The sequence below is a fragment of the Cebus imitator genome, unplaced genomic scaffold (genome assembly GCF_001604975.1).
Source record: "Cebus imitator isolate Cc_AM_T3 unplaced genomic scaffold, Cebus_imitator-1.0 Scaffold549, whole genome shotgun sequence".
NCBI lineage: Eukaryota > Metazoa > Chordata > Mammalia > Primates > Cebidae > Cebus > Cebus imitator.
The window spans coordinates 480772-624950 of NW_016107864.1; the positions used below are offsets into that span (position 1 = coordinate 480772).

Here is a 144179-nt window from a genome sequence, read left to right on the forward strand (position 1 = left end):
TTCTCTCAACTACCAACTATATATTGAACTCACAGTTGTACTGATATGTTAGAGAGCAATAGGGGAAGAAGGGTATTACCAAAAGTCAGTCTCCAGAAGGTGTATAGACTGTTCAGAGACAATATTAAGGAAGTAGAGGATTAGACATAGGTTACTGAGGACAGAGTGGAAGGGCTTCAAACCTTGAGGCCTAGCTGAGAAATGGGATCAAATGAGAGAATATAGCCCTATTAGAAGTTGGAGGCCAGGAGAAACAAGTGACCTGGAGGTCCTGAGCCTTGAGAGGTGACAAATAGGAATGGGAATGAAGGCACAGGGGAATTCATTCTGAAAAACTTCAAGACAGATGGCACTAGGGTGGCTATGAATGTTGAATGGAGGGAGGAGTGGGTAGTAGGTGAGGACTGAAATTTACTAAAAACAAAGTTGCTTTCCCACAACCAGTGTTTGGTGATACAACAAAACACAGAAGGAGAGGAAGACAGTCCCAATAAGAAAGCAAGAAACTCCTGTTGACTCATCTAAGAAACCTGAGTTCAATGCCCCAATTTTTCAGATAGTCAAGAACACTTGACTATCACTTATAAGCCCTTAACTTTAGCATAATGTTGCCATTTTCAGCTTCATTGTTTCAGTTATTAAATCCAAAGGAATATCACTGTCACATGATTAATAAAATGTAGTACTTTCCAGGCATTACTTTTTAGTATGACTCTCTTTTTCTTTACTAGAAGTCTATCGAAACATATTCATCTCAGTTTCAATGCAGACAATTTAAAGCTTTTCTGGGTAATTTCAAGGACATGGATAAAAGATAAAATTATCTGAAAGTTAGCTTAGATGTATTCACTACCAGCATGCTTTAAGATCTATATCTTTTTCTTACTTGCAGTGAGTATATCACCATAACTTTATTGCAGGATATAAGGCAAAGTATGATCAAACTACCAATCAAGAAGGTAACCAGGCGAAGTGTAAAAACTTGATGTTAATGTTAACTCCATAGTTCATATAAGAACACTTTGCAATATAATTTTTTCTTCTTTTGTTTTAGGAAAAAAATGGTTCTATTTAAATAAGTTTAATAGATTCAACTAGGCGCATTCAAATATAATATTTGGTCCCAGTAAACACATATTACTTTTCTATGTAGTTTATTATGTCACACAATTTACAACCTGTACAGTTAAATTTTTTTAAGATCTGGCTCTCGTTCTCCTAAAGCAGGTACCATTCATTCTGCTTAGAATAATCTCCCTACCTATACTGTTTAGAAATTTTTTTCATCATTTCACACTGAATCCAACTATTCCCTTTGTAAAGACTTCCTTGACCCTCCTATCTCTATTGCTGTATCTCTGAAGTTAATCATTTCATCTTCTGAACAATTTATAGATATGTGAAAAATAACATATAAACAATATATATTATTTTATCATATTGTTTTACAATTCATATGCATGTCTGTCTCTTAGTGATTATTCACGGGGATATATTATATCATTTTTATTAGTACATCCACAGAATAGTAACTATTCTCAGTACATGCTTGGTAAATTTTGTTACATTGAAATATGTTTTGGCTTATGGACTAATTTGTAACCTACTTAATTTTGACCAGTTTTGCAATGGTGTTTACTGAAATTAGTATGTATGGTTACAAAGACTGCAAGATAGTAACTAATCAGACATGAAAACTTCCTTAGGACCATTAGAGCCTAAAAAAAAAAAAAAAAAAAAAAAAAAAAAAAAAAAAAAAAAAAAAAAAAAAAAAAAAAAAAAAAAAAAAAAAAAAAAAAAGCATTGCCACATCTGAAGCGTCTCTATTCCTAGAGTTTTTTATTGACTGAGACATTTTTAGTTAGTATATTTCCATCTTCCTTATCCTATTTTTCTTTCTCCTGGATCCTACTTCTTCTGGGCATTTCAAAAATGTAAAGGAAGACCTCTTGATACACCATTAATTTAGAAAAAGATTCTGTGTAAGATTGTTTTGCAAACTTGAGTAAAATATAGACCTTTCTTAAAAATGAAAAAATTTCATGAATTACTTGTGTTGGCTTAACTTACATTTATTATGTTACTAAGGTATGTATACTAATTAGAGTAGGTATAACTCATTAGTTGTTTTAGAACTACACAAACCAAAACAGATTTCTAAATTAAATACATAAATCTAGGACTTAATTAAAATTAATATATTAATTAAATGTTATATAAATGTCACTATTTGACATTTAAATGTCAATATTGAATTCAATAGTACAAACATGCATTTTCTTGTTTTATGTTTTATTTTTTCTGTACTTATTTTGTTCTCTTGTACTGCTTAGGCTATTCTGTGTATATTTTTCATTATTACTATCATTTTTTTTTAACAGAAACATTTTTGTAACTATGAAAACATTATTTTAGTGGACCAATTAAATTAATGACCCATAATAAAATATAATCATGGAAAATTTAAAGGGCCATTTAACAAATATTTCTTCGTTTCATGTTTACTACTCTACATTTTGCCAATGAGCTTGTACAAGTTACTAGAAACAAACAAATGGTTTGCCCAACATATTTGCTTGCAATCTGAACTGACTGTTTTGGCACAGGTCAGTTTGATTTCAGCATGCCTCTGTTAACATGGTGCGCTGGTCACTTTTAACCATCACATACCACCAAACTGATTATAAATCCAAAAGCAGACCAGGGCACAGAAATCAATGGAAAAATTAATTTTTAATTTGGTTCTGCAGATGTCTCATTTACTCCTGTGTTTTGTCTCCCAGATTTAATGGGACTTTACTGCTGCATCTTGGAAGAGTCTAGGAAACCTCACTGGGTAGTGTCTCCATCAAGACATCTTCTCCCTTGTGGTCATTGCTGTATATAACATACTGTATGCTCAAGAAATAATTTTATTTCTTGTCTTGAGAAAAGCACAGGTTGTGTAGTCGAATTTGCCACCTAAGTACTTTTCTCTCAAAGCATAAAGATTACTGGAACCCTTTCTTACGCTAGCTTTTTCTGTTTGGCCAAAAAAATTCCCTGGATTTGGTCCTCCAAAATATTTTTGTTTTACACAGTCATCCAATTCTTGCCTCTCTTTATGTTGTATTCCTAATTTGTTACACATGTGCAATTAATTACAATTAAAAACAAAAAGTTGTAAAAAACATCAGATAAGTGAGAGATTACTTTCATCTAGGGCAGCTTGAAACGCAATAAATGAACGATATCCATATCATAATCATATGTTGTTATCGTAGTCATTTCCTGGTTCCACTCATCCCTAGCTAGCACTTCATTTCCTCCTCTTTTTCAACAAATGTCTATCTGCTTAACCACTAGGATTGGAGCCTAAAGAAAGATATATAGCAGCTCTGTGCAAATTAGAGAAAGGAAAGTTCCCATTTTCCAGGTAAACGTAGCTCAGCACCAGATTGCATAGTTTGGTAAGCAGGGCACATGCGATTTTAAGCCCTCATTTTTTCCCGCTTTGTGGAGTGCTCCTTTACAAAGTATGGCCTACACAATTGTCTATGATGGTATTGACCATGATTTACTCAGACACTGTCACATAAGTCAATTTAGATTAGTAGAATACAAAAAGACATTAATGGGGGCTTTGAAAAATAAAAAAAATTATCTTTGTTCTATGAAAGCTAATAAAAAGATAATTTGTCCTACTGGACATGAATAAGAAAGCAGATAGTTTTAGTTCCTGCACGTTGATATCATAGGGCCATAAGGTCTTGGATTTAGCTTTCATAATATTAGTTAGGCTATAACAAAAAAAATGACTCAAAAACAATATAGCAATACAGGTTTATTTCTTACTTAAATAAATTCCAAGTTTTCGATTGCTTTTTTTACTTTTAGAGATACAAGAGCCTTACACTTTTTTAAAAACAGCTTTATGGGATTATAATTGATGTGTAAGAAACTGCATATATTTGAAATAGATAAATTAGAAAACTTTTGACATATATACTTACATGTGAACCTTCTTGCTCATTCTAGATTATTCTTTTTTTCCAGCCCCAGATAGTCTCCTCATACACATTTGCTGATCAGTACTTTGCTGAGCACTTAAGGTGTACTCTCTGCATATCTCCTTAGTTCTCTCTCTGTGCAGCACTTTCCCTTCTAGTATGCTGTTTTGTGAACTCCAGCTGCCTGGGTATCTCCCAGAAGCCTATATCTGCCTCCTCATTTTAGAAAATTTGCTGGAATCTGCTTGGTTTCCTGCTCCATGAGCTGCATCTTGCAAATTCCCTCAAGGCAGTGAACTGGAAAAATTGTAGGACCCACCTGCTTACTATTTCTTAAGGATAGCTAACTATCCTTCAATGTCTGATGTCTATGTTCAATACATAGAAAACTATTGCTTCAGATATTTTGTAAAATTTATTGTTGTTTCAGAAAGGACGATATATCTAGGCCTCTTTTCCCATTCTAGTTGGAAGCAGAAGTGCCCGGTTCTTCATATTTTGTGGCTCCTCCATGTATAGCTTGTATGATCTCTGTGCTCTTTTCTGTCAAGCCTGGGAAACAAAAAGAGCCGCATGATCCACATGAAGGATCACACGTGGGTACTTTCTGTGAGTCAAATCTGAAAGTAGTTGCTAGCATCTGTCACATTTTGTTGCCTAGATCTTAATCACATGGTTGCATCTGACTGAAAGGTCAATGGGAAATAATAGTCAAACTGTAATTTCAGGAAAAATTAGGAAATGCTTTTTGGTGAATGGCTAGCCAGTCTCTAACACATTGTGCCTTTGTAGGCATCAAACACATATTTTACCTCTCCTCTCACAAAGTACAAGATACTCATTTCATCTTATAGGAGACAACCCATAGTCCCATACAGTTATTTATGATCTTCTAGTAATATTCTCTTCTTTTCATCAAGTCTGATTATTATCTCTAAGAATCCTGCAGCATTTGAAGCAAAAGTTAATTATTTACTCCTCTAAATCCACTCGATAAATAGTATTGGAGCAAGGATTGGATAATTAAAAAATATATAAAGAGTAGGATTTCTACTACAGTCAGTAGTGTACAACCATGATGAAAATCTTGCCAGGCAGGAATTGTGAAATCCCACTCTCCTAATAAATGGAGAGAATTCCTTGATTAGACTTGTATACTGCCTTCTGAAAAGAACTTTTTCATCTCCATTTTCTTCAGGCTAAGTTCTCTATTTCCTATTAATATCTCCATCACCTTTCATGGTGACATATTTATTACAGCTTATTTTAAGCTAATAATGACTTAATAGTTGCTTATATTAAATATGTGTATCTTTTTGTATGTTGATTATATGTCAATAAAGTGAACTTTTAAAAAAATTAGTATGTTTATAGGCAAGTGAAACTATCTGGAAGCAAGTAAGTTCACTGTATTTTGAGGAAATTGAGTTGCTAAAGAAGCCATGAACCAATACAAAAAAAAAAAAATTTCCTTGACCAGTCAAGGCTTAAAAATCTGAAAGACTACAAGATAAGAAAAGAGGAGCAAAATAACTACAAAAATAGACAGAAAACAATGAGCAGAATAGCACTAGTAAGTCCTTATCTATCAATAATTACTTTAAATGGAAATGAATTAAACTCCCCAATCAAAAGACATAGAATGGCATGATGGATAAAACCAGATCAAACTGTATGCTTTCTACAAAAAATTCACTATAGATTTAAAGACACACAGACTGATAGTGAAGGGATGGAAAAAGATATTTCATGTAAATAGTAACCAACAGAGGGCAGAGATGGCTCTTGCCCTCTGAGAGGGTAAAAAACAGACTTGAAGTTAAAAACAGTCATAAAAGACAAAGAAGGTCATTATATAATAATAAAAAGGTCAGTTAAGAAATATAACAATTACAAATATATATGCACCCAATATCATAGCACCTAAATATATAAAGCAAATGTTTATTTACAGATGTAAAGGGAAAAATAGACAGCAATACAATAATAGTAGGAGACTTCAACACCCCATTTTCAGTAATAGATAGAACATCCAGACAGAAAAGCAATAAGGAAAACAGCAAACTTGAACACCGCTATAGACCAAACAGACATGACAAACATATACAGAACATTCCACCAAACATCAGCAGATTATATATTCTTCTTAAGTGCACATGGAGCATTCTCCAGAATAAAGTTTATTGCTAGATGTAATTCTAAAGCTTGATTTGTTTTTATTTTTGATTTATCATCCATATATCTACCATTCACAATACTGATAGTTAACTGGAAAACATTTGAAATAGCTTGTAACAACAATACAAGAAATGAAGCCAGTCAACTAAACCAATCTTATAATGCAATTCAATTTCCAAGGTCATCTAAGAAGATTAAAGCAAACAGCCTCATCCAAAGAACAGCAACTTCAATAACTGCAGGAACATTAGCCCACACAGATGAGAAAGAACTGGTACAAGAACTTTGGCAACTCAAAAAGCCATCATGTATTTTTACCTCCAAATGACTGCACGAGTTCCCCAACAACCGCTCTCAAACAGGCTGAAATATCTAAAATGACAGACATGGAATTCAGAATATGGTTAGGAACAAAGATCATTGAGATTCAAGGGGAAGTCAAAACCTAATCCAAGGAATCTAAAGAATGTAATAAAATGATATAGAAGCTGGATCACGAAATGGCCATTTTAACAAAGAATCAAACTGATACAATAGATTTAAACAACTGACTTCAAGAATTTTATAATCGCTAATATTAACAAGTGATTATAAAATAGACCAAGACCAAGAATAGACCAAGCTGAGGAAAGACTCCCAGATCTCAAATACCAGTTTTCCAAATTAATTCATTCTGACAAAAACAAAGGAAAAAGAATCAAAAATAATGATCAAAACCTCTGAGAGATATGAGATTATGAAAAGGGAACATCTATGACTCATTGGTGTCCCTGGAAGAGAGGGAGAGAGAGCAAGCAACAGAAAAACATATTTGAGGATGTCAACCATAAAAATTTCCCCAGTCTTCACTAGAGAGGCCATCATTCAAATTCAGGAAATGCAGAGCACTCCTACATGGTACTATACCAGATGAACATCCCCAGGACAAATAATTGTCAGGCTCTCCAAAGTCAAAATGAAAGAAAATATGTTAAAGGCAGCTAGTGAGAAGAGATAGATCACCTACAAAGGGAATCGCATCAGGCTAACAATGGACCCCTCAGCAAATACCCTGCAGTCTACAGGCTAACAATGGACCACTCAGCAAATACCCTGCAGTCTACAAGAGTTTGGAGGCCTATACTCAGAATTTTTAAGGAAAATAAATTTCAAACCAAAAAATAAGCAAAGAAGAAATAAGTCCCTTTACAGATAAGCAAATGCTAAGAAAATTTGTTACCACTGGATCTGTCTTATAAGAGATCCTTAAGGGCATGCTAAACATGGAAGAGAAAGACCATTACTAGTCACTACAAAAATGTACTTAAGTACATAGAGCTTTGACACTATAAAACAACTACACTATCAAGTTTGTGTTATAATCAACTAACAGCACAATGACAGGCTCAAACTTGTTCATATCAATACTAACTTTGAATGTAAATGGCCTAAATGACCCACCTGTAAGACACGTAGTGGAAAGGTGAATTAATATGTAAAACCCAACTGTATGCTGTCTTCAAGAGATCAATCTCACATGCAATGATACCTATAGCCCCAAATTAATGGGATGGAGGAAAAATCTACCAAGCAAATGGAAAGCAGAAAAAAGCAGGGGTTGGTCTTCTATTTCAGACAAAACATAACACAAATCAACAATCATTAAAAAAGACAAAGGCATTACATAGTGGTATAGGGTTCAATTAAATGAGAAAATTTAACTTTCCTAAATATATGCACCCAATACAGGAGCACCCAAATTCATAAAACAAGTTCTTAGAGACCAATGAAGAGACATAACCACAAAATAATAGTGGTAGACTTCAACAGCCCACTGACAGTATTAGACACTTCATTGAGGCAGAAAACAGATATTCAGGACTTAAACTCAACATTTGACTAAATGGACCTAACAAACATCTACAAAACTCTTCACTCAAAAACAACAGAATATATATTCTTCTCATCAGCACATGGCACATACTTTAATATTGACCACACAATCAGCCATAAAGCAGTTCTCAGCAAAAGCAAAAAAAAAAAAAAAAAAAAAATTAAAATCATAGCAACATACTCTCAGACCACAGTACAATAAAAATAGAAATCAGTACTACGAAGATGGCTCAATTACCATTCAGTTACATGGAAATTAAACAAACTACTCCTGAATGACTTTTGGGTAAACAATAATATTACGGAAGGAGGTAATAAATTCTTTGAAACTAATTAAGACAAAGATACAACATACCAGGATCTCTGGGACACAGCCAAAGCAGCATTAAGAGGAAAGCTTATATCACAAAACACCAGCATAAAAAAGTTAAAAAGATCTCAAATTGACAACCTAACATCTGACCTAGAGGAACTAGAAAAACACTAGTAAACCAACCCCAAAGCTAGCAGGAGACAAACAGTAACCAAAATTAGAGCTGAACTGAATGATACAGAGATAAATGTTTTGTTTTGTATTTCTGTGGGGTCAGTTTTAATGCCCCCTTTGTCATCTCTAACTGTGTTTATTTGAATTTTCTCTCTTTTTTAATTTGTCTAACTGATGATCTATTGATGCCAAGGACCAGTTGAAGCCATAGCCAAATTATTCCAGATATATACATAAGAGCTGGTACCATTCTGCTGAAACAATTCTAAAAATGTTGAGAATCAGGGACTGCTCCCCACATCATTCTATGAGGACACCATCATTCTGATACCAAAACCTGGCTGAGACACAACAAAGAAAGAAAACAGCAGACTGATATCCTTGATGAAAACAATGCAAACATCCAAACAAAATGCTAGCAAATCAAATCCAGCAGCACATCAAAAAGATATTCCATCATTGTCAAGTAGGCTTTACGCCTGGGTTGCAAGTTTGATGAACAAATGCAAACAAATAAATGTGATTCATCACAGAAACAGAACTAAAAATTAATTCACATGAATATCTCAATAGATGCAGAAAAGACTTTCAGTAAATCTTAACTTCCTTTCATGTTAAAAACCCTCAAGGATCTAGGTGTTGTAGGCACATCTATAACAAATACACAGCCAATATCATACTGAATGGAAAAAAGCTAGAAGCATTCTTTTTGAGAAAGAATGCCCACTCTCACTACTGCTATTCAATATGATATGGGAAGTTGAATAGCCAGCTCAGTCAGACAAGAGACAGAAATAAAAGGCTTCTAAGTAGGAAATGAGGAAGTCAAACTATCTCTGTTTGCAGGTGTTATAATTCTTCATGTAGAAAACTCCATAGTCTCTGCCCCAAAGCTCCTAGATTTGGAAAACAACTGAAGCAAAATTTTAGGATACAAAATCAATGTACAAAAACAATCACATTTCTATATACTACCAATGTTTAAGCTGAGAGCAAAATCTAGAACATAATTTTATTCACAGTAGCCACAAAAGAATTAGATACCTAGGAATACAGCTAACCAGGGAGGTGAAAAATCTCTGCAAGAATTACAGAACACAAAACACTGCTGAAAGAAATCAGAGATGACACAAACAAATGGAAGAACATTCCATGCTTATGGGTAGGAAGAATCGATATGGTTAAAATGACCATACTGTTCAAAGCAAGGTACAGATTTAATACTAGTCTTATCAAATTTACTATTGACATTCCTCACAGAATTGGAAAAAAAAAAAACTATTTTAAAATTTGTACAAAGCTTAAAAAGAATCTGAATAGCTAAAGTAATCCTAAGCAAAAAGAACAAAGCTGGAGGCATCAGGTTAGCCAACTTCAAATTATACTACAAGGCTTCAGTAACCAAAAAAGCATGGCACTGGTACAAACACAGACACATAGATCTGACAGAATAGCCCAGAAAGGAAGCCACACCTACATCATCCATCTAATCTTCTACAAAGTTGACCAAAATGAGCAATGGGGAAATTAATCTCTATTCAATAAATGATGCTGGAATAACTGGCTAGCTGTATGCAGAAGATTAAAACTGGACCTCTTCCCTACAACATGCAAAAAAATCAACTCAAGATGGATTGAAGATTTAAATGTAAAACCTAAAAGTATGAAAACCCTGGAAGATAATCTAGAAAGTAGTATCCTGGACATAGGTCTTGGCAAAGGTTTCATGATGAAGTTGCCAACAGCAATTGTAACAAAAACAAAAATTGACAAATGGGACCTAATTAAATGAAAGAGCTTTTGCACAGTAAAAGAAATGATCAACAGAGTAAACCACCTACAGAATGGAAGAAAAAATTTGCAAATTATGCACCCACAAAGGTCTAATAACCAGAATCTATAGGAAACCTAAACAAATTAACAAGCAAAACACAAAATCTCATTAAAACATTGGTAAAGGACTTGAACAGGCACATTTCAGAGGACAACATACACATGGCCAACAAGCATATGAGAAGATGTTCCACATCACTAATCATTAGAGCAGTGAAAATCAAAACCACAGTGAAATACTAAGTCACACCCATCAGAGTAGCTATTACTCAAAAGTCAAAAAATAACAGATGCTTGTGAGGTTGTGGAGAAAAGGACACACTTATAAACTGCTGGTGGGAATGAAAATAAGTTCAGCCATTGTGGAAAGCAGGTTGGCAAGTTCTCAACTTAAAATAGAACTCTCATTTGACCCAGCAATTCCATTACTGGGCACATACACAAAGGAGTATAAATTGTTCTACCATAAACACACATGCAGTTGTATGCTCATAGGAGTGCTATTGACAAAAATAAAGACATGGAATAATCTAAATGCTCACTAACAGAAGAGTGAATATGGAAAATGTGGTATATATACACATCATGGAATACTATGCAGCTATAGAAAAGAATAAAATTACGTCTTTTGCAGCAACAGGAATGCAGCTAGAGGCCGTGATCTTAAGTGATTTAATGCAGGAACAGAAAACCAAATAACAGGTGTTCTCACTTATAAGTGGGGAGATAAACATTGAGTACACAAGGACACAAAAAAGAGAACAATAGACACTGATACCTACGTGAGGGTAGAGGGTTGGGGGAGGATGAAGATTAGAAAACTACCTGTTGGGTAGTATGCTTATTATCTGGGTGACAAAATAATCTGCACGTCAAACCTTCATGACATGCAATTTCCCTGTCTAACAAACCTGCAAGTGTACTCCTAAACCAAGAATTAAATTAGAAATATAAAGAAATGTCAGTGGAACACACATACACAGAGAATTGAGATAAAAATTGAATCAATAACTATATATCATCATACATATTAAGTTGGTGCAAAAGTAATTGCAGTTTTTTGCCCTTACTTTCAATGGCATAAACAGCAACTACTGTTGCACCAACCTAATAGTATCTTATAAAGAATTTGGCCGGGCACAGTGGCTCAGGCTTGTAATCCCAGCACTGTGGGAGGTTGAGGCAGGAGGATTATTTGAGCTCAGGATTTGGAGGGGAACATAGTGAGACCCTGCAACTACAAAATTTAAAAAAATAGCTGGGTGTGGGCATGCCTATAGTTCCAATCATGAGATTTTCTTCTTATGTTTTTTAACACATCACATGTGAAGTGCTTGAGTGGCTGAGGTGGGAGGATTGCTTGATTCCAGAAGGCTGAGGTCATGATGAGCAGTGATTGTGCCACTTCACTCCAGCCTGGGTGACAGAGTGAGATCTTGTCTCATAAAAAAAATAAAAAAAAATAAAAAAAATAAATAAATAAATTGTGGGAGCAGAATTTTTGGTTGTTGCAGAATATCACCTTAAATTAAATCTTTAATTTAAAAAACCTGAGTTTTGATTAAGTTGTGCGAATTGCTTGGACGCAATCCAGATAAAAAGTGCTAAGTATAGCTAGATGTGGATAATGCATATGGTAAAAAATTATGTTCAAAGACCACAATCATATTTTCGAAAATCTGCACTTTGGAGAAACTCCCAAAATATATAAAAGATAAAGTATATAGATAATGTATATAGCTTAAGAAGACTATTTTTATTACTTTTTATTTCATTTTGGGAAAAGGTGGATGTTTTATTATCGTTTGAGAAAGGAAATAATATTTTCTTAAAATGCTATTTCCTGCGATATATCATTTCATATGTAATGTGTTAAAAATAAGAACAAACTCTCATTAAGATTCTACTGCTGTTATATTTAAAAAGCTCTGTTTGGCTTCAAAAACAATAATTTGCTGAGCTTTATCTTAAACATACTTTTAAGGGACAATGGACCATAACTGAATAAACTGCATTTCATAATTTTTGAAGTGAAAGAAATCTTTATTATGTAAACAAGTAGAACTAAGAAATCTACCTACGTATGTAATTCTGTTTTAATTGTACTTACATATCTATATATACAAGAAAAATAAATAATAAAATAAGAAGTTGGCTGTGATTGTGCTGAATGACAAAACTATGAGATCTATTTTTCTACTTTTTATATTTGTCAAACTTCTTGAAAATTCATCTTCATGAATATATCCTAAAAAAGATAAAATAATAAATATCCCCTATTTTGTCTGAGTGGTAAATGAAAACTCAGAATTTTATATCTGCATTGGAAAAAGCTCTTACGATTTACTAATAAATCTCTAAAAATAAATTATTTTATTTTTTGTGATTATATCTTGCTTCTTCATAAAGCGGACAGCAACATACTTAGATTACAGATTGGTAAATAGAAGTTCAGAAAATTATTGCTGTTCAACAATAATAGTTCATATTTGTTAACACTAACTCTAGTAGTCTGTATACATTAACACAGTACTCAGAACAACCATATAAGGTAGTACTGCTTTTATGTCCATTTTACAGGGGAAGAAGCTGAGGCACAGAGACGTTAAGAATCATGCTCATGAACACACAACTAATAAATGGCAAAGCAAGAATGAATCCAGGTACTTTGGCCTCAGGGACAACTGGCTGTTATGCCTGCACTTACCAAATGTCCACTATGTGCTTTGCACTTTTGGATTATGCATCATTGCTTAATGGAAAGGATGATAAGATCAGATCTAGATGGTTCTGGGTTTAAATTGTAATTCAAATAAGTTCATGAGATCTGCTGTACAACATGGTAACTATGGTGAATAACAATGTATTATATTCTTGATAATTGCTAAGAGAGTAGGTTTTTAATTGTTCTTACCATAGAAAATGGTAAGTATATGAAGTAAGGCATATGTTAATTAGCTCAATTTAGCCATTTCACAGACATATTTCAAAACAATGTGTTGTACATGATAAATATAATTGTCAATTAAGAATATATGCATAAAAACAAATGTCAACTTAGGTATTTTTATTTATTTATTTATTTTAATATATATATTTTATTGCACTTTAGGTTCTGGGGTACATGTGCAGAACATGCAGGATTGTTGCATAGGTACATACATGGCAATGTGGTTTGCTGCCTCCATCTCCCTGTCACCTATATCTGGCATTTCTCCCCATGCTATCTCTCCCCAACTCCCCACCCTCAACTGTCCCTCCCCTACTTCCCCTAGACAGAGCCCACTGTGTGATGCTTCCCTCCTGTGTCCATGTGTTCTCGTTGTTCAACAGTTGCCTATGAGTTAGAGCATGCGGTGTTTGATTTTCCATTCTTGTGTCAGTTTGCTGAGAATGATGGTTTTCAGATTGATCCATGTCCCTAAGAAGGACACAACCTCATATTTTTTATGGCTACGTAGTACTCCATGGTGTATATGTGTCAAATTTTCCTTCTCCAGTCTACCACTGATGGGCATTTGGGTTCATTCCAGGTCTTTGCTATTGTAAACAGTGCCGAAACAAACATACATGTGCATGTGTCTTCATAATAGAAAGATTTATAATCCTTTGAATATAGGATTGTAAATATAGGATTATAGTAATGAGATTGCTGGGTCAAATGGAGTTTCTATTTCTAGGTCCTTGAGGAATTGCCACACTGTCTTCCACAATGGTTGAACTAATTTACACTCCCACCAACAGTGTAAGAGTGTTCCTATTTCTCCCTATCCTCTCCAGCATCTGTTGTCTCCAGATTTTTTAATGATCACCATTCTAACTGGCATGAGATGGTATCTCAATGTGGTTTTGATTTGCATTTCTTTAATGACCAGTGATGATGAGCATTTTTTCATATGTTTGTTGAACATATGAAAATGTCATAATGTCTTTGACATTATGAAAATCTCATAAATGTCTTCTTTTGAAAAGTGTCTGTTCATATCCTTTGCCCACTTTTGAATGGGTTTTTTTGTTTTTTTCTTGTAAGTCTGTTTTAGTTCTTTGTAGATTCTGGATATTAGTCCTTTGTCAGATGGGTATATTGCAAAAATTTTTTCCCATTCTGTTGGTTGCTGGTTCACTCTAATGATTGAGTTTCTTATGCTGTACAGAAGCTCTGGAGTTTAAATAGGTCCACGTGTCTATTTTGGCTTTTGTTGCCAATGCTTTTGGTGTTTTAGTCATGAAGTCCTTACGTATGCCTATGTCTCAAATGGTTTTGCGTAGGTTTTCTTCTAGGGTTTTTATGGTGTTAGGTCCTATGTTTAATTCTTAGTCTATCTGGAGTTGATTTTAGTGTAAGGTGTCAGGAAGGGGTCCAGTTTCTGCTTTCTGCACATGGTTAGCCAGTTTTCCCAACACCATTTATTAAACAGGGAATCCTTTCCCCATTGCTTGTTTTTGTCAGGTTTGTCAAAGATCAGATGGTTGTTGATGTGTGACGTTGCCTCCGAGGCCTGTGTTCTGTTCCATTGGTCTATATCTCTGTTTTGGTACCAGTACCATGCTGTTTTAATTACTGTAGCCTTGTAGTATAGTTTGAAGTTAGGGAGTGTGATGCCTCCAGCTTTGTTCTTTTTGTTTAGAATTGACTTGGCTATGCAGGCTCTTTTTTGGTTCCATATGAAGTTTAAGGTGGTTTTTTCCAGTTTGTGAAGAGGGTCATAGGTAGCTTGATGGGGATAGCATTGAATCTATAAATTACTTTGGGCAATATGGCCATTTTCACAATATTGATTCATCCTAACCATGAGCATGGAATGCTTTTCCATCTGTTTGTGTCCTCTCTTATCTCCTTGAGCAGTGGTTGTAGTTCTCCTTGAAGAGGTCCTTTACATCCTTTGTTAGTTGTATTCCTAGGTATTTTATTCTCTTCGTAGCTATTATGAATGGCAGTTCATTCTTGATTTGGCTCTCTTTAAGTCTGTTATTGGCGTATAGGAATGCTTGTGATTTCTGCACATCGATTTTGTATCCTGAGACTTTGCTGAAGTTGCTTATCAATTTCAGGAGATTTTGGGCTGAGACAATTGGGTCTTCTAAATATGCAATCATGTCATCTGCAAATAGAGACAATTTGACTTCCTCCTTTCCTAGTTGAACACCCTTTATTCCTTTTCCTTGCCTGGTTGCTCAGGCTAGAAATTCCAATACTATATTGAATAGGAGTGATGAGAGAGGGCATCCTTGTCTAATGCCAGATTTCAAAGGGAATGCTTCCAGTTTTTGCCCATTCAGTGTGATATTCGCTGTGTGTTGGTCATAAATAGCTTTTATAATTTTGAGATATGTTCCATTGATACCTAATTTATTGAGGGTTTTTACCATAAATGACTGTTGAACCCATCTGGACCGCAGCTTTTTTTGGTTGGTAGGCTATTAATCGCCGCCTCAACTTCAGCCCTTGTTATTGGTCTATTCAGGGTTTTGACTTCTTTCTGGTTTAGGCTTCGGAGTGTGCAAGGATCCAGGAATTTATCAATTTCTTCCACTTTTACTGGTTTATGTGCATAGAGTTGTTTGTAGTAATCTCTGATGATAGTTTGTATTTCTGTGGAATCAGTAGTGACATCCCCTTTATCCTTTTTTATTGCATCTATTTGATTCTTCTCTCTTTTCTTTTTTATTAATCTGGCTAGTAGTCTTTCTATTTTGTTGATTTTTTCAAAAACTGAGTACCTGGATTTATTGATTTTTCAAAGGGTTTTTTGTGTCTCTATCTCCTTCAGTTCTGCTCTGATCTTAGTTATTTTTTGTCTTCTGCTAGCTTTTCAGTTTTTTAAATCTTGCTCCTCTAGCTCTTTTGGTTTTGATGATAGCTTGTCAATTTTAGATTTTCCTTGCTTCTCATATGGGCATTTAGTGCTATAAATTTTTCTCTAGACACTGCTTTAAATGTGTCCCAGAGATTCTGGTATGCTGTGTCTTCATTCTTGTTGGTTTTGAAGAACATCTTTATTTCTGTCTTCATTTCATTGTTTATCCAGTCAACATTCAAGAGCCAGTTGTTCAGTTTCCATGAAGTTGTGTGGTCCTGAGTTAGTTTCTTAATCCTGAATTCTAATTTGATTGCACTGTGGTCTGAGAGACTGGTTGTTATGATTTCCATTCTTTTGTATTTGCTAAGAGGTGATTTACTTCCAATAATGTGGTCAATTTTAGAGTAGGTGCAATGTGGTGCTGAGAAGAATGTATATTCTGTTGATTTGGGGTAGAGAGTTCTGTAGATGTCAGTTAGGTTCACTTGGTCCAGATCTGCATTCAAGTCCTGGATATCCTTGTTAATTTTTTGTCTAATTGATCTGTCTAATATTGACAGTCGAGTGTTAAAGTCTCCCACTATTATTGTGTGGGAGGCTAAGTCTCTTTGTAGGTCATTAAGAACTTGCTTTATGTATCTGGGTGCTCCTGTATTGGGTGCACATATATTTAGGATTGTTAGCTCTTCTTGTTACATTGATCCTTTTACCATTATGTAATGCCCTTCTTTGTCTCTTTTGATCTTTGTTGGCTCAAAGTCTATTTTATCAGAGACTAGAATTGCAACTCCTGCTTTTTTTTTTTTTTTTTCTCTCCATTTGCTTGGTATCTCTTCTTCCATCCCTTTATTTTGATCCTATGTGTGTCCTTGCATGTGAGATGGGTTTCCTGGATATAGCACACTGATGGGTTTTGACTTTTTATCCAATTTGCCAGTGTGTGTCCTTTGATTGGGGCAGTTAGCCCATTTACATTTAAGGTTAATATTGGTTATGTGTTAATTTGATCCTACCATTTTGATGCTACCTGGTTGTTTAGCCCATTAGTTGATGCAGTTTCTTCATTGTGTCAATGCTGTTTACTGTTTGGTATGTTTTTGGAGTGGCTGTTCCTGGTTGTTCCTTTCTATGTTTAGGGCTTCTTTCAGGTGCTCTTATAAAGCAGGCCTGGCGGTGATGAAATCTCTGAGCAATTGCTTGTTTGTAAAGGATTTTATCTCTCCTTTGCTTATGAGGCTTAGTTTGGCTAGATATAAAATTCTGGGTTGAATGTTCTTTTCTTAAGGATGTTGAATACTGTCCCCCACTCTCTTCTGGCTTGTAGGGTTTCTGCGGTAAGATCCACTGTGAGTCTGATGGGCTTCCCTTTATGGGTAACCCGTCCTTTCTCTCTGGCTGCCCTTAGCATTTTTTCCTTCTTTTCAACCCTGGTGAATCTAACAATTTTGTGCCTTGAGGTTGCTCTTCTTGAGGAATATCTTTGTGGTGTTGTCTGTATTTCCTGGACTTGCATATTGGCTTGCCTTGCTAGGTTGGGGAAGTTCTCCTGTATAATATCCTGAAGAGTGTTTTGCAGCTTGGAATCATTCTCTCTGCCACATTCAGATACACCTATCAAACATAGATTAGGTCTTTTCACATAATCCCATATTTCTTGGAGTTCTTTTTTCGTTTCATTTCACTCTTTTTTCTCTAATCTTGCCTTCTCATTTTAGTTCATTGAGTTGATCTTCAATCTCTGATATCCTTTCTTCTGCTTTGTCAATTTGGCTATTGAAACTTGTGTATGCTTCACAAAATTCTCATGTTGTGTTTTTTAGCTCCATCAGGTCATTTATTTTCTTCTCTAAGATGTTTATTCTCATTAGCATTTCATCAAACTTTTTTTCCGGGTTCTTAGTTTCTTTGCGTTGGGTTAGAACACGTTCTTTTAGCTGAGTAGTTTGTTATTACCCACCTTCTGAAGCCTGTTTCTGTCGATTCATCAGACTCATTCTCCATCCAGCTTTGTTTCCTTGCTGGTGAGGAGTTGTGATTCCTTGCAGGAGGAGGAGCATTCTGGTTTTGGGTGTTTTCATCCTTTTTGCACTGGTTTCTTCCCATCTTTATTTATCCACCTGTGGTCTGTGTAGTTGGTGACTTTCGGATGGAGTGTCTGAGTGGACATCCTTTTTGATGATGATGAAGTAGTTTCTTTCTGTTTCTTTAGTTTTCCTTCTAATAGTCAGGCCTCTCTGCTGTAGGACTGCTTGAGGTCCACTCCAGACCCTACTTGCCTGGGGATCACATGCGGTGGCTGCAGAACAGTAAGGGTTGCTGCCAGTTTCTTCTTTTGTTATCTTCATCCCAGAAGGATACCCGCCGATGTCAGCCTGAGCTCTCCTTTGTAAGGTGACTCTTTGGATATACAGGAGTCAGGAAGCTGCTTGAGGAGACAGTCTGACCCTTATAGTTCATGTACTGAACTGTGAGTTGTGTTGTTTCATTCAGAGCTGCTGGGAAGGTATATTTAAGTCTGCTGCAGTGAATTTCATAACCGCCTTTTTTCCCAGGTGTTCTGCCATGGGAAGGTGGGGCTTTATTTATAAGTTCCTGATGTGCTTCTACCTCTTTTCAGAGATGTCCTGCCCAGCTAGGAGGTAGCCTAGTCGTAGTCTGCCAGCAGAGGCATTGCTGAGCTGCCATGGGCTCTGCCCAGCTGCTGTGTGAACTTCCTTGCAGTTTATAGAGGTATAGTTAGAACTGCCTCTGCAATGGCGGACTGCCTCAGTAATGGTGGAATGCCTCAGCAGTGGTGGACTGCCTTGATAATGGCAGACGCCCTTCCCTGCACAGAGCTGGACCATCCCGGGTCCATCTGTGGTTGCTGTGAAACTCTCAGTCCAGAATGTTTTAGATTGCTGGTCTGTGGGGGTGGGTCCCACTGAGCCAGATCACCTGGCTCCCTGTTTCAGCCCCCTTTTTTTCAGTTGAATGGGCGGCTCTGTCTCCCAGGTGTTCCAGGCTCCAGTGAAACAGCTGCCCAGATTTGTGTGAGTTTTTGTGTGTGACCCACTGTGCCGGCTGAAACAGCCATGCTGGAAACTCATGGCGCTTTTCAGCCCAGGAATCTCCTGGTCTGTGGGCAGTAATAGCTCGTTTGGAAATGCAGTGATCACTCACGCTCTGCATTGTTCTCACTGGGAACTTCACTCCGGAGCTGTTCCTATTTGGCCATCTTGGATCCCAGGAACACTTTTACACTGTTGATGGGAGTGTAAATTTGTTCATCCATTGTGGAAGACACTGTGGCAATTCCTCAAGGACCTTGGAATGATGTTGAAACATTACATACTCTGAGTGCGCAGGGCAGTTGCCCATGCCTGCAGTATCTGCTGGGGCAGTGCAGAGGGAGGTGGCTGATGGGGGGTCTCGTGCCACCCTTCCCAGCCCAGCCCAACTTAAGTGTTAACATGTTATATGTCTTTAGAAAAGAAATCTAGCCTCTCAGGCTGTTTCTTCATAAATGAATGGCAATAATGGTACTATTTGGCAATGAAAAAGAATAGATTTGAATTACATAGGTACATACACAAAAAAACTCAGAGGCACATTAAATAATTTCCCCAGAGGTTGTACCTGTAGTGAGCAGTAGAGGCACAGTTGAAACTCAGGTCTGCCTGATACAAAGCAGCATGTGCTACAGAGTTTCAGAGAGGCTGGGGAATCGCCTCTAGTTGACAATGTTCACTGATACTTTCATAGTATAATTCATAGGTTGAATTATTTGAATCTTTTAGTTTCACAGCATTGGTAATAGAGTTCTTTTAATCTTATAATGTAAATCTTATGTTTAGTCTTAGAATATTAGTGTCTAGTCTTACTGCAGAGTTTTAAAAATCTTATACCGTGGGAAAAGAGGCATAGTGAGAAATTGTAACTTAACTTTTCTATAGTGATGTCTTTGATGTCCTCACAATTGCTCAGTTACTTATCTGATTTAATTTTCACAACCAGAGATGGTGGATAATAGTCATCAAATTTTATAGCTAAAGAGCCTGCAGCTTAGAGAGAACCAATGACTGCTCAAGGTCACCCTCCAAATAAGTTGTAGAACTAGTACGAGGCCCAATAATTTGTATTTTTCAGTAACATTTGAAAAGCCATGAATGCAAAGTTAAGAGTTCGCTTCCTGGCATACAGTGTCCCAGGGATCTGCCACAAGTGTTCTGCAAAGATGACCATCATTTTCTTTGCCGAGACCCATGATTATAGCCTTTTCAGTCATGCTTGTCAGCCCAGTGTTCCAAATCTTGTTTTTTTCTAGTTCTGCTAACTTCTCTGTATAATAAATGCCAGGCAGCACTAGCTAATTAACAAACAGCAGACAATGCATGTTGATACATAACTCATACTCTTCCAAGCCCCTGTTTACTTCCAGTGATTTGTGACCTCACTGTGAACCCCAGTGGCAATAAAGCTACCACTGTGATTAGGGTTAGAGTAAATGTAATCTGCTTAATCTTAGTTGAAACTGTGAAAATCTCTTTCATCTTCAATTATTATTTATTTGGCCCATTTCTCTGGGGGGCAAGAGGCTGCCTAATCTGTCAGTCTGAGCTTCAGGAGTCTGCACCAACAGGAAAGAATGCCAGCTCTGCATACCAAGAACTGGGAAACTGGGCCATAAATCTAAGAGGCCACGCCCCCATTGGGGGTGGAGATAAGGAAGTTTCAGGAGCATGCTTGTTTGACAGTTATTCTCCAAGAAAACTGGTTTCAAAATAGATCAATAAAAGTTCCTAGCATTGTATAGTTTTCCTAAGTGGAGGAGAATAAACTGTACTATCTTTAGAAATAATACATAATGTAAAGTAAACTAAAATACTGCAGAGTGATTCAGGAATGATCCAGCTAACTGAACTAGTGCACTCCCAAGGGCTCTAATGTCAGAAGGCAAAGATGTGCTCCTTGGAGGCTCACAGACTTTATTCTAGAACTGACTTTATTCCAGAGTGTTGAAAAATGTGTTTAACAAGACCACATACCCAGATTACCTCGGAGGAACTCAACTTTAATCTGTAAGTAGTAAAATTCTGGTCAAAGTATCTTTTCCTCAAATGGAGAAAGCATTTGGGCATGGAGGCTTATACTTATAATTCCAGCAATTTGGGAGTCGAAGGCTGAAGGATCAGTTGAGGCCAAGAATTCAAGACCAGCTGGGCAACAGAGCAAGACTCTGTCCCTATAGAAAAGAAAAAAAAGTGCTGGGCTTGGTGGTGCACAACTGTAGTCCCACCTATTCAGGAGGCTGAGGTGGGAGGACCCCTCAAGCCCAGGAGTTCAGGTGCAGTGAGCTAGATTACACCACTCCATTACTGCTCTGGTGACAAAGTGAAACCTTGTTTCAAAAAAAAAAAATAAAAGGAGAAATCAGCAGCAAACATTTGTCCCATGGGTCCTGGAGTTTGCAATGCCTACAACCCTGATATTCCTGAGACTTCTAGTACCAAGCAAGTTGGAAGAACTGGTGATTCTTTTTGGAATTACCATGGGATTATCAACCTCCTGAAGCCCAATAGCCATGTCTAGGGTTCCTCAGGTTTTTATTATGTCTCTATTCCCTCTAACATAGGCAAATTTGTGCAGTAATACACCTTACTTGGGAAAAAATAATTGATGCCAGCAGTCTTTTTAAGTATCTCTTTTCCAAGGTAAACTGGCTGAATGAGGTGTCCCCAATCATCTGTATGGTTTTGCAAAGATCTGGGAAATAAACTCTGATCAATAGAAAAACATTGCCAAATACCTTCAACCGGCAGACATGAGTCTAAGAGACCAGAACTAAGAGTTTTGTTTTTCTTTCATAAAAACAGAAAAATCAAACAACAGCAACAACTGAACCTCCCATCTTTCCTCATTGCCTGCATTTTCTACCTTTGTTTTGAGTTCTTTCTAATCAAAAGTTCTAAATAAAAGGTGGTCATTAGGTGACTTGGGGGAAAATTGTAGAAACTAGCCAGTTTTCCCTTCCTCCCAGGATGCTCCTAGTTGAATTTAGCTCACTGAAAGAATCTTCCAGTATTAATACAATTTAAGAATTCCTGCTCTCCATAGGTCATCTATTATTTATTTCACTAAACACCTAGGTTATTGCTGAGGTTAGGATATGTCAGAGCTTGCAAATCTACAGGCAACATAAAATTCCAGTGCTATTTAAATACTTCTTATATGGTGGGTGATGGTGGGGGGCGCCTGTATTAGTCCATTTTTACACTGCTGATACAGATATAGCCAAGACTGGGCAATTTACAAAAGAAAGAGGTTTACTGAACTCACAGTTCCACATGGCTGGGGAGGGAGGCCTCATGATCATGGTGGAAAGTGAAAGGCATGTCTCACATGGTGGCAGACAAGAGAAGGCCTCCAGGCCTGTGATAGGAGAGGCTGCCATGAAGACCTCTGACATGTCCTGGAGACATTTTCCCTACTGTCTTGGGGATTGACATTAGTCTTTTCATTACTTCTGCAAATTTCTGCAACCAGCTTGAATTTCTCCTCAGAAAATGGCTTTTCTTTTCTATCGCATTGTCAGACTGCACATTTTCCAAACTTTTTTGCTCTGCTTCATAAAACTGAATGCCTTTAACAGCATCTAAGTCACATCTTGAATGCTTTGCTGCTTAGAAATTTCTTCTGCCAGATAACCTAAATCATCTCTCTCAAGTTCAAAGTTCCACAAATCTCTATGGAAGGGGCAAGGTTTTACCAGTCTCTTTGTTAAACATAACAAGAGTCACCTTTGCTCCGGTTCCTAACAAGTTCCTCATCTTCATCTGAGACTACCTAAGCCTGGACCTTATTGTCCATATCACTATCAGGCTTTTGGTCAAAGCTATTCAACAAGTCTCTAGCAAGCTCTAAACTTTCCCACATTTTTGTGTCCTCTGCTGACCCCTTCAAACTGTTCCACCCTCTGCCTCTTACCCAATTCCGAAGTCACTTCCACATTTCCAGGTATCTTTTCAGCAGCACCCCACTCTACTGGTATCAATTTACTATATTAGTCTGTTTTCACACTGCTGATAAAGACATACCTGAGACTGGGCAATGTACAAAAGAAAGAGGTGTAATGGACTCACGGTTCCATGTGTCTGGCGAGGTCTCACTATCATGGTAGAAGATGAAAGCACCTCTCACATGGTAGCAGACAAGAGAAGAGAGGTTGTGTAAGGAAGCTCTGCTTTTAAAACCATCAGATCTGGTGAGACTTGTGACTATCACAAGAATAATACAGGAAAGATCTGCCCCCATGATTCAATTACTTCTCACTAGCTCCCTGCCACAGCACATGGGAATTCAAGATGAGATTTTTGTGGGGACACAGACAAACCACATCAGGGCCCTAGGGGCATACGTTTTCCAATACTTTTTTAGGAAGCTGCTATGGCGTTTTTATATTAAAAGTTGACAAAGAAAGCTTAATTGATTAAGCTGTATATTTATGTTTTGGGAACCTAGCATGTTTTTTAAAAGTAGATAAATAGATATAAATATCTCTTCAACATCAGGCTGCTAATAAAAAGCTTTCAGTGAAAGACTTTGTAAACCAAGATGAGCAAATCTTCCAGAAAGTAGAATATAGAGACAAAAAGAATGAAACATTGTTTAAAACGTCTTAGTGTTGTCCTGGAGTTAGACTTTAAAATTTTTGAGAGATTGAGAACAAATAAGAGAGATTAAATTATCAAACAAGTAATGCAAGAATGCTTCTAATAAATGCAAGGCATCTGTATCCAGATGGAAAAGACCACTTGGTGACTTAAACCAAGGCATGCTAACTGCGAAATTTCAAAATATCAAAAATAAATAAAAATAAATAGTAAATCCTGAAAGATTTTGAAAATAATTATGTAATTTCATTGATTTTAAAACCAATACATATATATCCTAGATAATTTAGAAAAGTATAAAGAAGAAAAATGTTTCTTCTAGTTATATGTATAATTATGTACATATATTTAAGAAATCTGGATAATTTATATATGTATGCACATATATATGTAATTTTATATTTTGCTTTTTCCCAAATAATATAATAGCTTGAATATACATTCCATTAATATTCTTCATAAACATGACATTTAATGGCTATAAAATATTAAATTTTATGGATATGACATTGTCTATACAATCAGTTTATATTGATAAATACTTAGATTGCTACTAAAAATAATTCTGCTTTAAATATCTTGTGTGTAAATCTTGGAAAGACTGCCTGATTATTTATTTTGGATAGATTCTTAAAAGAGGAACAAGTGTTTAAAAGGTACTCACTAGTTGTTGGATAATTATGTCTATCCTTAAGACCCTTCATGCATATGACCTGATTGTTTTTGAGAAGGTGCTATCAATTTTGAGAAGATACCCCAAGGAGGTTAACAGCGTGTGTGAAGTTAAGGGATCAGGATGACTCTGAAATTAGTGATAGAGTCAGGATGGGATATGCGGCCCGATAACTTCCACGATAGCAGTCTTGGTGCTCTCATCTTCCCATTGCTTTATGTGGATGCCAGCAGCAATGCTCAAGCCTCTTGTAAAAAAAAAATAATAGTAATAAAAATAAAATAAATAAAACAAAACACCAGGTAGCTTACCGCATTTCAGGCTCAAAATTGTTGGCAATAACATAAGACATGGTCTTACATGATTCATATGTTTCATTGTCATTAAAAGACTTACTGAGTGTCTATGCAAGTCAGGACATTAAATACAGCCTGGTGTAAACAAGTATGGAACATTTCTTGATCATGCAGTATTGTGAAGCAGGCTGCACCATGTGCTGGTAGAGTATATCCTTCTCTTTTCATGGGCAGAGTCAAAGAGGAGGAGACAAAATCTACAAAAAGAATGCTGGAGAGAGGTAGAATGATGAAATTGCATACATATAAACTGCTATTTTACAGGCATGCTAAGCAGAGACATGACTTCTTTCAGACTCAAGGAGATTTATCATTTAAGATTAGGGTTTGGCTGCATAAACAGAAAACTCAGCTCATCAAAATGTTAAACAAATCAATGTATTCCTCTCACACGTAAGTTCAGAGGTTGTGATAAGAGGAGTGAGTGTCCTATTGCAGTAGTATCTATTTTATTTTACTTTTTAGAGGCAGGATCTTGCTATGTTGCCCAGTCTGGGCTTGAACTCCTGAGCTAAAGTGAACCTCGCACTTCAGCCTCCCAGTAGTTGGGACTACAGGCAGATACCAACATGCCTAGCTTGTAGTAATTTATTTCTGAAGATTGATCTGGGGTTGGTGAGGGATAGGACAAAGCAAGAGAAACTGAATCAGGAAGATGTCCTCAGGAAACAACTGCTTGTTGAGATATTAAGAGGGACTGAAATTACAGCATGAATGAAAGACACTGGAGAGAAGAATTTGCAAGTGGAAAAGTAGGGCACAGGCAGAAAAGAAGTGAAGATGATATCAAGGTTTGGATATTGGTGACCCCGCTGGGAATTTTAATTCAAATTGAGGAGAGACAGTCAGTTCCCTTTCAGGCACACGGAGCTTGTCCTCACAAGCTGAGCCAGGGCTACTGTGGCAGTCACTCCAGGACAGCATGAGTACCTTGTCTAACTGGTTTTGGAGTGTCAGCCTGATCGTGCCACCCATGAAATAGTGCGTTGGTTCCCTTAGGAGGGCACACCTCTCGGCACTGATAAGATTTGTGTGATCAGAATGAGAAAGGTCAGCTAGAAAAATACTGAAACCTAAAACACTGATACCCAGCACTTCGTGGCCAGACAGGAAACTTTGTCACTATACATTGCATGTTGAAACCTGGAACAGGAGCCACTGGAAATCCTCATCCAAGACCTATTCAGTACACATTTGAGTTTAATGTTTTCTTCTTTTGATATCAATAATGTTTTCATAGAAATGAAATACAAAAAAAAATCAAATATAGAAAAGCAGGAAAATATATAAAAAAGAAGCAGTAATCTCACTATCCAGAGACAAACTCTACTATGTGGATACATAATTGTCTGTACTTTTTTCCGTCAACAGTGTATGTGTATTTGTGTGTGTGTGTGTAAAATGGAAATTATGTATTTGATGCTAAATTGGGGACTGTAACTTTTTGCAATTTGTTGCCCTCCCATTTAAAAATGTCGCAAAAAATTGTGAACATTTTTCCAGCTGCAATATTTTCTTTAACATTGTTTATAAAGGCTGAATAATGTGCCAGCACAGATGTACAGCATTACAATATTTAACCTCATGTCTGTTTAAGGAGTTCTGATTTTTTGTTTTTATAAGCAACACTGCAATTGGAATTCCTAAAGCTAAATAGTTACATACATCTTTAATAATTTCTTTACCACAAATTCCTATAAATAGAATTATTAACAAAGGGCACATGCATTTTAAGTTTTTGATACATATAGCCACATTTCCGTTTAACAGCTTTTCCTGAGTCCCACCAGCATCATATGATAGTATCCATTTTTTTGCATTCTCATCAAAATTGGATATTTTTAGTATTAAAATATATTTGTCGATTTTAAAAGTAAAAAATAGTATTACGTTATTCCTTAATTTTCATACTTTTATTACTATCCTACTTTTCACATAATTGTTTTTTTGTCTTCTGTGGTCAATTGCTTATTTATATCCTTCTCTATCTAATTTAGTGTTTTAAAATCATTTATTAGAACAAATTAACATAAGATATATTTCCTTTTGCCTGTCTTAAATGTTGCAAAATTTTTCTCATCCTGCATGTATAATTTATCTTGCTTCTGGTGATTGTTAATGTCTAGACATTTTTTCCTTTTATTATTTCTGCTTTTCACATAATATTTAAAGATCCTTTCTCTACAATAATAATTCATAGACATTCACCTTTTTGTTATAATAGTAATTTTGTGGAGCATTGGAAATGCCATCAATTTGTCTGAAATAGAATCAGAGGACTCAGGCTGATAGGTTGTAAGGGTAACAAAGAGAGAGGAATAAGAGTGACTGAGTTTTGGGGCTTGGTAGACTTCAGCGAGGGTGGAACCACGACCAAAAACCAGGAATACAGGAAAGGGAACATGTCTGTTAGAGTAGATAATGAGTTCAGTTTTGCACATGTTGCATTGAAACCGTCTGCCAGAAAGCCTGGTAGAAATGCCCAACAGGCAGTTGGGACAAGGGTATGCAATGCAGGAGTAAGGTTGTGTTTTAAATACAGATATAGAAATCATCAGCAGACATTTGGCAGTTCAACAACATGTTCTTGTCAGTGTGCATCCTAGGCTAAGCACTATGCTAAGCACTTCATAGAATTTTATTTAGTCTTCTCAAAAAGTTATGAGGTTAAAATTATTATCCTCATTTTACACATGAAGGGTTAGGCTTGCAGAAGTTAAACTACTTTATGAAGTTCTTGTGACTGGGTAGTGGTAGAACCTGAATATGAAATCAGGTAAGTTTGCCTGATTCCAGATTGCCAAATTCCCTAACCCCATTTTCCCTTTTGTCACAGGAGTGGATGAGCTCAAGCAGGGAAAGTCATAATCCCAAAGATGAGGAATAGCAAACTTCAGTGGATGGACAGAAAAGAAGGGAAGTTTCCAGAGAAGGCGTCTGGGAAGAGGGTCAGAGTGGAAGGCAGAGGGCCATGTGTATACATGCTGATGCTTTAACCAGAATGGAAGCATTTTGATGGTAAGGGCTTATATCTTATATACTCTTTGAGATAAATGTGAGACCCTTCTTCTGACCCTGATCTTCAGAAATGTCTGTTACAGTCCTTTGTACACACATATTTCTTCGCTGATGCTGTGGTGGTCTGTCAGTAATTTTCTTGTGTTAACCTTCTCAGCTAGAGCTTACAAGTCCCTGTGTCCTCACCTGTTATGGACTAGGAGTTCGTTTACTAGAGAGCCTCAGTACTATCCTAGCGCCTTCTCCAAGAGCAACAGGAGCAGACTCCTTGGTATATGCTCTCTATGTGCACTGAGTCAGACCCCTCCCACAAATGCACAGCATGCCACTTTTACCTGTGTTGACTTTTTGCCTGAGTTGATGAGAGATTATGGGATATATCCTTTTATCATTGAATCATAGATTTTTTCTTTTCTTCATATATTGGCTGTTTCCGTACATAGTTAGAACTTTATGAAATAGAAATCGAATCTCTCTCTTTTCTTTATGGCCTGAATATTTAGTAGCATAGCAGAAACAAAGCTACCATAGAAGTCTGGACCTGGAATTTATGACATGCTAAGGGGATGTAATATAGTCAAAAAAGCACAGATTTAGGAATTAGGGGTTATGATTCTCATTCTGTCACTTCATATCTGTGACTTTGGAAAAAATATTTAAATTTTTGAGCCCTATTTTCCTCATTATAAAGTGAAGAACTTGCTACAGAGTGCTTGTAAAGATCAAATAAACTTACCAAGATAAAGGGCTTACCTTGTTGTAGGCTCCCAGTATAAGGAAGTTGAAATTCTAGTACATAAAGAATCATTTTCCTCCATGTTTTCAGATGCTTGTCTTTTGGCCATTCCGTAGCTCATTTCCACTCATCCATGTTAGGTGGGTTAGTAGAAAAACAAGCCTTAATTCAGCCATGCCTGTTTGGTGCAGCTAAGGCACGTAATTTTAGTTGGTGATAAATATACTGCTGAAATGGTTTAGGGCATAATCTAGTTTTCTTGATTCATACTACAGGTGGGTTAAAAATATACTTACAATCAGTTTCTCATGATAATGCGTAAATATCCTATTTTAGTCTTTCTTTCTGGAAAAAAAATCTAGCAACAAATTTCTCATAGACTGGAGTATTTATTTCAAGCACATCCCATACAGAATCCCTCTTGGCTTCTCTCTAAATAACCCAAAATTTGCTTCCTACTTCCGGATCTCTGCTGCAATCCTGAATCAGTACTAGATGACTCCGTTGCAAGTTAGCGCAGGTTTCAGACAAGCCTACTGGGTAAAGAGAGAACTTTTCGAAGACAAGAGACAAATAAGCTGCAACTTTAACTTGGCAGACGTATTTATTGAAATTGTGGTTTAGGAGAATTTTCCAAAGCCCCTGTAGCTGTAGATCTGATTTGAGAGCTCCAACTTCTCTCTCTTCTTTGGGAATGAATATTATTTAGGAAAGCCCTGTCTTGTTGCCTTTGTTTGGTGTAATTACTTGTAATTACCCTTTCATTCTCAAGAATCATAATTTGGATGATAAAATGTATGGTCATTTCTTCCAGGCCTTTTGCAGAATAAAGTTCATCTGTTTTAAGATATATTTCTTGTATTAATCTAAGAAATATTAGAATACCTTTTCTATAGCAGAAGCCCTTGGGACCTCATCTTGCAGTCATTTAAATATTTCTTCAGAGTAATAATTAAAAGCACACATAAGCTAATGAATAACTCCCCATGGCTCTCTTAATGGCAAAAGCAAATAATATAACTTCACAGGGACTTACCAAATACAGCAGCCCTAGGAGAGAAACATGAGGATTTGTCCCTTCAAGTTTAAATTTGCGAAGCAATTTGCAATCATTGTAATTAGTTTTTCCATTTCGTAAATATAAGAATAGGTATTCACATTGGACAGAAAGGGAATGGAGACTCAGAGAAACCTAATGCTGTGCCTTCTGGAATATTGTTCTAGGCTTGAATTCTGAACACTGTGGTCTCACACACCCTTTACAAACTTGAGTCATCTCCCTTCCTGACGCTGGTGAGATGTGCTGTGGTTTAGCAATTTGAGGGTAGTAAGCTTTTAAAAAGATCATCAGAGATGCTTTAGAGTTAATGTGGAGAACAGGTTTCCGTGGTGCCGTGTGGTTGCTGGGATGGGAAAGAATGACACAGCTGTTCTCTCCAGTGGGAGGATGCACTGGCTCTTTTGGAAGCTGTGTCAGGAAAAAGCTGAGATCTTCCTGATCCTAAGGCATCTGAGTAGGTATATGTTCAGGTTGGGGAAGACTGGTTCTTAAGAAGCATCATAATTGCAGGAGATGGGGTTGAATGAAAGAGGAGACAAGAATGGTCTACCTGCTTGATAATATCCTTTCCATCTATTCAATGTCTGGCCTGATCCAGTTTATAGTTTTTCCCTGGCTCCCTGTCTGCAGCCTGGTTCTGAGAGTAGAAACTAAGTTCAAAGTAGGCAGGGGAGCACAGGAAGGTTTACCCTCCAAAAAAAAAAAGAGCTTGGATTGCCTTTGTCTGGTGGGAAAATGTGCAGCAGCAGAGGAAAGAATAGTGCCATGAAACCAGAGAAGAATTATGGCATCATGTTTGCTTTGAGACGGCCTTTCTTCTAAACCTAAAAAGAGGAGAGAAAATGTCACCTCTTGGGCAATGGTGCTATTGTGGGATGACTAGAATCAGCTAGGGTGTCACTCCTACCAGATGGTGTCTACAGGACTCAGAATTCTGAAATTTAGAGTCCAAAGGACTTTCCAGAGATCTTGCAACCCAACTCCCTCATTTTACCCAGGGGACTTTAAGGTTCAGAGACCTAGGCTTCTTTTACAAATATTTTACTGAACTGCTGGACTGGGGTGCTTACCAAGCTACTTTAGTCTAAAAGTCTTAAAAATATAAACCGAGAATAATTTCTTCCCACCGTGAAGAATGATCATGAGACCTAAATGAGTACTGCTGGAAATACTGCACATACTTCCTGCCTGGCCAGGGAGCTTGCTCACCAGGGTTGGCTGCTGTCCCTGAGAGGGATCTCCCACCCCTAGGGAGGCAATAAAACTGAAGCTTCAGGACCCCTTCTAAGGCCCTAGATCTAAAAATATACTTTTTGGTTTTGTATTTGTATTCTTTTGCTTAAAGATCTCCTTCCTCCAATTTTATCAGCTTCAGGACCCAAAAATCCTGAACTTTGTTCTGCCTGTCCTTTGTCATAAGTCTAAATGTCTGATGTGGCAATACACTGTTGATCAAAAGAGGACACCAGATAAGGGTGAGGATGACTCTGCCTGGACCAGGCCTGGGAAAACAGTCTGGGCCATTGAGAAAGTTGGGCTGCCTTTAACACCGAGGGCTGGCCCACAAGATGTCTCAAACTCCTGCCTTGTTTCTAGCCCAGCAGCTCATTGTCCAGACAAAACCTGTCTGTCAGATGTACAGACCTAGGATTTTAGAGCTGGCAAAGGCCTCATTTTGTCATCCTCCCTAATTCTGCAGGCATTTAGAATGGCTTAAGCATCTTGGGCTCCCGAATTCCTCCCGGGGAAGTGAGGTGACAGTGTTGGCTAATGCTTTACGCAGGTGGAATATCTGTCTCACTTGTTAGATATAACCTGCTTGGTGTGTCCCTGTGTGGGTGGAAACCAGTAAATTAGGCCTACCCAGCTAAGCATTTCAATAAAACACAAACGTGTGCAGTTCTACACACCATCACTTAGTGTTCATTCTGAGCAAAGCTTCTGAGTTACTCTCTGAGGAAAGATGAAGCTGCACAGCACAGCACTTGTGGAGAGAATTTAAAGCTTACCCATCATTTCATATTAATAGCTACTATTTATTTACCACCTACTATGGACCTGACGTTTTATCAATGAACTTTATTTTTATTTATTTATTTTTATTTTTTATTTTTTTAATTTTTTTGAGATAGATTCTTGCTGTTGACCAGGCTGGAGTACAATGGTGTGATTTCGGCTCACTGCAACCTCTGCCTCCTGGGTTCAAGTGATTCTCCTGCCTCAGAATCCCAAGTAGCTGGGATTATAGGGCCCACTGCCACACCTAGCTATTTTTGTATTCTTAGTAGAGACGGGGTTTCATCATGTTGGCCAGGCTGGTATCGAACTCCTGACCTCAAGTGATCCGTCAGCCTCAGCCTCCCAAAGTGCTCAGATTACAGGCGTGAACCCCCGCTCCCGGCCTATCAACAACTTTATAAAGCAGGTATTATCACTCTCTTTTGTTGATGTAGAAATCAAGGCTCAGAGAGGTTATGTGACTTATCCCAGTCACACACCTAGGGCATCCCTCTGCTTGCTCCGGGCGCGTGGAGGCTAAAGTTTAGGGTGTGTCAGGCAAGAAGAGGGAAGCAGAAAGACAATGGCCTTGTCAAACCTCCCTTCTTCCTTTCACACAGGCCTGTGTTTGAGTCTCACTGATAACACTTACTAGTTATGTGTGCCCTTGAGAAAGCTGCTTTTAATCCTGGTTTCCTTATTTATAAATTGAAGAAAAATAAACCACTTCATAAAGCAATTGAGAAGATAAAATGATAGAACGTGGACCAAGCTCCATTCACAGCACATTCAGGTATAAAATAGCTCCTTTTGGTATAAACTGTTCACCCCCTACGCCTGAATGTCCAATTTCTCATTTTCTTTATGTCTTTACTAAATTGTCTCCTTACTGAGACCTTCCCTGGCACCCTCTCTAAAGGCCAAACCCCATACAATCTCGTCACATCCCCTTTCCTGCCTTATTTTGTTACCAACTAATATATTGCAAATTGTACTTCATTTGTTTGTCTTGTCTGTCTCCACCCATGAGAAAGTAAATTGTTTTGAGGCCAGTGGTCATCGTCTGCATTCCAATTTCTGTATCATCCCAAGGACACAGAACTGTGCATGGTGCATGGTAGGTACTCAATGTGTATTGATCAAATGAATGAAAAAACAAAACAAAACAAAAAAAAAACAAAAAAAAAACTCTGGCAACCTAAAGACCAAGTTTGAATTTGGCTTTTTTCTTAACCATTTGACTGTGGGTACATTATTTAAAATGTCTAGCCCTTAGCGTCCTCATTTGTAAAACAGGAGGAAAAATGGTATCTATCATTAAGACAGCTGGGATGATTAAAAGACATCATTTTTAAACCCTCTGGCATATAGCAAGTGCTCAATAAATGTTTGTCATTATTATTTGTAATAATCTGATGGATTGTTAAAATTGTCTCTGTGCAGCTGACTTTTTAGGGTATGAGAAGAGGCTGAAAGTCACAAGTGCCTTTGGCCTTTTCAGCCCAATCGTCCTCCTTGTTAACTGATTACCAGTTGAAAGCATGTGAAGGTGCTCAGTGATCAAACCTCCAAGCTGCTGAGAGGTCAGCATTGCCATTCATTGAGAAAGAACAGGCTGGGGGAGCTCAAATGACTTACTTATGGTCCCTCGACTAAAAAACCAGGGCACGCAGGAACCAGGGCACCCAGCCAGTCTTAGGCTTCCTGATCCTGCATTTTCTGTCTACAGTGTGGGGTGGTTGGGAGCCCTGTGACTTCATACTTGGGTTCAGCGGGGCCTTTCACCGGCCATCTCCCGCAGAGTACTTCACGGTCAGCTTTCTCTGCAGGCAAAACGTGGAAAATAAGATCCACACCTCACAAGCTTGTGACCAGGATCACAGGCGAAAACAGCTCTTCGGAAACTCTAAAGCGCTGGACAAGTAAGTGCTGCAACAGGCAACTACACGCGAGCCCCTTTGAGCTGCCAGTCCCGGGACTCGCTCCTGTCTCCTCCCCTCTCCAAGAGCGCGGAGTAGGAAGGAGGATTAACCCCTAGGGGAGGAGTTCCGCCCCCGGCCCCCGCCCAGCCGCCGCCGCCTCTCCTTTGCACCCACGCTAGCGCTCCCCGAGTCTCTCTCGTGCGCCGCACCCGGGCTGCGCTTCCCTGGGCAGGCTCGGCACGGCGGGCCGCCCGCCAGGATGCAGGCCCCGCACAAGGAGCACCTGTACAAGTTGCTGGTGATTGGCGACCTGGGCGTGGGGAAGACCAGCATCATCAAGCGCTACGTGCACCAGAACTTCTCCTCGCACTACCGGGCCACCATCGGCGTGGACTTCGCGCTGAAGGTGCTCCACTGGGACCCGGAGACCGTGGTCCGCCTGCAGCTGTGGGATATCGCAGGTGAGCGCTCCGGGAGGGGGTCAGGGCACCCGGTGAGAGCGCCTCGCGGCCAGTTTCCAGTCTCGAGGCAGCGGCTTGTGGCCAAGCGTGAGATCGAAGTCACCAGGTCGCGAGGAAATTTTTCCTGGTGGGTTGGAAACTTAGTTTCAAAGAAAAGAAAAACGTTTCTCGCCCCAGCTGAAACTTCAAGTGCATTCCCTGGCGCTTTGGGGCTATTGCTTTAGCTCCTTCCCGCACATTCCCCTGGGATCTCTCCGCCCAGAGCAGGCCTCCCCAGGGGAACCAGAGGGAGATTGTCCGCAATTGCATTTTGTTCTCCACTCCAGCTCGTTTTCTGGGCGCGGGCATTTCTGCCAATGACGCAGCCGGGTGTCATGCACGTCCTTCCGTGCAGGGGCCAACCGAGGGGAAGCCCCTAGGCTGGTTCATAGAGGAAACGGGAATAGTTCCAGGCTAGCTGGAGTTTAAACATTCTTGTCTTCAGTCTCTCACTTTGTTCCAAATTTTGTCACCTTTCTCTCTGCCCTGAAGACAAAGGAGTTTGAGATTTTTTCCCCCCTTTCAAGAAGCCAAGTACTTTTGTGTGTATATGTCAGAGGCAAAGTATTGTTTCTCCTTCTCTTTCTGTATTTCTATCTCTCTGGTTCTCTGTCTTCTATCAAAACGAGGTTGTGTATATATTTTTTAAGCCATTTTTATGTAAGGGTCTATGATAGCTTTATGATTTCTTTATTTGGCCCTAAAGTTTTCATTGAGAGATCTGGAAAATGAGAGGTTTTTTGTTTGTTTTTACAATATTCAGAATCAGAATTTGACTCCACAGGTTTGTACCAGAAGTTAAGTGTGAATCCTTGGACTAGGCTGTTTGCAATCTGGGCATGACCAACTCCTCATTATAGATTTTAGTCCTACCACTAACTAACCTGCTTAGTGACTTTGGACAAGTCTCTTCAGCTCAGTTGCATCACTATTAAGTGGAAAGGAGTTGGGCAAGGGTCAGGGATCTTCTTGCTCAGAAGTTTAAAGATCTGGGATTCTCCGTGGGAATAACTTCAAACAGTCTTATTTCATGTCTGTTTCATGGTCTGTGACACCAGGAACCATGCTTTATAAGTACTAGACCCAAACTACCCACTTCTGTTTCAGAAAATGGGTTCATTTTAACTGATACGTCTAATTGGAAACACTTTATAATGGCTTGAAGCCAGAACAAATGTGGAAAATTTTTGAAAGGGCATTTGTGGTGTGGGGACTGTCATGCCTTTTTAATCATGAGCCTTATTCTTTTTGCAAGTAAACAGATGAGCAGATTCATGCATTTGGAGTCATTTTCATCTGCTCTAGTAGCAAGCAGGTTATCAGAGACCAGGAGATGTTATCAGCTACTGTTGGATGGGGCTTTTCATCTACAGAAATTCTGTGTCTGTGTACTTTGTTACTGTGTGTCATAATGTCTGAAAACTCTTCTGGCTGCATGAAAATCTTCAGGATTCAGATTTAGAAATAGCTTGCTGTTTAAAAGGGGATGTAGCTGTAATTTGGACTTTTATGTATAATCCAAGTAACAGTATGACAGCAGACAAGTTCTATGTCTGTGGATTATGTCTCCTCATATAAACAGAGGAGATGGAAGGGTGTAGTGATTAATTGCCCAAATTCCAGAGTTGAACTGCCTCCATCTGGATCCTTATTTTACTCCATATGTAGCAGGTGATCTTAGGTAAGTTCTCTAACCTCCTCGTTTTAGTTTCCTTACTTGTAAACAGGGAGAATGCTTTGTCTTAATAAATGACAGATAAGCAACCAACAGTGTTAGCTGAAGATGATCATGCCTGTTCCTAAGAAATCTGCAAGGATTACTGTTACACTAGCTACCAGTTTTTGAGCCCGTATAAATGCTAGGCAAGAACGATATGATATACAAGGGATTATTAATTCCTAATGATTCCAATATGACAATATATTTTGTCCCCAGGTTATCACCATTTTCAGCTTTGCTATTTTACAGCATACTTTCAGGAGCAGTTTAACTTTCAAGCTTGAAAGCACTTTGGTAGCCGTGTTTGTAGACTGAAGTTGCTGTGGAGGCTATAGTCACAGAAGTCTGTATAAATTAGAAATCTGGAGTCTTGGGACGTTCATTCTACAGATACTGTGGTGATGGTGTTATGCTCAACATCTCAGTAGAGGAGCTTGTTTTTCCCAGAGGTCTAATGCTTAGTGGTAACCTGTCTTTAGCAGCCTCAAGCCCAAAAGCCCTATCAGCTGAATTACAGGTTGGACAACAGGCACAGTGAATTGGGTGAAAGCCAGGCCACTGTGGGAAATGGTTGGTGCATGCATGTGCTCCACTTTTCATGGTTTAAGCTTCATAGGGAGCCCTATGGGTTATGAGTTCATGTGAAATCCAGCCTCAACTGCCCACTCAGACTCCAGTCAGCCAGGTGTACCTACCTTATAATACCTTTAAATCACAGCCTGTCTGTCCACAGATAAGAATGCATCTCTCCCTCCCTAGTGTTCAACTCTGGTGTGTGTCTGGAGAGAACAAGTAGTGGAGGTTAGTGGGGCTTGCTTTGAGAAGGTTGTGGGTGTTCAATAAGATAGAGAGAGACTGTACTGTTCTGATAGGATATCATATATGCCTTTTATTAGGAAATATTGGCTCAGCTAGACTCTTGATGTTCATTTGGTTCAGTGCCGAATAGAGCCCTATTTATCCACTAAATTCCTATGATATATCTCTTGTAGCCATGTAGATTGGCCAGTATGGTCTTGAAAGACTTCAAAAAGTCTAGGGTCTTGTGAAATAGACCTTGAAACAAGGTGATAAATCCCATCAAACCCCGTGGGGATAGCAGTTGGCCTGGATTCCAGTGATTTCACCCCAGAGGGTCAGCTGGGTCCTCTGTGTGTTCAGAGGCTCTTGATAGAGTCAGAGAAATGAAGTAATTTGCCTGAGGCCACCCAGCTAATAGAAGAGCCAGATTTGACCCAGTTCTGTTTGACTCAGAATCAAGCCATGTTGTCTGTACTTGCTGGCCTGTGAGTGCCTGGCACACAGCTGGCCCACAGGGATTATGCCTTCTTCCTTTTTAAAGGTGTTGTTTCATTAGTAGGTGGGTTAACCTTGCCTTCTCCTTTCTATTTCTAACTGGATTTCTGATATTAGTAAGTATCACTTGTGTGTACAGAAAAAGAAATGAATAAAAACCTATTTCTGAAAATTTGATCTTGATTAGGATGTGAATGTATAAGTTTTTTTTTTTAATTAATAGGTCAATTAGGGAAAAGGAAAACAAAAAGTTCACATTTGAGACTCAACTTTTTTATTACCCTCCAAATCCAGTGACTATAATTGTTCATACGCATTTGCAAAAAAAAACTATACTATTTTGTCTAGAACTCTTGCTGTGCTATGGGACTCTGATGCAGGCATTGGGACATTTATAGGGATAGTTGCTAATATTTCTTAAACCCTTATTCTTATAACTGTCCAGGCATATTTAATCTATAAGTTCACAGTGTAGTAACTGGTTAGGCCATTAAATTTAAAATTGACCATTGAATCTGTTTTCAACAGATTTGCTCTACTTTACTCAATTTAAAAACACAGTACTTCAGACATAACTTAAATATATTCTAAATTATAGGTATTCTGAAAATATAATTGGGCAAAGTGTGAAACCTTGCTGAACCTCAATTGCCTCATCTATGAAATGATGATTATTTAATTTTCCTGTGATACTTAGAAACTCTTTTGTGGTCTCTGTAAGCAAAATGTTATATTATCACTATGCTCAGGGTATAGGTAGCACATGGTCATTTATTCCAGCATCTTTACTTACTAGCTTTGTGACTTGTGTGAGTTACTTAGCCTCTGTGCCTTGATTTTTCTGTCTGTAAAATGGGGATAACAATATCTGTATCTTAGAATTTTTTTTTCCCATTTATTTATTTTATTGCATTTTAGGTTTTGGGGTACATGTGAAGAACATGCAAAATTGTTGCATAGGAACACACGTGGCGGTGTGATTTGCTGCCTTCCTCCCCATCACCTACATCTGGCATTTTTAGAAGAATTAAATGAATTAATTTATAAAAAGCTGTGCCTGACACATAATAAATGCTGAATGAGTGTTAGATATTATTCTTGTTTTTGTAATTGTTATTATTACAGACTATTTTCATGTACATTTTTCCACTTGATCTTCCCAGCATTGCTAAAGGTGTACACAAGCAGATGGTGCTAAACCCACTTTTTATTTAAAACAAAGATAAAAAATGTTAGAGGTAAGAGACTTACCTGAGATCATAAGTGGCAGAGGAGAACAGGAACAGCCGGTCTGTTCAGCTTCAGCTTACTGATTTGAGTGAGATAACCCAGTCTGTTGGTAATCAGAAAACCAAACTCTAGTTTTATATTGCGATAGTAGAAAATAAATTAAGTTGGCAGACAATTTAGAGAGTGTTTCTTTACCATGTAAAAGTTTCACTGCAGAGCTCTGCTAAATAACAAATGCCTCTAAATACTTCAAATAAGGTCTACCCTGTAAGACAAATACTTCCACTCAAGGCACATCTATACTAACTTACCCCCTCAAGCCATGTGACAAGACAGCACAGGAATACGTTAACTGTCCCACAGACAAAGTAACAGGATGAAGGCAGTCCGGGCCCTGTGTCTGGAGTCCTTGGGTAACTAACTCTTCACACCAGCAACTCTGACACTTATTTGGGTCACAGTGGTATGTTTTTAGAGTTTGTAAAGTGCTTTCAGGTTGTGAAATTCAACTGAAGATAGGATTTGGATTTGACTATCTCTTCAGTACCTATTTCTAAAAGACTGTATTTCTCCAAGGAGTTTTACAAGACGACTCTTAAATGTCAAGATAATAGGTCTAGGAATGTAGATAGAGCTAAATTTGGTGATGAGTGTGTCAAAAGCCCCCCAAAATGCATGTTGAGTCTGAGTCATGCTCCACTGGGCAGTTTATTGCCTTGTTTCTAGCCTAGCTAATGACAGATTTTCTAAATGCAAAGTACAATAACATATTCTGTGCTTACAGGTAAATAATGTGTACATTGGACAAAAATGGTGAACTTTCAAAGTGGTAATGAGGGATATGTGGAGAAGGCACCTCAAGGCAGAACATGTCATGTCATCTGGGTTTTAGAGGACTGGTCCAATAGAAAAGCAAGTAGCAGCCTGACCAAGGAAAGCTAAGGCGTCTGAGAGTGGAGGGGATAGGAAGAAGTAGCTCTATATGTGTGATTGCTCTCTTCAGCAAATATATGTACGTATATAAAGAGTGCCTGGTATGTGAAAGTACTTAGTGAGGGGAAACCAAGGAAGAATAGTAATAAGACTTGATTCTTGATCCCAGTTTCATCAGCATGATGACACAAAAACAAACCACTGTAACAGTAGGTAAAGAACATTGACAGATGTAACTTCAAAACACTCTCGTGGTGCAGAGATCTTGTCCACACCACATCCTCCAATTCTCTTGAGACTAAATCTGAGGCTGGATGAAGCCTCAGGGCTGGTGTGATCTTTCCCGTGCTCTTATGTAGCACCAGTCATTCCCTGTGAGTGTGTCAGCATTGCACAGCATGAGACACAATTTCATCCTCTGGCCCTCTAATTCAGGCTCCTTCCCTTGAGGATCTCATGCATTCCCAGGGCTTTAACCTTTATGCAGATGACTTTGAAACTATGCCTATACCCTTGACTACTCATGAGCTTCAGGTGTACAATTCCATCTTCCTGCTGAACATCTCCTGTACAATATCTTACTACACTGCAGGTGAGTATATCCATAACAAAATTTACTTGAAAACAGAATTGTTTTTTTCTATTAGTACAGTGATATGTGCTCAATGTAGCAAAGCTGGAAGATAGATAGAAAAGAAAAACCACAAAAAAGAAATACAATGTATCCACATTTGCCCCACTTAATGATAAATAGTAAACTATGCTATTTGTATTTCTAACTTAGGCATTTTTCCACATTCACTGGACATTCTAGATACCTTACCCCCAGTTATTTATACTTAAAACCTCTGCCATCTTTTCTCTTTTGGCCCTCATATGTCACCAGTCCCCAAGTCAGATAGTAAATATGCCTCTCTTTTCCCACTTCCACAGACCAGAGACAGCACTTTTTTACATGGCCGTTTTGGTGTTACACCCTCTTAGCTAGCTCTATTCTTTGCCTCCTCCAGTTCTCAGGTGTATCAAGCTAAGTTTATCTTCCCAGAACATCTATCTTTTCCATTGCCTGTAGATTGTAACACTGTGATGAGAACAATGGAGGGGATGAGAATAAGGTATTGGGGAACTGATAATTAGAAAAGTAGAAATAAGGTAGATCCCAGTCATAGAGAAATTGATGAATGGGTTTGTAAAGTCCTTGAAAGTAAGAAGTGATTGGAGTCCTTGAGGGCTAGTGAAGTCAAAAGGAAACCAGATGTCTCTCTTACTGTGGTCTTCTTGTGAGGAACACAGAAACTGTCGTTAAGGGCTCAAGTGCTACTTAATATTTTTGTTTATTTTACTTAAAGTGCAGTTTTAAAACTTGAGGACTCGAGAAGCATAAGGTATTGCCTAAGAAAATTTATTAATGCACGTGATAAGCAGAGAGATTTAGGCGTGATCAAAATGGGTTGATCTTTGCTCTTATGGACTTTTAGAGTCTGGTGTGGCATAAAGATATTTGTTTCAAAATAATCATGGAGATAATTATTTAGTCTGCTTAAGTGATCTGATGGGAAAGTGTCAGGTGCTAAAACAAAGTCAACGAGGGGACTGACCCTAGCCATAACATGGAGGTAAGAAGATACCATGTGGGCTTCAAGTAGTCTGACCTAGCTAACAAGCACAATGTGTGAAGAAGGAGGTGATGAGAGGGAGGCAGCAGACAAATTAGGAAAGGTCATATATGCCAAACTGAATGTTAAGAGTAGTGATAGTGAAAATTCCTTACATTTATCAATTTATCAAAGCGATATTTGTAATTTAAATACCACAGTAATGCTAACAAATAGGTCCTCTTATTTCCAGTTTCATAGATGGGGAAGCTGGGCCAGAGATAAGTAGAACATGACTCTTGGTACATAATTGTTACTTAGTAAAAGTGGTTTGGCATTGAGCAGTCATTGAGGTTCACACTAAAGTCATCACTCACCTGGTAAATTTTTAAGAATAGATGCTTTGAGTTACACTTAGAATCTTTTCTCTCCCTCTTCTGATGATTCACTTTGGAGACTCCTTCAAAGCTTTCAAACCATTGAGAAGCCTTTTTATTTATTTTACTTTCTTAGATTCTGGGATGTATATTCTCAAAAAGATACAGTGGACCTGTTGCTCCTGGGGTGGGAATCAGGTTTATTCCAGCAAGGGAAGATCCTTGTCTTCTAGGATAATGAACTAGACTGATATCCTTCAACTTGGCAAGGTCAAGTCTGAGACTCTAGCCTGGGGTTCTTAATAATTGAGTTTTACTCATTTTTTTTTTAACCGTTTGGGAATTTGACTAAGAAGTTTTGTGATCTTAAATTACTCTTTGAAAATAACTCAGGTTTTAACTTCTATTCTCTCATTCCTTTCATTGTCCATTCTCAAGTAATAATGAAATTCCGTCTTTTCTACCTTATAAAATAAATATCTCATTCCTTGTTTCAATAGCCACATCTTCACAACTTGCCGGAATTATTGCAGCAGTTGCCTCGTGCCCATCCCTGTCCATCAGTTTGTAATCGACAGTGGTGGTACTCCTCATGATGGTGTTATTCTCCAGTTGATATTCTCGTTTGGCATCCATCAGTGGATCCACATCATTTTTAGAATTAAAGGCTGAACTTTTTAGCATGACAGTCAGGGCCATAATGACTGTCATTCATTTGCCATTCATTCCAGTCTCATCTCTTACATCTATGATTTTTACATTCCAGGTATCTTATTGTGGCTCAGTACCTTCTTTATGCTGTGGCTCACACAGTTGTCTCTGGCTAAAAGCACATTCCTCTTCTTAACATAGATAACTCCTGTGGGTCCTTTTCACTGTATCAGTATCACCTGCTCCAGAATGTCTACTGAAACCATGAGACTCAGGGAGACTGTTTCTGCTCCCGTAAAGTTCCACGATTACTCCAGATAGAAATCTTCTACTACTGCATTGGAATGTCTTTTTCCTCCAAAGTGTATCCCTGTGTCCTAACATAGTATTTGGACATGTGATAGGGACTCAAGGAGTATTTGTTCAATAAAAAGTTTTACAGTTAATCATTGCATCAGTGCCTTAATTCTTAAGACATATCATTGATCTAAATATTTCTTCAATAAAAAATAGACTTCTGTTCATGATTGAAAGACTTCATCACTTTATGAACATTAATATATAAAAGTATATTTTGGAATTGAGAGATATGGCAACCACTTTTCTTGAAGAGGCATTCTATATTTTTTTCCAACAATAAAAACTGGGGAGGGTCCTTAAATACAGTCTCCATAGTTTGAAGTGAAATGTCATTCATTTGGATTTCAAATGGCAAAACCGCATCTTTTTTTAATGATTTTAGGGTATATTATATAAAGTAGTAACTTCTTGAAAGGTAATTTTACAGAGTTAAAACCCTGAGTACTCATCAAAATCACATCAACCAACCAACCAGGTCAATGAGCGAGCTTGATCTGGAAGGGAAAACTAATGCTAATTTCTCAGGCTCAAAGAGCTTCTTAATGGTAGAAATAGAACCAGAACACAAGATTTCCTGGCTTATTACCAAGAAAGCTTGAATAATTAAAAATGTATTTTCTCAGCACTAGGTGTTTTTGTGATGTCTTCAGCACTGAGGTATAAAGACAATCAAACTGGGAAGATACCCAGCCCTGTGGAAGTTCATGCCGTGGAGAAGAGGAGATGATGGCGTAGCCCTGGGAACACCCAAAGTCATCCACAGTTTGACTTCAAATAGCATTTCTAATATCATTTTTTCCCCGCCTCCATGATGAAGTCTAAATTTCAACCATTTCACTCCTTGCCGTTCCTCATTCATTTCCATGCTTATTGCCTCTGATCCTTTGTTCTGTTCTTCCTGCTGGTTCATGTATCCTTCCCTTTGTGGGCACATCCAAATCCTACCTGATGTCTAAGACCCATCTGAAAGGGCAACTCCTCTAAAGAGACTTTCCTAGTTTTCTCTGTCAGTAGTAACTTCTTCCTCCCTTGAGTCCCATGCAACTTTTCTTTCCCTTGTTTGTAGCATTTCTCCGATTAAGCTTTGTGTCACAGTTATTTTCTACCTATCCAGATTTCCTTTATGATTTTTAGTAAATCCTGCCATTAGTTATTTTCTGCATTATTTAATGAAATTACTATAGAGTCAGCAAAGAGGTAGCGAAGAAGAAAGCACCAAGAAGGAGGAGAACCTAGCAAGGGCAGGCTTTTGGAAGCAAGAGGTAGAAAATTTAAGAAAAGGATACTTAATAGTTTCAAATGTTTTATTACTTTTTGCTCTGAATCTCTACTTTTTTTTAATGTTATAAAACAGAGTTTATTAAGCAATCCTTTGTCATAATGGATTGCATCTCTGTGGTAAAAGTAAACTTTATAAACATTTTAATAACCAGAGATTAGATACAAAAATAAAGCATTTGTAAGTTGTTTTAATATAAGCAAAGACTGGCAAATAAGGAGTGCTTCACTTGTGACTGGTCATCTACTGGCAGTTATAACTCAAACTGGGACAATTTTTATGCGACAGCAGAAAAAAGAATAAGAAAACAGTTTGATAACAAATTTGTTGAATCAGAAAGTATTCTTACACTTTCATTTAAAAATAAATAATAGTTACAATGAATCAGCAATTATACATTTTTATACACTATATGATGGCAACATAATACTTTAAGCACTTAGTTTAATAAGAAATGTACAACAATTTTAAAAATAAGTTTTGACAACGGCACTGGCAATTAGATGCAAAGAATATGCTTTAAGAAAAAAGATGACAGGTATAATATTAAAATACTCTAATTTGCCTTTCAATAAATATTTTTACTGCAGCATTAACCTATTGAAGTAAACTTGGTTTAAGAGTCTACTTTTTGCAGTTTGTGCTGTTCTGATATATTAACTTTTCTTTCTTATCACTTTTATTGAAATATAATTTTTAATTAGTTTATCAGCCTTGCATAAAGCTGCTCTTTTAAGAAGAGTGATGGAAACATATTGATTTAAATTATTTTTGGGAGGACGATTTTCCCTATAACATGCTATATATAGCCACCAATTATTGAGTGTCAGACATAGTTCTGTGCATTCATATGCATTATTTTATTTACAGTCATAATGAGCTTATCTGATGGACACTTTTATGAACCCTATTACAGAGATGAGAGGACTATAAACAGGCCAGAAAATAGATAAACTAGCTAACAAGCACATAAAACTTTTCGAAAGTCTTACCAATAGTAAGAGGTCATGCTGGGACAGACCAGATTTGTCTAACTGCAAATCCTATTTTCTAGCCTTGTTATTCTGTTTCCTAATGCATGATAAACAGCATAAAAGTTTTTACGTCTCCTGGGCTGTTATATATTGCATTTAGAAGGTGCTCAGTCTATATTTTAGAAGAGTAATTTATTAATTTTTAACCTGTATACTTTTGGATAGATCTAATAATTGAATGAATTGAGTTTTTTGCATGCATCATTGCTGACACCATATGTTTGGTTTGACTTATTAACAGTCATCTTTGCTTTAGGCAGGAAAACCACTGTGCCTAAGGGACACAAGTCTCTAGTTTAAAAATTAAAGCTGAAAATAGTTGTGGTGCTTGTTGGTATCAGAAGACAAATTAAGATGTATATGGTATTTGAGGGATCTGTATGCATGTATTGTGTGGTGTGTGTGTCTTAAGTTTAAAAAAAAATACACTAGACTCTAGAGGCTATCGCGTAAGTTCTCAAACTTTCTCAGTTCACCACATACAAATCCTTAGTGTTATTTTTTTCATTGTGCCTCTAGGCCAAAAGCAATACCTAACAATCCTGTTCATTAAATAGCACCAAATAACTTAATAAGTGTTATGTTGTAAGAACTTAAAAGCCGTAAGAAAAAAAAAGAGAACATATAAATTAAAATTATTTGTTTTATTTTTAATCACTACAGTTTAATATAGGCATGAGTATGGCGTTGGCCATGAAACAGCCTCTCAAACCTTTGAGCTGGAGTGGACACCATCACCATACCACCCTCGTTTTCTGTTTCACCTTGGTTTTCACGTGATTTTTGCATTTCATCACAGAAACTCCCAAAGCCCAGTTTCCAAAAGATACAATGACATCAAAAGGAATGTAGTGTTAACACTGTGAACTACCTCAAGCCAGTGGTTCCTGGGGTGTCTAATGGATCTTGATTACTACTGTATTTGCCTTGAAATTTTAAAATATCCTGTTGCACCCATGTGAGTTCACCATGGCACCCCAGAGCACCTTGGCATGTATTTTGGGAGTTACAACGCTAGAGGAATCTGGAAATTCCTTAAGAGTGAAACATTTAGGGCCCAAGATCTCTTGTTAGTTATTCATAAAAATGTATTTAATGGCTACTGAGTGGTATTGTCTCAAATGCTAAGTAATTCCAAATAGTTTTTTTATAATACATTTGAGCTTACAGTTCAGAGACATTTTTAAGTTGTTTATTTATTTAGTTATAAACGTGAGATGACAGTTCTTCTGCCTTGATTCATTCCAGCTTCTCATCCATGACCTTGTTTCATTCCTTCCCATCCTTTGTCCACTGTTGGAACTTACATTGCTATATGATCTTTTTATCTCTATCCACATAACTTATTTGCTTCAGCTGGGAGCATTAAACTCCAGTCTAAAATTATTCTGATAAAACAATCTGTTGTGCTACTGTATTAGTACTCATTTTCACATACACCCATATATATACACTGCCTTAAATTTAAGTATACATTCAACATTTAATGAGAATACTTTTGAAAATGTATTTTAAAAGTAGATGATGATAATCCATCTACCTTTTGTTCTGCAAGGTAATTATTTATGAACATATAAAGCCAATATTTACTTTTTGTGCCATCTTATTCTCTTGTTTACTTTAGCTTACTTAATTCAATTTACTTCATCTAGCTTTATCTTCTGGCTGAGTAGAGACAAAATTTGCCTGTAAGCGATGATGACTAGCAGTAGGGTGAAATGAGAGCCATTGTTTATGTGAGAACTAAGGAAATTGCTCAAAGAGTTTGGGTGGTTCTGAATTGCGAACAGATTTTTGTCAGAAGGGATCTTAAAATGGCAGAAGTTTAATAGGCATAAAAGTCAATGAGTTAGAGTAAAGATTTTGTTTTCTTCAGCCTGTTCCTTTCCCTGCTGGGGTTCCCTCTTGGTAATAAGAAATAAATATTAATTGTATTCATTGTGTAAAGAGTACTTGTATTACTAGTTCCATTCTATTCTGGAAGTCCGTTGTGAACATAAACTAACAGCCTCTTAAGAGTACATGTGAAGGATGAGGAAGAGGGTACCTTTCAGTGGGAGTGGATTTGCCATGGTATGGGAGTACGTGGAAGTAACAAGCAGAACTCAGCAGAGCCTAGCAAGGCATAGGTTGGGACAAAACCTTGACCTCAGTCTGAAAATTAGCCTTAAACTTGTCGATATAAGTGTGCAACCTCAAAAATCCCACAGGAGGTTGGAGGGTAGAATGTAATCATCATGAAGGCAAGGATTTTTTTTCTAGTTATTAGAACATAACTAGCTAACTACCTGTATGTTCTAGTTATATGTTCCTAGTTATAATTCTGGAAAATTATAGGGATTTAATTTTTTTGTTAAAGAATGAAATTAGATGAGACGAAATTAGACAAAAACCTAACTAAAGTGATTTTAGTGGGAGTGGAAAGAAAGTGATGAATGCAACATACCAGATATAATAGAAAACCTTAAATATACAGTAAGCCTGCAAGTATCCACTGGGAGAGGAGTAAGGAATTAAGAATTATTCTTTCACACAGCATGAGGACGTTATTGAATGCTTGCTTTGTAGAGTGCAGTTCTTGACACAGGGACTGCAGAAATTTGGTTCTAGCTATGGGGCGACTTGTTATTTTGTAGAGGAAGATTGTACCAGGTGAGTTCTAGGATATACAGCAAGGTGACTTGGAAGAGTGGTGATTAATTGATATGTTTCTGTCATTGGTTTGATGGGTCGAAGTCATGAAAACAGATGAAAGAGTTTCTGAACCACTGCCAGACTGTCAAATAGCCTTTTCTTAAAAACTGGAAATAACCACTATCACTAGGATGTCAACCTGACTCTGATTTCAGTATCTGGGTTTCCCCTGAGTTTTCAAAACCAGCATAAGCCATTATGATGTCAGTTTTGACCATTTCAGCAATTATAGTTTGATTTTTTAAAATTTAAAATCATTGTGCAAGTTCCATATTTACTGTTGATTATATATTTACTTTCTGTTTTCCACACTGTTACTTCCTGGAAATATAGAGAACATGTTGGTGTCACATTTAGATCTACTGATTGTTCTATGACCTCAACACATGTATCATTTGGAATAGAATAAATTGATTCCAAGGTAGTATGTCTTAAAGAAATGAGAATGATCATGAAAGCATAATAATCCAGACTGAAACTTATTACAACAGATATGCACATAACTCTGGTGGAATAATGTTAATTTTCTCCTCCAATAAACATCTATCGATTGTTTACTGGAAGTAGGAGCTGAGTATAGAGTAAGTTCATCAGTATGCAGCACTAATTCACGAATATACAATAATGCATTTTAGAGGAAGAAGGAACCTTCATTTGAATTTATTTCCACCATAAAATCTTGAGCTCTTATTGTATCCTAAAGGTGGAGAAATAAGCCTCCGGTTTTGCAATATTAAAATAAGATCAATCTGCTCTCCAGGATTTTCAGTGCCTTGGTTAGAGATCCAGGCATAAATGCACAGCATGATCAGTGTCAGTGGTGTAGAATTTTTAAAATTCTGTGGGTTCATAAAGAAGAGATTCAGTGATTCCAGCTGTCAGGACAGGGAAGTATGCCACAAATGTGGTAATATTTAAGTGCACATTTGAAGGATGCATAGGATTTTCTTGAACAGAGTGGGAGTAGAGATGAGGAGGGAATTCAGGCTTTGGGAACAAAGATGTAGAAAGGCAAGGGCATCTGGAAAGTAATTTAGGATGTGTTTTAAAAAGAACAGGTCATCCAATGGGACCTGGCCATGGAGCACTTTGAAGGAAGTGACCAGAGAAGAGTTTGTAAAAGAGGTCAGAACCAAAGATATACAACATTGCATGACATGTCAATGAAGGTGTCTTTTTCTTGGGCATATAAAAGCCACTAAATAGCTAAAACAGCAGAGAGTAATAGTAAGATTTACCTTTTGAAAGTGGATTCCAATGGAGATAAAGGTTTTCTTTCCTTTTTTTCTAAACTCTTATTATAGATTGAAGGGGATATATATGCAGGTTTATAACATAGACATAGATATATTGCATGATGATGAGCTTTGGGGTACAAATTACCCCCTTACTCAGGTAGTGAGCATAGCACCCAACAGTTTTTCAACCTTTGTCCCTTCTTCTCTCCTCACTCCAGTAGTTCCTGGTTTCTATTGTCATTATCTTCATATCCATGGTTATGTCATGTATAGCTCCCACTTGTAAGTGAGGACATGCAGTATTTACTGTCCAGTTCCTGTATTAATTCACTTAGGATGATGCTATTCCTATCAATCAATCAACATCATTTTCCACAGAACTAGAAAAACTATCCTATGGAATCAAAAAAAAGCCCCATAGCCAAAGTAATACTGAGCAAAAAGAACAAAATCAGAGGTATCACATTACTCCACCTCAAACTATAAGGCAACCTAACCAAAACAGCGTGATACTTTTACAAAAACAAACACGTAGACCAAGAAACAGAATAGAGAACCCAGAAATAAAGATGTTCAATTATAGCCATCTGATCTTTGTTTCTACAAAGATCTACATTTATGTTTCTGCAGAGGATATGATTTCATTTTTTTTTTGGTTGCATAATATTCCTTGATGAATATGTACCATATTGTCCACTGATGAGCACCAAGTTGATTCCATGTCTCTGCTATTGTGAATAGCACTGCAATGAACATGCATGTGCACATGTTTTTTTGGTAGAATGATTTGTTTTCTTTTGGATATATATGAAAGAGTGGGATTGCTGGGTTGATTAGTAAGTAGTTCTGTTTTAAGTTCTTGCAGAAATCTTCAAACTGCTTTCCATGATGGCTGAACTCATTTTCATTCCCACCAAAAGTGTGTAAGCATTCTCTTTTCTCCCAAGCCTTGCCAGTATCTGTTGTTTTTGTGACTTTTCAGTAATAGCCATTCTGACTGGTGTGAGATGGTATCTAATTTGCATTTCTCTGGTGTTTAGTGATGTGAGATACTTTTTCATGTTTGTTGGCTGCCTGTATATTTTCTTTTTGAGAACTGTCTACTCATGTTTTTGCCCATTTTTAATGGGGTTATTTGTTTTCTGCTTGTTCAGTTATTTAAATTTGTTGTAGAGTGTGGATATTAGACAGCTGTTGGATGTGTAGTTTGTGAATTTTCTCCCACTCTATAGATTGTTTACTCTGTTGATAGTTTCTTTTGTTGTGCAGAAGCTCTTTAATTGGGTTCCACTTGTCAATTTTTGTTTTTGTTGCAATTGCTTTTGAGGAGTTAGTCATAAATTATTTTCCAAGGCTGATGTCCAGAATGGCATTTTCTAGGTTATCTTCTAGGTTTCTTCCAGTTTGAGATCTTACATTTAAATCTTTAATCTATCTTGAGTTAATTTTTCTGTATGGTGAAAGATAGGGGTCCAGTATCATTCTTCTGCATGTGGCTAGGCAGCTACCCTGGCACCATTTATCGAATAGGATGTCCTTTCCTTACTGTTCAGTTTTATCAACTTTGTCAAAGATCAGATGGCTGTAATTGTACATCTTTATTTCTGGGTTCTCTATTCTGTTTCATTGGTCTATGTGTCTGTTTTTGTAATAGTACCGTGCTGCTTTGGTTAGGTAGCCTTAGAGTTTGAAGGTGAGTAATGTGGTATCTCTGGTTTTGTTCTTTTTGCTTAGTATTACTTTGGCTATTGGGAGTTTTTGATTCCGTGTGAATTTTAGGATAGTTTTTTCTAGTTCTATGAAAAATGATGTTAGTAGGTTGATAGGAATAGCATTGAATGTGTAGATTTTTGGGGGGTAGTATGGCCATTTTAAGGATATTGACTCTTCCAATCTATGAGCTTGGAATGTTTTTCCCTTTGTTTATATCTTCTATGATTGTTTTTAGTAGTGTTTTATAGTTCTCCTTGTAGAGATCTTTTACCTCCTTCCTTTGGTTAAATGTATTCCTAGGTGTTTTATTTTTTTCTGCTACTGTAAATGGGATTGTGTTCTTGATTTGGCTGTTAGCTTGAACATTATTGGTGTATAGAAATGCTATTGATTTTTATATATTGGTTTTGTATCCTGAAAGTTTACTGAAGTCATTTATCAGTTCTAGAAGCCTGAAATTTTACTGAAGTCATTAATAGTTCTAGGGAGTCTTTAGGGTTTTCTAGGTATAGAATGTATTGGCCATAAAAAGAGATAGTTTGACATTTTCTTTTCCTATTTGGAATTTTTAAAATTTCTTTCTCTTACCTGATTACTCTGGCTAGCATTTCTAGTATTATGTTGAATAGGTACAATGAGAATGGGCATCATTGTCTTGTTCCAGTTCTCAAGGAGAGTGCTTCCAGTTTTTGCCTGTTCAATATGATGTTGACTGTGAGTTGGTCATAGATCACTGTTATTATGTTGAGATGTGTTTCTTTGATACCTATTTTTTGAGGGTTTTTTTTTTTATCATGAAGGATGTTGGATTTTATCAAAAGCTTTTTCTGAGTCTATTAAGATGATCATATGGTTTTTGTTTTTAATTCTGTCTGTGTGGTGCTTCACATTTATTGATTTATATATGTTGAACCAACCTTGCATCCAGGAATGAAGTCTATTTGATCATGGTGAATTGACCTTTTTCTGTGGTGTTAGATTTGGTTTGCTAGTGTTTTGTTGAGGAATTTTGTGTCTATGTTCATCAGGGATATTGGCCTGTAGTTTTCTATTTTCACTGTGTTTTGTCGGATTTGGGTATCAGGGTGATGCTGGCTTTCTAGAATGTGTTAGAGAGGAGACTCTTCATGATTTTCTTCAAAGTTTTAGTAGGATTGATACCAAGTTTCTTTTGGTATGACTGGCAGAATTTGGTTGTGAACCCTTCTGGCCTGGGACTTTTTTTGGTTGGTAGGTTTTTTATTAATGATGCAATTTTGGAAGTTATTATTGGCCTATTCAGGGTTTTAATTCCTTCCTGATTCAATCTTGGCAGATTGTGTGTTTACAGAAATTTATTCATTTCCTCTAGAATTTCTAGTTGGTTTGCAAAGAAGTGGTAATAATAGTTTCTGATAATCTTTTGTATTTCTGTGGAATCACTTGTAACGTCACCTTTATCATTTCTGATTGAACTTATTTGGATCTTCTCCCTTTTCTTCTTTCTTAATTTAGCTTGTGGTCTATTGATCTTCTTCATTTTTTCAAAGAACTGACATTTGGTTTCATTGATACTTTGTATGTATTTTTGGGTCTCAGTTTCATTCTGTTATGCTCTGATTTTAATTTTTTTTCTGATGTTAGATTGTCTATTTAAGATCTTTCTAACTTTTTAAAAATATCCATTTAACACCATAAACTTTCCTCTTAACAACCCTACTTTTGCTGCAGCCCAGAGATTTTGGTATGCTTTGTCTCTGTTTTTATGTGTTTCAAACTTTTTTAAAAAATTTCTTCATTTCATTGTTTATCAAAAAGTCATTCAAAAGCAAGTTGTTTTTACTTCCATGTAATTGTGTGGTTTTGAGAGATCTTCTTGGTATTGATTTCTATTTTTATTCCACTGTGGTTCAAGAGTATGATTATATGTTTTCAATTTTTTCAAATTTATTGCAACTTGTTTCATGTCTGGGCATGTGTTCAATATTGATATGTTCTGTTCAGATGTTTATTCTGTGTAGTTGATGGGTAGAATATTCTGTAGATGTCTGTTAGGCCCAATTGGTAAGTGTCAAATTCAAGTTCAGAATTTGTCAGTTTTTTGCCCTAATCATTTGTTCATACTGACAGTGGGATTTTAAAGTCCCCGACTATTATTGTGTGGTTGTCTGTCTTTTCAGAGGTCTAGAAGTACTTGTTTCATGCATCTGACTACTTTAATGTTGGATGCATGATATATTTAGGACAGCTAGAATTGAACTATATATTTAGTTGAACTATGTATTATAAATTATATATATAATTGAACTATATATTATAGTCCATAATATATTTAGGACTTGTAGAATTGAACCCTTTATTATCATGTAATGTCCTTCTTGGTCCAATTTGAGTGTTGCCAGTTTAAAGTGTGTTTTATCTGACATAAGAATGGCAACCTGTGATTTTCTTTGTTTTCTGTTTGTGTGCTGGATCTTTCTTCACTCCTTTACTTTGAGCCTATAAATGTCATTGTATATGAGATGGATCTCTTGAAGACAGCATATGGATGGATTGTGTTTTTCTCTCCAACTTGCCATTCTGTGCCTTTTAAGTGAGGAGTTTAGACCATTTACATTCAAGGTTAATATTGATCTGTGAGGTTTTGCTCTTATGAAGTTATAAGCTGTTTTGTTCTGAAATAAAAGCTTCTATTGTGTGGTTGCTTTATAGGGCTGGTGGGCTCTGTACTTGTGTGTTTTTGTGGTGGCCATATAGTTTTTTCATTCCCGTATTTAGAACTCCCATAAGGATTTCTTGTAAGGCTGGTCTATAGATTTTCTTAGCACTTGCTTGTTTTGAAAGATTTTTATTAATCTCCTTCACTTATGAGCTTGGTGAAATATATATATATATATATATATATATATATATATATATTTTTTTTTTTTTTTTTTTTTTGAGACAACGTCTCGCTCTGTTGCCCAGGCTGCAGTGCAGTGGCACAATCTTGGCTCTCTACAACCTCCGCCTCCCAGATTCAAGCAATTCCTGCCTCAGCCTCCCGAGTAGCTGGGTCTACAGACATGCTCCACCATGCCTGGCTAATTTTTGTATTTTTAGTAGAGACAGGATTTCACTATGTTGGCCAGACTAGCCTTGAACTCCTGATCTCTTGATTCACCTGCCTTGGTCTCCCAAAGTTCTGGTATTACAAGCATGAGCCACTGCACCCAGCCAGGATATGATACTCTTAATTGGAATTTCTAATCTTTAAGAATGCTGAAAATAGATTCCCAATCTCTCCTGGTTCGTAAGGCTTCTACTGAGATGTCCACTGTTAGCCAAAGGGGGTTCCCTTTGTCTGCAATTTGACATTTTTCTTTAGCTGCCTTTAAGATTTTTTTCTTTAGCATTGATCTTGGGCAATGTAGCGACTAGATGCCTTGCTGATGTTCATTTTGTATAGAATCTGGCAGATGTTCTCTGGATTTCTTGTATCTAAATCTCTACCTCTCTAGCAAGATTAGGGAAACTTTCTTGGATTATTCCCCCAAATATGTATTCCAGGTTTTTAAATTTTTCTTCTCTTGCAGGAATGCCAGTAATTTGTAGCTTTGATCTCTTTACATAATCCCATATTTCTCCAAGACTTCTTTATTAAAAAAACAATTCTCTCTCTCTCTCTTCTTTTTTTGTATACCTGACAGGGTTGGTTCAAAAGAACAGTTCCCAAGCTCTGAAATAGTTTCTTCTGCTTGGTTCAGTCTATCAATAAAGCTTTCGATTATATTTTGAAATTCCTTAAGTGAGCTGTCCAATTCCAGAAGCTATGATTAATTACTTTTTAAGATTGATCTCCTCCTTCATTTCCTGAACTGCTTTAGAAGTTTCTTTTTAATCTTGTATTGGACTTCATTGAGCTTCCTTGCAATCCATGATTTGAATTCTTTATCTGTCACTTCTGAGTTTGTATTTTCATTAGGGACCTTTGCTGGAAATCTAGTGCAATCCTTTGATGGTGTCACTACATTCCTATTTTTCAGAGTGTCAGAATTTTTGCACTTGCTCCTTCTCATTTGAAAATTCTGTCACTTATAATTTTTGTAATTATTTTCATGTTTGTAGAATTAATTCCTTTTTCTTTCTTTCCCTATGATACTATTGCTGTTTTTTTCTCTCTTTTCATTTTCCTTTCCTCGCTTCCCTAGGGTCTTTTGGTTTAGCTTCTGTAGCCTTATGTACTTCTTTCTGGAGGTTTTATATTGGGCTGTGCAGTTTGACCTATAAGCCAGTAGATAGTACTTATGCATGATAGCAGACTGCAGCCAATGTGGCTAGGTATATACCTGATCCTTGTTTACTGGCAGAAGCTCTCTGTTGCCTCAGGCAATGGGGTGATTCTTAGAATGCACAGTGGTCTGAGCCCCCTGCTCATCCCTGGGGGTTGGGAGCCACAATGGGTGGGGCCAGACCAGGTAGATTCATCTACAGGGCCCCTAATGGCAGGTGCAAGCACCCTGTGCTGAAGAAGAATCTGGGGCAGCAACCAAGTGCCCAGTTGTGTGCCTTGGCATCAAGCTGGGAAACCGCCTTAGCCCCAATTGCTCTGCATGGAAAGGGTAGCAGCCTAAACTCCTAATCCAAGAGAATAAGTGCTTCAGATGCCTAGAGATCTGCCTGGATGTAGAGCAAAGAGGCTCTATTTGCACCACAGTTTCTACACAGGACAGGTGGGATGGCTCAGGCTGCCAATTCAGGTAAGCTGATCCTTCTAATGGCTGGAGATTTGCCTGGGCATGGAGCAGAGAGGGCCTCATTGCCTCATGATCCATGTCCAGGGCAGGTGTGGTGGCTCAGGCTACTGAGCCAGATGAGCAGGTGCTTTGAATGCCCAGAGTTCTGCGCTGGCATGAAACAGAGTTGGCCTCCCTGCATCCGGATCACTGCATAGGATGAGTGGCGCAGCTCAGACTGCTGCTCCATGTGAACAGGGTATCTGAATGCCTGGAGATTTACCTAGCCGTGGAGTGGTGAGGAATTTGCTGTACCACGATCCATGTCTATCAAGTGTGGGGTAGCTCAGGCTGCTGGTCCAGGCAAGTGGGTGCTCCAAAAACCTGGATTTCTGCCAGGGGAGAGAACAGAGAGGGCCCTGCTGCACCACAGTCTCAGGGGAGCAGGCTGGACACCTGCAGATTGGTTCCACCTTGCCAAGCTTGCCCTAGATTTACAGATACAAGTATTATTGCCCAGTAGAAACTGCAGCTTTACCAACTCTCCTCCTGTCCCAGGGTTGTGGCAGAGGAGAACACAATTCTGGCACCTACTGCTGAGGTGCTTTCCACAGATCTGGCTGTGAAGGCTCCTGCGCTGCTCTAGAGTGAGTGGTTCAGTCTCTGGCTAGAGATTAAAATGAATGGCTGCCTTTCTGTGCCCTCAGATTAAAAATGGCATTCAGGTCTTGGTCATGAGTCTAGGAAAATGTCTGCAGCTTTTCCTCAAATCTTTTTTTCACAATGTCTCCAAGGCACTCCACATGTTAGCTCCAGGGCTTGGGAGGAAAAAGTGCTTTCCCTTGGCATGCTTTGCTGGGATCTCCAATGGAAAGGCAAATACAGAGGGAGGCTCTCTTCCTCTCTCACATACTGAAGCTTCCCTAACTTTTATTAGCTGGATGCTATCAAAGGGGCTGTTTGCCCATGTTCCCCTCCCTGGGATCTGGGGTATCCTTCATGATTCTGGTGGATACCCATTTTCCTTCTTGAAATAAAGCCCACACAGTTGGTCTTTATGCACTGTCTTGCTATTTCCAAGTGGCTGAGGCATGTTAAAAGGCCCTAATATACTATCTTGGCAGGGGGAAAAAAGAAATAGTAGTTTTAAGATTAGGTCATACTTTAATATCACCTAGAGATGGCTTAAAAAAATACAAATTCCTGACCTCTACACTAAAACAACACAATAAAGAATCTCTGAGACATGCAACCTGGGGATGGGTATTCAATAAATACCTCAGGTGATTTCTTATGCTGCCAGAATGTCAATTGTCTGAAGACCTGTGCTTACATTTATGTTTATATTTGGAGAGAGAGACAGTGATGAGAGCCTAGTTGCTGAGTTCCCCAGTTAAGAGGCTCCCAGGCATCCAGCTGAGGAGCGATAAGGGGCTGAGCTGGAGCAGGAGCAATGCTGGGGGAGAGGAGGGGCAGGGTCAAGGACTACCTCTAAAGTAAAAGTTTTAGTTGGACACTGGAGCCTCTTTGGTTGAAGGAGTGAGGAGAGAGCTAGAAGATGACTTGAAGTAAAAATATCACTAGACACACATTATGGCTGTGATGCTTGTGTGTATTTTTAGCTGAGTCTGTGACACCAAATGGACCATTTCAGGCTGTTGGGACAGAGGGCCAAAGTTTGATTTAATCAAAGTCATGAGGAAGGGGCGTTTGAAATCAGCCACACCAGGTTCATTTTATAGATTAAAAAAACTGAGTCTCAGGGAGAGAAATACATTTGTCTGAATCTGTTTTGGTGACCAGTGAGTAAAATTAAGACCCATGTCTTCTGACTTTTCAAGCTTGTGTCTTCTGCTGTTAAATTATCTAAATAGTTCTTGCATCCATTATATTAACTTTTGTGATCTGATTGATTGTTTTGCCATTTAACAGCCCTCATAGCCCAAAGCTGAATCATGAACCTCATCTACACTACTATGAAGTGTGTGTTTAAGAGCACTGGGGACTTACGTGGTGAAGTTAATTATTTTCAGTGCAGTAATCCAGTGTAACACAACTTAGTTTAGAAGTTTCTGCTAGGCAAAAACTATACATTTCCAGCACAAAGCATAGAGCTTTAGCCACATTGGTCAATCTGTAAATGTGTGTTGAATAAGTGATCTAAAGCCAAGGGAAGTTTTTGAATTTTAGTCATTTTTTAAAAGGAAATTTAACTGTAATGAATTCATCAGGTCTCTACTTTGCCCAAAAGTACGCACTCACTCTGAGTCACATGGTTCTCATTCCCTGAATAAGAAACAGCCAAAAGCGCTGTCAGCTGACAAAGAAAGGAAACAATGTCAGTACTAGAAATGCTCTGATCTAAATGTGACCCCTTGCCGGAATGTCAAAAATAAAAACTTTCCAAGTAGGCTGGCCCAGTAACCTCAACATACAAAAGTCTTTTCTTTCTAGAAACGAACTGTCTTCTTCTTGTTTCTGATCTGACGCACATGCATTCACAAACTCAAACACACATACACACACACACATATATTTTCCTTTTTGATTCTCTATAAAGGTATAGCCTACGCATTGCTTTTTGTATGGTCTTAAAATAACTCTTTATTATATATTTAAAATGCAAAATATTTATTCTTGAAGACCACCATATTCTACGTTGAAAACCTCTGGACAAGCAGATTATTAAATAAGCCACAACTTGGCTCTTCATCTGATTAGATCCTTGAAAGAGATCATAAGACATCCTTTAAAAGCCTCAAGGCCTTGGAAGTTCTGAATAATCACAGAAAGCTTTTTTCCCCTATTATTCTGAAAAAAGAAAAGAAATGTAAAACTTCTTTGGGAAAACTGAAAGTGTTCATCTGTGGATTATGTGTCATGTGGAGACTATTTTGCCCCTTTATTTCATTGTTTAGACAACTGTGGGATATTTTTAAAAAATGCTTCTCTAGTGTAACCCATGTAAAAAATACTGTGAGACTGTCATATGCTGGTCCTGACAAAATACTCTTTTTTCCAGTGATACTTGCTTCTGCACATATGCTCACACACTAGGGCCAGAGCCCTTGACCTTCATTCATTTTCACTAAGTGCTTAGGGAGCCTTCTCTCTTACAATTTCAATGCTGCTACCAATGTTAATATAACAATCTATAAAACAGCTTGCTAACCTGAATTAGAACTTACCATCATAAAACTTTGAGCTCATAATTAAGGGTAAAGTTTTCTTAGAGATATGTTGACTGTGTTTTCTTAGATACAACCCACTTTTAGCATTTTACTCTTTCCAAGAAAAGTTGACTTGTTAAATACACACTGACTTTGTTTTAATTTGTGTAACTTTATAAGACTCTTAACATAAATAAATTCCCAAATCAGAATAAAAAGACTTCATCTGGTCACATACTTCTGGGGTTTTGGGATCAGAAAATATAAGCCAGTCTTCATTAGCTCCTATCTTCAGCAAATATTAATAGACAGAGTTTGAAGTAATGGGATTTTGTTCATTTTTGTTACTCAGCTGAAATAATTTTTTTGTCATAAACTCTGATCTGAAACTCTGATTTCAGAACTTGTGCCATATTGTCTTTCATATTTTTTTAGCATGCTGCCAAAAGAGAAGGAAAACTCAAGTATTGACTAGTTCTAATGTACTATCTGGGTGCCTTGCATATATTAATTCACTTCGTCCACATGACAACACTGTGCAGTACAAATTATTATTGCCATTTTGCAGATGAAGAAGAATGAACTTAGAGTGCTTAAGAAACTTGGCAATATTCAATCAGAAAATTAAGTATCAGAGAAAAATTGATACCAGCTGATTCTAACTTATTCTAAAACCAATCCTTATCCTTAAAAAAACAAAACAAAAAAATCCCAAAACTTATTTAGTGTTTTGCTGTAGGAAGGCTTTTCTTATCCAATAGGTTATAGAGTATTTAAGGGTAGAGACCATCTAGTTTACTGTTGTATTCTGAGCAGCTAGTCCAGAAACTGGCACCAATGCAATAGATGTCCAATAAATATCTGTTCAGTCAAATTCAGTGAGATGGTACTGGTACATAAGCCTGCAGAAGAGAGAGTACAGTCTATAGTTTAGTAGTTGAGAGTATTCAATGCTGATAAAAGACTGTGAGCTCTAGATTCAGACAGCTCGGGTTTGTATTATGATTTCTCAAGCTTACTATCTGTATAATTTGAGAATGTTACTTAGACTAAGTCTCAATTTCTTTACTTTAAAATGGGGGTAATAATTTTACCTTCTCGATCACTATGTAAATCACATTTCTCATGGTTAGTAAACACGCAATAAATAGTAGCTATTATTATAACCTTTAATTGGACTAGATTGTGGATCCCTTTTAAACATACTCCATAATTTATTTATTATGTTTATTGTTTAAAATATGTCTTCCCATTAAAATATAATCTCCATGGTGTCAGGGATTCTCATATTTTAATCAGAATATCCCAAATGTTTAGAACAGTGTTGCCCAATTGAATGTTTTATACTGATAGAAATGTTTTATATTGGCATAGTCTAATAGAGTAGCCATTAGCGATGTGTGGTGACTGAACACTTGAAATGTAGCTACCTAGAGTGACAGAGTACTTGAATTAAAATTTTTCTTTAGTTTTTGTTCATTTAATTTAAATATCCATGTGTGGTTACTCGAATACTGTATTAGCACAGGTCTAGAATATTACATGGTACACAGAAGTTTCTCAGTACCTATTCATTAAATGAAAGAATTCCCTTCTGAACTAAAAAATCATAACAAAGCTGCATGATTGCATATTTGGTTTACTCTTTAAAGATTATCAATAAAGATGAAACACTTTACTGAGTGACTTCCTCATCTTGGAGGCCGCACGAAGTTCTAATACGATTTGGTTTACAATTGTAATATGTTTTTCATTTTTATTTCTTTTTGGTGTCAGGTCAAGAAAGATTTGGAAACATGACAAGAGTCTATTACCGAGAAGCTATGGGTGCATTTATTGTCTTCGATGTCACCAGGCCAGCCACATTTGAAGCAGTGGCAAAGTGGAAAAATGATTTGGACTCCAAGTTAACTCTCCCTAATGGCAAACCAGTTTCAGTGGTTTTGTTGGCCAACAAATGTGACCAGGGGAAAGATATGCTCATGAACAACGGCCTCAAGATGGACCAGTTCTGCAAGGAGCATGGTTTCGTAGGATGGTTTGAAACATCAGCAAAGGTAATGTGACTTTTAATAATAAGCTTATCATAGGCAAGATTAACAAAGAAAATGGCACATAATCATCACCATTATCATAATGATAATAATATGTTTGTTTAGTGATTTATGATTTCCCAACTGCTTTAAATTCTTTCTCATTTCAAGGTGATGAGTAGACAAGGCAGGAATTATTATCTGCAATTTAAGATCATTGTGGCAAAAGGAGCAAAGCAACTTGTACAAGGTTATAATAATAATAGTTGGTAACTGTGTTTGCTTTTTGAGGTCTTACTATAAGCCAGGCATATTTTCCATTTTTTTTTTTTTTATGAAACAGTGTTCCACTCTTGTTGCCCAGGCTGGAGTGCAATGGTGCAATCTCTGCTCACTGCAACTTCTGCCTCCCAGGTTCAAGTGATTCTCCCACCTCAGCCTCTTGAGTAGCTGGGATTATAGGCATGTGTCACTGTGCCTGGCTAATTTTGTATTTTTGGTAAAAAGAGGGTTTCTCCATGTTGGTCTGGCTGGTCCTGAACTCCTAACCTCAAGTGATCCACCTGCCTCAGCCTCCCAAAGTGCTGGGATTACAGGCATGAGCCACGCGCCCGGCCTCCGAGCCAGACATATTTGCATGCATTTTACCGTTTAGTCCTCAGAGAAACTTCATTAGGTGAGTATTATTTTACAGTAATGCCTTATTCGTGTGTTAGTTAATTTACACATTCAATATTTAATATGTTCGCCTGTATGTCAGGAATTGTGCTTGTTCCTGTGAAAGAAAAGATGGTAAACACCACATTGGGCATACTGGAATAGTGGAGTAACAGAGAATAGACAGCAAACACAAATGTGAAGAACACAGCATAGCTTGGCCATGCTGATTCCCCTGGGTGGCAGAGAAGTGACCAGAGGGAGAGCTGAGGCAGGGCTGGAAGATGAAGGATCCTGTGTAGTGGATAAGAATTATGTACTTCTCATAGCACCCTCATGTTGTCAACTGGTATGTCAGGTGCCTGATTTTTGTTCCGCTCTCTTTTTGTTTGTGCCTGTATTTTAAAAATCTCAGTATCACAGAAAAAAAATCTTTCATGGCAAAATTTGAAAATCCGTAAAAAACCATAACTAAAATTTTAAAAATAACTATTTTTGCTGTATTTTCTGATTTTTGTTTGTGTGCATATAATTACATTGTTTGAATTCCATTATACATGGTTTTACATCATGATCTTTCCACTTTTATTCAAATATTAAATGCTAGTTTTTTTGGGATTCAGCTGTGAATAAGATAGCCATGGGCTCCGTACTTACAGAGTTCACACTTCGGCCTTATAGTGAACATTTGTGCGCCTCATTACCAAATGGTTTGAAAATATTACTGGAATTGTCATCATTCCAATAGGCTGAGGAGGAACCTCTAATGCGTTTTCTGCTGGAAAGTAGAATGGTTCACTTTGCCTTGGAGAAACTAGGAAGAAGGATTGAAGGGTGGTGAACCAGGAGACAGAGTGGCATGGTAGTTACCGTGTTCTGTGGGAACATAATGAGACTTTAAACTGGAGTCGAGGCTGTAGACGCTGGAAAGAAAACCTGCATTTGAGAATACCACTGAATTACAAAGAGCAGCACAATTAAGTAAGCATTTGGATTGGAGATGATGGCAGGGAGGAAGAGCCTGGTGGTCCCACTTTTTCTGTCACAGTGGGATGTTCTTTTCTTTCAATCCTTCCTATGGAGAGCCCTGATGCCTATCTCCTGGCTCTTCTGTCACTAGGTACTTTTCTGTTTGTTAAGTTGTTATTCCTCAGTTGCCAGAGTTCCTGTTTTCCTTTTGAGGCCCCAGTGTGCTTTCCCCTTTTATTCTATTTTAAATTTCTGTTTCCCTGTTTCTTAGGACTCTTCCTTTGGTTCAGGATACGTTCCCCATCATTTTATAGTTCTTGACTGTCATTGAACCTTTTTAGTTTATGTGGTTTAGGGATTTCTTGCTGTAAAGGGAGATAAGTAGAGCACAACTGAAAGGCATGATTAAGTTACAGAAATTTAAGAAGCATGGTATCTTTGTAGTCTGTCTTCTTTTTTGAATGTTAGCCTGTTTCTTTTTTAAATTTCAAAATGTGGGTGAATTCACTGATTTTCATTTCCTTTTAGCTCCACACTGAATTTCACTCCAAATTTCCTGTGTATTCCTTCAAATTGCTTTCTTTCAAAAAGTGTGACTTCCCAGCCCAGAAGCCTCCAGGCACAGGGGAAAAAGAGTAGGGCTTTGGAGAACTCCTTGTCTTAGTTGATTACATTACATTGTAAGTATAAACTAGGCTAAATGACCCATATTTGCATGAGGAGAGGAGTCTTTATTCATTCATTCATTCATTCATTCAATCGATACTATCAAATACCTGTTATATGCCACATAAATGTTCTAGGCACTGAGAATATAGAAATTTATGAAACAGAACTTTGCCTTCATGGATAACAACAACCACAAAACAAATAAAATATACAGTGTGGGATAGTGATTAAGTGCTAATAAGAAAAAAGGGAAAAGAAAGAAAAAGGCCTATGAATCTGTAGGGAGGCTTGAAATTACTTCTGGGTCAAAGACCTCTGAACACATTTTTCACCTCACTTGAACATTCCTTGCTCAACCACTAGAGTGTTAAACTGTCTGCTTAAGGACACATGTTTATTAGCTTTAGGAATGGCTAACCCACATTACTTAGGTACTGGATTTCTAATCCTCCAAATCTCTGTAAGTGTGCACTTTGAAGAGAAGCTTTGTATGGTGTTGGGGAGAGGGGACATGGGATTACACAAGCTAATATAATCAAGAGAATACAAGGCCTAATTGTAAAATAGCCATGTTCCACATCTCTTTTCCTTTCAAACATAATGCTATTGAGGTTGTCCTTCTGAATGTCTTAACGAAAATGGCTTGCCTGTGCCAGGTTAGTATTCAAAGTCAACACTTGGAAGCTCAGGAACAGTCCTGCAGCACTGACAAACTGGAGTGTCAAACTGTTTTAAAAATCTTTTTAAAGATCTCTGATAAAGCTCTGCCAACTTTCTGAGTACAGTATTACAACATTTGCAAACCTGAAGCCTAGATCAAACTGTCTGCCTGAAGCAGAGATGGTAATTTTTGGGGACACCTACTAATTCTTTCCTTCATTTTGAGATCAAAGAACATTTTCCCGTTGGTATCTTTCTCTTATACAGTCAGTCTACTAACAATTAGAGTTCTTTTGAGTGGTGACATAACGTCTGGTGGTAAACATGTGATTCCCTGTCTTCACATTGCTGAAATTTCTGAGTCAGACTTCTGGCATTGTCCCCATGGGCACATCCTGCAGAAATTCTTCGGGTATCATCATTAGCTTGGACATCTCTGCAACTGAAACTTTTAAGATCTTAATAAGTTAATCATTGAAACCAGCCTCTGTCTTACCACTGACCCCACTGCTGAGGCAAATTTACCCCCTTGCTTTTCAATCCTATGCAGTAAATTTCGTTGAGAGTTTTATGGCTAATGCTGTTGCTGGAGCAATGCGTGGTAGTCCCTGGCTGGCAAGTGAATTAAGAGAGAAAAAACAAAAATTAAATACATATTGGTGTCTCTGGTTTTTCACATTAGCTCTTCCAATGTTAAACCAAAGGAAAGAAAATAGTCTTTTCTAAGTCAGATATTCCTTGGTTTTCAACCTTTTATTGTTTTTTTTCTTTTTTCTTTCTTGGCTATATTTCCTCGAATTCTTCCTGTGGATTCTCTAGGTGATATATAATTGGGGTAATCATGTGTCCCAGTTTGTCCCCCAAATTCCTGGTTTATACCTAGTGTTCCAGCATAATTATTAATAATACCTTCATTTTTAATTTGTAATTTAAATTTACATGGCCACCTGTAGATCATGAGCTCAATTCATTTTACTCTGTACATCATACTTTAGCTCTAATAATGGGATATTTTAGTATTCCTGTGCCCATATTCCATTTTTATAATCTGCTTTGGCAGTTCTGTTTATTTAGGATAAGGATCCTGCCCTTCTCTTGTTAGTATATTTTCAGGGCCCATCTCAGAGGCTGACTGAACTCTGCTACCTGCTGAACAAATTGGCTGGTATATTCTTGGTGCCCATTACCTGACTCTCCATCAGTTGCTGTTTTTTAATTAAATCTCTAATCACACCCACCCACCTTCTAGAGCTGCTGTGAGCATTAAGAGATAATGTATGTGGGGCCCAGATGCATAATATCAGATCCCACCACGTGTAGACACACACTTCACACACTCTACACCATTCCTACTGTCTCTCCCCACGGTCCATATGCTGATCTGGCTCTGATGCACACAACAGTCGCACTCTGATGAAAAGGTTTGTTTCTATATCTTAGCCTTTTCAAGCCTGCTCTATTCTGCTCGCATAATGGAATGGATCAGGTGTGACTATGTTCAGAAATACACCACCACAAACGCGAGTGTAGGTGGGAAAGGATGGAGCAAGTTGTATATATGCAATAGTGGGGACAAAAGTCAAATGCACAGAAAGAACGTCCATTGCCTCCTGCTCTTAACTCTCCCTACCCCAGTCCTACTCCTGACAGATATCCTTGGCTCTTACTATGCTATTTATAGTGACTTCTTGGACTCACCCTCTCTCCCAGAATATTCTAAGGGCAACAGGTGCCCTGGGAAGAAACTTTCCTTTGTTAAATTATTCTCAATTTTAGTCTCTTCTCTGAGGCTAAAAATAAAAATGTTAATGTGTATCCTTCTGCTGAGAAAAGAATATATCTAATACTGTTCTCTGTAGGATGGTATTAGTTTCTTTTAGGGAGAAGAGCAGATGTTCCATAGTGTAGTGGATATTTTTCATGTTTTCTGGCTTTCTAACAACTGTTAAATACATTTGTTATCTTTGGGAAATTTTCAGCCATAGGAAGCTCACCTCGCCAGGAAGAACTCATAAAACTTTCTTCTTTTGCTTCTTTTGCAACTAGACACAGGCAGATGACCTAGATTCCACCAATTTTAGGTTGTAGGCATCCATCTCCAAATAATGCAGATGAAGTTATAAGATATACCTCCACTGACTTAATTTGTCACAGCACATTTTACCCTATAGTTTTGCTTGATCTGGTTTGAGCTGGGTATACTTAGGGACGTAAAAGGAAGACCCTTCTTTGAAATCTAAAACGTGAGCAAAGTTAGAATCATAATACACAGGAAATGATGGCTGTGTTTAATAATGATTTCACATAATGACCACCAGACTGTAGTACAACTATTTGAATCATTACCTCTGAGAGAATATTAATGCCCTACATAAAAAATGAAATTTTTTTTTCTGAGGTTGGGAATAGTTGAAGTGTATGAGCCTCAAACTTAACCTAGTTATCTATTTAAGGATCAATATAAATTAATAACAATATTTTATCTTTAGCTAATTAATTCTCTAGAGGTTCTCTAAGTCAATGCTTATAATTTACTGGATAATCTGAGATCTAACTGTGACTAAGATGCAGTAGAAATGGACCATCAGAGGATATAACCATAGTTTGGTTTGTGGAAGACAAGGCGTTGCGTATGTCATTCTATCCTGTGTGGTTTATATTTTCATTACTTCGAGCTCAGATCTTTCCTGTTTCATGCTTGGACAATTATAATAACCTGACTCCAGATTTTGCTAACAGTAGTCTGTTTTGCATGCTGTTAAAAACTTAACCTGCTCAAGGGATGACTTTGATTTTTTCACTGCCTGGTTGAAAAATCTTCTGTAGGTTCTACTAGTTAATGATTTAAATTTAGATATCTTAGAACATGCATGAGCAAACTATGGCCTGTGGGCCAAATATGGCCTGCTCTGTATTGTAAATAAAGTTTTGTTGGAACTCAGCCCGTTGATTTACATGTTAACAATGGCTACTTTCACGTTACAGCTACAAAGCTGAGCAGTTGCAGCAGAGACCTTATAGCCTGCAAAGCTTCAATTATTTACCAGTTGACCCTTTACATTTCACAATTTACCACTGATGTCTCAAAATAAGAATAGCTTCTCTTTAGCCAAGCACTGTGCTAATGGCTTTGCATGCATTTTAGTTTATGCTTGAAATAACCTTGTATGGTAAGTATTGTTACTTTTCCCATTTACAGGTGAAGAAATTAAAGTTTAAATTAGAGAGTGACCAGCTAAAGACCTCATAGTGGTATGTGGAAGAGTCAGGATTTCAAGCTAGATGTACTGACGGAACAGCTTAGCCACCTAACCACCACGTGGATCTGCCTTATAACCTTACCCAGCCTGACCTTATATAATAATTATTTATTGAGCAATTGATACATGGTAGACCAGGGACTGGGATAGCTACATGAGTAAAATGTAGTCCTGATCTCTAGGAGTTTGAAGTCTAATGACAGATACACAACTGTGTAAATACGTTTTCCAAGAAATGTGACAAAATGGAATAATTCACATGGAATTGTTGGGTGAGTTGGATAAGGAAGGGCCCTTTCTCACGTGTACTTTTCTTCTAGCCATTGTCAGGCACCTATCTTTTTCTCATCTTTGTGCTTTAGTCCATGATACTCACTCAGTATGGGATTATAAGGCAGTAGACATTCTTTGTATTTCATTTTGCTCACAAAGTCCAGCTCTGGATGTGAGAGAAGAAACGTAGAAAAATACCCTGGCTTTAGTAGTAAGGAGTCTTCAGAACTCAGATTAGAATCTCTGATTCTGATACTCTCCCCGACAACTACTTCTTGCTCTGGCTAAATATTAACTCTTTCTTCAGGAATTGCCTGACCCCAACACATTTTTCTGCAGATACCTATGGAAAGAGACTTAAGCAATTCAGGGCACCATGGGCCAGCTATAAAAGAGGATCCATGTTTCAGTGCACAGGATTCTCCAAGAATCTCTCGAAATTACATGTGCAAATTTTTCATGCCCACGTATTATTTGTAGAAAGGGCAATCATTTATTGCATACTAAGAACCTTCTGGGCGTTTTCACAGCTATTATCACTAATTCTTACAATAATAAAGCTTTATCCCCATTTTTCATGGAGAGGAGAAGTCATGGCATGATTAAGGGACATGTCCAAAGCCATGCAGCCTTGTGTCATGATTCTGACCCCTAGCTATCTGGTCAAAGCCCACAATTTCCATGATCTGTGAAAGTGCCTTCTTTATTTTCTCAGCAGTCTTTCTCAAATTTAGAATTCCTGGTGAACCTAGAGCTGGGTCTAGTTGAGGAAAGGCCTGTTTTTCTGAGGTCAGAAGGATGCAGTCACTCAGAAACCTCTGTACACTGCAGCCTTATCTCTCTAGGCAAGGACCATTCATCAGAAGAGAGGGCTAAACTGCACTATATGGGCTGACCTGGCATATATATTTCTCTTAGGTGGTGCCAGGCATGTGGGTTGGAGAGATGACACCTCTTGAGGAAAGCTGTAGACGCCATATATAGAGGCCATCATATATGATATATGAGGTTAGGAAGATAGGAGGGGAACACAGACTTGTAAAATCTGTAGCATTGCCAGAGGCAGAGATGGAAGGAGAAGGATATTCTAGGCAGAGGAAACAGCGCCTGAAAGGCATGGAATTGAGAAATCACAGAAAGTGCTGAAAGTGCTGAAAATGCTGAAGTTCAATGAGACTAAAGTATAAGGTGGAAGGGAAACAGAGAGCAAAGCTGTGAGTGTGTTAAATCATGTTTATTAGCATAAACCTTTCAGGCTGAGAATCCTTCATGGACTGCACAAGTCCGAACTCAGAGATTCAACAGTTTCTCAGTAATGTCCAAAAATCAAAGGATGACCATACTTGATTTTTGTTAAAAGACAAATGCCAACTAAATAGCAACTCTTATTCAATTAGTGCCTTTTCCTTACAAAAATTTGGAAAATGCTAATATAAGGCATATGGCTTTTCAGCCTCAGCACTGTTGCATTTTGGGCCAAATAATTCTTAGCTGGGATTGGGAGGGGAGAGTGTGTGCTGTGCAAAGTAGGATATTTAGAACCATCCCTTGTCTCTACCCACTTAAGATCAGTAGCATACAATACCCCAGTCAGTTGTGATAATCAAACCTATCTCCAGACATTGCCAACTGTCCTCTGGCTGGATCAAAATTACACCCCACTGAAACCACAATTAAATAATCGTCAAAAATATGTATTTTGCCCAGTTAGTCCTGCTCTTTTCTAGAGGGTGGGAACAGAGTAAGGTCTGCCTTGATTCTCTCTGAGAAAAAAGAATCCTTGTAGATGCTTTCTGTGGGAGGATGAAAACATCTAGAAAGTAAAATGTATTGTCTTTGAGCCTGGATCTCTCTTCCTGGATCCCTATCTCCAGCCATGGACTTCTTTCTCACACTTCAGACTTCTATATTCGTCTGTATCTCTACTTGGATATCACTCAGAGAACTCCTCAAACCCAAAATATCTGAAAGTGAATTCATCAGTTTTTCTGCAAGCATAATTATCCAATTTGGAAACCTCACATCCACACAGGTACCCAAACGAGACACCGTATAATTAGGTCACACATTCTTCAGAAACCCCTCATTCCTGAGCATAGAACACCCCAATAGTGAAATTTTTTCTGCTTCTCCAAGCCTATCTCTGTTTCTTCTGTTCATCCCATGGTCATGCTAAACTGCATCAAGTCTCCCATCGTGCCTTGGTATTTCTCCTCTCTGGAAAATGCTTCCTAGCTTTATGTACCTGTCTCTCACTCTTCCTTCAGGACTTGGCTCTAGCATTACCTGTTACAGTGTCTCCTATACCTTACCATGATATGTTAAGGTGATTTCCTTATGGGGCTGGCCCCTGCACTGCATTGTGAGTCCTCCTGGTCATCACCCAGTACAATGGCATGCACACACAGAGTGATGATAACTCGGTCAGTGTTTATTGGATGGAAAAGAATATTTTGATGCACTGCCTTTTAAGGACTATTTATCATTATTTTACTCTATTACTCTTGGCCCTGCCCATGTGGGGTATTTATGTCCTTAGATAACTGTGTAGAAGCAGAAAAATTAATTTACTGCTGTAGTTCCCAGGAGGACTCCAAATTGTGTAACTCCTTTCATCCAGAAAGCTCTTTAGACACTGCACAGCAGGGAGATTGTAGTGCCCTACAGTGTGGATGGGGGAAGTAAAGAAGAAAAATGAAAGTGAGGGAAGCTGCCCCCATTTAATGCCTTGGCTTGAGATTTGCAAATTCTTTGCTTGACAATGCCACATAACATTCCATAAGAATCTAACATTAGCTTGTGCACCCAATTATACAAGTCATTCCTCCTTCACGCTTCAGGACAAGAACATAGCAATTTTCTTCACTGAAATTCTTATAATTTTGTTTTGCATCTATCTCTCATTTGTGTTTTGGCTACTGTCTTTTGAGCCATCTGCAATGGCTGTCATATTTGTCTTTTTTACTCAGAAAGAAACAGAATTCTGGGGAGGATTATCAGTGATTTTTATTGTTGAGACCAGTTCTAGACTTCAGATCCAGTCTAGCACTCTATCTATTCCATGAGAGTGATTCTTGAAAACGTTGTGCATCAGGGACACGTGAAAAGCTTGGTAAGATTGTAGATGCCTTGGCCCTATTCTCAGAGAAGTCTGGAGGAGCTCAGAATATGTTTCTGGAAAACATTCCTTTGGTGATTTTGATTTGCACCCTGATTAAGATGCAATGTGTTGGAATTTGTTAACTTATTAATTCATTCACTGAATCATTCTTGAAGTGTTCTGTGAATACCTACTCTATACTCAAGTAGGCACTTTGCTAAGCACTGGGCCACTGATAATAGAGGGCACAGTTTCTTCTTATTAGATACATCTCCTGGAAGACACCCAAATAAACAAATAATTACAATATAGTATGAAGTTCCAGATAATCTGATGGCTTTTACAAGAGCAGTAAGAGCAGCCAAAGAAAAAACTGCTACCTCCACCTGTGTGTGACGCAGCTTCTTTGATGTTTAATCTGGGTTGCCAAGAATAAGAGAGGCCTCAAAGGAAAACTGAAGGGAAGCACTGAGAACTCCTTTTTAATGCATATTGTGCAGTGTAGCACTAGGAACCCACCTTTAGGAATTCCTGAGTATTTCATTTTTAGAAAACAAAAACAAGCTTCTCATCCCTTTTTTTTAGCTATGTAATCAAGAACGTGTTGTTACTGCAGAGTTACCTATCATGATCAGTCATCAGAAAATTGGCAAAACAAGACCACACATAATATTAAGAATACTAAAAATTATATTTAAAAATGCATGTTTAACAGGTCGTGTGATATGTGCTTTATTTAATTATTTCATTTACTTCTCATAAACCCTTATGAAATAGATGCTATTACTATGCCCATATTATATGTTAAGGACCTGAGACTTAAAGAAGTTAAACAATTTACCCAAGATGCTATGGTTAGCAGGTGGCAGAATCAAATTGGAACCCAGGTCTCTCTATTCAAGTCCCTTCCTCCCTATTTTTTTTTTTTTACTTCCCTGTGTCTAAGTGATAGTCTTACATTGCTATTTCTTCATTTACTAGGTTTCTACATACCCATTAATAATTTGCTTTTCTAGATGAGAATTTAACTTTCTTATCTGACTACTTCACCACTGTGCCATCTTTTCGGTAAAGTTCTATCACTGCTTTTAGTTGAATCATGATAAAAGTCGTGGTTTATACCATGAGATATGAGAAAATTATTCACTCATGTAATTTGCTGTCTATGCTTACTTTCAATGAATCTTTATTCCTTAATGTTTTGTTTTGTTTTTTTTTAATTTCCATTATATTATTTGTTTTGTTAAGACTTGTTTTGTCTTGGAGATCTTCATCCCAGAATCCTCTGCTTTCCTCATGTAGTTTATTTTGAATGCTCTGTAGGGCCAGTGCATGGCTAGAATCCTGGGACTTCACTTTGACATTCTTGTGTGTGGGATTGCCTGCTCCCTGGATTCCAGTTATTCTTCCTGTTTTGCTAGAACATAGCTTCCTGCTACAGCTTAGAAAAAGCTGCATGACATTTCTGGGTACTTCATATCTTCAAATATATATTTTCAAACCCTCATACAACTTTAACTCTCTAAATGGGTATAGATTTCTCAATTTAAAACAATTTCCCCATATAACTTGAAGGCATTGCTGCATTGTAACAGCATTTAGCATTACTCTTCAGAAATCTTATACCATTCTCATTCTTAAAGCTTTGTGCATGAGCTGTTTTCTTTTGTCGGGTAGTTTTTAGAATCATTTCTTTAACCCTGGTAATCTGAAAGTCCACAATCCTACACTCTATATAAACCTTTGTTCATATGTTGTTCTGGGTCCTCTGTAAGTTCTTTCAACTTAGAAACTCATGTTCTGAAAGATACTATTTCTTTAATAATTTTTCCCATTGTTTTCTTTGCTCTTTCTTTATGAAACTCCTGGTTTGGTGTAACCTCTTGAACTAAGTCTGTGAACCTGTGGTTTTTTCACATATTTTCAGCACTTTTGCAATTTTTGTTTTATTCTGTTTAGTAGTTTGTTGTAATTTTCCAGTCTTTTATTATAATTTTTAATTTCAGCAATCATAGTTTTAGTTTTAAACAACTCATCCCATCCTGGTTTTTCTTTTTTTAAAAGAAATCATATTCTTAATTTAAGAATGTAGTAGTTTATTGTATTTGTGAAGATACTGATTTATTTTTCTTGAAGTTTATTCTGTTTCTTGCATTATCTATTTCATTATAATTATTTTTTTCAGTACACTTTTGTTCTTCTATTTATGTTGGTGGTTCTTTTTAAAAATTTTGAGAGCAAAATCATCAAAAGCAGATACTGAGTTCTATGTGTCTAGGTAGGCATGTTGATTATTGGCTATGGTGATTGTCCATTTGTGGGTTTTGCTTTAGGTTGGTTTTCACTGGGGATTACATGTCAGTTTTTGAAAGCCTTTTCTCTATAGAAAAACTCTTCTTTCGCACTAAGGATGATATCAGGTTCTTTGTAGAGGAAAGGAGCAGTCCAGCTGCCATATTTGCAGACTTTTTGTTCATTATTTTTCCCATCTCCATACCCCCTACAGGGGCACACTAGTTGGTGTCTCTTGAGTCTCAAATCTTCTTTCTTTAGTTTATTCAGAGGATAAACCAGAATTTGATTGGGGTGTAATGTCTGGCTGCTGGTATCCTATGCAGAAGAATGGAAAAGAGATGGGGTTGATGTCCCCATTGGACTTTCAGCCAGTCTCCCTGGTTTCAACTACAATTACTATGTAAATGTTGAGGTTCTTGGATTTTGAGGGAATGAATTAGCCCTACTATTGTCTATGCCTCCCTCTGTACATACTTTAGACCATGCTATCTACACCCCGCTAAACCTATTACTACTTCTCTATTACTTTCAGATTTCTAAAAATGTATGCAAATCTTTTGAATGCTGATCCACATGTTCTCAATCTTTCCAGTTTTCTACTTTTAAAAGAAAATCAATAGACAAAGGCCCTGTCTCTTCTGTCAGAACCAATGTTAACTTTCTCTTCAAACCTGGCAGAGTGGCTTCCTTGTTTTAGAAGGGGTTATGTTACTAGGACGTGTTTGCCCTCTCCTTCTCTGTTATTTTATGTTTTTAGTATTGATTTCATCTGACCTCTGTTTTGTGGTCCTTTGCCTTCTTTGATGTGTCTTGTTTGCCACATTTGAAGCGCCCTTAAATTTGTGGCTGACAGTCCTACCCTCCCAAGACCTTCTGTTTCATCTCCATCTACTTCACTGCTTACCAGGGTATTGATTTCTTGAGAAAGGCTGTTGAGATTGGGGAAAATCAATATCTCATTAGACAAAAGAGAGGAGCAGCAGCACCTCCTCTGTAGCCTGACTGCAGACCTAACATGCTGCAGGAGTGCGCAAAGGCTGGGTGAGCCTGTGGTGTCCAGAGATACCCTAAAGTGATTGAATTGCCCTAGGGATAATGTAGAAAAGCCAATGACACAATTCTCCAGATTTGTAAATCCATTTCCTTGAACTAAATGAAGTGAAGTCAGTTTTTGTTAGTAATTTTGCTTGTCAAAAGTTGCTCCAGAGGGTAGAAGTTCTCTCTTGAGAACTTTCATAATTCCTGGTCACTTTGAATGTTCTAGTGTAACTAAAATTGTTGATTAGGTGTAACACAAATTATTTAGCTTTCATTGCCCCTGGGGTTCTCAAAATGAAAGAGGAATGACAGCATTGGGATGCCAGGATACAATATGTTTCTGAAACATTATGTTGTAAATCCTATTTTTAAATGCTGCCCCGAAGGGCTTATTATGGCAGCTCTTCCTGGATGAGTCTCTTTAAAAAGTAAGAGTTTCTTTTGAATACTGTTATCACCTGTTTCATCTGCTTGTAAGTTTGGTTTTTGTGTTTCAGATTTTTGTAAAGAAGGACAGTCATGAGCAGTAAATGTAAACTATTAGAGTTGAAAGAGATCTAGCATTACCACAGTAGATGAAACCCATATTTAACCTTCAAAGTAGTGTGTCATTATATGTCTTCTTGTACTATTTGCATGGAAACACAAGAATATTAGATTTGGGGAGCACTTTAAATTAACCTATAGACTACTTATTTTATGATTTTATTTATTCATTTATTCTTCAGATAATCATTGAGCACGTCTATGTTACAGGTAGTTACAACTATACCAGTGGACAAAATAGATAAAATTCCTCCCACCTTGGAGCTTGCATTAAAGTCAATAAATACAGGTTATAAAATGGTAAATAAGTGTAATATATAGTTTGTTAGATGGAGATAAGTGCTAAGCAGAACACAAAAGCAGAGGTGCTTGTGTGGCATATGTAACGTGAGACACAAGGAGGAGTACAAAGGGAAGAAAGCAGTTTTAGACAGCTGACCAGGGAAGGTTTCATTGAGAGGTGTTTTTTTTGTTTTTGTTTTTGTTTTTTAAGTTAAAGATTTGAAAGATGAGCACTATTGAGCCATGTAAATTCACGGAAGGAAAATGCTCTAGGAAGTGGGTATAGCATGAGCAGAGGCACTGTGGCAGGAACTGACAACTGTATTTTTGCAGCAGCAATGCAGCCAGTGAAGATGGGGCAGAGCGAGCAATAGTAGTGAAAGGGATGAGGTCAGAGAGATGATAGGGTCCTGTTGAGTTTTTAGATAATTGTAAGAACTTTGGATTTTTCTGTGAGAATTTTCTGTGCAAGAAGCCATTGAGTTTGATCTGAACTGTGATATGATTTGATCCAAAGGATCATTCCAGTGGTTTTGTTGAACCTGGATTATAGTGAGAAATGTTGGAAGCAAGAGATCAGCTGGGATGCTATTGCAATATCTAAGAAACAGAAATGGTGAGAAGTGCTCAAATTCAACATTGTGTTTATGAATGTTCAATAGACACCGGATATCCTAGCAATTTAAATGAAGGTCCTGACAGAGAGGATTGAAGGATGACGCAACAGTTTTTGTCCTAAGCAACTGTAATAACAGAGTTGGCGGCTGGGTGAGGGAGCTCATGCCTGTAATCCCAGCACTTTGGGAGGCCAGAGTGAGGGATAACTTAAGGTCAGGAGTTCATGACCACCCTGGCCAACATGGTGAAACCCCATTTCTACTAAAAATACAAAAAAAAGGCGGGGCGCAGTGGCTCACTCCTATAATCCCAGCACTTTGGGAGGCTGAGGCGGGTGAATCACAAGGTCAAGAGATCGAGACCATCCTGGTCAACATGATGAAACCTCGTCTCTAATAGAAATACAAAAAAAAAAAAAAAATTAGCTGGGCATGGTGGCGCGTGCCTGTAGTCCCAGCTACTCGAGAGGCTGAGGCAGGAGAATTGCTTGAACCCAGGAGGCGGAGGTTGCGGTAAGCTGAGATCGCGCCATTGCACTCCAGCCTGGGTAACAAGAGTGAAACTCCATCCCCCAAAAAATAATAAATAAATAAAAATTTAAAAATTAGCCACGGTTGGTGGTGGACACCTGTAATCCCAGGTACTCAGGAGGCTGAGGCAGGAGAATTGCTTGAACCCAAAAGGCAGAGGTTTTAGTAAGCCTAGATTGTGCAACTGTACTCCAGCCAAGGTGACAGAGCAAAGACTCAAAAAAAAAAAAAAAAAAAAAAAACAATTTTTCAATGGGGGCTTGAGATGTAGAGGGATCAATGGGGAGGAGATAACAAGATTCATTTTTTTATGAGTTAAAGTCTAGAAGATTACTATACAACTAAGAGCAGATGTAAAATAAGTCGTTATGTATGATTTTGCAGTTCAGGAGAGAAGCCCAGGCCGCAGATATGTTTGGTTGCTGTGAATATGTGGGCGATATTTAAAGAGCTCTTGGGAATGAGTATAGATAGAAAAGAGAAAAGGACTAAGGACTAATCTCTCGGCACTCCCACATTTAGATGAAAAAATGAGGACCCAGAGAGGGACAGTAGTAGAGGTAGTATAGGTGTTTTCCAAAAGAGCTAAGACTAGAGCTCAGTGGACTCTCCTCAGTAGACAACCCTAATAAGATTACTTTTGAGTAGCCTGACTTTTCACTTTTTTTCCCTGTGCTATTCTGATTAATAAACTGGGAAGATGTTGACAAGAAAAAAAGTCAGATTATACAGCATTGATTCTCTCTTTAATTAATCAAAACTTAGATTCATTTACTGGGTTTCTGCCAGTTAGTGGATCTAAAATTAAAGTAGGAAGATGAGGTTACTAAATGATTATCCCCCTCTATTCTGCAGCAGCGTGTTTTCTTTTAAGTCACTGGAAGGTCTAGCATGGGTCAGAGGTGCCTAGGGTATAGTAGGAGCAAGCTTTGACCAGACTTTATAATAGTTAGGGATTTTTAAATCTAATTTAAAGAGCATAGCAGCAAGCCTAAATTTCAGGTCTACAGAAGTTTAAGTGGAATGGCCACATCTTTTGACAATATACTAGATATAGACTGAACAGAGCATGGGTTAATGGGACTCTAAACTACCTTGCCTGGGCCACAATATTTTTATTTTATATAGTAGCTCACCACATTAATTTCTTTTCAACAGTTGTATCAAACTGTTAGACACATGTTGTACTTATGGTCAAGTAAGAGCCCCTTATGTTTCTAAATAATATTCTGTCAAATGAAATCTTGTGCATTGAAACTATTGATAGCTTGAACTCACATGCAGAATTTTATTATTAATATCTATTAAATATTATTCTGTGGTTTCATTCTGTAATTCCAATTTTATTTTTAGTTGATTATTTTTACGCTTAAAAGTAAAACAGCTATTTCAGTTAGAGTTGTGTCCATATACATTTGAAAGAGACCCTAAACATAGTGATTTAACTGAAGAAGAGCTCATTTGTAACATGAAACAAGTCTTGAGGTATGTACCCAGGGCTGGAGCTACAGTTCAAGGACATCATGAATGGCTCAACTTCCTGGATCACCAGCCTCAGCACATGACTTTCTTTCTTACAGTTATAAGATGAGGATATTTGTTTCTGTTTTCTTTATGTAATGCATTGTCATAAACTTGGCAGCTTAAAATAACACACATTTACGATTTCACAACTTCCATGGGTCAGTAGTCCTAGCACAGGTTGGCTGGGTCCTCTACTGAGATTCTCCTCATGCTAAAACCAAGATGTTAGCCCTACCTGTGTTCTCATCTAAACCTTGGGATCCTCTTCCATGCTCATTCAGGCTTTTGTCAAAACTCAGTTCCTTTTGGTTGTAGGACTGAGGTTTCCATTTTCTTGCTGGCTGTTGCCTGGGGATTGCTCTTAGCTCCTAGAGGCTGACCTGAGTTCTTACCCATGTGACCTTTTTACAGCATAGCAGCTTACCTCTTCAAGGTTAGAAAGAGTCTCTCTCTAGTTTGCTACAATGGAGTCTTATGGAAGGTAACCTAATCAAGGGAGTGACTATGCCATCATATTAATAGGTCCCACCGTTACTCAATAGGTATGACCCTAGTAGTTGAGCATCTTGGGAACACTAGAATTAGAATTCTGTCTGCCATATTACTTTCTGGGCAGGTTAAGTATTCTGGAAAGGTTAAGAGTAAAAGGTATGTAAAAACTGCATCTGCCTGCCCCACTTTTAAAGTTTAGAAATCAGATGAGATGAAGCACATTCAAAGTGGTATGGCCATAGATTAAAGTTCAGAAATCAATAGTTTCATCAGAAACCCCACTCAGTAGACTTGTATTTATATTTCATTAGTCGTAATTACCATTAGCACAAGGAAGCCAGGGAAATAAAATTTTAGCTGCCTATGCAGAAATCAGTGTTCTCTTAAAAAGGAAGAGGAGGTATTGCATATTGATAGCCAGGGTAAACATTGAAATGCCAAAGTAGAGAAAATACATTTGTTTAGTTTAGAAAACATGGAAATTAATAATGGAAAAAAAAGCACACAGAAATTCCTATATAGGATTAATCACTGCTAACATTGTCATATTTCTTAATTATATCATATTGTGTACAACTTAAAAAGTATATTATGAGCATTTCCATGGTAAACTATTTGTAAATATAATTTTTAATAACTGAATATCATATTATAAAGATGTTCATAATATCCCCTATTATTAACCCTCCTTTTCTTATAATGCATTTTTGGTTTTTACTATTTTAAATAATATCATGATGGGTATTTTTATATGTGAATTTTTTTATACATCTAATATTATTTGATTAAGGCTTATTCTTAGTAGATTTACTAGATCAAAGGGAATGGACATTTTTATGTACTTGTCACATATTTTCATCTAGATTTTCAAAAATGATGAGCTAATTTGTACTGACCAACATTGAACTGAAGTAGTTATCACACTGAGAACATTCTAAAATTCTAATTTCATCCCTCATGTCAGTTCCAATTCTTGGCTTCGGGTCTAACAAAAGCATGATAAGTATGCCTTTTATGACTGCATCTAATCTTTGGATAAAAATGAGGTTAGTTCTGGACAGAGGTTTGAGCCTTGTGCTACTTCCTGAGAAACTATTATTGTTTAATGTAATTAACTAATTAATAGTCTTCAGGCACAGTTTGAGCTCATACAAATCTAGCCATTTTACCTTGGAACCAATCCATAGTCACCTTGTCAGCAGGGACATTAAGGGGGGCATTATACTAAAGATCAGATGAGCAAAGCAGTCTCCTGATTGCTCAGTCTGAAATCTTCATTATGGAAGAAAATTGAAGTTGGTTTTTTGTGTTTAGGTCTCCTTTCTCCATGTTGTCTGTTAAACTTGTAGTGCTAGCCTGTCTCTTCAGTGACAATACTTCTGCTCTGAATAAACTCCAAAACTGTCTTTTTCAGCCTTTAGAATTTTCTTCAAGTTTGTCCTTAGATTTCATTTTAGCTTCCTGAGCCCATGCGGATGAGTTCAGACACCAATTGAGTCTGTTCTGCCTTTACGTCCCTCCTCCTTCTGTCTTTTGTACTTGTTATTTTAAAACTTGATTTTACCTGAGATGTTCTGTAGTTAAACTAGCTTCTTTTAGATGGGTTTCCTTTTTCTTCTTCGTTGGATTACTCATGACTATATAGTTAGAATTTCTGTTTCTGAGCTTCCTGTCTTTTTTTTTTTTCTAGACTCAATTTTGTGGACTGTTTCCCATCTGTAAGAATAACCTAGTTAGTTTTCCATTCATTCTTAGGTATTTTTATTTTTCGGTTTGGGGAATATTTCCAAATGTGCTGCTCCCTTCCTATTTCCTGAACTTCAAAGGTAAAATAAAGATATTAGAACTTCCTACACTATTCTTGGTTCAAAATTTATCACTGTTACTTTCTTTGTTCCACACCTTTGAATATGAATATTAAAATAGTGTATGCACTTTATAGGGAACTTAGAAAATGGTCACAGTTATAAAATATAAGATTAAAATTATTTATAATCAAACCACAAATTCATTTAACTGATAACATTTTTGTTCTGTTCATTATATAAGAAATAGGTGTGTATTTGTGTATTAAAAAAGAACTTCGTCTTATTCATTTTAAGCCATATTTGTCCTTAAAATGTCAGCCTATAAGATTGGCTCATTAATTATAGAGCTATAATTACATATACATAACAACTAAAGGCAAAACAGTAAAAATAAAAGGCACCCAGGATCTGTAAGAAAATCCATATTATCTTTTGAATAATGTTTTAGAATGCAAGAAAGCATGTAATAAATCATAAGTGGTTCTTAGCAACAAAATTAACATTTTTAAAGTTCACAGTTCAAGCAAAAACATCTTTTCTCTGGCAAAGGTATTGTCCTTTTGAATCTATTTGAATCAGAATTCCGTAAAAACAACCACGGGGAGGTGGAGAGAGATAGCATGGGGAGAAATGCCAGATATAGGTGAAGGGGAGGAAGGCAGCAAATCACACTGCCATGTGTGTACCTATGCAACAATGTTGCATGTTCTTCACATGTACCCCAAAACCTGAAATGCAATACAAAAAAATAAATAAATTTAAAAAATAATTAAAAAAAAAAAAGATTGAAACTGAGGGAGTTCCTTTTTTTTTTTTTTTCCCCCCTGAGGTAGATTCTTGCTCTGTTGTTTAGGCTGGAGTGCAGTGGTGTGATCTCAGCTCACTGCAACGTCCGCCTCCTGGGTTCAAGTGATTCTCATGTCTCAGCCTCCTGAGTAGCTGAGATGACAGGTACATGCCACCATGCCCAGCTAATTTTTAAATTTTTCATAGAGACAGGGTTTTAACATGTTGGAACTCCTGACCTCAAGTGATCTGCCCACTTCAGCCTCCCAAAGTGCTGGGATGACAGGTGTGAGCCACCACACCTTACCAGTTCTTAAACGATAAGAAATATATTTTATTTTATTTTATTTATTTATTTTTCTCTCAAATTTATTGAGCAACTACTTTATACATTTCCGATGAGGGGTGCCTTTCTTCGGGTCATTTATGTTTCAACTTTACTTTCCTCACCTTGCCTTCTTGCATATCCAGTATAATAGCCTACAATTGAGGCTATTACACTGTGTGTGTTATTCTGTATATGTTAAGGTACTCAGATGCTGCTTATTCTGTATGTGATAAGGTACTCAGATGCCACTAGATTTTATCTATTTGATAATGTGTAACTTTATGGAAAAGTATTTTTTATTTCTTTTTAAAATTACACATTGCTTCTATCTACCTAAAATGTAAATGCATACATCTACATTGGTATAGATGTACAACTGTCCATATAGTGATACAGCAAATACAGCTGAGGTTTTCCAGATTCAAAATCATTGAGCCATGCCAGATTTGAGTCCCCCCTCCCAACCATTCCTCTTCCTCTCCTGCTACAAGTTGTCCCAGTACAAGTTGCCACTCCTACATACTGTGTCTCTCAAGTCACTGTAACTGACCAGTAGTGTCCACATTACCCAAGTGTGTCCACTTGTGGTACCACTGTTTCTGGGACTTGGAGTTGTTCTAGTCTTGAATATGAACATGTGCCTGAAGCTACAGTCATCAAGTCCTTCCTCAGGATTTCTCTAGCAGAGGTTGAGGGTAGGAAGCCTTTTCCCTTTAATGGCAAAACTATAAGCATATGAACCCAGAAGCTCTGAGCTGCTTTATTTGCAAAAACCTGAGGACAGAAGAAAAAAATTAAGCTGACCTGATGGTATTTGAGAGACTGATTCTATTTTCTAAAGTTCCTAGAATAGCCTGAGTCTTTCAGCAATTTTGTCACTCCCAGGAGCTACCCTCAAAATGGCCTAGAAGATTCAATGGGTTTCTGATTTTTGCAACCAATAACTTATGGCTAATCAAGTTGTTAGAGTGCACTTGCTGTAGATAATGATTGCTTAACAAATGCCTTATATTTAAACTCTCAATTTGAGAAATCTTTCCCATTAAGGAAGCATTATTCTCAGCTCTCCCACAAGTTTAACTACATTACTCAAGAGCTTGAGATGTCTCAAGGGTCACCTTCAATTCTGTTTGGGAAAAGGGAGCATATAAATGATCTCCCTTCACAGCTGGTGAAACTGATCCCAGAGAGAGGGCGTGATCTGCCCATAGTGACCAAGATAGTTTGTAGCAACATCAAGGTGAAGACTCAAGTCTCCTAATTACCTGTCTTAAGCTGTCCTAAGTATAAAGGGATTCAGTATAATGGATATCGGCCTAGAGAAGTCACAATTTCTTTCATTCATTTTAAATTGGAATCAGCTTATTTTTCTTTCCCTTTTACAGAACAGTTCTTTCATAAATTATGTCTGAGCAGTACATGCCAACAGGCTCTTTGATAGCTGCTGGCAAGATAGACACTCCAAGTGTGTGTCACTTCTGCTCTCAAGAACTTTATTATCTAGAGAGAAAGTAAATTTTAAAAAGTAATTGTACATGTATGTGACAATAGATACCATAAGGGATGGTTAGGAACCACCTAGGAGATGCAGCCAACCTAGCTGGGGTTCTGGATTGGGGAACATTGGTCTATCAGAGAGCATAATTCCTTTCATAACCAATCAGATCAACTGTTTCCAACTTTGCATTATATCATCTACTCTGTTAAAATCATATTTTCAAAATCACCTGTATTTCATTTTGGGCTAGTCTCAGGAAAAATAGAGAAAGGTAAAAATGGGGGTAGGACTAAGTAGGTGAGGGTATAAAAAACACACAGGGTAATACCAAATAGGTTAATGAATGTCTTTATCCACAAACCCCTCTACCCGCAACCACTCCCACATATACCACCACTATTTCCAGATTAGTGGTTGCTGAACTGTGTGAAGAGGAACACTAGCCCTCTGAGATACAGCGTTAGGTAAGAGTTCTGTAGTCAGGTAAGTTTATGACTACTGTACAATCGTTCCCTTCTTTGAGATGGGAGGGAGAAAGAGAAAGCCTGTCCTCCCATCCCAACTTGAATCTGCCTTTTTCCCATTCACACATGATTGATACACATCTTTCCCCTCTGGTCCCAGTCCTTTTAAGTCACTTCAGTTCCTCTCATGCCTTCCAACCCAGAATGAGAAACTGCTTTTCTGTTCAATATAGAAAGGTTGAACACATGGCACATTCCGTGATCTTCTAAAAGACTCTGAGAAACCCTATGAATAAGAAGCACTTCTGAAATATTTTTAACTTAACATCTAAAATCATTTAACCATATGATGCCTTTTTCCACATATCATCCTATGGAACTTCAGAACACGCTTTGAAACATCTTACTCTGAAGAAAAAGTTTGTTTGCCCCCCAACAGTCTCATATATGACTTAACAATAATATTTGGTCAGTGTTATATTGTTTTCCAAGTGTTTTCTTTTCAGTGCCTATTGCATGCCTATTGCTAAGTTCTTTCATATATCTCCTCTCACTTTATACACATCCTCAATAACATTATGAAGTTGGCATTATTTTCATCGTAGATTATAGGTAAAGAAACTGAGGCTGAGAGAGAGGTTATTAACGGTGACTTCCTGGAGGTTACACAAGTGGCAGTTGACAGAGCTGGAATAGTTTTGAGCCTTTCTATGACACTTTTTCCCTTCACATTAAATAAATAGAGACAAATAATAAAAATTCAAGATACCAGAAAATTCTGAAGCTAGAGGATATACCTGAACTTTATCCAAAAGTTCAAAGCAGAATGTGAATCAGTTAGAGGTTAGCAGCTAAATACTTTCAAAAAAAGTTATGTTTGTTCTGGAGGGGCAGGGGATCTATAGACAGAGATGGGAATAAGACTGACTCAAGCAAAGAACACATTGAGGGAGGGGTTTATGGTCCAGTTCATTTGGAATCTAGCTAAGGGATGTCGGTAGAGATAAAACAGGAGAGTTCAGTTGTAGCCGTGTTGGTCGGCTGCCAGTTTTGCGGTCTGGACTTATTCTGAGTAGGCAATGTGAGCAAAGAAAGTATTTTTTGGATGACATATGAGTATAGCTACACTTTAATTGGAGTAGTTAAGAGACAATCTGGAAGGAATATGGAGGATGATTGCAATGCGAAGAACCTAGAAGCATGTAATCAGAGAGGAGCCTACACAGGACATGAACTGGGGTAAAATGTTACAGTGACTGTGAGACGAGAGCATGTCATGTCCATCATCACCTCTATGCAGAAGTTGAAGAGTCCTGGACTAACAAGACAATAACATGACTGACTGCACTGCAAATCAAAGCAAAAAGTATAAGGCCTTTGATGGATAGCGCTGGTCCACAGAAAGTGCTCAATGATTGTTTGCTGAATAATAAATCATTTTATCCAGTTACAAGATATTTCAAATACTGCAGAAGAACGGCAAATTGATGTATCTCCTCTTTTTTATTTTCAATTACAAGTTTGTGGAATGAGGAAAAATAATGTTTTATTCCATATCTGAAAGTAGAAAATTATGTGTCATATGCTAAGTGCTGCCTCAGGGAGGTTGCCCAGGCTAAGAATGAGTTGTTATCTGACTGTGGAATTTAGTAGTTACACATTAGGAATTTGCAAGTGTTGGGTAGATAGGTTCTATGGGTGAGAATAGCATTTTGGTAGTTAGCTAGTATCATTGACACTCCACATACAAAAAGTGATTAAAATATTAATTTCATTAGCTTTATCAACACATTTATTTTTACACATAGTTCTTGTCCTTATTTGTTTTCACCCAAGCTAACATTATTCTAACAATGCTGGCAAGAATAATTTCATTTTATGCTATCAGAAGAAGCAAGAGCGTCAAAACTCTCTACTGTAAGAGTTAAGGGATAGAACATAAGAATCATTTATAAGAAAAATAACTCTCTAGTGTGAGAGAGAAATGAATTTGTTAAGCTAGAATTGGCTCTCAGCCATGACAGTTCTTAAGAGAGGAAGATGATGTTAAAATAATTATATGTACTATATAGTCATAAAAAAATATTACTCAACTTCTACTTTTGCCCCTAGTAAAATATTTCTGAGCTTCATAATTCTGCCAGATGGGTATTATCTCTGCCTTATAGGTAAGACCAAAGAAAATTAAATATTTTGCCTAAGTACATTTAATTATTAAATAGCAGACGTTGCCTGAAATCACTTTTAGGGCATCTTCCCAACTTTAAAAAGAATTCTTTTTAAAAGAACAAAATCAAGACTCCAACCTGTGTCTGCTTTACTGCAAAGCCTACATGAATTCAGCTCAACTTTTATAAACTGATTCATTCAGTCTTCTTTTCATTTCTCCTAGAAAGAATGGTGTCAGATAATAACTGGAAAGCAAAATAAGCACAGGCAGTTGGACCTGTAAAGTAAAATTTCTTATGAACATGTTTTCTTTGTTACTTTCTGCAGAAATCACCCACATCTACAATTATCTTCAGTGGAAGCTGACCTTAATCACTCTTCGAAAGTACTTGTTCATCCATGTATTCAGTCAGTCATTCACTTGGTCTGTATGTCTTCTGGGTGCCTGCTGTTTTCAGGCACTGTGCTAGACACCAGGATGGGGCAGTGAAGCTCCTGAAAGCTCCCAGTCCAGTGGAGGATACACAAAGCATTACATATTGAGCCATGATAAGTGCCAGAATGGAGGGATTCCTGCTCAGCCTGTGGGAGTCAGGGAAGATTTCCCATAGGAGGTGATCACTGAAGAATAACCTGAAGGAAGGAGACAGGAGATTGTATTTATTGGAGGACCATCTATGTAATGTTTAGGTGTTTCGTCTGTGTTTGTCATTTAACTCTAATAAGATCTCATGAAACATACGGATGATTGGCCTCATTTTTAAATTAAAGAGCAGAGGCTGAGGCTTTTCACTTGTCCTTCCTTTAACAATAAGTGGCAAAACCAAGTTTTAAAGCTTGACTCCAACATGCTTTCTTTTTCCATTTTATCCTGCTGTTTCCTGGTACAACAGTCTTCCAGTCTCAGTCCTCAGCCTTGCCACACAGGGTGCCGGAATAAAAGCAGTAAATTATCATAAAAGTAAATTGTGAAACGCATAATTTCTGCCATTTCTACCATTGGTAGTACTCAATAAATAACACCTTGAATTGAATAAGTCCAGCAAAACACTGTGGCTAAGTAGTTTATCCTATATGTGTCTCAGTCTCCTCATCTGTAAAATAGGCTTAATAGTTTATTCACCTCTAAGGGTATAGTAAGGGTTAAATGAGATTATGTATGTAACATACATGGCATAGTGCCAAAATGTTCAATAATAAGTATTCGATAATTGTTAGCAATCATTACAATTAATATTTTGTGTCTGGTGGGCCATTTATCTTTTTAAGCTGATTAATGAGAAAGTATTTTAACTAAAGGCTGCTGTTTTTCATGAATGGGGTTTGTTAAGTCTGGCTAAACAATAGTCTTTATGCTTATCTTTATTCTTTCTTTTCAAGACTGATTATTGGGTACTCTAGCACTGTTTCAGTAAAAGACTCACAGTGAGAACAATTAAACACTTATTGAATGAAAAACAAATTGTTGATATAGGCAATATCTATGAACCTCCTGGTTCTTAATGTCCATTAGTGGTAAGTCATACATTATATATTGGATTTGGAAAATGTATCTCAGGAATAGGAAATATCAAAAAGACCCAGGCACTGTGTCTGCCCAGTATTAAAGTTACGGGGTCTGGTGCAGAAAAATCAAAGATGTTGAATCCAGATTATTTTCAGGGGCCAGGAATTTAACAGAAATGCACATTTAAAGACATTTACACATTACAAATAACTGTAAATTGATCAATTAATAACTGTGGGCCACATGTAACACATTGTGAACTGTTTTTTCATAGCTTTTGCAATTTAGAAAGAAGCAGTAGCCAAAAACTTAGAAAACCTGGATCCTCATTCCTCCAACAAACATTTGTAAGGAGCAGTGGGTTAAGTGCAGGGGCTCTCTTCTTGAGTCGGGCTTTGCTATTAGACAGTTGTGGAACTGTCAGGATCATATTATGAGTGTCTGAAGAAGGGCTACAAAACCAACTACCAAAAGTTTGACTTGCTGGGTGTGTGACCCTAGGAAAAGTTGTTTACTCTCTCTGTAGCTCAGTTTCCTCACCTGGATTTTTGTGAGTACGAAACTTAGTACCAGTAAAACACTTACATCTACCAGGCTTATAATAAGTTACGCATAAACATCAGCTATTTTTGGTAATATTGTTTAGACACCTCGTAAGCATTTGGCATTGTGCTGGGATCTAGGAACACAAATATAATAAGAGATAATCCTTGTCTCTAAGGACACAGACAACAGGCAGTTCGGATGTAGTGGTGTCAATGGAGGTGGGTACAAAGTACCAGGTAACACAAAAGATAATATTCCATGGTGCTAAGAGAAGGCTGCTTAGAAGAGATATTTCCAAAAACAAGGAGGGATGCAGGCAGCCTGAGCTAGGAGGAGAGGTACATGTTCCCTGTGAGGTTCAGTAGCCTGTGTGACGCTAGGCAGATCACTTTCCCTCTCTTTGCCCCAATTTCTTGATGTGTCAAAGAAAACAGGGTGAATTAGTGACACCTAAGTTCCCTTCCTCCTTAATATTTGGTGATTCTCTGTGAGCTTGGGGATGCTTCATGCCAGAAACAGAGCACCAGAGGTGACTAGGGTGGTGGGAGGGAGATCTCTAGGTACATGAGCAGGGAGACTTAGAAGGTTTAAGGCCCTAGAGGTACAGAAAGGAGTCAAGGAAGATTTGAAATATACTTTGACATCTAAAGAATAAAGGACAGAGGCTGAGGTAAGGCCATGGTGGGGATAAGGGAGGCATTTTCAGAGAGACACAATCTTTGGAGCTGCCTTTGTGAACTCTTCTCTTTTCTATACCCTGTTTCTCCATGCTCACAATGTGATTCTTTCCTGTGTTAAAAGAAGTGACCGTGTGGCTCAATCTGCCCTTCGCAATGCCTGTTAGAGCAAACTCTGGTAACTTTCATACAGTAGTGCATCATTGAGACCTGGTTTCTCTGTGTCACACACACCATGTATACCTTCTCTTCATGGAGATACCATGACAAAGGGCAAAACTGTGGACTTTGGATTCAAATAGACATTGGCTTGGGCGCTAGGAAAATGTAGGCCACAGACTCTAAGAAGACAACAAGGAGAAGATAAAGAGAAAATACAGACTCCAGGTTCTGACCCTTGCAATCCCTGAGACCTTGCACACATCATTTAGCTGGTCTGAGCTTCACTTTCGTCATCTGTTAAAGGAGGGCAGTAGCTCCCACCTCATTGTTATTGCGGTGATTAAGTGAAATGCCACATTCTGAGAATAATGTCTGAAACATAAGGTCAGTTTTGGGGAGCCCCGGTAGAAGCTTATGATTGCAGTGGGGGAAAGCATGTACCCAAAGGAATAGGAGGTTGATATAGGGTATGAGGGAGGACAGAAGTGCTTAATAGACAAAAATATAGGTGTCCACTAGCACCTGTGTTAGGTATTAATGAAGACGAGTAGAAAGCTAGCAAAATCTTTGCCACTTATGTGCCCAATAAACGAGTGCTAATTCTTCTTAGAGAAAGGATTTTTAAACCCATTTTGTGTAATGCTTTTTTACAGTGGTGTTATCCAGCAGGCCGCCTGCTCTAATTAAAATTTCATAGGGCTGAGGAATTTAGTGCCCTAACCTTGGAGTCTCGGGTACAGTTGGTGTTTTGTTTGAGGTTGATGTATTTGGAAAGATTATGGGAAGATGAATTTTTGCCAGCTTCTAACTAGGCAGATGTAAACATTTTCTGCTAGATTTTTTTTTTCTTTTGGCTCTCTGGGGCTGGGGGTCAAAGATTAAATACTTTGCCACAAGACAGATGTTCTGAAAAGCTAATTTAAAAACTGACAAGTACCCACGACCTCTAATGATTAGTTGTATGTGCCTTCCTCCACTGAAAGATCAGAATCACTGTGGTTTAGAATGATAATATTAAATTATGTTTCCAAAGTTCACAACTGGAATAAAAAGAACAGTGTCTTTAAAGACATTCTTAATTGTATGAGCATGTCTCACAATAGGCTGCACATTTTAAGCTGAGAATCTTTTTAAAAAGTTATGAATAGCTTTTTCTTTTAAATTAAATTTTGTTTTAATTTCAACTTTTAGATACAGGGGTACATGTGTAGATTTGTTACATGGACATATTGTGTGAGGCAGTGGTTAGGAGTATGGGACTCATCACAGTATCTAACGGATTTTTGTTTTTTTTAATGCTCATGCTGGGGCCCCATGTCAGACCAATTAGATTAATGTCTGGAAGGAGGGACCTGGTAGCATATTTGTTTTAATGCTATAAGGGATATGAATATACAGCTAGAATCGAGAAGGTATAATTTATAAATAATGTTCTAGGATTTATTTTAATTCTGGGAGACATTGTAATGTTATGTGTCGGGAGTAGGATGGGAACTGGAATTGGGATAGTCTTGGTTGAAATGACAGATTGGCTAAGATTATGTTATGCTCTGGATAAGTGACTTAAGCTTTTTCCTAGCTCCCTTACCTTTAAAATATGACTATTAACTGTCCATAGATGTATGTGAATATTGAATGTGAGCATTATTTCATAAATAAAGCACCTGCTTAATTAACTCCATTTGTTTTTAGTAAAATTCTTTGTTAGGAATTTTAAGCAGGTTTCTGAGACTTGCTTATCAGTATAAACAAAAGATTCTGAGCAGTGGCATTAAAAAGAACATGCATCACCTTAAAGCATTCAGCACAATACACCATCTTGTCATACTGCAGATATAGAAATAAATCGCAGTGAGATTCAGTCCTAACGTACATGTCCTGGAAGTCACAGACTATATACATTTCCTTTCAGCAATAGATGCTCCTGGAGATGTTGAGACTACTCCCTATAATAAATGCAAATAAAAATTTCCATGTAGTGTTTTTCACTTGAGCCACCAACTCTATGTCTCTACAATCACCCAGAAAATGTGGGCCTGACTGTCTATTTGGATGCCAAGTAGCTCAATCAATTATATTACAATCTAATTACCCAAAGGGTCTGAACCTGCGGTTCTGTCAGGCAGGATCTGATTATCCATGCTGACCTTGGGTTAAGGGGGAGAGAGAGGTTTTATATTGTTTTCTATTGTTATTTCTTCTCCTAGTATAGGCCCTTTGGCTGTGAACTCAATGGTGTATAGAAAGTTAGAAAGAGCAGACGTGGTTGGAAGTATACCAGTGATAAAATCAGCTTTGCTGATACCTAGTTGCGTGCTCCTGCCTTGCGTCCTGGAACCAGGTGCTCTGCTCATTCTGCTCCTTTTTTTATTCTGGGAAATATTTTGGGGGAGGTGAGATAAGGTTTGGCTTCAAGTTTGTGCTTTAAACAGTATACATCTTGCAGTATAGATATAACACATGGTAAATACCTGTATTTATTATTCTCCCTGAGCTCACAGCTGGCCATCCCAATTACTAGGGGGTGACTTGGGGTGAGTCACTTTCCCATTCTGAACCTCAGGATTCTCCACTGCAAAATGAAGGAATGGAAAACACCCATTGTATTCTTCTGATGATTATGATATGAGGGGAATATACAGATAGCATTTATTGAGTGTATACTGTATGCCCTTCACTGTTCTACAATCAGTTCTGAAGTAAATTTTTAATTCTCTTACAGATGAGAAAACTGAGGTATGAAGTGGTTAAAATAAGTTTCCTGAGGTCATCCAACCAGAAAGCAGGGAAATGAGATGAGGGTGTGTCTCCAGGCCTGTAATCTAAACACTATACCCCTTGTCTTTTTGTAGTGTGCTTGTGGTAAATATAGTGGAAAGCATTTGTGGTTCCTTCTCGCTTTCTCTTAGAATTTCTAATGTGAAATAGGTACCCCACAACAGCCAGCACCTTGGTACATATGATAGGTATTCACTAAATACTTACTGATAGGTTGCTAAAGTACTGAGGATCGGTACCCTCTTGTCTAGTAATGGACTTTTATAGTATTGTGGTTATTGACATTTCACCTGCAAAAACCCTCAATGGCTCTACTTGGCAAGTTTAGTATTCAAGGCTCTACAGGGATCTGGCACCCAGGTGCCCTTTCCAACCTTTTTATGCTTTTGCTATTTACATAAACCCAGCTAGTGGGTAAGCTCAGTCAGGAATGAGTATCATCTTTATATGTGTATGCCTAGTACTTAGTGGGAATCTAAATACTCTTAATTGGATGAATGAACCTGACTCAGTCACCATGAACTGCTACTCTTCGTATATGCAGTCTAAGCCTGTTTCCTTTCTCTAGAGCCCATCCTTCATGGTCTGCTCTCCTAGGCCTAATACCATCTAGACTTTACTTGGTGTGTTAAAACTCACAATTTAAACAGCATCATCTTATACTTTTACAAAATGACCCTGCTAAGTTGCCACTAATTTGTGCTTAGATCTTAGTTCTTCTTCTCATAATGATAAAGGATTTTCTTTGATTTTTCCATACTAGCATTGAATTCTCCTCATTAGTAGATTTTGCCAATTTGCCAATTAATGAGGGAAAACCCTATTTAACTGGCATGTTAATATATGAGTAGAGGTTTAAAAAATACTACTGGCAAATCTAACTTTCATCATATATGAAGAAGGGCCCTTTCTAATGTTTAAATGTTTTTTTTTTCTGTCATATAAATATGTTTTTATTATAATGTATGGAAGAGAAAGAAACTAGCATCTATTTAACACTTACTGGGTCTAACACTAAAGAACTAACTTTTATTTGTGATTGTTCCTGATTTTTTGAACAATCTGGAAAAGGAGTGCAGCTTAGCAAAAGTTGGGCTTTGATGTCAGAAAGACCCACTATAAACTCTGGCCTCCCAACCTCCTTGCTGTGTGATCCTGCTGAAGCCTCTTAACCCCTTACAGATAAGCTTTCTTGTCTATAAACATATATGGCAATATCTCACGTTTGGTATTCGGGGTAGAATTTTGTTGCCTCCTTCTCCTACACACAAGCAATAGTCAAATGGGAATCAAAGTATTGGCTTATGAGTGGCCAGACAAGTACCGTAAAACCATCCAAATAGGGCTTCTTTAATGACATGTGGCTTAAGGCAAAGACCTGGAAGGCTGGGCGAGGTGACCCATTTTTACCTTCCTGAATGGGAGAGAGTAGGGGACCATTCACTGGACAGGCCTCCACTCAGTCACATAGCAAGTGGCAGGGCTCCAGAGAAAAGTGTTGAGCTGGGTCTGTTCCAAAGAGCAAGGCCTTGCCTAGGTCACTGGTTGCCTGGGAACAGGGAGCTCAAGTGTAACCCTTGGACATGACACTAGGAAGAAGAAGAGTGGCAGAAGGCATGCTAAGCACAGGCAATGACTTTAAGGTGCAGGAAGTTGCCCAACAGGCGATGGGGCAGAAGTATTGCTCTTCTCTCAGGACTAGATTCTATGGAGTGAAGAAGATACTTGAGCTGAAGGAAGAAATGCCATCCCCAACCCTACCCCAACAATAGCAACAAATCATAAGGACAAAAAACTAATTTTTATCTTACAGGGTTTTAAATGAGATTAAATAAGATTACTTATTTACTATTGAAGTCCCTAGCAAGTTCACACTGTGAAAGCACTAATGTCTGCTACACTCTGTCAAGGGAAGCAAATTTTTATTAGGTAAGTATTATCATCAAGACCATTTTACAGTTGAGGAAAGGGAGGCTTAGAGAAATGAAGACTGGTCTGGTAAAAAGCAACAACAATAATTTAATAAGCAAAAAGGCAACCATGACTTTACCTTGTGTTTTGGATTTAGGAACCCTAGGAAGCATTTTCTTTAAGGCTCTCTACAGTTAAATAATCAGGCTATTTGTCTGCAACTCCAAAGTTACCTTAAGCTTTCATAGCTGGTCAACTCAGTGTCAGGCTTGAAGGATGGAGAACCTGCTAATGAACATTTACAACTAAGGTCATTAGTCATGGATGCCATTTGGAAATCAACACTACTTCTTATATTTTCCAAGTAATATGACTTCATTCGATGATCTCAAAATATATCAACAACTTTGACATACCTTCAAAACTGAGGGATAAGTACTTCCACTTCAGATTGGACAACAAGGTTCTGTAGTAAAACAGTTTAACAATGAGAAAGTCTTGTTTCTTTACATTAAATATGAAGAAATATATCAGATAAGTTCTACAAATTGTGATTAGAAACAATCAAATTTAACTTTACTAGAGATCTTCATTTAACCACTTTTTACCTAAGCAAAGATACTTATTTTAGTATACTGGTAGCATATATTCTGTATTTCTCAGGTTCCTAACCAGCAGGAAAAAAAATCATTTTTACTTATACTACTGATATATTTTAGATTCAAATGCTTGATCCATATGTTTTCCAAATTCAAGTTTCGTTTTTGAAACTAAACTTATATTTCCAATTTTACTTTTTTCTTTGAAAAGTTATATCCATCTGGAATGTCTAGGTAATTTCAGGGTTTATTTGGGGTAAAACCCCCAAATTTTGGCAGGTTAAAATAACAAGGTCATCATTCTCATGCACATGACACAGCATGGGCTGGTTAGGATACTTACCTCTCCTTGATTCTCACTCACAGACCTTACACGAAAGAGTTTGCATTGCTGTGCTTGCACAAGAAGACACAGAGAGAAAAAACATGGGAAATTGAGCACTGGCTCTTATTGCTTCTGTATGAAAGTGACACACATTACTTATCACATTTTGATGGCCAGAAAGTCACTTGTCCAAGCCTAAGTTCAAAGAGGTCAGAACAGAGCACTTTTCCCCATTTAACTGGAGGACAGAGACCCAAAAGTATTTGTGAAACCATTAAGGAATGCAATAAAAGATGTCTTGTCATTCTTATTTTAAATCAAGGTCACAAAAATAGTATGTAGCAGAAGGCAATTATACATCTAACTCAGATTAAAGGCTTATGTTTCTTCAACAATATTATCGTTTGAGTACGTGACAATGTGAAAGTAAGAAAATTGCCTTCTAACTGAAATTTAACCTACTAAATAAATTCACCAAACCCCATTCCTCTTATATGACACAGCAAAATAAATAAATACTTCTTTTGTGAGGAACCAAAAAGTAAAGTTCTTTGAAGGAACAAGTAAGAGTGAGGGGAACAGGAGGGGATGTACATGTCACATATAGGAGGCAATATTTAAGTGAATTATCACATATAAGTCTCTGCTCTAGCATTATTTCAGAGTACTGAATAAGAAAAGCTGTTTTATTTTTTCCCTCATAGGAAAATATAAACATTGATGAAGCCTCCAGATGCCTGGTGAAACACATACTTGCAAATGAGTGTGACCTAATGGAGTCTATTGAGCCGGACGTCGTGAAGCCTCATCTCACATCAGCCAAGGTTGCCAGCTGCTCTGGCTGTGCCAAATCCTAGTAGGCGCCTTTTCTGGTGTCTGATAGGAATGACATCATCATCCCATGAATTGTGCCTGTAACTTTTTGAGTAAACGTCAGGATAGAGAAACCACATGTGGCAAGCCAGAGATCTATGCCTCTACCTTTTCAATGAGAGAGAATTAGCAAATGTTCTCTTTATGCTTTCCTCCTCGTCATCACAGTGTTTACAAGCTTTCAAAAGTATTTAGTGTGTTACAAACTTCTGTCATGTAGCTGACCAAAATTCTGCAGGGCTGCAGTCAGCACTGTTATTTGCCTGTTTTAATCAGCAAAGGCCTCAGGTCTTAAAATGAAAGGGCAGAAGAGCAAACTAGCTGTCAAGTTAAGCATTGGCTTTCGCCTTTCCCTGGTGTCTTTGTCCAGATTTCAATATATTTTCTGATGGTCTGACAAGCCTATTAAATAAATGTGTTATTTTGTACCAAGATGACCTCCATACTTGGCAGACCTAAGAGTTGCCTTGGAGTTATGAACACAGGTGCGCGATATGTTCCTTGTCTTAACTGTCACTTGCCATGACCTGAATGTTCGCTTAATGAAAATTGTATGAAAACACGTGCCTTCGTATGTGCCTTGCTGTTAGCTTTCTCTGACTCAGATGTGGGGTTCTTCTATACATGTAATATATATATTATATATATATATTTCACAAGCGAACAATAAAACATTAAAAGTTGCTGTTTCCCTATTTATGAAAGTGCTTTAAGTTTCTTACTATTGTGAAGGGTATTTTTTTTTTTTGACAAAGTAAACAAGGTTCTCAAGATCCGTTTCTAAAATCTTATTTAAAGAAGGAGATCAGAAATGTATGCTTAAATAAACTGCTGGGCACTATTAAAACTGGGATGTGTCTATGCCATCTGCATTTACTGTTCATATTCACATATAGGCCAGAGAGTATACAGTGTATATACATTTCTTTTGGTTAATCAGAGGAATATGTCCTCATACATTCTGATCAAAAAAGGTGCCAGATTAATCAACATAAAAAGAAACAACAAAACGTGCATTGTGACACCTTGCTTTACACAATGGCTGTGGTGCTGATATATGCAGGTAGCTATTATTTTTTAATGTCATTATTTTATATCAATTTTTGTAATACACTGACAGGAGTCATTTTTTTTTGTTTGTTTGTTTTTTGAGATGGAGTCTTGCTCTGTTACCCAGGCTGGAGTGCAGTGGCATGATCTCGGCTGACTGAAACCTCCGCCTCCTGTGTTCAAGCAGTTATCCTGCCTCAGCCTCCCAAGTAGCTGGGACTACAGGCACCTGCCACCATGCCCAGCTAATTTTTGTATTTTTAGTAGAGATGGGGTTTCACCCTGTTGTCCAAGATGGTCTCAATCTCTTGACTTCGTGATCTGCCTACCTAGGCCTCTCAAAGTGCTGGGATTACAGGCGTGAGCCACTGCGCCCAGTGCAAGAGTCATATCTTTTGTAAAGGATGTGTTTTGATGTCCTACCCATATTCTTGTGACATTCAGTGTTTCCTTAAGCACCGACCTTGTGGCATCCTCTTGTAAATGTTTGTGATCCTTTCCCCGAGGGCAGTCTCTGGCCTTGGGAGCAGTTTTCCCGTGAGGCAGGATGGCATCCCAGAAGTACCAGGAAGTTCATGTCTCTAGGAGAAGCTCTGAAGTACTGCTAGCAAGGATTGGGGACTAAATACCCTAGCTTCCTTGTCTCTCAGGAAGGACAATTCCAAGACATGCTCTGTGCAGCCTCTCGGAGGTCCCTAGTGGGATTAAGCTCCTGGTTCCCACAGGTATCCTTCTCAGTTGACTCACTATTTATTGACTTCTTTTCCTTCCCTCACTTCTCCATTTTCCTCTACTGGTGCTTCTTGGCTTCACTTCCTAAATAAACTACTTTCACAGAAATCCTTGTCTCAGGGTCTCCTTATGAGGTAGCCCAACCTAAATTATTTGGCACAGAGATGGACCTTCAAAACAGATCCTTAGTATCAGCTTTCTGAATTGAATCATTCACCTTTCAGGTGATAGCAGGGACTCTTGCTGGTGGACAATGGAGTAGAGCTAATCTCTGGCAAGGTGTAGTGCCATACTTACAAAGGTTGTCATCAGGTACATAGAATATAGATGGAGGGAAATGCAGTTACTTGTGTGTTTGAAAGATATGAGGTTGTGGAGTTAATGGCCATAGGAAGGCTGCATTAAAAACATGGGCTCAGATCAACCAACATTTAATTTGGATGCGATGTGAAAACTAAACAGCTCCAAGCAACAATCACAATGACTCTCATTTCCTTCAGCTACGAGATAGACTGTGCTGAAAATTATGCCAAAGATTTGATTTTAAGAGACGCAGAGTTGTAAAAGATGCCAAGTTGACAGAGCTACCAAGTTTTCTCTACTAAAGTCAAGACCCTCATAGGAAAGTAGCAGGATTCTGAGATAAAGGATGAGATATGTGGGTACATATCCCTAAGAGTTTTGAACCCACAAATTCTTCTGAAACTCTGACCTAGAAAAAGAGGGCTTTTACTCTTTTCAGTGGGAGAACAGTTAATTGCTACATAAAAGCCCCGCCTCAGTAGGAAGTTTTAAGGTGAGGGTTGCCCATAGTAAGTTCTGCCCCCATTTCCCCTCATTGCTTCTGGACAAATAGCTATGGCTAAGTCTCAGCATGATTTGAGTGGAAAAGGATGATCTGTGTTGCAGGATGAAACGAATTATTCATCAGATGAACTACAGAATCTGGCTAGTAAATATTAGGAGTAATAGAGAACATTCCAAAGAATTGGTCTTGAGATACTGAGATAGTGGCTCATGGAGATAAGGCCAGTTAATAGATACTATATTTATATGAGGGAATGTTTTCATGAGTAAATTTTTTAACATTCTAGCAAGTCTACCTGGTGTTGATCCTGATATGCTATTAGAATGGCTTGGTTCCTTGAAGCTCAAAAATGATACCAGCCTGAAATAAATGGTGTAGACATGCCAGAACTACATTGGCAAAATACTGGAGAAGAGATCCATGATCTCATAGAATTGGGAATGTTAGAATATACTTATTTTGAAAGGCTGGAGAACCTGCTGGCTGATCATGTTCTCCAGGAAAACCTAGAAGACAATCACTTTACTAAAGCAGGAAGCGTTCCCGAAAGAGGGATACCAGCATCAATGAGAAGCTCAGGAGTGACTGCCTCTATTGACCAGGCTTGAGATTATAGAGATGTTGCTGTGTTTTTATGGGAATGTTTTCCTCCATGGTTAAGGGTCATTATGTGGTAGGCTATTAAATGGTGCTAATATATTTGATTCTGTGTCTTAGACAGCTAGGACCAAAAGATGGAAGTAGGAGTACAGCTTCTCACTTTTAATCATCCACCTAAGAAAATGAGTTTCTCCTTGCCTCAACTTGAGGTTGTCCATAATTAGAGATCTTAATACTTCTACCAGAAAACACAGTAAGGGTCACAATAAATCTTTAGCTTCAGCTGCGGTCTGATTATTTTTGGCTCCTCAGGCCTATAGACCAGCAGTTAGAGAAAGTAGTTACTATACAGACAAGGGTTATTCACCGTAATGATCAAAAGGAAATGGGCTTGCTACTACATAGCGGAGCAGAAAGTAGTGTGTCAGGAACTCATGGGATTCACTGCATTGCCGCTTGATGCCCCCATGCCTGGTGATATCTGAAAGGGCAGTTGCAGCAGCAACATCTTGATAAGGACAAGAAGTCAGGGACTCATACTCTCAGGGATAGATGTCTGAGTTATTGCACTATGAAATGAACCTTGACTAGAAGCAGTTTGGTTAAGGGAATGAAAATGTTAGGGGAGGGAAATGATGAATATTAATTATGGCATCACTTATGGTCTCAGGATTAACTGTAACACTGGAAAATGTAGCTTATCCCACCAACCTTCGTGTTAGTATTCTTAACTGTCTCTGTCTTTTTGTCTACATGGAATTGTGGCCAGTGACTTCCTCAGAAAATCAGTGAAAGGACAGAGTGAACTCAGCATGCAGTGGGAATGAACCTGAGTGGGCGAGGTGTGGACAATAGCAGAGAAAATATCCATATCCCCTCAGCATATGGCCTCCTAATACAATCCTCTGCAACTCTGCCTCAAAGTTTTCCCTGAATGTGTGCAGCACATTTGTCTTCCATACTGGACAGGCTAGAGTGCTACAGAGTTAACACCTCCTGAAGCAGCATCATCAAGGCTGACATAAATTGGTAGATAAATACTGTAGCTTCCTGACCCATCAGGTGCGATAAACCTGAGGCTTGCTCTGCACTCTCCCTAAGAGGTCACCAGTGGGACAGAAGCAAAGTTTCATATGGTGGTAACTTCATAATCACAACCTTTTTGGTCTCCCTCTCTTCTCTGTCTCATATCTCTATTCCCCTACCAGTGCACCCAAAGATGACCTCCCGATTAAGGTATATTCACTTTTTATTGAGCTTCAACTCAATAAAAAATGAAAATACCTTAATCGGGAGGCCAACCTTGGAAGCACTGGTAGGTGGCTCTTAGCATATCACAGTACCCAGGCAGTAACATGGAATCTTGAATCCGCTGCTTTTCCTTCTAAAGATCCACTGAAATGAGGTATGTGAGAAATATGTAGTGAGGTCAGAACTAAGTATCTTCTAACCCTCTCCCACCATAGAAAATTATTTGAAGACTATATAGTCTTCAAAATGAATATATATTGATTCATCAGTCCACTCACTCTCACTACGAAAATTTATCAATTGCTGTATTCCCAATACTTGGCCTGGGTACTGTTGTGGATATACAAGTGGCCAAGTCATGGTCCCCAATTTTAAGGTGTTACGATAAGTTAGGTGACTCAAACATACAAACAATTTAACATGTTTTATGAGACAAGTCAAATGTCCAAACCAAGATATCTCTTCTGAACATGTAATTTACTTCTACATGGAGGGACTTCAGCTTCAATCATGCTTAAGGAAATAGAATATATGTTCCTACCATTCTCTTCCTTGAATACTGGGATATAGACACACCAAACTATTTTGTTCAACTAACTCTTTCTGCAGTTTGGAATATTCTTTTCCTTTTTGCCTGGAAATTATACCCATCCTAAATGATCAGCACCATGGCACAGCCTTATAGCTTTGCCCAGCTCTGCAGGCAATATACATTTTTTCCAGGTACACATAACTCTTGAATGATTTGATTATTAGGCATTCACATGCTGCATTAAAGTTATGCATCAACTTCTATTTATTGAACACATCCTATGAGACAGACACTGATATGTAACTTTACCTTTATTATGTATTTAAACCCCTGCAACAAATATATCAAAGCACTAATCTCCTATTTTATATATGAAAAAAAATTGAGGTATAGAGACATTGAGTACATTGCCAAAACTCACACAGCTACCAACTGGCAAATCAAGGATTCAGACCAAGACAGCCTAATTCCAATGTCCTAACCATTATGCTAAGCTATCTCCTCTCACATTTCTGGAAGCAATAATATTCTGAGCGCAGAGCACAATACTCTGCCCAGGAAATATTCAAGCTTACTCTATGCCAGACACTGCTCAACAATTTCTCTCTTATGGAGAAAGAGTCTCACTCTGTTGCCCATGCTGGAGTGCAATGGCATTATCTTGGCTCACTACAACCTCTACCTCTCAGGTACAAATGATTTCCTCAGCCTCCCAAGTAGCTGGGAATACAGGTGTGTGGTACTATGCCAGGTTTTTGTTTTTTTTTTTTTTCATTTTTAGTAGAGACAGGGTTTCACCACATGGTCTTAAACTTCTGCCTCAGGTGATCCCCCTGACTTGGCATCCCAAAGTGCTGCGTTTACAGGCATAAGCCACCACACCCAGCCTAAACACATTCTTTTTTTTAAATTATACTTTAGGTTCTGGGATACATGTACAGAATGTGCGGGTTCATTGCATAGGTATACACATGCCATGGTGGTTTGCTGCACCCATCGACCTGTCATCTACGTATTTCTCCTAATGCTATCCCTCCTCTAGCCCCCCCGACCCCTGACAGGCCCTGGTATGTGATGTTCCCCTCCCTGTGTCCACGTGTACTCATTGTTAAACATCCATTTATAAGTAAGAACATGAGGTGTTTGGTTTTCTGTTCCTGTGTTAGTTTGCTGAGAATGATGGTTATCTGCTTCATCTATGTGCCTGCAAAGGACATAAACTCATTTGTTTTTATGGCTATATAGTATTCCATGGTGTATATGTGCCACATTTTCTTTATCCAGTCTATCATTGATGGACATTTAGGTTGGTTTCAACTCTTTGCTATTGTGAACAGTGCCACAACAAACATATATGTGCATGTATCTTTATAGTAAATGATTTATAATCCTTTAATTGTTTGGGCATATACCCAGTAATGGGGTTGCTGGGTCAAATGGTATATCTGGTTCTGGATCCTTGAGAAATCATCAACGCTGTCTTCCACAATGATTGAACTAATGTACGCTCCCACCAACAGTGTAAAAGTGTTCCTAATTCTCCACATCCTCTTCAGCCTCTGTTGTCTCCTGACTTTTTAATGATGACCATTCTAATTGGCATGAAATGGTATCTCATTGTGGTTTTGATTTGCATTTCTGAAATGACCAGTGATGAGCTTTTTTTCATATGTTTTTTAGCTACAAAAATGGTCTTCTTATGAGAAGTGTCTGTTCATATCCTTCACCCACTTTTTGATGGGATTGTTTGTTTTTTTCTTGTAAATTTGAGTTCCTTGTAGATTCTGTATATTAGCCCTTTGTCAGATAGATAGATTGCAAAAATTTTCTCCCATTCTGCAGGTTGCTTGTTCACTCTGATGATAGTTTCCCTTGCTGTGCAGAAGCTCTTCAATTTAATTAGATCCCATTGGCCACTTTTGGCTTTTGTTGCCATTGCTTTTGGAGTTTTAGTCATGAAGTCTTTGCCCATGCCTATGTCCTAAATGATATTGCATAGGTTTTCTTCTAGGGTTTTTATGGATTATGTTTAAGTGTTTATCCATCTTGAGTTAATTTTTGAATTAACAGTATAAGTTGTAAGAAAGAGCTCCAGTTTCAGTTTTCTGCATATGGCTAGCCAGTTTTTCCACCATCATTTATTAAATAGGGAATCCTTTCCCCATTGCTTGTTTTTGTCAGGTTTGTCAAAGATCAGATGGTTGTTGATGTGTAGCATTATTTTTGAGGCCTCTGTTCTGTTTCATTGGTCTATATCTCTGTTTTGGAACCAGTACCATGATGTTTTGGTTACTGTAGTTTTGTAGTATAGTTTGAAGAGCAACCCCAAGACAAATAATCATCAGATTCACCAAGGTTGAAATGAAGGAAAAATGTTAAGGGCATCCAGAAAGAAAGGTCGGGTTACCCACAAAGGGAAGCCCATCAGACTAATGGTGTATAGCTCTGCAGAAATCCTACAAGCCAGAAGAGAGTGGGGGGACAATATTCAACATTCTTAAAGCAAAGAATTTTCAACCCAGAATTTCATATGCAGCCAAACTAAGCTTCATAAGTGAAGGAGAAATAAAATCCTTTACAGACAAGCAAATGCTGTGAGATTTTGTCACCATCAGGCCTGCCTTACAAGAGCTCCTGAAAGAAGCACTAAACATAGAAAGGAACAACCAGTACCAGCCACTACAAAAGCATACCAAACTGTAAAGACCATTGATACTATGAAGAAACTGCATCAACTAACGGGTAAAATAATCAGCTAGCATCATAATGGCAGGATCAAATTCACACATAATAATACTAACCTTAAATGTTAATGGGCTAAATGCCCCAGTTAAAAGACACAGACTGGCTAATTGGATAAAGAGTCAGGACCCATTGGTGTGCTGCATTCAGGAGACCCATCTAATGTGCAAAGACACACATAGGCTCAAAATAAAGGGATGGAGGAAAATTACCAAGCAAATGGAAAGCAGAATGAAACAAAACAGGGGTTGTATTCCTAGTCTCTGATAAAAAACAGACTTTAAACCAACAAAGATCAAAAAAGGCAAAGAAGGGCATTACATAATGGTAAAGGGATCAATGCAAAAAGATGAGTGAACTACCTTAAATATATATGCACCAAATACAGGAGCACCTGGATTCATAAAGCCAATTCTCAGAGACTTAACAAAGAGACCTACACTCCCACACAATAATAGTGGGAGACTTTAACATCGTAATGTCAATGTTAGAGAGATCAATGAGACAGAAAATTAACAAGGATATTTAGGACTTGAACTCAGGTCTAAACCAAGCAGACTTAATAGACATCTACAGAACTCTCCACACCAAATCAACAGAATATACTTTCTTCTCAGCACTATATCACACTTATTCTAAAATTGATCACATAATTGGAAGTAAAACACTCCTCAGCAAATGCAAAAGAAGGGAAATCATAAGATACAGTCTCTCAGACCACAGTGCAATCAAATTAGAACTCAGGATAAAGAAACTCACTCAAAATCGCACAACTACATGGAAACTGAACAACCTGCTCCTGAACTGACTACTGGGTAAATAACGAAATTAAGGCAGAAATAAATAAGTTCTTTGAAACCAATGAGAACAAAGACACAACGTACCAGAATCTCTAACACACACAGCTAAAGCAGTGTTTAGAGGGAAATTTATAGCACTAAATGCCCACAGGGGAATGCAGGAAAGATCCAAAATCAACATCCTAACATCATGATTAAAAGAACTAGAGAAGGAAGAACAAACTAATTCCAAAGCTAGCAGAAGACAAGAAATAACTAAGATTAGAGAAGAACTGAAGGAGATAGAGATGCAAAAAACCCTTCAAAAAATCAATGAGTCCAAAAGCTGAGGTTTTTGTTTTGAAAAAAATTAACGCTTTTCTTAACAACAGTGAAAGGTAGTGTTGCCTTGAAATAATATGTGCAAAACACTTAGTATAGTGCCTAAAACATAGCAAGTAATTAATACATGTGTGTATTATGATACGACTTTGTCTGCTTATTTTTAAAATTGAAGAAGTAGTATAAGCAAAGCTATTAGGTAAAAATGATAGATATTTTAGGATGTGTCAAAAATGGGATCCCAGGGTGAATCAATACAAACAGAAAGTTGACTAGTAGTCACCTAGGCTTTGGAGGGTTTCATAGATGACAGGTAAAACATATGGGTTTTCTTGAGGAGTGAGGAAAATGTTCTCAAATTAATTGTGGTGATAGTTACGTAACATGAATGTACTAAAATCCGCTGAATGCTATACTTTAAATGGGTAAAATCTATGGTATGCACGTAAGAAATAAAGCTGTGATAAGAAAAGAATTGGAGCCACAGGAAAAAGCTGTATATAACTATTGTTTCCCCTGATGCATCACTTTAGCTTAACCATGGTGTGTAGTGCTCGTGTTTGCTACTCCATGAGAGCCAATTTTAGAATGTGCCTCTTTATCACGGCTTTTATCTGCCTAGTACTGCATCACTTCTGAATTCATGACTTGCTATCAGATGTTGGAACTAGCATTTTGTATGGATTTAAATTCAGCTGCATCTGAGCTGTTTCTGTCTTAAAACGTCATTGGCTTCCTGGAATTCCCAAGCACCAGAAAATTTCTCAATACTGGAAAAGGAAAGATCATGAAAAATCCTAATAAAAATGGTCAGAAATGCTGATAAACTAAACAAGATAAGTCTTGAAGACAAGGGTAAAATGCCTCTGGGAAGTGCGTCCGAAACTGTTTTACTGCATTGATGAGTCTCAAAATTTCCATATCATCAAGCCAACTTATTTTCTTCAATTGGATTGACTTTTAGAATATTAACCTCCAGGCACAGGCAGTATATACCTAAATGCAATGTACTCACTGAAACTATAATGGTAGGCATAAAACTCTGGAATTTAAAATTCCAGATGGCCTGGGTCATGCTTTCTGTTAGAACAAAATTGTCTTTCAAAAGAGCTCAAAGAAACTTTATGAAAGTTTTTTTTTTTTTTTTTTTTGACAAATATCAAATACAAGAAAGTTGCTATTACTTGTAATAAAATACAGCATTTTCTGTTTTATCTTGAACTGAGCTTTTAAGAAGTCACCTTATGCCAGATGTGTAACATCAATCAATTTGTATTCATGGGGCTCCTTTATCAAATAGCTATCAAGTGGCTGCTCTGAGCGAGTTGCTCTGTTTGGTGCATTAAATAGGTCACTTGTCAAGAGCTCTAACAAAATGCATAGTGCTTAATATATGTTAATATAGTTTCTTTTTTTTTTTTCTCTGTGATAGCTGTTGTCATGGAAACAAGAAATAAAAAGTCATGGCTCTCTGCACTTTAAGTCTACAATTTCCTTCGGGGAAGGGAGAGTGGGTTAATAAGAGGCGAAAGATCAAGAAAAGAAGACTGTTTCTGTTTCTACTACATGCCATTCTGCATTTTATTTTATCATTATAATAAATGTGGGAAGCTATCATTTATGGTTCAGATCATATATTATACGTTTTCCAAACATGTCATTCAATCATCATTACTATCTCTATTGGGAGGTGCGATTATACATTTTATAGATAAGAAAACAGATTGTTAGAAGAAAAAGATGTACATGGATCATGTGATTCTGGCAGGATTTCTAGTCAGTGCATGTGCTCTTCTGGCCACAATGGGCTAATCAGAGTACTTCATTCTTCCGGGCTCAAGTGACAGGTCTAGAGGTGTGTTTGTGATCCAAGCTGAACGATGCAGGGTCTTCTGCTATGCCTTTTTCCCAAGTCTTTAGAAAAGAGGCCTGTAGGAAATGGCCATGATTTTTTCACCCCTTGTGACAGCTGGTGTGAAAATGTATAGAGCATCAAGAATCAAACAGGGAGATAAAGAAAGGGAGGAGTGAAGATTCACTCTGAGCCGCTTAGTTTACCTGTGTATGAATCGTGATTTAACCTTTAACTTCCCAGTTAGAAGAGGCAACAAATTTCTCTTTGGTGTTGTTGTTGCTCATTTGTTCAGAACAGCCTGCATTGATTTTTCTATAAGTAAATCATTCCTAATATAGCCATAGATTTTTATATGTATTGGAAACTTTACTTCAAATATTCTGCTAGTAGAAAGTTTATAAGGACATGGCCGATGGAAGAACATGGCTAATGCAAGTGAAACAGCAGCCCCAAAATGAAAAGGTAAATAGTGACAAGTGGCTTATAGAATAAAAATTAAGCATATAAATACTTTTTTGGAATAAATAATGTTAAATCACTATAGAGGAAGGTATAATAGACATAACATGTGTTGTATATAAATCAATATTTAAAATTAATATGAACATGCTTTTATCAGAGTGTGTTTGCACACAAGAATCAGAAGGTAGATATTATTAAATATCTATAAAGGAAGGTCTGGAAGTCTTTAGAGAAGAGAGAATATTGAGAGAAATCAAAGAAGGATGGAAAATACAAATTTTGTGACAGTGCAAAATAATATGGGGCCATGGAGTTTCCCCGAAGAAGTGAGAAGGTATTGATAAGTGCCTCAAATACTGGCTACTTTTGAGAAGAGTGATATTCAGCTATTCTCTTTGGCAAATGAAACAAATATTGAGAGGACAAAGAATAAGCAAGATTTACGAATGCTTTGGCCCTAACCACACAAAAATTACAGTGAGTTCATGGAGAGACGTAATCATTTAAATATGGCAAGTAAATGAAGTAGTGCTCAATCACAGGCACCGAAAAATTATCATAGTGAGTTGGTATTTAAAGTACTGTTCATTTAGTGCCCACATTGTGCCAACTACTGTACACACACTGCTTAGTCTTCACAGCAGCACCACAAGATAATCATTATTAACCAGATTTTACAGATGAAGAAACTAGAAAGCTCAGAGATCTTTAGCGACTACTCCAAGGTTCACATAGCTAGAAAGTGACTGAGCCAGTACTCAAACTGAAGACTGGCTGACTCAAAAGATTTTGTTTTACGGTGACTCAAAAAACGCATTTTCAATCTGCCTCTATCTGACCATATTTTCATAAGACCATAGTTTAGATGGCACCGCGTTTTAAGATTGAATATTTATTTTGCGTAAGCGTCAGTTAAGTTTCAGTAAGGGACAGACATTATATAATAACCTGAATAAGGGACATTTAATGTAAGACATCAGCTAGTAAAAGGAGGTCAATTAAGGATTGGTTAAAGAGAACTCTAAAGAATACAGGAATAGCAAATGCCGGGAAAAGCCACCACTTCAATGGCTGAGGGAGCCTCCCGAAAGAGGGAAGAATCTTGGCAGATCCTCCCCCACTTCCAACCTTTTGCTTCAGGCTGAGATTCAGACTTTGTTGGGGAAAGTGTTGCCAAAGCCCAACAGATAAGCGAAAAGTTCAGTTAGGTGCCTCATGCCAAGGCAGATGAGCAGAAACCACTCTCTGGGAAGTCACTGAAACTCCCTGGGGGTTGTGCACAGCTAGGTCTTCCACCCTCAGTGCCAACGCCTTCTGGCAAGAAAACTGGCTGCTGGTAAGGAATGTGTCTTCTGGCAGCCATAGAAGCCAGAAAAAAAAGCACTGAATCTGGGAAGAAAATCCCCTTCCTCCTGCGGGATCTCTCTAGCACCCTCTACTGACAAGGCCTTACATTGCGCCTGCTGGCTAAGGAGAAATGTTTGCAGGGTTCCCATTTGGAATTTAAAACTAGGGAAAAGAGTATGGATTTGGAGCAGAGAAGCAATGAATTCTAAACTGGCACAGTGTATTAATTAGAGTAAGCCATGATAACTGCAGGAACAACTCCAAAGTTTCAATGGCTTAACATAATAAAGGATTCCTTCTCACTTAAAACATGATCTGGTGCTAATCAGGTGACTCTATAAAGCTACTGTTTTAGAAATAGAAACTCAGCTATTTAGACGCCTTGTACACTACGTTGGAGTCCTTTGTTTCTGCATACAAACAGGAGAGAGAGAATATATAAGATTAGAGGCATAGCTTAAAGCCAGTCCTATAAGGTATATATATAACATTTGTCCACATTGTGCTGACCAGAACATAGTCAGAAGACTCTACTTTTATGAGAAGCTGGGAAATGAACTAGAGAAAAATGGAATAAAAGGCTACAGTAAACATGTAGCCTTATCTCTGAAACACTAGATTTCAAATGCTTGTCTGTTAATAATTTGAGTAAGTTATCATATGTCTCAGTCTTAATTAGTTCATCTCTGGTATAAAAAATAAGATATCTACTTCAAAATAATACTATAGTACTTAAAGAAATATTGTATAAAGAATTAAACAGTGGGGCCACTACATACGTAGACATTCTATAAATATTAAATTTCCTAAACTGGTAATTATCAAGGGTGGAAAAAGAAATGGGATATATATCAAAATGTCAAAGAAATGGTAATAATAGGGAAAATATTCAGTCTTATAGTTTTATATTTGGAAAACCAGAATATCTAATATTATGGCAACAGACATCTTAGAAGATTTAAAGATCTTCTATATTGGGATACTTAGAGGTTAAATTTACAGCATGCATTTACAAAGGGAAGGGCATGGCAGATTGGATTATATATAGGGGGAAGTGGAAACGGCACGATGTGGAGTGACATATCAGAATCTAGTGTTTGTAGTGTTTGTGAAACTAAATGAGGAAAGGCGGGAGAAGGGAGTAACGATGTTATATTTACTAGAAGGGATGTGGGTTAACAAAGGTTGAGAAACTGCTCTAAATGCTTGTTAGATACTTGCCTGAGATGAGTGCAGGCCTGTACCATCATGCCTATTTGACTTAACTCATACTGGAGAGAAAGTTTCAGAGCATGGGAGTTTGTCTAAAATAACACTACCTACATTCAAATCCTAGCATTATTACTTAATATTCATGTGTTCTTGAGCAATCTACTTAACACCTCTGTGGCAAAGACTTCTGGTTGCCATCTAATAAATTTCTCTCCTTACATGAATATATACTTTTTAGCTGGGTAGCTAAATAGTACATTTCCACCTCCCTTGCAGATGAGTATAGCCATGTGATTAAATTGTGGTCAGTGTGAAATCAACAGAAATTGTGTGCAACTCCTGAGCTTTTGCCTTCAATGAAAAGAAGGTATTACCCCGTCCCTTTGGAATGTAGACATGAAGCAGAGAGCTGGAGTAGTCATCTCGAATTGCAAAGTAGAAGTCTCATTGAGAATGAAAGAGTGAAAAAATAAAAGGGTTCAGGTCCCAGATAATGGTGAGTTGCCCTACCAACAGTGGACTACCTCCTTGGATATTTTAGGATAGAGAAAATAAATTATGTCCTGTTGAAGCTACGGTATTGGAGGTGTCTGATATAGCCTAGCATGTATCCTGGGCAAAACATACTAATCCTCTGGTTTTATAATCTGCATAATTGAGATGTTAATAATAGTGTCATATAACCTGGTTCTTGTGAAGACTGACAACAAGGATAACAGTAAAAATATCAGATGCTTATGTAGTCCCCACTCTGTGCCTGGCACAGTTCTAAGAGCTTTACTTGTAAATGCTATGCAGATGTTTGCTATCATCGTTTTTCCACTTTCTCCATGATCCCCAGGTAAGCATTCCAATTCATCTTTCACTGTACATTCACTAAATGCCATTAGAATTGCAATTAATATTCAGAAAATCTTATTTCTATATGGAAAGCAGTATAAATATGTTAATAATATATCGATATAATAGTATAACTATAGAGATTACATAATTTAAATAACATAATTATGTATATTATTACTTTTATTTGTTGGTTACTTAAAAACCAACTGTTGATAATATTATTATCAAGCTTGTGGTCATGGAAATCAAAAACATTTTTTATGATGTGAAACAGAAGCTATGTTTTTATAACATATTTCCTCTTACAACAAATATAAAACATACCTATTAAATAAAATAAGTAAAATGAATACAAAATTCATGAGTGATCCACTATTCAAATTAACCTGCCTTTTTGTCTACCTAAATGGAATCGTATTTAACATGATGTTTGGGGACCTAATTTTTTTCTCTTTATAATGAACATCTTTCTAATTCATCAAATATTTTTATACATAATGAATTTTGAAGATGAATAGAAATCATATCATATTAATATATACTGTGGTTTATTTAACCAAATCACTAATGCTGGATATCTATGTAAAAAATAATTTGCCTTTAAATGCTGTTTCAGAGATAAGTGTTTTACTCAATTAATTCCTTAGAATAGATTCCTAGAAGTTAAACTGCTAAATCAAAGAGTGCAAAAAAAAATTTAAGCCATCTGAAAATTATTTTAAGAAAGCTTGTATCAATTTCCACTTCCATCAGTGATGTTTAAAAATACCGAAAGAGCACAACAATTTAAGACCATTTCTCCTACACATACTTGTTACCATTGCAGACAGCCAGCAGAAGGCCTTTTCTGTGTGTGTTGGGGAGGGAGTGGTAAATGAGGAGAAGGAAAACATTTGCAGACGTCAAAAACCTGATGTCAGATTACAGCAATGTCACCTTCAATAGGAGAACAGATTAATCTTATATTTTGGTCAACTTTCTCCTCCTTTTGTCTAGTACCCTTGAGTAAGATCATCTTATCTTCTAGTAGCTGGGGAGAAGTACTATGACAGTAAAGAAAAAAGGTAAAGTAAAAAGTAAGTAAGTGATAGGGTTTCCTAAGAACTATTTTGTCTACTTGAAATTATAATCTACAGGCTTCTGCAAAGCCTGCTTGCCAATAATATTACTAAAATTAATGTCAAGTCTTTGTGTCTTACAGTTTTAAAAAGACATTTATTCTACCAAAGTATTATTACAATGTTTAACTAGTAATAGTATCACATTCATTTGTTTTAAATCCACAGCAATAAAATGTACTTTCAAAATGCTATTGAGGTTTACACCTTAACTTTGTTTGCATAAGCTATAATTCTAATAACAGAATAAATATAGCCATGAAAATTACTCCCAGAAATGTTTATGAATCTATTTTAATCATAGCAGGGAACCGGATTCTTTGATGTATTGGATTAGTGAAATACAAAATATGAAATATCAAGGACAATTGGACTATGAATTATAATTTTAACATGGCATCATACAGACTTTCTTACATGACTTTCTCACAGTTTTACAGCTCCACACAATCTCCTCATTCCCTCCTCTTTCTGGCACCCTTGAGGAATGCTAGCTAGGCTGCCATAAAAGGGTCATTCCACAAATGTTTTTGATTTATGTTGGCTGACCTTGAATCAGAATTGATGGCATTTGTCAGTAGTACACTATTCTTTTTCTTTGGATTTGGGTTAACAGACAGGGTGACTTTTTAACTTTTTAGGTGTTTTAAAAAATGTTTGTTTATTGTTTGTGTGTGTTTTATTGTTATTAAGGAAAGCATCAGAAATGACTCATGATTAATGACTTTTTTTCAAGATGAGTCAGGTGCAGTAGTGAGAAGGAGGAGAGTAAAACAAGGAGTTTGATCTGTAACTGACTGAACAATCAGTTAAAACAGCTCATTACCTTCAGATCCACCTAAACACTTTCTGATGAAACTGGAAGAATGAAGGTCCTAGTCATGGAATTGTTAAATAGGTTAAATGAGACAACCTATGTGAAGTATTTAGAAGAGTCCTTGACATCTTGGACTGAGAAAATATTATCATTATGTTAATAAATTATTATATTATTAAAATATTATTTTAATATAAATTGAAATTTAAATATCACCAAGCAAAAGGCATGCCTTGACCCCATGTACTAAGAATGTGCTCTGCAACATCCATATATTTCGATTTGGAAAGTTTTGACCCAATACTCTTGTCCTAGGGGAATATTAAACATTACTGGTGTTGGAGGTGGCTTAGCTGGGACCTCTTAACATATTCTCCTACTCACTAGGCTCTCATGAGTAGGGCTTTGTGTTTGGGTGAGGAGATATGCGCATGACTACAAGTACCCTCATGTTGTGCTTTAATTCAACTATGCTTGTATTTTTGATTGATTTACTCTCCTTAGGAAATTCTAATTGATAACGATGGAATGGTAATGTGACTTAAAAATAATTTCCACTTGTGTATATTTGAAGTTCCCTTTCTCTCCCCTCCTTTTGATTTTTGGAGTGTCACACCAAGAAAACCTGCGAGACTTAAGAAGAGGTGATGAATGCTGTGAAAATTGAAAAACAAAATAACATAGCAAAAAAAGGGATTTCCCTGAGCTCTAGGGCATAAAAGTCATGTAATATTTAAATCACGTCAGGCTTGATTTAAATCCCAAGAGTTCATTTTCACCATTTTATTGCAATTTTTACATTTACACATAATCAGTCTGCATAAGAGAAAACAGCATAAATAGATTTCTCACTCTATTTCAATTACTTTGATTTCTAAGATCAAATATAGTTCTGTAGCTTTTTAATAATTTTTAAAACAACAGAAATAATTAAAAAGCTTTATATGAAACAAAAAACCATATAGGGACACATTTTTATTTCCTTTTGTTCACTTTATGTCCCATTAAAAATATATGAGAGTCAGGATATAATCAGCTTTTGTAAAAAAGAATCTACTTTTCTTACCAAAAAACAATAGCAACAAAAATAAAGCAAAAAAATTTTTTCAGTGTCATGCCTGGTAAGAAGACACAAAATGAAGAGGGACTATTTTTAAATAATGAGGGTTTGTTTGGTTTTTCTGTACCTGGAGGAGAGGCCACAAGGATAAGCAACATAAGTTGGCCTTAGCCATTATCTAATAAGTCAAGATTCCAATAAGAACAGCAATCTGAAGTAAGCTGTGAAGCACACTTACAGCCTGGCCTTGGGTTTGATTCACTTGTTGTATCTCAGAGGTGCTTCTGTAAGGCTTTAGTAAAACAGAAAATCCAACCTATTTTACATGTTCTTTCAAAAAGTTAGGTTGCATAAAAACATAATGGAAAGATATTCCAGCCATTCATTATACAAATGAAACTGAAGTCCAAGAATGTTCAGTGGTGTCTATGAGGTCAGGCAACTAGCTAAGATACAGAATACTGGCTAAAAGCTATCTCTCCACTATACTAATGTGTCCTGCTACTGAGAGAATGTTGGGTACCAGGCATTCTACTTACATTACTTTATTTAGTTGACATAGCAAACCTGAAATGTGAACTTAAGTTTTTACTTGACAAATAAACAGAGACTTAGAGAGATTAAGTTACTTGCACAAGGTCACACAGAGTAAGGATGAATTCAAATCCTGTTCTGACCTTAGCATTTGTTTTCCTGGTACCCTGCCCTACCTCATTCGTAGTAGGCTCGCTATTCCATCATGCTCTCTACTGTTGAAATATGTGCCTTTGTCCTGTTTGCTGTGTACCAAATTTCTGACAAGAAGCCAAGCAGCCACCACCAAATAAGACTCTATTTATGTAGTTATGTATTACTATATCTCTACCACAGCTGAGCTACGCTGGTTCAGAAGAGAATCTGAAGCAATTCCGATGTTTAACCATTCCCCTTGATAAATTACAAAGAAAGGTAATGGCTTCCTAGACAGACTGACTTTGGAAGGAGAGAAGCATGAGCAGTAAAGTATTGATAAAGTGATACTCTTGTAAATTGTTAAGTATGTATTTATATTTGATTCTGAAATTCATCTATTTTACTGATAAGAAAACTGAGATTCTGTGGTATTAATGAATTAAGACCCCTGTTTTCCAGAGACACAATCAGAGCATATTCTCCTTTATCAGAATCACTATCTTGCTCTTTTCTGTTTTTTTATGACTTCTACTTGTGTAGGAATTTCTTTGTATGTGGAGGTGGTACAGGTTGAATATGAAAATGTAATGCTAACAGAGAAAATTAAGGGATGAAGGAACTCAAATTATTGCTTCAGTAGGGAATGGATTTGGTCCTGGTATCCTCAACATATAGCTCCTACTACAGCTCCTTGGTGAATCACAAAGCAGAGGCCACCACATGGCACACAATACTATGAGGGATCAAAGCATCCCTGAAGCATCCTGGCTGTGTCTTGGGAGGGTTCCACTCTTTATTCTTGGTTACTCTTCCCTCTGTGTTTCTGCAGAACTAGGCATAGGTATTACTCACGATCAAAGATTGTTTCAGGCTCTGAATGCAGACTTAGGAAATTCTCCCTGACAGTTTATAAACTCTTTGGTGCACAAATGGAGTGCTTTGTTTCCTCTGTGCTTAGCTCACAATCAGGTAGATGCTAAATGCTTGCTGGTTGTCTGATTGAATTTGCCCAAGCTGTCCATCAAGTTGAACTTGAAACATTCCATTCCTATGAAGTAACCAGCACTTCCTGGGATATTTTGGGATATCCTGGAAAGCCCTGAGAAATGGGAATAGAAGGAAAAAATCTCTTGTCTATGTGCAAAACAAGGCCTATTTTAATTTAGACAGTCCAGTATTTGCGCTTGCTGTGTAGAAAATAAAAACATGGGAATATAGATCTCTTTTTTTCTTATATAATTTCTTTTAAGAACTGTTTTTTTCTACTGAAAAATGTTCACAGGTAGATGTGTCCATCAACAGATGAATGGATAAAGAAATGTGTTCTTTATTGAAAAAAAAAAAAACAGATATGGGAAAAAGAGCTCCCCTCGCCTCTGCCATGACCGCACCCCTGAAATATTTAGTCGGTTGACATTTTGATATACATTTCTAGAATATTTTCTATGCTTACGTTTTTAAAATTTAAAAACATGGTGTAAAATTATATATGTATTGTTACTCCATATAGAATATTTTCTACATACAGAACTTTTTAGTAAAAATACACTGGCCCCTTTACTTCTTCCTTTTGTTCCTTCATTCCTACTTCTTTTCTTTTTCTTCCTTTCTGTTTTTTGTTGTTGTTGTTAAAGAATTATTTCTTTAATACAACTCATTTATTCAACAACTTCTTAGCACTGTTGAAACTGCTTGAGATAAAGCAGTGAATAAAGCAAAGGCCTCACTCTCACGTAGGTTTCACTGATCTAAGTGACCAATCTACAGATAAAAATATATTATATGTCAGGTGTTAATGAGTTTCACAGAGAAAGATAAAGACACGTAAGAGGGAGAAACAGTGATTATTAGAGTGCTATTTTATGCAGAATAGCCCAAGGAGTCTTCTATGATGAGGTGACAATTCAGCAGAGAACAGTGGGAATTGAGTAACCAAGTTGTGAAAATATCTGGGAGAAAGAAAAAAATTATAGACAGAACAAGAAATGCAAAAGCCCTGAGGGAAGAACATGCTTGGAGTTTCCAAGAAACTGTAGAGTGGCCAGTGTCACTTGAAGCCACTGAGCCAGGGAGAATAAAAGGGAATGAAATAAGAAAGGCATTGGGGAGGGTAACGGTGATGTAAGGCTTCTTATTTTGATCTTTGACTGGAATAAAATGGGGAAGCATTAGAAGATACTGCGAAGAGGAGCGGCATTATATACCTGAAATTTTAAGAGGCCCATTGTGGATGTTGTGTCAAGAAGAGTTTACAGGGTGCAAAGGTAGAAGCAGAAATGCCAGATAGGAGACTATTGCAATAACCCAAGCAAACGGTGATGCTGGCTTGAACCAAAGTGGTAGTGGATGAGGTGCTGAAAGTCTATGAGTGTTGATTTGAAAGCAGAACCAAAGGGATTTCCTGATAGATTGGACGTGAGGTGTCAGAGGAACTAGGGCGATCCAAAGTTTTTGTCTTGAGTAACTGCGAAAGCTGTGAATAGAGTAGGAGGTGTAGTTGTGACAGTAGGGAGATCACGAGTCAAATTTAGGGCTTGTCAAATTTGAGATACCAATTGGAGACAGGTAATTGTACATATGATATATAATACTAGAGCTGTGAGAAACATCAGGTTTAGTTACAACTTTGGACTTCATCAGCTTATAGATAGTATTTAAAGTTATGGATATTGCAGAAAGTAAATATAAAGAGAAAAAGAAACAATTTAAGGATTAGCCCCTGGAATACTTAACATTCAAAGTTTGGAAAATAAGAAGGAATAGCATAGAAGAGTAAAGGAGTAGCCAGTCAGTAGGAGGAAAACAGAATGACTCCCTAGAAGCCAGATGAAAAAGAGAGGAGAAACTACATCAAAGACTGCTGATAGGCTGGAAGGATGAGGACTGAGAAGATATCGGGGGTCTATTACCAGGTAATTACTGTAACTATGACAGAGGAGTTTCAGGAGAGAATAAGAGTGAAGAGAGGAGGTACATATATGTAAATAGAAACAATTCCCTTGCTTTGAAATGAAGCAGAGAAATGGGATTACATGGTACTGAGATAAATACAGAGCTCTTGTTTTCTTCTGTATTTTTCTTTATATCTTGTGTGTTTTAGGGCGAGAAATGTGTAGCATGTTAACACAGTAAAAGAAATGATCCAATAGACTGGGAGGGGAGGTAAAATTTAATGGTGAAAAAAAAAAAGAAAAGTGATTGTCAAAGTGATGTCTTTGAGTGAGAATAGATAGAATCTAGGGCGTGAGTGGAGGAATCGGCCATCGGCGAAATAATCTCTCTCCATAGTAACTGGTGGAAAGGCAGTGTGCTGCTTTTGCTTTCTCGGTGGAATAAGAAGGTAAGAGTGAGAGGAGAAAAGCAGATAGTGAAGGTTCAAGAATTATGTGAAATAATCTTCTAAGAAAGTAGAAAGATTAATTGACTAAATAAATATATAATTGCCTGTCAGCACAAAGAACACACTTGAAGTTGGCAGTTATGAATTTAAAGTGAGATCAAAAGTACAGGTCTGCCTTTTTTTTCCTCAGTCACATTCTGCTATGCAGGCTCAGGTTAAAGTAGGTAGACTTGTAGATTCTCGAGTTGGTGATTTAATAAGAAAGACTGATAGAGGGAAAGAGGGCTAATGGATATGAGGACACATGTAAGATAGTTCATGTAATACTTGACAAGAGGGTTAAGTGGATTAGGCAGAAAGCAGAGACATGAGGAGTTGAAGGTCGGTAAAGAAGAGGTAAGCTCAATCTATTGTAGGTACAGGTGGGATCACAGGATTGTTTACAGAAAGCGAAACTTGTTCTTAGTAATATCAGGTCCAGGGCAGGCCTCAGAGATGAGAGGCTGAGGTAGTTGGAAGAACAGGATCATTAAGGAAGATGAGGCTTATCATATTAGAATATTGATCCATGTGCCTATTGAAACTACCAAAGAAAAAACAGATGGAATTGGAGAGTGATGGCGAGCCACATAATGAAATTTTTAAATAATTAGGGGGGAAGTAGTTCTGTATCTATGTAGGAATTTGGGAGAATAGCCATATGTTGGGGAAAGCACCAAATCTGGCTTCATTCACTGATTGCTAATGACATGCATACTTTAATGTATTTTTTACCTATTTCGCTCAGTATTTATTGAGTCCTCCAATGTTTCGAGGAATGGAGATGTCAACATGTGTAAAATGAAGAATCTGTCCCCTCAAGGCTTCTGGCCGGGGGAAAGACAGAAAACACATCATTAAAGCTGCATCTTATGTGATCCACTAGCCATAGAAGCAGCAATGCAGGAGTGGCTTGTTTTATTCAGGAGTTGGAGTACCCTTCTCAGATAAGTTAGCAAGGAGCCCTTTGAAAGATAAATATATCTTTTTTAAAAAAAAGTGGATAGGACATCTGGCAGAGACAGGGAATATATGAAAATTAAGTGAGAGGCGAGGGAAGAGTTAATTGGCAGGTGTGACAAGGTGCTTCATGTGTAAGTAGAAGAGAACCTGTAAGTGATGCTGGGGCTGAAAGATGGGTTGAAGCCATGATAAGGATGTGTTTCTTTTTTTTTTTTTTTTGTAAGTTGTTGGAATCACTGTTCATTTTAAACCAGGGCGTGAACATCAGATCTAGATTTTAGGAAGCTCCTTCTGGCTGTAGTGTGGAAGATGGATTGAAAGCAGCACTGGATGTAGAATAACAAGTTAGGAACCGTTGTAAACAATCCTGTAAGAATTGGTATAGGCCTCAATGAACACAAGGACTGGTTATGAGGGTATAAAGTTGGGGAAGAGGGCCGGGCACGGTAGCTCACGCCTGTAATCCCAGCACTTTGGGAAGCCAAGGCGGGCAGATCACAAGGTCAAGAGATAAAGACCTTCCTGGCCAACATGGTGAAACTCCATCTCTAAAAAAATAAATAAGTAAATAAATAAATAAAGTTTGGGAATATATTAATGTATTTTTTAAAACTATACAATTCAATGTATGTTAGTGTTTTCATAAAATTGCCTCACAATCAGTTTTAGGTCATTTTTTTGCCCTTGAAATAAACCCTATAACCATTAGCAGTCACTTTGAATTGCCACCCTTCCAATGCCTGACAAGCGTTAATCTACATTTTTCTCTATGGATTTGCCTATTCTGGACATTTCACATAAATCAAATCATGTTTATTGCAGATTGGATCAGAGGTAAGCTCTTACCCAAAGTTATTCATTCAGTATAGGCTGGCCAAAAGTCTGTGAAGTTGCCTAGTGAGAAAACTCTGGCCATATGGACACATAGGGACTCACCAATCTGTACACTTTCTCAATAAGCCAATCAGATTTTCTCTGAAGGAGTATAATAATCTTGAGAAATATAAAGAGAAAGATGGTTAATTAGTTGTGCTTGGAACAAAGGAAATGAAATTATGTGGTTGACCACAGTGGCAATGAAGCCCTAGAGCAGCCATCACCAGATGCCTTATACCTTGTATGAGCATCTAGTTACAGAATTTTTCCACTCTTTATGAGGCCTGGCTGTGGGAAAGAAAGCCCTGTTTTCTTTTGTGATCTTATGTATCTTAGAGTGAACTCTCATGACTCTAGGCATCTGATTCCCAAACTTTATTCATTTTTATACTACATCTGAAGTAGGCTTCTGAATAGTCTTTCAGATGTTAACTATTTTCTTTTAAAACGTGTATTCATGATTAAGTTACTTATATTAATTTACTATATCTAAGGGGAATATATATATATATATACACATATGAAAATATATGTAACATTATATATATACTAGTTAATCCATATAGATAACATACTCTTTGACATGTTCAGCTGTTTCAAACCCTTTAAATTTCATATTCAAATGTGACCTCAAATACTGGAGATGGGTCTAGCGGGAGGTGTTTGGGTCATAGAATTGAATCCCTCATGAATGACTTGGTGCTGTCCTCATTGTGGTAATGAGTGAGTTCTCAGAGTTGTTTAAAAGAGCCTGGCATTTATATCCTCTCTCTCTCAGCCTCCCTCTTCCCATGTGATACACTGGCCCCACCTTCACCTTTTTCCGTGATTGTAAGCTCCCTGAGGCCTCACCACAAGTTGAGTAGATTCTAGTGCTAAAGTAAGAGACTAGCAGGACTTGATTTTTAGCCACAACTCTGCTGACCAAAACAGGATCTGGTCCAGACAGGATAAAGTAAAGAAATTCAGCAGGAAGGAATCCCCAGATGACAACAAAGTGATCCCTACTCCCCTCATTGCTCATTGGCATATGATGTTCCCAACAATACCATGACAGTTTACACTGCTTTTGTGGCAATGGCCCAAAAATTATTGCCTTTTCCTGGAAAGTTCTAAATAACCTGCCCTTCAATTTGCATTGACCTGCTGCTTAATTTGCATATAATTGAAAGTGGGTTTACCAAGAGCCTATATACATTGCCAGGAGCCCATAAATTTGCTCTGGGCATACTACCCGTGAGTTAGCTGGCCATAAGGAGCAGTATCATTCAGTAAAAGATTGCTGTCTAACACTACCAGCTCATACTTGACATTTTTCCCATTTAAAGTCAAGAACCCTCCCAATTCTGGGGCTTGCCTGTCCTGCAACATTTGGCGACTACAAAGGAATGAAGAAAGCAAATGAGAGGCTGTAACTGATGTGGTGGTGAGACAGCAAAATGGTGGCAATTGGCAAAGAGGAAGACAATGACAGACAGTGAGACACAGGCAAATGGCAATCAGAGAGGAGGTAAGAGGTGGCCATCAAGTCTGTGGGATGGCAAGACAGCAAGAGGTGGTGATTGACGAGATGGAAAGACAGCAATAGGTGGCAATTGGTGAGAGATGGTGACATGGTGGTTGGTGCTACCAAGCTGTAACATTAGCCAAAGGCTCTTTCAAGAGCCATCATCTGTCCTGACAGGTAGCAGAGCTGAGAGGATGGGCATGTGGCCATAGTGCCATTGCCTCATGTGGGACCTGTCAATCCAGCTAGCAGGTTATCAGGTCACTGGTCCCTGCATTGCAGTGAAGCCCACCTGGGCTGAGGGAACCTAGAGAAACCTTCATCCAGGTCCCACATAGAAGATTGCTTGGCACCATTTGGCTCCTGTGGATGGGTGAATGTCCCTTCATCCCCTGCTCCCAATATTGGGTAAGACAGGAAATAAAGCTTCTGGCTAGGTGGTCAGTTTAAATTCTTACATGATTTGAATAACCCGAAGCCTGTCCTTGTCACCCCTTCCCCTGGGCCTTTTTCTTAGACTTCATTTTATTGCTCCAACCAGCCATTTTATTTTCAGTTCTAAAATGTATGTTTTGTTTGCAGTTTTGTTTTTCTTCTTTGACTTCCAGTTAACTGTATTTGGGTGATTGTTTAAGGCAGGACGCAGGGTTGTGAAAGGCCCTTGTTATGCTGACTCTGAGGTGCCAGAGTCATGTTGTTCTATGGTGCTAACCAGGCCTTTGGAGTTCACTATTGGCTGCTCCTCAGGTGCTCCAGAGATTTTGGCATTAAGTGTCGGGATCCTCCTTGGCTGATAGTTGGGCACTGTGGGTTTTTTGGCATTTGATATTTTTGGCTGCCATCTGAGTGCTACCAGGTTTTTGGCACTGGCATTTTCCCAGAACTGTGGATTCTGGAGAACTGTGGGCCTACCCTAGTGTAATCTTGGTCTTGCCTTTTCTTATTTTCTGCCCTAAAGTTATTTTCTGTACCAGATTTTCTTTTCTTATTGTCACTTTATTTATACTTTTACTTCCATGCTTTGCTTAATAAAAATACTTCTTTTGTGCTATTTCCTTCACTGGCAAACACATACAATCCACTTTTGTGCTTGCTACCCATACTTACACGTTCTCTCTAGGAAATGATAATCTAAAAGGAAAAAATAGCAAAGGCCCAGTTGCTTTCCCTCTTGCTATACTTAGAAAAAGCTTCTGTGTCTAGTAACAATCCCTGTTATACATGGGGACAATGACTGACGTCCCAGAGGACTCACCACTAGGATGTGTACATATGGAAAACAGGTTTCCTTACGTTATTTATTTGTTAAATTATCAGAAATTTTTCTGGTAATATTATAAACAGTTTCTTTTAAAACTTCTTGGATTTGTATCTCAGAGACTTAACTGTTGCTGTGTCTTGCTGCTTTCATCTCTTGTTCCCTATAAGAAGGACTGGGATGATGCCTCTATCCTTCAGTGTTGTTTTGTTTTGTTTTGTTTTTATAAGCTCCTGTGAGTTTCTCTCCTCCAACTCTGACTTTTATTGTGGTCCAATGCTAAAGTGTTTTGTCTTGTAAGTCTTTGAGAGACATATTTTATCCCAATATAGCTTGAGTCTATGTTCTTGGTTTTTCTTGATATGTAACCTTATTTTTGGCTTTTAGATTTGTACTCTCACATTGCTTAAAATAAGTTTAAGGGCTCATGATGTCTACCCACCTTCATTCTCATTGGGCCTAAAATGTTTAATTGGCCAAAGAGAATGCCAGGGAAACTTAAAAAAAAAAAAAACAACTAACTCAGGTCTTGACAGGAAACCAGGGGTCAGACATACCTCACCATGTTCCCCCTTGAAATTTAATGCCTTTCAAAAATTATGAAATCAAAATATTGCCCTTTCACATAAGTGAAAACATAGCTCCCTTCTTCAACCAGAAGACTTAGTCTTAATAAAATCTTTTAGAAAAATCTCCTGATGATAATTACAACCAAAAGAAAAAGGTCCTTATCAAATATTGTTAAGTACTCCTACTACTGTTAAGCTTCAGGACATCATTAATTGAGTACAACTGTCCAGGGTTAAACTGTTTCTTATGAGTCCCCACAAGCATAAAAGAAGGACACCACAACCTGCATTTGAAAACTCTAGAAAACTTAAATTTGTTGTTTTACAAATTCATAGTTAAATAATTGATGCTGTGGGTGGACATACTAGCATTAATTCTTCTCTTCCATCTAATTATAATTTACTTGTTTAACCTCGTAGTAAATTTTATATCTTCTAGGTTCTACATAAAGATGATACTAGCACAAGCCTTACAATCCATCCTGTCTGCTGACCTGGGAAATGAAAGCATCCTACTGTTGGTCCCTTAGATCAGGTATGTAGAGATTCTTACAACTCCAGTGTTAGGCAGGGCCTACATCCATAAAACCGGCAAGAAGCTGTTACAGGAGAGGGACCACCACCCTTTTTCAGCTCCTGTAATATGAAGGAGAAATATCTAATCTCCAAGTGGGAAATGAGATGGGAGATCATAAGGACTTTTTTATAATCACACCCCTGCTGACCAAAACAGGATCTGGTCCAGACAGAATAGTGAAGAAACCATCAGGAACCAGCAAATGGTGATGAAAGCAATCCCTAACTACCCTCACTGCTCACTGACATAAGACACTTTCATCAGAATCATGACAGTTTGAAACTGCTATTTGTATTTGTATTGACATACTCCTTAATGTGCATGCAATTTAAAGTGGATTTACCAAGAACCCATACAGTTTCCAAGAGCCCACATGTTCCTGACTCTGGGCATATTGCCTATGAATTAGACCTGCTTCTCATGGAGCAGTGCCATTCAGTAAAAGATTGCTGCCTAATACTATTGGTTTGTCCTTGAGTTCTTTCCTGGGCAAAACCAAGACCCCTCCTTGACAAAGCTACAATGTTGGGACTCACAGATTCTGCCTCACTGCCATACCTGTACAGCCTGCAGAACGGTGAGTCAAATGAACCGATTTTCTTTATAAATTACCCAGTCTCCGGTAGCCTTTACAGCAATGCAAATGGATTAACACACTTCTCTATAATAAAAGTATTTTAAATAAATGAAACAACGTAGTAATTGGCTAAGTGTCATCTCTTCCCTGAGTGGCTCTTATTCTGGGAATAAGTAGCAGGTAAGGTCTTTGTTGAGTGTTCACTGCTTGGACAGATAATCTCAGATATGAGGATTAAGCATTAGGTATTCTGTTCAAGGCACGTTCTTCTCAGCAAGTTATATAATGCCTTTCAGCGGCAAAACAGAACCAACAAATATCCTTCCTCTCTTTCTCCATCTCCTTTACCTGCCAATTCTTAGTTGTACTGAAAGTTCCAATACAAGACTTCTCATCATAGAACATTTTTTCCTCCCTCTGATTGTCCCCATAGCATTGTCTAGGCCACTTTTTAATATCTTTAGCTCTCTGTCAAGATAATTGGTACAATGTATTGAAAGTTCATTCTTTTCCAAGTACTGGCACTGTGATAAGCACTTTACATCTCCAGAAAGCTCAGCTAGAAATAAGAAAGTACTCTGTCTCCATAACTCAAAGAGCATAGGATTTAACACCAGAGACATTATTAGAGGAGACAATCAAATGGCCAAAAGAAATCCTTTATCTATCTATCTAGCCATTCATGTTTTTCTGCTTGCCTATTACTTGACAGCAAATTCATATGCTAGTCATTTACTGGTATGTTGAAGGAGTTCAAACACAGAATTGGTCACTTGATTGATTGATCTGAACTCTGTGACTTGCCCAAGCTTACCTCCTACCCTAATATCCAGCTCTTTGAAAGGGTTCAATGACCGGTAATTGGAATAGCATATGCCAGGTCTCATCAATCCATCAACAGCTTAATTAGAAAAAGATTATAAAATATTAACACATAAGCTCTTAAGCAGGGGACCAATTGCCTTGTCTAGGGAGAGAGGAGAAAGTGGTTATATCAATGCCCTTGTCCAAGGAGACTATGTGGTCATATCACAAATTTCCTCGGACAGTGATAAAATGATTTTGTTTCCTCAGTAGGGTTTGGCTTGTGATGGATGATATATTAATGACTTTTCTTGGATTGACATGACAACTGTTGGGATTCTTTCAGAAAACATGGGAATTGCATAAAAAAGTAGACCTCAGCAAGGAGGACATACACTAGAACAGTCCAAGTTTATGACCAAGGCTTTATACATAACAGTACTGCTGTTGACTTCTCTGTGTCTACGCTGTTACACAAGTTGTTTACTTCTCTTTGTTTAACTCCTTGATAAGATTACCATAATGGAGTGGAGTTTATTTCTTATGAACTCATCTGCTAATCCTTGGCATAATGAAATATAATAACACTGTAATTTAATATGTTTTTGCAATTTTGATATCATAGAAAAAAAACTTTCTTTCTTAAAACAATATATGTAAAACTTCTAAAGAACTAGAAAGACTAATCCAAAATAACAAACTAGTATATATTATGAAAGTTCTACTATCAAAGAAGGAAAGAAGCAACAGAGCAGGAGAGAGGTTGTTATATGAGGAGTGAAGAAAGAGTCGGAGAAGGATCCAGAAAGGGCATAATTATGAAGTCTGGCTTTGAGGGGTAAGCAGGCACTTATTAATCAAAACAGAATTAGTAATGCAGAGATCTTTTTGACAAAGTAAGATTTTACCTTATCTCACTTCATCCTACTCCTTCTTTTCTGATCAATCTGAATTATTCGCCAGGTCATTTCCCTTTCTTCTTGTAATAACTGGCTATTTGGCATGATTTTATGTCCCTCCTTGTTTTTTCTTTTGCTCTACACTTCTTGGAGCTCCATTCTCTTCTACATTTCATCTCCTTTCAGAGCAGATGACATTGATCCTCATAACTTTACTTTTTGTTTGAATTCTAGCCCCAGATTTCCAATGCAAAACTATCCTCACGAAATGCTTTTCTCCTCGTTCAACCACAGGGAAGCTTTTTCTCCCAATTTCCCTATTATTGTTAACTGTTTGACCCTATATTCCAATGTCTAGGCTTCAGGACTTGCATTAAGCCCCATTGACACACATACTATTACTCCATCCATTCAAGCCATTACCACATACATCCTCTGTACCTTCCTCTTCCATAGTCACTATTCATTCATTTATTCATTTAATATTCTTATTCAATATCTATTGGATGAACATTTATTGAATACTTACTATTATCCAGGCACAATTCTAGGATATTGGGATATAGCAGAAAACAAAAGAGATAAATATCTTTCAGTCTTAGTTCATTTGTGATGCCATAACAGAATATCAAAAACTGGGTAATTTATAAATAATAGAAATTCATTTCTCACAGTTTTGAGGGCAGGGGAGTTCAAAATCTAGGCGTTGGTGGGTTAAGTGTCTGATGAGGACCCTGTTCCCTGCTTCCAAGATGGTGCCTCTTTGCTCATTCTGTGACCTTTTCCTTGTATGGCAGAAGGCGGAAGAGCAACAAAGCCTGAGCTAGTTCCTTCTGGCCCTTTTAGAATGCATTAGTCCATTCGGGAAGGCAGAGATCTCATGACTTAATCACTTCTCAGAACCCGTCTCAATAGTATCAAAATGGGGATTACGTTTCAACATGAATTTTGAAAGGGACACATTTAAATCATGGCACCACCCTGAGAATTTATATTATCCTGGGGAGAAATAAACAATAAATATTTTGCCATACTTAGCTGAATATTTAATTTAAGATGACAATGATTTTTAAATACATAATTATTTCAAGTATCATCATAAAAAATGCTACCAGTTAAAATAAGACTCCATCCATTATGAGTCATTTTCATTTCAGAGATATTAAAATATTCCATAAATTTGAATTTCTGCATGTCTGAATCAATGAAATTCAATAACACATAATGCACATTATTATTATGTCTATAATATGTTATCTTAGATAAGAGAAAATATTAAGAAAAAATAAGTTGGGAAAAAGAATAAAAAGAGCTTGGGACGAGTTCAATTTTAAATAGGGTAGTCAAGTAGAGATAATATTTTAATAAACACTAAAGGAAGTGAGGAAGTAAGCCTTGCATCTATCTAGAAGAATAGCTAGACCAACCCAGAGAATAGTAGGTACAAAGGCCTTGAAACAGGAGCATTTCTATTCATGCTCAAGGAGCAATGAAGTGACCAGTATGGCCGAAAGAGATTAAACTAGAAGAGCAGTAAGAGAAAAGGTTAGGAGAACTAGACCAAATTACCTAGGGTCCTTTAGGCTATTGTAAGACTTTGGATTTTATGAGAAGGACAGAAAACCATTGCAGGCTTTTGCACAGAAAAGTTAAATAATCTGATTTATGTTTTAAAAGGATGATTGTGATGATAAATGGAGGAAAAACTGGAGAGGACAAGGACAGGAGCAGAAGATCAGTTAGAGAGCGATTGCAAAACTTAGGAGAGTGTTGCTGGAATCTTGGACCTGGATGCCTTCAATGAAGTTATTGAGAAGTGAGACTGAATAAATGTGAAAGATGGAGCTAGGATTTTCTGATGAATGGAGATGTGGGATTGAGAGATAAAAGTCAAAGATGACTCCTGTGTTTTGTATCAGAGCAACTGGAATAGTGGTGTTGCTCTTTCCTGAGGTGGGCTAGATTGTGGGAGAAATACATTTGAGAGAGATTAGGCATTTGTTTTGGCTATGTTAAATTTGAGATCCTATTAGATATCTGAGTGGCTGTGTCTCCCGACAGTGTTTACTTCCCAATGCCTCTGCCACAAGAGGCATCCGGGCTGACATTTTCTGCTCAGACTCCTAAAACTGATCTCCTTGCCTTTCAGCGTTGCAAGTCCTGAATCATCCTATGAATACAATTTTCTTTCTAATATTAAGATGATTAACATTTTTGCTCAAAATTTCAGTATCTTCTCATTGCTGACTTAATTTAGTAGACTCTCAGCTTGAGCATTGATTGGCCTAAACTATTATGAATATTGGCAAATACATACATATGTAACTACAAAAGCAATTAAATTATTGATCATTTTCATCACCCCAGAAAGTTTGCTCTTCAATTTTCATATCTCACCCCAATCCCTGGCAACTACTGATCTAATTTTTGTCTTAAAAAATCAATTTTCAGCCTTTTTCAGATGTAATAAAAATGAAATCATAGCATACATAGGTTTTCGTATCTGGAATTTTTCACTTAGCATAAGGCCTTTCTGATACAATGTTTTTGTTACATGTATTAGGAGTTCATTCTGCTTTATTGCCAAGTAGTGAGGTGTTCTGTAACTTCTTTTATCCCTTCACCAGTTGAAGGATATTGGGCTTTTCCAAATTTCGGTTATTATGAACGAACCCTCTATAGAGGGTTGAATGATGGCCTTCCAAAAGATATGTCCACCTGGAACTTCACCTTATTTCAAATAAGGTCTTTGCAGATATAATTAAGGTAAGAATCTTGAAATAAGATCATGTTGAATTAGGGTGGGTAGTGAATCAATGACGATGTCCTTCTATGAAATACAGAAGAAACAAAACACACAGCGACACAGAGGGGAGAAGACTATGTAAACATGGATGCAGGTATTCAGTGATGTGTCGCAAGTCAGGGAATGCTAACTAAGGATTACCAATAGCCACCAGAAGCTAGTAGAGAGGAATGGAAGAGATTCTTTTTTAGAGCTTCCAGGAGGAGCCAGCCCTGTCAGCACCTTGCAATCCATAACTTCTGGCGCCCATAACTGTGAGACAAAAAATTTCTGCTGTTTTAAATTGTCAAATTTGGAGTATTTGTTATGTCAGCTGTAGAAAACTAACACAGCTTCTATAAACATTAATATACAGGTCTTTGTGTGGACATACATTTTTGTTTCTCTTGTATAAATACTTAGAGTGGGATTGCTGGGTAGTATAACAAAGATATGTTTCAATTTCTAAGAAACTTCCAAACTCTTTTTTCCATAGTGATTATACTGCTTTTCATTTCAACCAACAATATGTGACAGTTCAAATTGCTTTTGCATATTTGTCGTCATTTGGGATTGTAAATGTTTTGTGTCGTTTACTTTGTTTTAGCCATTGCAGTTGATGTGTAGTGGTTTTACTTTCTGTTTTTCTAATAACTAATTATGAGAATCTTTAAATCTTTAAATGAGTGTTTTTATATAGTGTCTTAAAATGTTTTGTCCAACTTTTATTTGTTGTTTGGTTCCTATTGAGTTGTAAATATGTTGGCAGATAGGGATTAAGATGGCTTTGTTATCTTTCTTTCATTTCTTCTTTATTATTTTATTTGCTTCTTACTTTCTTTCCCCTTCTCTCCCTCCCTTCCTCCCTCCCTCCCTCCCTTCCTTCCTTCCTTCCATTTTTCCTTCCTTCCTTCCATCCCCCTCTCTCCCTCCCTTCCTTCCTTCCTTCCATTTTTCCTTCCTTCCTTCCATCCCCCTCTCTCCCTCCCTTCCTTCCTTCTCCCCTCCCTTCCTTCTATCCCTCCCTCCCTTCCTTTGTGTCCTTTGTAGGGACATGAATGAATCTGGAAACCATCATTCTCAGCAAACTGACACAAGAACAGAAAATCAAACACCACATGTTCTCACTCACAGGTGGGTATTGAACAATGAGAACACATGGACAGAGGGAGGTGAGCATCACACACTGGGGTCTCTTGGGGGGAACTAGGGGAGGGACAGCAGGGGGTAGGGAGGTTGGGGAGGCATTATATGGGAAGAAATCCCAGATATAGGTGATGGGGGGATGGAAGCAGCAAACCACATTGCCATGTATGTACCTATGTAACAATCCTGCATGTTCTACAAATGTACCCCAGAACCTAAAGTACAATAAAATATATATATATATATATATATATATATATATATATTTAAAAAAAAGACGAAAGAAATTGTTCCTTAGTATTAATGGATCAGTTCTGTATTCTGATTCTGATGGCAATTACAGGAATCTATACATGCAATAAAATGTCAAATACACACTCTCAAAAATTGTACGTGTAAAAACTAGTGAAATCTGAATAAAGCCTGCAATTTAGTTAAAAAAAAATAAAACAGGTTATGTGGGTTTTTCAACTTCATTTTCCTGTTTAAAAATTGTTTTGAGTATTCTGGACCCTTTTTTCTATTTAAATTTTAGAATCCATTTGCCAGTTTCTAAAACAGTGTGCCACAATTTTGATTGGGCTTCAGAAGAACCGATAACCTCACAATGTGTAGTCCAATGAAAAAATATAGTATATATCTCCCTTTATTTTGATATTTTAAACATTTCTTTCATCAATATTTTTCTTCCTATAGTAGTTTGGGGACTTATAAATGTTGCATATTTATTATTGGATTTATCTTTGCCTTTTAAACCATTATAGTATTTTAAAAGTTAAATTTCTAATTGTGTATGGCTAGTAAATAAATTTTGTTTTGTTTCGTTCTTATATACTGACCTTGTGTCCTGAAATACTGATAAGCTCACTCCTTACTTGTAGAAGCTTTTGATAGATTCCTTGGGATTTTTTCTATGTATGGAAAGGCCATCAGATGATAAAGACTGTTTTATTTGTCCATTTCCTATCTATATATATTAATTTCTGTTTTTTTAATGTATTCAACTGTCTAGTACCTCATGTCAAATGTTAAATAGAAGTGATGAGAGCATATATTCCTATCTTGTTCTCAGTCTTAGAGAAAAAGTATTTGCTTTGTTTCCATTAAATATGATACTGGGTAAAGGTTTTTGTTAGACACCTGCCATCAGATTTAGGAACAACTCATTATTCCAAGTGTATTAAGAGTTTTTATATTAAATGAGAATTTAATTCTGTCAAATGATTTTGTGCATCTATTGAGATTGCCATGCATTTTTTCTGTTTTATGATGTTTATGTGGTGAATTACTTAGATTGATTTGCACATGTTGAACTAGCTTTGCATTCCTGGGATAAACTCTGTTTGCTAATGATGTATTACAACTTTTGTATTGCTAGATTTGGTTTGTCCATATTTCCTTAAGATTATTGCACCTATTTCCATGTGCAACACCGTAGTAGTTTTCCTTTTTTGTAATAGTTTTGATACCAGGGAAATGATGGCCTCATAATATCAGTTGACCCGTGTTCCATCCTCTTCAAATTCTTAGAAGAGTTTGTGTGCTATTGGCATTAAAATTTTGGTATAATTTGCTAGTGAATTTATTTGGGTTAGATGAGTTCCTCGTGGGTAGATTTTTACTTAAAAGTGGAGTTTTTAAATGATATAGAACTATTGAGAATATTATTTTTCTTATACGAGCTATGATACTTTGTGTGATTCAAGCAATCTGTCCATTTCATATGGCCATCATCTTTTTGACATGTTTTAAAATAATACTTGCTTATTATTCTGATAATGTCTGCAGGATTTATTTATTTATTATTTATCTATCTATTTATGTGAGATGGAGTCTCGCTCTGTTGCCCAGTGGCATGATATTGGCTTACTGCAACCTCTGCCTCCCGGGTTCAAGTGATTCTCCTGCCTCAGCCTCCTGGGTGCCTGGGATTACAGGCCTGCACCACCAGGCCCAGCTCCTTTTTTTTTTTTTTTTGTATTTTTAGTAGAGATAGGATTTTGCCATGTTGGCCAGGCTGGTCTTGAACTCCTTACCTCAGGTGATCCACCTGCCTTGGCCTCCCAAAGTGCTGGGATTACAGGCATGAGCCACTGTGCCTTCCCTATATACTTTATAGCTATTATAAATAGGATTTATTTCTTGCTTTTAAAAAGAATTATTTGCTGTTGGCATCCATGTATGATGTGTGTTGAATTTATATCCTGCAATGTTACAGAATTCATTTAGCAGTTTTATCAGTTTTCTGAGGGAGGCTTTAAGTTTTTCTAAGTTTAAGATCATGTCCTCTTTGAACAAAGCTAATTTGACTTCTTTTCCAATTTGGGTGCCCTTTATTTATTTCTCTTGGCTAGTTGCTCTGGCCAGGACTTCCATTATTACACTGAATAACAATGGTGAAGGTAGGTATCTTTGTCTTGTTCTAGGTGTTAGAGGAAAGGCCAAGGCCATCAAACTTTTTCTGTTCAGTACAATATTAGCTGTGGATTTTTATATATGGTCTTTATTATTTGAGGTGCGTTTTTTTCTATACTATTCTGTTGTATGAATCCAGGAGTTTATTCATTTCTTCTAGGTTTTCTAATTTATTGGTATATAGTTTTTCATAACAGTCTTTAATGATGCTTTCTATTTCTGTGGTCAAATTCTTTTATCTCTTTTTTCATTTTTGATTTTATTTATTTGTATCTTCTCTCTCTTTTTTAGTTGGTCTGGAACAAAACATTTTGGGATTTTTTTTTGATCTTTTTATTTTATTATTTTCAATTTTAATTGTTTTTCTCTGACATTTACTATTTCATTTCTTCTACTGTTTTTGAGGTTTTTTTCCTTTCTAGTTCCTTGAGGTGCATCATTAGGTTGTTTGAAGGTTTTTTGTTTGTTTGTTTGTTTTTTGAGACAAAATCTCACTCTATTGCTCAGGCTGGAGTGCAGTGGTATGATGTCACCCCTGCTCTCATGCTCAAGCCATCCTCCAACCTCAGCCTCCTGAGTATCTGGGACTATAGGCACGCATCATTATGCCTGGCTAATTTTCCTATTTTTTGTAGAGGCAGAGTTTCACCATGTTGTCCAGGCCAGTCTTGAACTCCTCAGTTCAAGTGATCTGCCCTGCTCAGGCTCCCAAAGTGTTAGGATTACAGGTGTGAGCCACCGTACCTGCTTGGAAGTTTTTCTAGCTTTTTGATGTAGGTATTTATTGCTATAAGTGTTCCTATTAGTACTACTTTTGCTGTATCCCAAAGACTTTGGTATGTTGTATTTCCATTTTCACTTGTTTCAGAAATTTTACATTTTCTTCTTCTTCATTGATCATCCAGGAACAGGTTGTTTAATTTCCATGTTTTTGTATATCTTCTGAGCCTCCTCTTTTTTTTTTTTTTNTTTCCTTCTATTTGTATACTTTCCAAAATTCCTCTTTTTAATGATTTCTGGTTTTATTCTATTGTTATCAGAAAAGATACTTGATGTGATTTCTACTTTTTAAAATTTATTGAGACTTGTTTTGTGTCCTAAGATATTGTGTATTCTATAGAATGTTCTATGTGCTTATGAAAAGAATGTGTATTCTGCAGGAGTGGAGTGAAATGTTTCATAAATGCCAGTTAGGTCTATTTGGTCTGGTGTGTAGTTCAACTCCAATGTTTCTTCATTGACTTTCTGTCTGAATGATCTGTCCATCGCTGAGAATGGTGTTGAAGTCTCCAGTATTATTGCATTGGTGTCTAACTCTCTCTTTAATAGTAATGACTTTATATGTCTGGGTGCTCCAGGATTGAGTACATAAATAATTACAATTGATATATCCTTTTGCTGAATTGACTCCTTTATCACTATTAGTATCATTCTTTGTCTCTTCTTATGGTTTGCCATTTGCAGTCTATTTTATTTGATATAAATCTAGCTACTCCTACTTATATTTGTTTTCTGGTTGCATGGAATGACTTTCCACCTCTTGACTCTCAGTTTATGTAAGTCCTTATAAATGAAATGTGTTTCTTGTAGGCAGCTTATAATTGAGTCTTCTTAAAAATTCATTCAGCTATCCTGTGCCTTTTAATTGAAAAATTGAATCAATTTAGATTCAGTATTATTGATAAGTAAAGACTTGTTACTGCCATTTTGTTGTTTGTTTTCTGAGTGTTTTGTAACTTTTCTCTCTCTTCCTTCCTTTCTTATTGTCATCCTTTGTTGTCAAGTGATATTCTCCGGTACTATGTTTTAATTTGTTGCTTTTCATATATTTAGTAAATGTGTTATAGGTATTTGCATTGTGGTTACTATGAAGCTTACAAAAAGGATCTTACAGTTATAACAAGTTATTTAAAGAGATGAAAACCTATTTTAGATCAAAAAGAAAAGAACATCAACAAAAGATAATTTTAAAACTCTACTTTAACTCCACTTCCCCAGTTAGTCTTTGTGTTGTATTTATTTACATATTTTTATATTGCCTATACTTAACAGGCTGCTGTAGCTATTATTGTTTTTGATACATTAGTCCTTTGGGTTTCACAGTAGAGTAAGAATGTATTGTACATCACAGTTACAGTATTACAGTGTTATGGGCTTATCCACTTAACAGGGAGTTTTATGTCTTCAAAATTTTATCTCCTTTTAGCATTTCCTTTTAGCAATAAATTTCCATTATTTAATTATCTGTTTTTCAAGCTTTGGAAACATCTGTTAGTATTTTTTTTTAATAAGCTTTACATCTCTTGCTCAACTCTCTCTTAAACACCAGTAATTAGATTTTCAAGGTAATTTTCTATATATTGTAGGTGATCTTTATTTCTTTTAATTATTTTTCTTTTTTTATCTTTTGACTGTGGTGTTGTCAAATAGTCTATCTTCAAGCTCACTGATTTTTCTCTCTTCTGTATGCATTCTGCTGTCAAGACTAATAAATTTTCTACTTTGACAAATATATTCCTTAGTTTTAAAAGTTCTGTTTGATTTTTTTAAAATTATTCAATCTCTTTAATAAATTCTCTATGATAAAATACTGAATTGTTTTTCTGTGTTACCTTGGAGATCTCTGAGTTTTTTTTTTTTTTTTAAACTACTATTTTGAATTATTTTTCAGAAAGCTCACATATCACTGTCTTGCTAGGGTCAATCATTGGTTCCTTACTTTGTGCATTTGAGAAGATCATAATTTCTTGCTTGCTGTTGTTTTTTTGTGGATTTATGTCTATGTCTTTTCAGTGAAGGATTAGTTATTTATTCCAGGAATCTCTGTCTGGCTTGTTTTGGTTTTTATTAGATACATTTGCTTAGAGGTTCTTTGTAATTTACCTGTTGATTATCTTTCTCTCTCTTTTCTTTTTCCCTACTGGGTCACTGTCTTCGTTTTGGCATTAGATGACACCCTAAGCCCAGGTTTGCCTGAATTTTAATAAACAATCACAGGGCCTTCAGTCACAAAAGAGGGAGGTTCCAAGGAGGATATCCCAGTAGTGTGGGAAGACTGACTAGGAGTTTGTGCCCAGGCAAACTGTGGAACAAAGCTCCTATAGCATGGTTCTGTTGAACATCCACTTTGATGTCTCCTTTGGCTGAGTTACAGAGCAGAGTTTCCAGGGCTGCAGATGGAAGTCCCCACTTTTTTCTGGCCATGTTCAGGGATATATATCTCTCTAGGCACTTTCAACACTTCTTATGGTGTGTTGAAAGGTATCCTGCCAAGAAAACCAAGATGGCCGGCAAGTTGATTGTTCACCTTGATTTCTCTTTTACTAGAGTATAAACCAGGAGTCAAAGGGAGATTTTCTGTGTTTGGTGCCAAGCAGATTGGAGGCAGTGGTATCACAGATATACAAGTGCAATTCTCTTACTGTTCGCTCTGAGTTTTCTGTGTTCTTTATGGCCCTAGGAACTGTTTTTTCCTGACTTGAGTTCTGGGATATTCCTGACCATAACCTTAATGTTGTGTAATGACAGGAAGTGAGGCAGTGAAGCCAGCTAGCTTCTGCACCAACATTTTGGAACCAGAGGTCTTTTTTTCTACTTTCTGAAAAAAGAAGTATACATTACTGATTTGAATAATTTTTCTTTTCTAATGTAAGGGTATACTGCTATAATTTTTCCTTTTAAGCACTGCTTTAGCTCAGTCTGCTGATGAACGTAGTGAGGGCCTGTTTCACTTCTGCTATTGCATTTATTATTTTTAGCAAATTCCACTGGACTCTTTCTATAAGCTTCTCATTTTTCTAAAATTTTCCCATAGACCTTTCAATATATTAATCATATTATTGTGAAGTTACTGTCTGGTATTTCCAGCATGTGAATTATTGCTGATTTCTGATTCCAGTAATATAGATCGTTTATTGCTTGACAATGAGATTTTTTTCTTGTATTTTGGTGGGTTCTGCAAATTTTTTTTAATTGAATATTGGATATTGTGTATGTATGAAAGGTAGACTTGCAGGTAATTTGTACTTATGCCTTACAATGGGCATGCTTCTTCTGTCAGGCTGTAATGTCAGAGGTTAAGTGATTCTATCCGGGAATTGAGCTGTCTTGGGTTCTATTGCTACCACTAGTCTCAATGCACCAAAGCTTCCAAATCCCCCAGTGTTTGTTTAGTATGGGGCCTGGAGTATCAGATGATTGTTTCTGATGTTCCTTATTCATTCTCAACTTTCGTCAGTCTCTGCATTTGCATATCGTAAAGGGGTTCTTTATCCATGCCTTTGCCACTATTAGCAGTAGCTTGTCATTGCTTATTATTTGGTGCTTGAGTTATGGTGGATTTGATCAGTCATTATCAAATCTCCTTATCCAGTGTCAGATTTAGGTAATTCTTATGAGCCTCTGGGTGTGGGTTTGGTCTTTCTCTGAATTTATGCCCTGTATAAATGGCAGTAAAATATTGCCTTTAATTTGTGATGTGTCTTAGGTGGCTAAGGGTTTCCTGATGCTCCTCTAGTGAGACCAGAGCTCTGTCTTATAATCGTGCAGAATTTTAAGCCCCAGATAATTTTCTCCTTTTAGCTCAGAGTTAGATAGTATTGCTTCTGCCACTCTCCCAGAAACAGCAGATTTTGTTGGGCCATGTGCATATGAGAGTTTCCGTTCCTCCACTGTACGCCATAGGAAGATGGATTTTCTTTCTGTTCCTCCCCAGAAGTAGTAAACCTCTGCTCGCCCCTGAGTGTGTGTGTGTGTGTGTGTGTGTGTGTGTGTGTGTCCTCCGTCAATGTATTAAAGGCTTTTATTTTCTATGAGGGAAGCATCCTGGAAAGCAGGTGAGGGTTCCTGCTCATCCCCCAGGGACAGTGATCAGAACCTGCATGCTTATACCATCTTGTAGTGCTGTTTCCACTCTTTCCCTGACTCTAGTTTTTCTTTTGAGCATCTAGTTGAAGCCCATGATAAAGGGTTTTTGAGTATATATTTGTGAACCCCTTTCAAGTCTTAGGCTCCCAGTTATTTTAAACTTTCATATTAGCTCATACTTGGCTTTTAAAAATTTATTAATATTTTAGCTGATGTTCTCTTACCAAATATTATGACAGGCATTTCCTTCTCTCATGTTCTATTGAGACGTAGGTTCCACTGCCCTGGAAGTCTGACCTGCAGACCCTGACTCAACAACGAATGAATTAATGCACTCTCACACCATTACAGTGTTTCGAGTGGGCTAGGGAATGGCCATTGACTGCTTTCAGAGGGCGAAATGCAACCAATCAACCCAGACCCTCTGTCTGTCCACACTTTTATTCATGACAGGTTCTAAGTTATCACACCTGTGGATAATTAACATGGTTAAGCGAATGGTTTTAAGATTAATAAAAGCTTTAGGTTCCCAAGACCAGAGTAAATGCTATTAACAGGTAATTGCCCTTTGATCTTCCTCAGAGAGACCACCTAGCACAAAATCATCATGAGTAGGTAGAGTAGAGACCAATGGGTGTAGGGTAAGGCTTTTGATTATCTCTATCTCTCCCTAACTTAATGGACTAGATGGCTGCCTTCGCCTTCAGCCTGCCCCAGTAAAACCTTTTGGCCTTCCAAAAGGCTTGAGACTAATCTACAACTTTCTCTAATATATCTTTACTATTTTCTGTAATATTTTGCCAACCTCACTGAGTGAATCTCAACATTCTTTAAACAGTTCATGTGTCCTCTTTCTTCCTAAAGGAGCTTATCGCTCTTGGTAATTTGGTGTAGTTCTCACTGTCTTGCAATCTCAGTTAAGTCATGGGATCAAAATAAGTTGTCATTTTGTGGATTGCTTGTTGTTTTCTTGTTGTTTGGATGAGAACATTTTTTCAGTTTTCTTCATTCTTTGTGAAAGTGGATTTTTTTTTTCACTATTCTTATCTTAACATGCTGATGTCTGGCAACTAGAGATGATTAGAATATCCTTCTTGACCTAAGAAGTCCTCTGAGCATTTTCTCTTTTTCTTTTTTTCTTCCCACCCTTCTCCCTCCCCACCACCCCGCCACATTTTCTCTTTTTCACATGTGCATGAAATTTAAACTCAGGAAGCATTGCCTGTCAGACTGATGGCATTTATGTTTTTAATTGCTGGGAAAAATCAGAAAATAGTTTAGACTCATTCTGCTTCCTGGAGCCATACCCAGAGCTTCATGTAAACCTAACAAATTGCCTTAAGATATTATTTTCATCAAATGAGGATGCATTGGTGCCATAATTGAAGAATCTTTCGGTGTTAACTGGTTGGAAAAACTTCTTTGATTTCACAATTCTCTTATGCAACCAGCAATAGTTTATTTAGAACAGCCTAATTCAGAAAGTTGACTTGTCTTGTTAGGGCAAGTATGAGCTCATAATAATATAAAATACTTACTTGTGTCATTTAATTTTTATAATAGCTTCATAAAGCATTGATTTTATTATAAAAAGTGCCATGGTATTTGGTTTTAATCAAATACAGTTGAATGAAAAGAAGAAATTTATAGTGTCAGTGTAATGATTTCTCATAGGGCTCAGAAATCCTAAATTTTCTCAGTTTCAATTCTAAGCTTGCACAAGTGCCAGGAAATTTACTGTGTTTAAATGAGTGTATTTTAAAATATTGCATAAGTTTATATTTATTTTATTTTTATGATATAAGATTAGGCAATGTCTTCTTATAGGAAAAAAATTAAGTTTTACAAGTAGTTAACAAAAAACTCAGATTATAGGTGATGTATTAGCTAAAGTAAAGGTAACTCAATTACCAATGAGGTATTTTATATAAATCTACACGTTATTTAACATGTGTATGCCAGGAGTAATGGTACATTTGTCTAGTCCTGATTCACACCGTGAACGTTTTTCAACTTTAGTCCTTGATCACATCATTTAACCTCAAGTGTAAATACTGAGATTTCAGTAGGTCTTTTTGTGGAGTGTTTTGTCGAATTTGAGTTTTTGCAAACTGAATTATGGGTTAAGCTAAACGTTCTTTCATACATGTATATGTATATATAACAAAAAAAATATTGTTTTACTTTAAATTCTGGGATACATGTGGAGAATGTGCAGATTTTTTACATAGGTATACATGTGCCATGGTGGTTTGCTTCACCTATCAATCATTATCTAGGTTTTAAGCCCTGCATCCGTTAGGTATTTGTCCTAATGCTCTCCTTCCCCTTGCCCCCAACACCCTGTGTTGTTCCCCTTCCTGTGTCCATGTGTTCTGTCTCTCTTCTTTTTTGATAGATAGTGGGAAGAGTATTGCCATTTGAAATCTTTTTTTTTTTTTGAGACGGAGTTTTGCTCTTGTTACCCAGGCTGGAGTGCAATGGCGCGATCTCGGCTCACCGCAACCTCTGCCTCCTGGGTTCAGGCAATTCTCCTGCCTCACCTCCTGAGTAGCTGGGATTACAGGCACGCGCCACCATGCCCAGCTAATTTTTTGTATGTTTAGTAGAGACGGGGTTTCACCACGTTGAAGAGGATGGTTTTGATCTCTTGACCTCGTGATCCACCCGCCGTGGCTTCCCAAAGTGCTGGGATTACAGGTGTGAGCCACCGCGCCCAGCCCACCATTTGAAATCTTAACTCTGATGCTCAACATCTTTATATTGCATATTCCACAGAGTAAAATGGGGAAACAAATAACATCACTGAAAATTGAAGGAAATAAGGTTTTGTGAAAAGCACCAAGCTTAATATCTTTCCATTTTAAGGCCCAATCAATGTTATTTTCCTTTCCCTTATATGCTTTTTTAATATGGAGGTCATGATGGTCTATTAGAATGGATGGAGCTTCGGAGTTGGAAAAAGATACTTGAATCCCAGTTTTATTACTTAGTGGTGCTATGTGATATTAGAAAGCTACTTCACTTCTCTGGTCCTGTTGGTTTTTTTCATTTGCAAAATGGGTGGGAGGGAATAAGACCTATGTTAGATTATTACAAAGATTAAATGACATAAACTTGTGGCATAATGCCAACATCTAGAAGGCATTCAATGAGCTCTTGCTTTTACTTAAATATTATAATCTTCCTTTTTACTTTCTTAGTGTTTTACATGCATCTCATTTCCTGTCAGTTTGAACTTGCCCTCGTATTCCTCTCTAGTGGCTGCTGTGTATCTGTCATCTGAGCTGTAACTGTGCAGAAATACTACTGATAACCAAAGTCATTTTTAGTACTTACTAAATACCAAGAAGTATTCTAAATACTGTACGTACATTATTTCATTTAAAACTTGGTCTTTTTAAAAAGGAAAACTAATTTATAATGAAAGAAATCAGTGGAGTGGAACCAGGAGGGATGAACTGGAAGACGGCCCCAAGGAACTTCTGAGGTAATGAAAAATGTGCTAAATCATGATAGGGATTTGTAAGCATTTGAGAAACTCATCAAATTGTACACAGAAAACTTGGGTATTTTACTGTTGGTAAATTATGCCTGAATGAGAAATTGAGAGGAAGAACCTAATGGTAAAAATATCCATAGAGTGGAACATTTTATGTCTACTTTTTAAAGAAAACTATTCAGACGATATATTCAAGCTCACACTTGCTGGTGGCTGTGCCAGTCAAATCTAGATATATTTTAGTGCATGGCTCCTGCACCTAACCACTAGGCTCCACTGCCTCTAGTGAGATCTGTGTATCCTGACCCATGTTTTCATATTTATTCTTTGTTATTTTATCCTTAGTAAATATATAACATAGTTTGAGGCAGAGCACTATATTTATATTTATATTATATATTAATGTTTATATTATGTTTATATTATTGAAATAGTCTTATCAGAGGTAGAATTGTATAGTTTGGACACAACTCTATGCAGAAAACATATATATCCCAAAATGTTTAGCTAGGGTGATGAGACCCAGGATATATTCTATCCTTGGAATCGCTATGCATTTCCAAGAATGCTGGAAACATTTGGAAGTAATGTTTCAGCTGCAGTAACCTCAGGTAGCATATTCAAAAGTACCTCAGTAAGTTCTCTGGTGGCAAACTCGCTACCAGTGTCTGCCATACAACGGACCCGCAAGGAGGTAGGAGTATCTTTAAGACGAGGCTTTAACAACCAAGTGAATTTGTTATCTAACCTTCTGTTACAATGCATACATTTAAATTTCAAATCAAATATGTCAGCAAAGATCCCTTGATACTTTGGTGATTATGAAACAAAGCAATCTGCAGTGCCTTTGCAGAGTTAGTGTCACTTTAAGGTTATTTCTGCCTTAAAGAGGCAGGAGTTTCTAAACTTATCAAAGCCTTGCCTGATGTCTTCTCTCCCAACTTCCATCAAAAATCCCACATAGATTCAGAAATCTGAATCTGAAATTTAAATTTTAAAAGGACAGTTGATCAAATTGAAGGGACCTTTTCCTCTGTGCCATGATGAATATAAACTGAGAAATGCCTTCTTGTGCTATAAACTGTGAGTTTACCCTCTGAAACTCAATATTAACGTGAAGCATTTAATATACTCATTTAATCCTCACAGCAACCCTATGAGGACTTTAAATTAATAAGCACATTTGTAGAGTAATAAAACATGTTAGCTGGTTGATTTGTCTGAGGATACACATCCCATAATTTTGAGTGGGAGAGCCAATATTCAGGCCTCTTTAGCTACCTCTGTTCCCTACTATGAAATACTGCAACCCTTCCCAAAAGAAAAGATTAAACATGTTTATCTGCTTTACTATGTATATCTGGGGATGCACTGACCCAGGCCAACTAATTTTGGAATTACAACTAGACATTTTCTGTGCTGCTTTCAGCACTTCCTCACCTGTAAACACCTTTTCAAAGCTCCGTATCTTGGGGCATTGCAAATTGAAGTGAGTACATTAAAATTGGGGTTTAAGGGAGAGAGAATATTAGGAAGATTAGATGCTAGCATGTATGGTTTCTCTTGTACCGTATGATCAATGAATTGTAAATGAAATATTAGTTTCTATTAAATTACAAAGCTCATTATTGTGGCATTGGTTAGAGGAGAGTGAATACTTGTAAAGCAAACTGCACCTGAGCATCACATATGGAGCTAGAAGATAAACACAAAGCTTTCCCTTCATATTTAGATCTGTGGGGGAAATGCTGCAAGCCTGTTAAATGTTGGCATTGACAGAGTTCTGCCCATATAAAGATCACTAAAGAGATGATAAAATGAAAAGTCAGGAATCATGGAGCCCAGAAAAAGACACAGCATAAGGCTAGAGATCTTTTTACAAATACAGACCTCTGAAAATGATATTTTACAAGAAGTAGAAGATGTTTTCACAAGATTGTAAGCACCATGTGGACAGAAACACTGTTTATTTCCTAAGGAATTCCTAGCAAGAAGAATAATATTTGACAAATAGCAGGCATTCAAAAAATGTTTGTTAAGTATCTTTTGAATAAAAAGTGGAGAAAAAAGGCAAAGGAATATAATTAATGAATTCCCCAAACCATCAATTCAAAGACAATTTCATGTACGTAATAGCTCAAATTATATGACATCGTTGTATTATTACTTGGAAAGCTATTTGGAGACATATGTGTAAATCTAAGGTAATTAATGCTAATTCCTTCAACAGACAACCTTTAAATCTTAGTGGCTTAACAGAGTAAGGCCTATTTATTACATGTTATAGTCTGATGTGGGCAGCTGTCTCCTATGAGGCAACTCAAGGATCCAGGCTCCTTTCATCTCAGAGTATCATACTTCACTTACAATTGCATTGGTAAGAGAGACAAAATGTATACAAGATCACATGGGTAAGAGCAGGCCAGTCTCGGGAATGGCATTCATCACTTTCCTCCACATGCCATTAGGCAGAAGCCAGAAATATGGCTTCAACTTAACTAGAAGAAGGGTCGGAAATGTTCTCTTCCTGTTTGTCCAGTAAGAGGATCTGGAACTTGTAAACATTTAGAAACTCTCTACTCCATTCCATCTTTTTGAGTATCAAATTTGTATTATACTCTTTCTCTCATACCATGAACACATTCACCATCTCTATAAGGTGATAACCTAATGTCCTATGTAGTCACTCATTGCCCTCCGCCCATCCCAAATTTTGGAATCTCCATTGACGACAGTTTCCTCTCTGAGTCCTTGTTGTGGTTCCTTCTATTTATCTGTCCAATACAGCTATTTACAATAGTGAAACATGCCCAGAATAACTGGAATAGACAATCTCATTTCAAACAGGACATAGAAGTCACTGGTTCATAGCAAAAGTGAAATACCACTAAGCACATGCTTGGGAAGACCCTGGTATTAGTCTGTTCTCATGCTGCCAGTAAAGACGTACCTGAGACTGGGTAATTTATAAAGGAAAGAGGTTTAGTTGAATCACAGTTCAACATGTCTGGGGAGGCCTCACAATTATGGCAGAAGGCAAAGGAGAAGCAAAGGTGTATCTTACATGGTGGCAAGCAAGAGAGATGTGTTGGGGAACTCTCCTTTATAAAACCAGCAAATATCATGAAAATGGTATGGGTGAAACCACCCCTCATGTTTCAATTATCTCCACCTGGCCCTGCCCTTGACATGTGGGGATTACTATAATTCAAGATGAGATTTGGGTAGGGACAGAGCCAAATCATTTCAACACCCTATCTTATGTGTAGGGGAAGGTCCTTGCTTAAGCCTTGGCTATACTTTCTGACAGAGGCTCTTTTGCTTCTTTGACTACTATTCTCTGTGTCCCTACTGAAAAAGAAGTTTCTCTTCATGCATTTTTCTCCTTGCCTATTCTAAAGTGAGTGTAGGAATGGTACTCTCCTTGAAGACTATAGAAACTTCAGAAACAACTTACTATTTGTGGAAAGTGGAAACCTAAAGGGTAATTTCAAAGCTTAAAAATGTTTTGTGTGTGGGGATGTACATGAGGGAAGTAAAAGAGTTTCTGTGACAATACAATTACCTCAAAAACTTAGTGATTCTGATAATACTAGTTTCCATATTATTCCATTTTCTTTTAATCATAAAGTTCTATTATCTAGTTCTAAAATCTGTTTTATTATTTTGTTTTCTTGCTACCCCCACCATGACTCTCTCTTAATATAAGTGGAGTCAACTTTAGGCAGGGCATGAATGGATGTATCCCTTGAGACAGTTTATTCAATTGAGACATTTTTTACAGAATATTTTTCATTCAAAGCCTTATAAATCATTTTGGAAAATTTCCAACATATAAAAAGGTAGAGTGCATAATGATTCACCCTAATCCCATCATCCAGTTTCAACAATTTTCAATGCATGAAGTTAAATAAGTTTAAGTAAAGTTTAACAACTGGAATTTGACAAATCTATGTGACTATATAGTCTTTACATTACTGTAGACTTAGGAGAAATAGATTATGCATAGGGTTGTAAAATTGAAGCAAACACTATCCAGAGACACTCAGTGACTTGCTGAAGATTACAAAATTCGTTAGTGGGAAACCTGGGACTAGAAATGAAGTCTCTTGTTCTTAATCTAATTCTTCTTCCATGTTGCTCTTTTGTCTTGCCCAGATTAATTAAAGGCTGTCACAATAATTTAAGCAGCCACTGTGCTTATCACTTTTTAGGAAAAAAAGTGCTACCTTTCATAACGAGCTTAGTGATGCTCCTTAAGTAATAAAATTTACAAAACAGAAATAATTAGAAAGTAGAAAACTAGAGCATTGTTAAGATAGTATTTGTATTAGTCCATTCTCTCACTGCTATAAAGAAATACCCAAGACCAGGTAATTAATAAAGAAAAGAGGTTTAATTGACTCACAGTTCTACATGGGTGGGGAGGCCTTGGAAAATGTACAATCATGGTGGAAGGTGAAGCAGGCATGTTTTACATGGTGCCAGGCAAGAGAGAAGAGAGTGTGTAGGAGGAGGAACTGTCAAACGCTTACAAAAACCATTGGATCTTGGTGAGAATTCACTATCATGAGAAGAGAATGGCGAAAGCCATCCCCATGATCCGATCACTTCCCACTAGGTCCCTCCCTTAACACGTGGGGATTATGGGGATTACAATTTGAGATGAGATTTGGGTGGGGACACAGAGCCTAACCATATCAGTATTTAACTTCCAAATCTATTTCTTCAAATATTCTTACTTTTATTTTTGCCTTTATTAAATTGGTCTTCATTTCTCTACTATAGTTAGTGGAAGAAAATGATGATACCTGCAAATTCCAAGGAAGTTGCAATTTGAAATTTTATTGAACAGCAAAATTGAAGACAGCATTAAAAAGAATGAAAAACCCTATTTCAGAGTGGACTGAATTAAGTCTTCTTGCACTCACTAAACAAAAGACGTGCAGCCATATGAAGACAATAAAATATGAGCCTGACCATTTTCTTGTACTGTAGTGACACCTCTGCATATTGACAGATGGGCTCCCAGTGGAGTGGATCCGCAGGTCTTGCCAGCGCACTGTGAGGATCACAAGGAGAAATCAGGCCTCACACCTGTGCTGAACTGAGTTCCAGGCACTTCTCTAGGGCCTATGGGGAAAAAAATGTTATTTTAATTTCTTTTCCTACAAGAAATAAAGGTAATTAAAAAAAAAAAACATTTCTTTCCATTGCCTCATTTTTTCTAAACTGTTCTATTATAATCTATCGGTAGTTAGATGTCTATTTTTGAGGATAACACATATTGCAATTTGATTCTTAAATGATCATTGAACAAAGCGACATCTTCATTTATGTTACATACACAGTCTAATGCCTCTAGACATCTAGGATGTCTTTTCCAAACTTGTTTGATTAATATTCTCATTTTTCTCACCACTGAAAATCATGACTAATTTGCTATTTTCCTTTTACTTCTGAGGCTTCTGCCAATGGCTTGCACTTGGGTCTTTCGCAGCATCTGTGACTGCTCACCATTTGTGATCCCCTGGAACACTGTTGGAACTGGACAGAAATGATGCCCATCCTGGCCTTTCCTATTTACAGCTGTATAATCCAAAGCAGAATACGTTAGTTATTTCTCTCAGCCTCAATTCCTCACTGGCAAAATCAGTAAGAGTCTGTCAATATTACATGATTATTGTTATATCTGTGATGATTAGTAGTCACATTATCATCATATCATTGTAGGGTCCTGATAATGTTTGTCAGATTAGTAAATGGACAGCAGTTCATTAATAATTTCCTGACCTAAAAAATAAATTATTGACCTTTCAGGTAATCTAGACATCTTTCCTCTGATTCCAAAGTCTTTTTATTAAACTCCTTAAAGGTAGAATGTTTCATACACATTTGCATCCCACAGTTCCTAACATATCACCTTATATAATTCGACATTTTTGTAATTTTTCAGAAAAGATAGCCTAGGTAACCTGATAGATTGTTTTTCTTAGCATAGCATGAGTCAGTAGTTTTAAATGGAACGATGTCTGGAGAAAATTTTGGCTGTTACAACTGGGGGTGGTGCTACTGGCAGCTAGCTGGTATAAGTCAAGGATGCTGCTAAATATTCTCAAATATATAGGGTATACAAACAACAAAAAATTATCTGGCCCCAAATGCGCCAAGATTGAGAAACCCTACTACAGTGGAAAATACGGCTTTGGAGTCAGACCTAGGTTCCAGTCCGAACTCAGTTGTCAACTGGCTTTATGATCTTGGGCGAGTTGCTTGGCTTCTTTACATCTTGGTTTTTAACCTCTATATAGTCAGTATATTATATTTTAATATAAAATAAAGCTATTATTTCCTTTTACTTTGGGAATTAAAAAATAATAATTGTAAAGTATTCAGTG

The 144179-nt window shown here is 37.4% G+C and overlaps 1 protein-coding gene and 1 long non-coding RNA gene across 2 annotated transcripts; both read left to right on the forward strand.

Annotated features, from left to right (window-relative positions):
- The first annotated feature begins 11766 nt into the window (after nt 1–11766).
- On the forward strand, nt 11767–30429 carry LOC108293825. Its single transcript, XR_001820820.2, has 2 exons — nt 11767–13022; nt 27678–30429. It is a non-coding gene; the product is annotated as an uncharacterized LOC108293825 (long non-coding RNA).
- A 2659-nt stretch (nt 30430–33088) lies between these two features.
- RAB38 (RAB38, member RAS oncogene family) lies at nt 33089–94135 on the forward strand. Its single transcript, XM_017515416.2, has 3 exons — nt 33089–34036; nt 59836–60116; nt 93268–94135. Exons 1-3 carry the CDS (start codon nt 33835–33837, stop codon nt 93418–93420), a joined length of 636 nt encoding a protein of 211 aa, XP_017370905.1. The 5' UTR covers nt 33089–33834; the 3' UTR covers nt 93421–94135.
- The last annotated feature ends 50044 nt before the right edge of the window (nt 94136–144179 follow it).

What these genes read in the sequence shown, in the direction of transcription:
- RAB38 (XM_017515416.2), top strand. Translation starts at nt 33,835, where the DNA reads ATGCAGGCCCCGCACAAGGAGCACCTGTACAAGTTGCTGGTGATTGGC. An exon ending in GCAGCTGTGGGATATCGCAG is followed by an intron (nt 34,037 to 59,835) that starts GTGAGCGCTCCG and finishes TTTTGGTGTCAG; the next exon opens with GTCAAGAAAGATTTGGAAAC. An exon ending in GGTTTGAAACATCAGCAAAG is followed by an intron (nt 60,117 to 93,267) that starts GTAATGTGACTT and finishes TTTCCCTCATAG; the next exon opens with GAAAATATAAACATTGATGA.